At 44.6% G+C, this 144,179-nt stretch overlaps 2 protein-coding genes and 1 long non-coding RNA gene across 6 annotated transcripts; 1 reads left to right on the forward strand and 2 right to left on the reverse strand.

Moving 5' to 3' along the window:
- Positions 1–2,578: 2,578 nt before the first annotated feature.
- Positions 2,579–82,208, reverse strand: ARHGAP25 (Rho GTPase activating protein 25). Of its 4 annotated transcripts, none has more exons than XM_017654761.3 (11): positions 81,780–82,208; positions 45,337–45,536; positions 37,658–37,745; positions 33,135–33,251; positions 19,884–20,091; positions 15,107–15,239; positions 12,204–12,277; positions 10,560–10,681; positions 9,554–9,750; positions 6,926–7,458; positions 2,580–4,551 (listed from the first exon to the last, which is right to left on the reverse strand). In XM_017654761.3, exons 1-11 carry the CDS (start codon positions 81,838–81,840, stop codon positions 4,344–4,346), a joined length of 1,941 nt encoding a protein of 646 aa, XP_017510250.3. In that variant the 5' UTR covers positions 81,841–82,208; the 3' UTR covers positions 2,580–4,343. The 4 variants fall into 4 exon arrangements, with proteins under 4 accessions (XP_036878058.2, XP_017510250.3, XP_017510249.3 ...); XM_017654760.3 differs by lacking the exon at positions 81,780–82,208 and adding an exon at positions 81,492–81,729; XM_017654762.3 differs by lacking the exon at positions 81,780–82,208 and adding an exon at positions 46,522–46,674.
- LOC140843215 (uncharacterized) lies at positions 50,546–61,701 on the forward strand. The gene is made up of 3 exons (XR_012120819.1): positions 50,546–54,142; positions 54,986–55,072; positions 60,946–61,701. It is a non-coding gene; the product is annotated as an uncharacterized lncRNA (long non-coding RNA).
- Positions 82,209–121,920: 39,712 nt separating the features above from the next.
- On the reverse strand, positions 121,921–135,993 carry PROKR1 (prokineticin receptor 1). Its single transcript, XM_017654749.3, has 3 exons — positions 135,214–135,993; positions 132,618–133,258; positions 121,921–125,501 (listed from the first exon to the last, which is right to left on the reverse strand). The coding sequence occupies exons 2-3, from the start codon at positions 133,100–133,102 to the stop codon at positions 124,805–124,807; spliced, it is 1,182 nt and encodes a 393-aa protein (XP_017510238.2). The 5' UTR covers positions 133,103–133,258; positions 135,214–135,993; the 3' UTR covers positions 121,921–124,804.
- Between the last annotated feature and the right edge of the window lie 8,186 nt (positions 135,994–144,179).

A 144,179-nucleotide genomic window follows, 5' to 3' on the forward strand; every position in this document is an offset into this window, starting at 1 on the left:
CTCTTATCCTAAATGAATGAATACATGATAAGCCTGCAAGTAGGGAGGATAGAGAGTGTAGTTGTAAGTGATTGGAGCTAGGACAGTAAGTAGATGTAATACTATGATAGTAATGACATAAGAAGTTTTACAACCGTGCTTAACAATCCAGATTGCATATTAGAATTAACCAGAAAGTTTTTTTAAGGAAAAACAGTTCTTAGGCTCCAACCCCTAAGATTCTGATTTAATTGATCTGGGGTGTGATCTGAGTATTGGAATTTTTCCAAAAGCTTCTTAAGCTGGTTCTATTGTGCAGCCAAGCCTGAGAACCATTGTCTTAGAACAGTATCAGTAACACAAGGCTAGTGAAAAATGGCAACGTATCAAGTGGGTCTTAGTTGTGACAAAAAGATAAGGCCAGACCTATATTCTGGAGGCAAGAGATGTTCAGTGGGTTTCACATCATGGTCTTAGTCTGGGGGAAAGAACACTTGGACAAGAAGCCAGGAATCACAAAATTCACTGAATAGTGGATTAGAGAAGCCCTCAAAAAATCACCAACTTTAATCCTCCTCCTCATTGCTCTGTGAGCACTGGCAACTCAGCTTATGCCTCTGGACCTCAGTTTCCCTATCCATTAAGTGAGCACAGAGATTAGCTTAGATAAGCTCAAGGGTGTCTTCCAATGCTGTGAGTCTATGACTCTTAGGTGGCTGTCAGGCATCACTGGAAAGAGAGGTTGACATTGTACATCTCAGTTGGTATTTTCTGCTCCTTCTGCAGTCTCCCTGGAAAGCCTTCTGAACTGCAAGCCCGCCAGATCCAGCTTCCTGCTACTGGTCAAATGCAACTTGGGCTCCTCAAGCAGCAGCTGGATCTCAGCCCTTGGGGATCCCTCTACCAGCCTTCTCCACCAGAGTGAAGGCTTTTGTGCAGTTCTTGTAAAAGTCTGTAAGTGATCTCTCTGCTCCCCCAAATACATGGCCTGACCACTGATGATATCTGCAGAGGAAGTGGTGGAATATGGAAGTTTACAAGGTGTCAGCCCATACACGTCCTCCTGTCTTGAGCCCAGGGATCCTAGCCAATGGCTGCTGTGCCATTGTGCTCCTGTACCCCCATCTCAGGAATCCAGGGCTGCTTCAGAGTCTCCTGCCTCATGCTTTTCTAATGGGCCTCTGAGCAGGCTTAAAGGGTTAGTTGAAACAACAATAAAAATATGTATTTGCAGCATGCTCTGTTCTAGAAATGTCACACTTGGCCCCAGACTGACCAAAAGCCAGTGGAAGGGAATTGCTATGGTCTAAGTGCTTATGTCTCCCTCACCTGAACCCCACCCAAGTCATATGTATAAATCCTAACCCCCCAAAACGATGGCCTTAGGAGGTAGGACCTTTTGGGGTGTGTAAGTCATAAGGGTGGAACCCTCAATAATGGGATTAGTGACTTACAGAAGAGACCCAGCAGAGATCCCTCCCCTTTCTGCCATGTGAGGATACAATGGGGAGCCCACAACGCAGAAGAGGGTGCTCCCCAACTGGATCTCAGACTTCCAGCCTCAGAACTGTGAGAAATAAATTTCTGTTGTTTACAAGGCACCCTGTCTGTGGTATTTTGTTATAGCAGCCAGAACAGACAGAGACAGGAATCATTCCAGTTAATCCCCTAAAAAAAAGTCCTATCTGAAATGTAAGAGAAAGGGGCCTAATATGACCATGCTTGAGGCCATGAAGGAAATAAGAATTTTGGTCAGGAAGAGGGCCAGGGGCTTTACAGTGCATTCTGCAGACCCTTCTAGGCTCTCAGTATCTGCACAGGTAGAGCAGAGGTAAGGAGGAGGGGGTGGGTAACTGGGAAAGGCAGATTTAGTAGATCCTGCCCACTGGAAGTGTTCATGGTGGGAGCTCTGGGCCCCAACAGAATGCCTTCCAGAAATTGGCTTCCTGGCCCAGGTGAGGCCTGGAGCTACTCTGACATCCATCTCACATGAAGCCTATGGGTCACTGAGGACGGTGGCATCATACCCAGATCTTCCCTGGCCCTCCTGGACTCACATGGCCGTAGGTCCTAGAAAAACTCATCTTGTTTCCTGTGTTCTCCTCATATGGAAGATGGCACAGTAGCAAGATGTCCAGCTTAAGCAAGCCAGGTTCCCCACTTGATAGTGAAGAGGAACTGACACTCCACCTTCTCATGCTGGAATGGCTGCTCTGCTATCTCATAGTTCTGGTGGAAGGAACAGAACGAGAGGCATTGTTTGATCAGGAAAGGCTTGGTTTTCAAACACAGCCCTTCCCCTCAGCCAGAGCTCTCGCCCCCAGACCCTGCAAGATCCTATAACATGGACCTCTAAAAAAGCAGACTTCAGGTTCTCCTCTTCAAACAAATGCTCCCTTTAGAATTGCTCGTCTGGCTACTTCCACACTCAACTCTGTTTCAGCACCAAAGAGTCAGTGTGAAGGATCCGTGGGAGAACAGAGGCAGAATTGTAGACACCATCAAAGTAAATTGGTGTCCGATAAGTTTTTCCCTGTTTGTTATTCTGCAATGAAAAAACAAGTGAACCATAGGAAATCAAGTATTTTATTATGTCATTTAATAATGTTCCAGATAAGCCCCTAACCCATCTCCTGTAAGCAGGCATCTCAGGGAATGTTCTGGTGCTGTCCTTGCCATCCTCGGCCTGGTCCTTGGGGGCTGTAGGTGGGCGGAGCAGAGCCTGAACAGCAGGACGGAGAAACACTGACCACGTTTGTATCGTTCACTCTGTGGGTGATACATTATGACCACAGGCTGGGGAGAAATAACCAGAGTGAAGAAAAACAAAGAGAGGAAGAGAAAATAAAGAGAGAAAAAGGCCTAACAGGAAACCCATGTGCTGGGGATAGCTAAACTATCACCATGGTAACCAGATTTCCAATCACCCATTTAGCCATGTGGCTTCAAAAGTTCAAGTGAATTTATGGGAGCAGATTAACAGGACAATATGTGTAAGATTAGCACAGGTAATACCCTCTGGGAACCAGGCCAGTGGCCTCCCAAACTGAAAGCACTTTGGGGAACTTCTGTTTATATGTGTTTTTGTCTTATCATTATTCAATTTCTAGCCTGTGTGTTTTATGACATACATGATATAACGAGACAGTAGTACCTGTATGTAATTTATAAATACATAAATAAACCTATCTTGGGGGTGCACGCTCCAATATTTTGTACTGATAGGATACACAGCCGAGAGAGCTCAGAGACCACATAACCAGAACAATGACAAAACCCATTAAAGACTCCACCATCCCACCTCACCAGGAGCCTCTGCCAGGCCGACTTAATGTAGAAGGAAAAGTTGTTTGTCCACTGGGAATCCCCTCTGCTCTCCCAGCTACTCTCTAGTGCCTCGTGGTTCTTTAAAGGGTGAAATCATTCGCATTTCAGTGAAACAGAAAAAATATTGTTATGACTATTGTTATCTAAACCCCCAAGCGGCCTCTGAGGAAGTCACATCACAGAAGGAAGGCCTTTATTCCCAGGCCCGCCATACACAAATGGGAACTCTCCAAGGAAGGTAGGGACTGAAATCCAGCCCATGTCCTGCTCAGCAAGCTGTGTGCAGGAGAGGGGTGCATCTCCCTGAGGAAGGGGCGCCTTTACTAACTCACAAAGGTGTTGTATAGAGCACCAACAGCCCTGCATTTTTTTTTTGGCTTTATTTGAATATAACTTTTGCATTGATATTGTTTTCATAAATACAGTTTATTGCTTGTTTTAGTCTCAGTCAAATAATAATTTTGAGTTTCCAACCCCTGGAGAGTGTGCATCGTGGACAGGGTGGCAGAATAGGGCTCTGGCTTCAGTAGGTGCAGCCCCCTGCAACACAGCATGCCATGGGTATGCTCTTGAAAGCTGAGTACCGCTTTCTGCTCCGGTTTCTCAGACACACCCTGAGGCCATCTGACTAGGTGAGCTATTCCACAAAGAAAACAAAGAGCTAGTGCCTCAGTCCAGCCTTGGTAGGGACCAGCTTGTCACCTGGGTCCAGGAATGTGACCAGCCTCAAATGTGTCCATTGCGTATCACACAGTCATCCAGCAGGGGAAGGTTCCATTTCACTCAGCCTAAGACCACTGTGGAATAATGCAATCCTTCTGAATACAGCCACAGGGGATCACAGACATCCACACATGTCCCTGCTCACCCTCATCTTCCTGAAAATTCCATTGGTTTATTTACTGGGAAATATGATGTTTCCCCCAAATGTCCTCTCCCACCAAGGGAGTAATTTTGCTTCCCAGTCATCAGGCAGCACCAAGAAAGGGAGCAGTGTTGGGTCTCCACAGGCCGTCTCTGGGGTTCTTCTGGGACCCTCAAGCATCAGCCTTGCACTCCTTCATGGATTTGACAAATTCCTTGACCTCTTCCTCCAAGGCCCTGTTCCTCTTCTCAACATCCTCACGGGAGCGCTCCACGTTGCGGAGGGTAATTTCCAAGGCTGAAAACTTCTTCTTCTCCTTCTCCAGGTCTTCACTGAGCCTCACCACCTTAGCCCAGACATCGTAATTTTCCTTCTCAAGGCTACAAGGAAGGCAAGGACAGAGTGAGAGAACAAGGCATGCCCTCCAGACTCTCCCTCCACCCTTGCTCACGGCCCCCCATCCATTTTCCTTTCCACATCTCAAGACCTGTATCCACCCTGTACCTCACATCTGTGTCCCACCACTGACACGAGCACCTCCCAGTACACCTGAACACCCAGAGCAGGTGGGAGCCCCTCTTTTGTCATGTAGCACTGACTTGTGACATCCCTTTCGTGTTGTTTCTCCCAGGATTTTCATTGTTCCTGGCCCAAATCCTAGTTCCAGGTGCTCCCTGCTAGGCTGTGCTGCCTGAACCCTGAGGCATGAGGGTACATATGCCATTTTGTAAGCCAAGAGAGAGAACTTCAGATCTGCGACGGCAGAGGGTGAATGGACATTTGCTTCTGGATTTCATTCTGTGAGGTGCTGCCTCCCTGCAGCCCCAATCATTTCGTATGGAGACTTGAGGTCTCATTTGAGTCCATGCCCGGCTTGGACTCAAGGGCTTCGGCCCACTCTGTGGAGAGTTGACTACCCCTGCCTATCTCTTCTTAAAGGTAGACTAGTGTCATTCCTTCTAGCCTTGCCATTACAAATCTAGCTTCCTTCTCCAAGTTCACCACATCCCTCTTGCTTTGGGGGAGATCTCAAATAAGACATTATGTTAGATCTTGGCCACTGATTCCAGTGGAGTCGTAAAACCTGAATGGGCTCAGGGACCTGGATGATCCAGGTTCAACTCTCAGCCCCACCAATGATTAGTTGTGCAACCTTTAAAAGTCTCTGCATGCTTCTTGGGCACCCATTTCTCTATAAAATGAGGGGTGTTTCCTGTTTCTCAGGATTGCTGTGGGGATTGCATAGGAAGGTGTGCTTAAGCACAAAGCTTAGAACAGGCACGACAGATTGAATTCTGCCCCCTTTAAGGATGAGAGGGCAGGAAGGTTCAGAGGACTTTATTCCACTCAGGAGGAGCGGTGGCCTTCTAGGCAGCTAATTCCTTCCCTTCTCTGTCAATGACATTCATGCCAAAGTGTGATTGGAGTCTTCTCTGGGGCTGCCTCAGTCACTGCCGAGGCCTCACACAAGTCTTGTGGTTCTACAAATGACTGATTTCAGGTTCTTAGACAAAAGAACTCCATTTTGCTTTTAGGTGGAAAACAGAGGTTGGGGGCTCGCAAAAGTCTTCCTTTTAGGTACCTGAGTCTTAATGGACTGAAAAGTACCCATAATTTGACATTTCACTACCTCATGATTAGTGTTAATATGGGCTAAGCTGGATGAGGCTTCCTCTCATGAAAAAATCAGTGGTGTGAAAAAGATTTCAATAGAACAGTTTATGTGCCCAAGAGAGCAAATTGTATCCAAGCATCTAGGAATGTGCAGGAAATCGTGGTAATCGCTGCCTCTCTGGCCTCCCACTTCCACTTGCCTGCTGCGGCCTGAGCTCAGTGGGGAGCCAGTGATCCAATGAAGCTTCAGTCAGTCAAGCCATCCAGAAGCTCTGTCTCTCTCAGGCTTTCAGGGGGCTGGCAAGGCCCTGTGTGCTCTGGCCTCCTGCACGTCTCTGCCATCTGTCCTATCAGTTACTCCTCTTGTTCCAGCCTAGCACCACTCTTCCTGTGCATGAGCACACCAGACCTGCACCCTTCCCATGGCCTCTGAGTCTTTGTTGCTTGCTGCCTAGCCTGCTCTTCCTCCATATACAGACCTGACTTGTTCCCTCTTCTCCTTCAGGCCTTTGCTTTAATGCTACCTTCTCAGTGAGGCCTTCCTGACCTCCCCATGTAACATTGGAACCCCCTTCTCAATCATGCGCCCCGCCAGCTCCTGCCTGCCTTATTTCTCTCCACAGCATTTTTGACCACCTGGCAGAGCAGATGCTTTAATTACTTACTTGTCTGTCTGTCTGTCTGTCCCTACTAGTGGAAAGCTCTATAAGCACAGGAACCTTTGTCTATTTTGTTCCATACTATTCCCCACCAGCTGGGATCATGCCTGGCACACAGTAGGTGCTCAATAAATATTTTCAGAATGGATGAATGAATTCATCAATATGAAAAAATTTTAAAGTTCCTCTTAATTCATTAAAGCATGTCAATCCTTAACAACTACTCAGAAATAGTTGGTTAAACTACTAGCTATATACTTAACTTTTCAGGAATTTAATCTAAAGCTTAGAGTTTTTACTCATTTAGTCATGTCCTCACTCCCTTTACCCTTTTCCTTAGTAGGCCCAGCTGCTACAGATGACTGTATTCTCCAAGCTGAAGGTTTCTAATGTCACTTCTTTGGCAGATGAGAACAATATCTATTGTTTCTAAAATTGGAAGCCAAGTGGCTGCCCAGAGGACCCTGTGTATGTGACTTACTTTTCAATCTGTTCCTCATACATTTGCTTCTGTGTTTCTATTTCCTTCCTCAGCTCCTGGACGAGCCTCTGCAAAGATTCGAGTTCCTCTTCTCCAGAGTTCTTTTTCCCAGGCCCAGTTTCAGAGTTTGGGCCAGCAGGAGTGTCTCTCTTGTAGTCACAGGCATGGGAAGACAGTGAGCTTTCTTCGTCCCTGGGAGACCCTGTCGCAGCAGGGACGTTATCGTAGGTGGAAGACCGCTGGGAGTCAGGACTTTGGGGCAAACCCTGAGACATCGTTCTCCTGTGCCCCTCCCCTGCCTTCAGTTCTGAAGAAGATGACCAGAACTCGTTTTTAAAGATCTCCACTTTGCTGCTGTTGGCACCTTGAAAAGCTGATGTTAAGAAGCATTTCCGGTTGGGGAGCGTCTGAGTCCTTTTCCGTGATTGCAGCTTCCAATCTTCTGGCTTTTCCCTGGGGGCTTTACTGTTCTCCACTAGACACCCATCACTCGGCTGCTGTTCAGTGGGGCTGGCTGTGTCTGAGTCGCCGGTCTAGAAAAGAATGGCCACAGTGTTACATGTATTTTTCCCATGTGTGTCATGCTCCCAAGATAAGGATTAGAGATTTGAAAGAAAGTAGCTCCTTGCTTTAATGAGTAAGGAAGCAGTAAGTAACTAAGTAAACCCAGGAAAACAATCTCTTAACTTATCACACTAATTGATTATCTGCATGGCATTTTTTCAAAAAGCATGCTGCATTCATTTAAAGGACCTCATGCTCTAAAATCAATTGTTTGTGGTAAAAGAGTCCTAAACTAGGATTCTTTTATAACTTCAGAATGGGAGGCCTTTCAAACTATGACTCAAAATCCAGAAGCCATAAAATAAAAGTTTGATAAATCCAACCTATGTGAATTCCCAAGCCCCCAAATTAAAAAGAACAAAAATAAAACAAAGAAATCACCACATACTAAAACCAACATGCAGTGACAAACTAGCAAAAATATTTGCCATGCATATCATGAACAAGTTACTCCCTCCAGGTCATAAAACTTTGCAAGAAAAAGACCAAGAGCTAATATAAATGTGGGCAAAGGACAAAATCAGACAGCTCACAGAGGAAAAATGCAACTGGCCCTTACATATAAGAAAAGATGTCTAGTCAATCTCATAATAGGAGAAATTTAAATTCAAATTCAAATTACTGAAATATTGGTGCTCACATAACAGATAAACAACCTCACCCAAATTTGACACTTTGTAGGGTAACAGGCTCTTTTATGTATTGCTGCTGGAAGTACAAAATAGTACAACCTGTACCTAACAATTTTAACCAAAATTACACATTACCAATCTAGTTACCCTGTGACTTCGAATCCACTTCTAGGACCTTATCCCAGAAATACATCTGCCTGAGGTCAAGGTTATCCACTGTAGCTTTGTTTGTAGCCCAAAGGAATGAAAATGACCTGTTCATCTAAAGGGGTTAGTTAAGAGGTTTATCGTACACTGCCAGGACAGAACACTCTACACCCATCAAAAACATAAGATTGTATGAGGTTGCTGTCCATATTTTGACATGACAGTCTCCAGGACATACTTTTAGGTAGAAAAATGTAAGATACAGAGTAATGTATGTATGTATGTATGTATGTATGTGTGTGTGTGCGTGTATACAGAGATGATACATTTTGTTATATTTGCTATAGACTGTTACATTTTGTGTAAAGAGGGAGGCAAAGAGCATTCACATCTGCTTACATGTGCATACAGGAACATTGGAAGGATATGAAGCAGCTAATGAAGGCAGGATGGAGTGGATGGAGATAGTGGTGGGAGATGCACTTCTCAATGCATCTTTTTCTATCTTGTTTATTTTTTTAATCATATGCATATTTTATATATTTTTAATTAAGTTAAAAAGAAAAGAATGAGCCCTTAAATGTCCTCAGGATTAACAGTACTACAGGCATCTTACAGTTACTGGTCAACCAGAAATTTTCAATTCAATTCTTGGTCACAGATAAAGAATCAAGCTGCTCTGTAAAATTCACATTTTTTAAAATTGTCTCTATAAATATGTAAAAATACTTGAGCTTTGTAATTATTGCCCTCAAATAGTCTCACTTGCAGAGTCTGCAGAGTTTTTTGACACTGGGAACGTGAGCTCCAACCTTTTAGTACAAATGAGGGGGTTGACATCGCTGGAACAGCTTATCAGGGAATGAGAAATATTACACGAACACATCATATATTCTGAGAAAAGAATCACATTTCATGGATTAGCAGGAAAACAGTTCTCTCTGGACTTCCACACAGTTTTCAGCAACTCCCACTAAAACATTTACAGTGCAGTATATAATTTCCCCATTGAACTTTTCTGGACTGTGTTCAAGAGAGTTTCCCTTTTAGAGTGGGTTTCAGTGAGGAGTCCCACTGCTAGTCATTGAGAGATTGGCACACAGGACATGAACCCCCACCTCCAGGATGTCAACATAGACAGGATTTTGAAAGCGGTCACACTTTTGAGCTGTGTGTCCACAGCATATCCCAAACTCCCCAGATTGCCACCTAGAGCAACTCTTACATGGCATGACCTGGACCAAAGGAAGAGTTGGCTGGAAGGAGGAAGGCTCTCTGCTCTTACCGTGTTACTGAAACTGTCTGATCTAGAAATTGCGGGGTCTTCAGTGGCGTCCCAGCCCACAGAGCTCCGAGCCACTGGAGGTTTCTTAGGGTCATTACTCTGTGCAGGGGGTGATAGGGGTGCATCCTTGGACTTGGGGAAGAGTACTTCATGGTCTCTGATCATCACGGTCACCACTCTTTGGATTTGAGGAGTCCCTGCAAGAAAAGAGAAAGGGGTTTGTGGTGCTGGACCATGGTATGGGAGGCAGGCAGTCCTCAAGGGCCTCCACCCATGGGATGACTAAATTGGCTCTAAAACCACAGGACCCAAAAGGACCTCATTTTGCTCCTCACAGGACCCTTCTTAATTACATAGGATGGGGGATTATGGTGAAAGGGTTGGGATGGAGGAAGGATAAGGGGATGGTGTGAAAGAGGGTTATTCTCAGCCTGCACTCCTGTGATCAGTCTTTAAGTAGGAAATAGGCAATAGAATGGAGAGAAAGTGAAGACAGCTTTCGTTTCTGATGTGGTCCTCCACATGACATCTGATTTCTTATTGCACAGTAGTGAATGTGTACCGGGCATATTGCCTTCCCAGGTGCACGGCAGACATCAGTTCTCAAAGCCAGGACTTGTATTCATTGAACCAAGATATAGTCTCAGAAGCCTTTTCAATACAGCTTTACAAGTAGCATTTTTGTGATATGTCTTATACAATCAAATTTGTTTGCTCTCTGGCTGAGGTTTATTAATAAAAGACTCAAAAACACTAGCTAACTGTTTTCGTGCTGGCCTATATTACTGTGTGGCCACTGGGTAATTCTATAATTCCTCTGCTCTGCTATGATCTGGAAAACAGACTTAATTCCTACCTTGCTTACTTCACAGGGCTATTTCACAAGGTAAACAAGAAAATCAAGATAAGCAGACAGGATGGCAAGATAATGTTTGTCAAAGTACTCTGCCACTTGGTGGTGATGTGGTCACTTCTGTGCCTGCCTTCACCGCAGGACCAGCCGTACCTCTCATGATCACAGCAGGGTCTTCCACCTTGGACCTGATGAGATTCACACCAATCACAGTAGCCAGATTTTCCACGCTCATCTTGTTAACACTACAGTTCAGTTGGATTTCATGTAGGAACCTGTGGCATCCAGGAAATCCCATAGTAAGAATTAGGAAGTTGCCAGAAGGAAGCACTTCCAGAGTAGCCATGAGATCTCAGAGATCGATCCTAACTCTTTCCACCTGGTCTCAGGAACGGGACCAGTCTGCCCTGCCTACAAGTTTAGCTTTGCCCTGAACGATTCAAGATCAGAGAAGAGAAGCTGGGAGGGGCCGCCCAGTGGCTGGTGGTGGCACTGCAGCGAGGCCTGGGGTGGGGAGGCGGAATCCAGTTCAGCGTGCTAAAGGGAGAAGAGCAGGACCAGAATGGGTACTTGACTCTCCCTTGTCCTGGCTTTATAGGCTTGTCTCCAGGCTCTCAGAATCTATCCCACCCAAGTTCCCACAGAGGAAAGCTATATCATAAGAAGATCCCTGGGACAGGAATCCCTGGGATCTCCCTGCTCTCATTTTCGGATTCCAGCACTGAGCATTGCAAACACTCAGTAGGTACAAAATTAGCTAACAATGAATTTCTGCTATAATTCCACCCATACAGAGTATAAAGCTCTCGATTCACCATAAAAAACCTTGAAAAGGTCAGCAAAATTTCCAAATACTCTCTAAAAACCATTTTAAAATGGATAGGCTGAAGCAACATAAATTTCAAATACAGAAAAATTATCAAATAAATGGTGGTGTGTCCCAGTGGGGAAATATTATGGAATATTATATTATGGAGTCACTTATAATCCTATTTTATGGTATAAAGAAATGCTCACAATATAACATTAAAGCCCAAAAAAGCAAGATACATCTATATATAGTATCATGTAATTCTGATTCAGAATAACAAATCGATCCCCTATATTTACATGGATGTACATAAAGATCTATCATACAGAGTAAGACATCCAGAAGGAAACATACCCAAATACTAATACTGATTTTTGCTGGGTAAGGAAATTGTAATTTTTATTTCTCATTTACAATATGTTGTATTTTCCTGGTTCCCAAATCAAGCATGCATCATTTATATAACCTGGAAATAATAACAAATTATTTTTTTTAAAGATGCATTTCAGTTGTATCTGGTATGGAGATCCAGGCTCCCACCTCAGGCAGATCTGGGTCAACCCGCATGTTACACGCTGCCATAGAGATGGCACATAACAAGCCCTCAGGAAGGGAAATGATAAGGGTGGCCTCGAATTAAGGTCTCTGGCCCACTGAGTTATGGCCCAGAGTCAGGAAGATAGGAAATAATTCTAGAACCATGATGAAGATTCTGGGTTCTACTGTGTGCCCCAATGGCTCTGCGCAGCGCTGGGACAGGCCTGAAGGAGGAAGCATGCTCATTCTGTGTGCTGACCAGATTTTCAGGGGATCCTTTAATTATCTTGTGGACACAGGCAACTACCTGAGTGCTATGTGGAAAGACCTTCCAAAGGTCTGGACCAGAGTCGCTGAGTTCCCAGAGACACTTTCTCCTTCTCTAACCAGGGGCCCCTTCTGATGTGCCTGTGATGAATACTGTGGGGGTGATTCCAGGGGACTCTTACCTGCAGATGTAGCTCAGGAGGCTATAGTTGTCTCGAGGAAGGATGGAGAGCTGCTTCACCAACTCCTGCTGAGCCTGGGAAGAGATTGTTAACACCAGTAAACAAGCCTGCTCACTTGCCCACAGTGAGACCCTGGAACATAACTGATGTATCTGTGCAGAAACACTTCGGCAATCACTACTGTTCCCATAGTTTTCTGTGGTTTTTAAAAAAATGTATGTTGAAATAACTCTAAATTACAGGAAGTTGTAAAAAAATAGTATGGAGAGGTTGATCATTTTTTGTACAGTGTATTTTTTAATTTGTCTATAATTATGCCCTCCCGGCTGACTCGGAGCTACTCTAAGGCAAGGACTACTTGATAACTCATACTCACAATAATTGTTTGCTTAATGCATGCTTGAGATGTAGCACTCCCATGAGGAAGTGGACCATAACCCAATATCCCCAAGCCATTTTATAAGTATTGAGAGAAGGAGGAAGTGTCTGAGAAGAGTTTCAAACAATGTGGCCTTGCTGAGACCTGCTGGGACATAAGACAGGGTGACCAACATAGAGAGCAGGTGAGAGGTCAGAATGTTCTAGCTTCATGATAACCATGAACATCAGAGACAGCCATCCAAGGATTGCATGTGCCAGGCAGAGGAAGGACAGGGAGTTTTTCCTTTGTTCTTTGCACCTGCAGCTGTCTGTAGGGTCTACAGTCACCAACTGTAACACTGGGATTGTAAAAGTGCACCAGTTCCCATGAGTCATGTAGGCTTTCCTGAAACCTGAGCAGTTCATCCTGGAGAAATGGTTCCCTGTGGCCTGGCAGCCTGCATGCGCTGACTGGTGAGGATGCTCTGCAGCTACAATGCCCACTTCATACAAATATTCTCTCCTCTTCAGTTTAGCCAAGAGAATTCCTCCCAAAGGTTGCTAGAGACTCACCCCTTCCAGCTACTGCCTCTGCTACCTTTGCACCAGTGAGGGAGGCTGTGGCCCCTCTGACCTGTCCAGATGAGCACTGTCACAGATTAGGAACTGCCAGTTATTCTGAGACTGAGAAAAGTTCAGAGAAACAGGTCAAAAGTAAAGAAGTTCAAGCGTGGGGATATTTTGGTCAGACTGCATACATGTACCTCCTTTATTTTCTCGAGGGTTACATTGGGAGATGTCACAAGAAATATTTATCTTGTTAGCCAAATTGTTAGGCATTCCATAAAACCTTACTCCATAAAATTGTACTGCTTTCACAAAGGTGAGTTGATGAAGCTGTATAAATTAAAACTCTCCATATCCTTGGGTGAGGACTTGATAATACGGGTGAATGTTGAAACCGCTGTGTAGTTTATGTGAAACCATCGTAAGACTGTGTATCAGTGATACTTTAACAGTAACAACAAAAATTCTACACACAAAAAAAATCATGCATGATGCACAAAATATCCTATATCGTATCATGCAACCTAATTTTGGTGTTGGAAAATAGCTACAATAGGTATAGCATGTTAGCTGCATCATTATCATTCTCTTCTTTTCCTAATGTTGAAATACAGAAGTGCTTTTTTCTTGTGCCAGGATCTACTTAAGTCACAAGGCTTAGTCGCATTCTCAGTCAGGATGGACATTCCCACCATTGGGCTTTCTTCCAGGGCTAGGGCACAATCTCTCCACTGATTTAAACACACACACACACACACACACATTTTCTGGGAGCATAGTATGTAACACATGCTGAAGTAGAGAATAAACCTCCTTTTACATTAATGATTGTTAAATGCCACTCATTTTTGTCATATCCCTTGGCCTCAAAACAATCCTGAGTATAACAGATGTTATTAAGAAATTTGTCTAAGTTTATGCTGCCTAACACAGCAGCTACTTGTCCCATGTGACTATTTACATTTAAATCAAGTTAAACTAAATTAGGAATTTGGTTCCTCAGTTGCCCTAGCCACATTTCAAGCACCCAAAGGCTATGTGCGACTGGCGGTTACTGTACTGCACAGTACAGGCATGTATCAGCTCCATCATTGTAGACAGTACTATTGGTCTAAGTAAAGAAATTGAGTCTCATAGAAGATGCATAATTTACATAATGACAAAAATCAGTGTTAAATCCAATTCTTCACTGTAAGTTTTTCTATGCACCATTTGCCACAGCGAGTTTTTAATATAGTAGTGCTAAAAATGAACCATCCCAAAGTAGGGAATTGGACCCCTATTATTAGTATCATATGTATATGCATTCATGGGCCATTTGGTTTTGCAAATCTTGGTTAGAAACCATGAAGATTTTACTATTATTAGTTGGGGGTTTTTTTAGTTTCTTTTGTTGGTTCTTTTGCTTAATTAACATGACACAGGTGTGGGAACTATTAACTAGAGGGCCTTTCAGGAAACCATCTTTATAGGATCAAAATCCCTGCTGGTGAACATTTTAACAAGCATGATACTGCAGACAGTGGCTGCAGATCCTATGGGCGGCTGTGGCTGAAGGGAACACAGAGAGTCTCCTTGCTCTTCCTCTCCTGCACACGCACTCCTTGATGCCGATGCCTGACATTCCCAGGCACTGTAGGGTTGGAACATTCTGGTGCGCCACCTGCCCTCCAGACTGGTCAGCCTGTCCGTGTGTTTCAGCAGGTCTCACTAAGGCCACACTGCTTGATAGCCTTGTCTTATTACTTTTAAAGTGACTTAAGGATATTTTATTATGGTCCAGTTCTTTAATGGATCATTATATCCGATGAAAGCTGTCAACATGATTGGCTTCTTTGCTGCTGAGGAAGTTGCAGTTTGATGAAATATCTCACCAAAGACACAGAGCCCCCATGTCCACTGCTGCTTGTCCATCAGAATAGTGCTCAGTAACCATCACCTTCTTCCAAACCAAGACACTCTAGTGAGATACAAACCTTTGCCTCATCTGCATTCATGAGCTGCCCACATAGCAGGAACCCCTCATACTGGCTCCAGGGAACCACCGGCTCGGGGAGGTCTCGGAGGTAGAGTTTTAATAGGGAGGCCACCGTGTGCACATCTGTATCTCTGGAAGAAAATAAACAACGGTTTTTGAAAGCAAAACTCCAGAAATCTCCTCGCCGCCCCCTTTGTGATCCACTGCTGGGGTCCCAGGCTCCAAAGGGGAGATGTGCAGAGTAGAGAATGATAGAGATATATCCAACCAAAGCATGTTGCTAATTTCCCCTCTGGAATAATAACCCCAACACTTTTTCCTTTATCTCTGCCACCCAACTGCCTCAAAGATAAGTTCAAAATCTACTTTTTCATTAAACCTATTAAACTATTTTAGTCTTCAATGCTTTCTTTTTTCTCCCAGTTTCTCAATAGTACCTCACAGTTTCGCATTCTCTACCTAGCTTCTAATGCTTCGTGTGATAACTTTTTTATATCCACCATCCATTGATCTCCTTAATTGCTCAGAGACCTTAAAACAGTTCTGGATTCATTCATAAATTCACATTCAATCAATGAGCATTGAGAGAACCTACTAGGTGCAAGAGACTGTCAGGCACTGGGATTCCAGCAGTGAACCCAGAGGCACACAGGACCCCTGGCCTCACTGGGCCACAGAGCCACAAGGACCTAAACATGACTGAGTCATTTCAATACTGAATGATTAGTGAGATGACAAGGGAAGTCTGGGACCTGGGACTGTATGGAAATATGGAAAGGGACACTCAGTGCAGAGTTGGGAGCCAGAGGAGACTTTGCCCCTAAAGAGTGATGAGGAGGTACAGCATGGGGCAGGCAGCCTGAGAGGGCAGAGGAGACCCTGCTGCAGGACCTGAGACCACATTCCCAGTACTACTGCCCGACTCCCTGAAGGACACACAGCTCTTTGCTTCAGCTTCTCGGGTTTGCAGCAGGAGTTGGCAAACCACGACCCAGGAGCCAAATCTGACCCACCACCTATATTCCTACAGCCTGCGAGCTCAGAAGGGATCTTACATTTTTAAGTGGCTGGGAACAAAACTCAAAAGAAGAATATTTCAGAGCCTGTGAAAATAAATGAATTTTGAGTCTCAGCATCCATAAGTAAAGTGTTATAGGAACACAACCATGCTTGTTCATTTTTATATCGTCTTTGATTTCTGCTGTAAGAGCAGAATTGAACAGCTGCAGCTGAGATGAGTCTGCAAAGCTAAATATTTCACATGGGGTCTTTCAAGAAAAGTCTGCAGACCCCTGGTTTATAGAGCTTTTGCCTTTATTCTGCAGGGCTGGAAGAGAAAATGAGTCTGAATCTATCATGCCCTTGAAGCTCATTAGTGAAGAAATACTTAATTCATATCAAGAAAAACTGGTATTGTTAAGAGACAGTCCTGGTAGCATGCTGAAAAGCTGTGATGTGGCAGGAGTTCCAACAATCTCAGTGACTGCTCAGTTTCAGCGACGGGGAATACAGAGTCACCTGGATGGAGACGCCTCCTGGGGGAGGAACGGGGGTGGATTTGGGCAGGAGGAGAAGGGAGGCAAGAGGCAGTAGAAACAAGAACACCAGGACTGGCCTGTAAAGCTCTGTCTTGACATTTCGTGTACATTTTTTTGTTGTTTTTGACAGCCGGTGTTTGGAGCTATCTTATTAATAGCTTCCCCTTTGCTGCCTGTGAACTCTCCACCTCACAATGAGAACGTGAGCTGGCACAGAGCCCCTTCTATGCTCCTCTGCTGCCCTTGGGAAATCAGGGGTAGGAACCATTCACTTACCATGGGGATTCTGGAAAAACCTCCCCTGCTGAGTCACCGACTAAAAATAACCCTGCGCAAAGTCCTCTTGTCAAAAGATGTGAGAGATTCCCATGAAAATGGGAGAACGACAACCGGCTGACACTTCGCAGGAGTGGTTTTCTCCTGAAGTCCTACAGTGGACTCTCTTAATGTCCCTGCATCACTGTCTTCCTTGTGGTCTTAGTCAGAACGTAGGGCCTCTGGTTTGATCGGAGCTTCTCCCTCACTCCACATCCAATCAGTCTCCCAATCTGAATCTCACTACCCAAATGTCGGGTGAATTCCTCTAAACCCTTCCCTTCACTGTCCTATTGCCAAAGACTATCTTTTTTTTTTCCGGGGACTCTGCCCCAGCCTCCTATCTGGCCGCCTGCCTCGTCAGCTCCATCTGCTGGTGGCATTCCCTGACCCCCAGTGATGTCCGCGGCCTGGCACAGGCCTGACAACTCAAAATACACCCATGGAATGGATGCAGAAAACAAAGAATTCGAAATGAGAAAAACAGTGTAGATGATACTTCAAAAACCAGAATCTCTTGAAAAGAAAGCACGACAATAAAAAACAGAAACTACTAGATAGTTGAAGCAGCAGAAGTTTCTGACATCAGGAAAAAGAAAGGGTTATAACGTTGATGTAGTAGAGATACCTTAAGCTTACAATCACAGAACACAATTAGCTACATAAATCCCCTTAGAACCCTGAAGACCAGACAGCTTCCTGATTGATTTCCCCAGGGGGCGCAGAACGCTGCCGGCCCTGGCTAACTCCTCGGGCTTGTTTATCAGTCTCGGCTTAAATGTCATTTTCCTGGGGACCTCCTAAATTCATGAGGCCATACCAAAAGCCACCTACTCTAAGTGGTGGTCTAGTTTTCATTTGTAGCACTTAATACCATAGAAATTATACAGTTATTTCTGTAAATGTTTGATGTAACGTCGGTGTCCCACTGTACCAAGGCAGACCCGATTGTCATTGGTATAGTCTCAATTGTGTGAGTTTGCTATTTCTCCAACCCAGTGCAACACCCATAAGTGAATATTTTAAATCAAGGACTAAAAGCAAACCAGTAACCAGGCATCTTCTGAATTCAACATCTGGTGCACCAGAGATTAGGCAAGGCCCCTCGGTGGCTCTGCTGATGCTTCCCTTGTAGTGCTCATCTTACAATGTGGCACATCTGTATATCTGTAGCCCACAGAAATACAGTATCAGAAAGGCACTGGCTTTGTGGCCAGACAGTATCCAGCCCAGGAGAAACTCAGCAAAGAGATTTTTAAATTCATATGCATATGTTTAATGAAAACCATATACCCTTCCACTCGAATCTATCAAATAAGAGCTCCTGTGTACCTCTTCACTCCAGTGAGACAGTTTGGGGTATCTCATGGTGGAACCGCACGTATGACCAAAGTACAAGATCTAGATGGTACCCCCGAGGCTCATGTGGACCCATGAGCTGGCTCTGGGAGGACCCTGAAGGGCCCCAGTTGGCCCTTCCTATTTCTGGGTGTATAAACTCTACCCCTCAGTTCTCGGAGTGGAGATGCCATGACAAGATGTGGCAACTTTCCTCTTTCCAGCTCCAGATAGTCCATGAGAATCAAAAGCTCTGACTCCACCACCCAGGCTGACGTTGTAGGAGCATAAGCTCAAGCCGAGGGCAAGTACTGGGAAAACCCCAGCAGCCACCTGTATTCCTCCTGGCTGACTGTTCACATGGCTTTAGCAAAATCCACCTGTAGCTTTTGATCAACTCCAAGTTAATTAAAAACATAAGAAGAAAACTGACTATAAAGGTGGTGCACTTAATTGAACAAGTGCCTGATAATGAAGTGCAATTTTGGTGCTTCTGTAAGATCTGTAAATGTGATGTCCACAACCTGCTATAGTTTCAGCAACACCTCCGCCCAGTGCTTTCCTATTAAAATAAAGCACAGCAAGGGCAGCAAGGCGGAGATATGGTGGTCCAAAGGAAGGTGGTGGCTGTGAGAATGAAGAGGAACAGATGGAGCTCAGAGAAGCTTCAGAGCAGGAACGGGCAACATTGGTGACTGGAGGGGGAGGTCAGGGTTGGGGAGTAATGAGACTGTCCACACAGGGTGGCACTTAGCTGCTCATGAGTCTCCTAGGATCAACCCTATTCCTGGGGACCTAAATCAGCTCTGGGGCATTTCAACCTTTGGAAACTGGATAGTGTTCAGGCCTGTCTCACCACATCTTGGTTTCCGGGCTGCTGATTTGGAAAGAACAATGGCTCTTTCTTTGCCAGCAAGACAAGCATGCACAGGCAATGGGAGCAAATGTTGCACAACAGGCAGAGAGTGTACAATCTTGGATGGGGGTTGTACTAGCTGAGCACAGCAGAAAAGAACACCTTGGCTGGGTAGCTGGTGGAGATGGGACCAGAGGGGCTTGGTGGAAAGACTCCAAGATGGCACCATGTACTTCTTCTGAAAGGCCTTAGAACTAAGTACAGAATTGCATGGTACTGTGGTCTCCCAAACTAACACCAAGTCCTGGTTCTGGTTACTTCTGGAAAGCTAAGAAGACCATCAGAGCTCTGGGATATAAATATGGTGCATTCTTCGCCACCCCAAGTCAGCTTGCACGGCCAGCTCAGTTCCTCCAGTCCTCATCTGCCTTGAGCTTGGTGCCATCTTTCTGCCCTGCTCTGCACTTTCCCATCTCCTACATTCTAGGTCTCATTACTGCTCAGCAAGGCTCTAATTCAACTTCGTATCGTATCTCCCATAAATGGTCCGCATACTCTCCAAACTGTGCTCTAGGATCCCAAATTCTAAATCATGAGCAACACAGAAGGCTCCTTCTGTTGCAAGCCAGAGTTTCTTACAGCGTCTGTGTGAGTTCCACAGCTCAATGGTACAGAGAGGTCCCCCCACCAAGAAAGGCAGTGGGGAGGGTGAGGTGAGGACAGCATACTTGTCAAAGGAGGGCCTCTCCCCAGCATCAAAAGCATCTCTCAGCTGCTTCACGAGGTTGTCCTGCCCAGGTAGTCTGAAGATGCCCTCTTCGTTCAGGCCATGCTGGAGGATGAACTCTGCACACTTCTCCACCAGGATGGGCACCGGGTGGGGGCCAAATTTCTGTTCATAGGCCACGGTCTCATCCAAACGCTGGCCAAACACCACTGGGAAGAGAAAAACAGGACTGCCTATCACTCTGACTGCTGTGGGTGAATGGATAGGCCAAAGTGCTTTGCTTATTCCTTGATTTTCTATGTTGCCTATGAGCTCAAAGGTTTTAATGCAATGATACTAAATAAAACATAGGAAACAAATTGCCCATACTTCCTGGGGCTATAGATGTGGGGCAGTCTCTGTTAGTCTTTTTCTTCTGACCCACATTCTTACATATTAAAAATAACAACTTGCTTTTACTGAGTACTTGTGTGCGAAAATTGTGCTAAGCACCTCACACACCTGTTCTCATTTAATCTTGATGGCAACCCCATGAGGCGGCAGTACTGTTACACCCGCCTTACTGTTAAAACAGGGAGCCTCGAGGCACCAGTGAGCCTTGCTAAGGTCCTGTGCCAGGGCACGGCAGTCAGACTTCAAACCCAGGCAGGCCACTCGCGAGAATGTGCTCTTCACCATAGCAGCAAGTAGGTCGTTTTGAATTCTGCTTGTGTCATATAGCATTAAAGCATAATAGTCTCTCACACAGCTGTCTCATAATGTATTAAACCATTGCAGCATTTTTTAGTAATTTGGGTCATTTACTATGTTTTGCTATTATGAACACTGCCACAGTGAACATGTTTACTCACCTGGCAGACTTCCCAGAATGTATGTAGTGCGATGCATCATTCCTAACTAATTGCTTAATTAATTAATTAACATTTGGGTGGATGAACAGAGACTTTTCATTCTTTTTGAACTATTTCCTTAGGGCAATTCCCACATGTAGAATTACTACATCAAGTGGTTTGAACATTTTACGACTGATGGTATGCAAATTGCTATCCAAAAATATTTTTCCAAATTACATGGCCTCCAGCAAAGCGTGTGTGGACCAGCTCCACCCCGGCCCTGCCAGCTCTTGGTTCTACAATTTCCCCACCAAGGCAAGGTAACAAGGTTAGTTTTTAAATCTGGACGATCATTGGCTACCCATTCTCCCACCAGGCCCCCAGGCCCTTTGTGTCCCGGAGGTTCAAAAGACTGCTTGTCTCCAGCTCTGTCCAGCTGGATTTTCTGTCTGTTATAATTAGGGCTCTGCTACACTGACCACTTCAATCCCTAGGACACCAGTTCTTCAAAGTCCTTAGGTTTTCCCCAGGATTCCCTCTCTCACTGGTTGGCTCCCTCTACCAGTCTCTGATCAGTGTGGATTTCCCCTGTAAGGGCTGTGGGAAGCTACTGTGTCCTCTCCACTCCACCCACTGCCCCAGGCCAGGCTGGACTCCTCTCACCCACAGCTGCTGTGGTTTCTTTTCTTCTAATATGTTCAAAGCCCTCTTGCCACTTATCTTTCTAAACCACTGATCTACCTGAGCACACTCCCCCTGGTTTTAGTAGTCATCTGCTTCTTCCCCAATTGCCACAGCAACATTTTTCAAGGTGCCCCTCCAAGACTTCAGGGGTTCCTGTGGCCTCCCTCATCACACTGGGTGCTGGGGAGGGAGGGAGTTGGGTGTGGAAGGAGCTGAGCAGTGGGTCTTTGCACTCCCTGCTCCCAACCAGATCTTCCAGGCTGTTGTCTGTTCTACTTACTGCATTTCAGTGAGACTGTTTAGTTAAATATTTCTGTGGCTACAATTTGAAAGCTGGGCTGGCCCTCTTTAGGCTAGCATGCCCTTCATACCTTTCTAGCCAGACTCCTGGCCATGCCCCCCAAAGCCACCTTCCAGTGACGTCCCAAAGCCAACAGCACCTCCAGTCTTTGTGCCCTTGGACTGTCAGTCTCGCTGCCCAGCCTGTGCATCTCTTCCTTCCCTGTTTGCTAGAATCTGTCCTTCTTCTCCTTACTCAAATACTGTCACTTCTGCCCAGCCTTTCCGGACCCCAGCCTGAGAGATTCTAGTCCTACTCTGTGTACCCTTATGCCTTCTTGAACAGCCCAATCCCTTCCCATACTAAGATGTGATTATCTGTATGCACCCATCCTTCTGCCCAACTGTAGGCCCCTGGTGCTGGGAATACAGGGAGCCAGGGTTAGCTAGGCACAAGGTAGATAGTCAACTAGTTTTGCTGAATTACTTAATGTATTATTTCATCTTTAAGCAAATGTTTTCTATGATTAAGATAATCTTGGCATTTCTTTATTTTAAACACTAGTTGAGCTCTCCTCAGTAGATGAGCTCAGATTCATTCTAACATTTACTGCCAGAAGCCGGCCATGCATAATGGGCCAATACAGATAAGAGAATGTATAGTTCTTGCTGTCAATTAACTTACTATGAGTAGGAAAATGAACTGGCTGCATGCAAAGTAATAAGAAACAATTAGAGATTGTCAATAATGATATAGAATTAGGTTCTTATTTCTCTGTGAAAGGAGCTGGACAGATATTTTCACCAAATTGGAAGGAAGTGATTGAAATGATCTCACTCAAAACATATGACCATGTCGCATTTGTAAAATTCCCTCTGAGGGGTCCAGAGAGGGGCACTTTAAAGGGAGAGGCAGATGTGTCTCAGAGCAGTTGAAACATGGGCTCAGGGGGACCACTGAACCCTGACAGGAAAAGACACCCCAACATAGCATTAGGATGTGCACACGCATATCAGAGCTGTCAAACATGAGCTCAGTTTCTGAGGTCCCAAGGCAGACCCCCAACTTTGCAGATCCAGAATCAAGCTCTGCGTAGCCAGTCCTCTCACTTTTATTCTCATCTGGGTCACTCAGCCTTGTCCTGTGTTCATCCCGTGCTCACCCCATGCCCCACACCAGTCATTTCCATGTCACTCTCACCAGGACACTCATTTCCCAGCACTTCCTGTCCTCCATTACTCCACGCTGACAATTCTTGCCATCCTCTCCACACTTACATCAGGCCACCGGGAGCCAGGAGGGAACAGAGCGTCCCATGTCACGGAAATTTACATTTGCATCTCCGTAGGACCACTCTGCTTGGGCTCACTGCCCATTGCCCCCTTCCCCATCTCCTCAGGTGGAGGACAGTATGAGCGAAGCCCCTCACCTCCAGTCCCTGCTTCTCCTGTCCTTCTTCCTCTTTCTGTCTATATGTCTGTCTGCCTCTCCACTCTCAGAGCAAACAAGCCCTGCCCTTTCTTCTCAGGGGATACTTTCTTGAACTTTGGGTCCCTTCCCTTTCCACATCTTCCAGGACTCCACTCCTGTTTCATATCTTAAATTTTCCTCTTTCAATTGAAAGAGCCCACGTGAGATTTATTAAAGAATAACCTCCTGCCCCAGCTCTCAACCAACCAGTACTTGCCTTTCTTCTCTTCCCTGGTGCATTCATGGAACACACGTGTCTGCTGCAGAAAGGCCCTCTACCCCTTACCACCCTGCTTTGGTTATCATTCACGTCTCAGCCTCTCAACTCATCCTGATCTGGTTTCCTTAGCCTGCGTCTGTCCACCCAGTCTGCTCAGTAAAACTTCTAGTGCCCTCCTAACAGTCAAATCTGACCTATGTTCATTCCATACTTCACTGATTTTCTCTGAAGACTCTGATGGCGTTAATTCTCCTTCCTTCTCAAGACTTTCCCTCCAACATGATTACAAAACCACCGACTCCGATTTTGCTCCCACCTTCCTGCTGGCTCCTCTGCCCTCCCCTTCACTCTGCTCCTTCCTCCACCTGTTCCTTTCATGTGTCTGTCCTGGCACTCCAATTTGGGAAAGGTCATACAATTCCAGACACTGGGTATCACTTGCAGAGGAACTCATGAATCCACATATCTGGTCCAGATCTCTCTCTCTCATCAATATCTCCACCATTTCTTTCCCTTCTTCTCTCTCACCCCTCTACTCCATAGTCCAACATCTAATGGCAGTTCTCCCAGTGTCTTCTCCAGTCTCATCCTACTGCCAACATTCCCAAACCACTGCATCTGTTGCCTTCTTCCCGGGCAATAGCTTCAGGCAAGCAGTCAAACACCAGCACTTTCCTAGGCACTAAGAACACAAGGCCATTAGCACGAGGGACCGGCACTCAACTAACCCAATCAGCAAAAGTGTGAATTACCTGCAACACCCTTTTTCCCCTCTGAAGAGACCAATACATTCTGACACCTTTTAAACCATCTTTCTTCACTATTCTCTCTGCTGTTGTCAAATTATTGTAATGATTTCTTCTGTAACTCTGCCTCTTGCAAATTCTTTCTATTGGAACTCACAAAATCATTCAGCAAATACAGATTGTGGGCCAGACTCTTTAGTAGCTGGAAAGAAGAAAGAATGAAAAATGGTCTTTGCTTTTGAAAACTCTCGAGCTAACGCTATTCCCCCTGTCTCCCCAAGTGGAAACCTGATCTTCTTGCAACCTGAGCTCAAATGCCTTCTCTTCAGAGGGAATCAGTCACCCCCTCCCCCGGGCTCACAGAGTTCCCCATATATACCTCTGTCCTTTCACTTCTCATGTAGTTTCACGATGATTTATTTACACATCTCTCTGTGCCACTGGACTGTGGGCTCCTCAAAGCCAGACAGCCTGTCTGGCTCACCATCTATTTTTATTTCCTGGCATGGAGCCTGCACATGGTCTGGCCCTCACAGAGCTGCTACCTGCTGTCTCCCATCCCTGCCCCTTCTCTCCTGAATGAACTCTGATCAGCACTTCTCCAAACTTGCTCTTGTCAAGATCAGTGGCCTTTCCATTTTTAAAATCCAGGGGCTAAACTGTCAGTCTTCATCTGACTGTTCTGCACCATGTGACAGAAGAAATCATTCCCTCCTTCTGGAGACCCTTCACAGGCCCTTGGTACTCCCGCCCGGTTCTTCATTTCTCTCGCGGGCCACATCTTCTCAGCCCTCTTGGGTGACCCCTCCTTTTCTGCCTATCCTCTCAATACTGGATTGTCCCAAGCCTTCCTTTCCTCATCTGCATGTACTTCTTCATAATCTATGACTTTAAATAGCGCCAATATACTGAAGACTCTGCAACCAGTCAGAAATCAGTCTTCAGCCTAGAAATCAGTCAAAGCTAGTCTCTCCAACAGCAATGAAAAACGGCCACTGTGTGCTCTAGAGACATCAGGACCAACAGGTCCCTTCTTCCGTGAGAGGAAGAGTGCCCTGGTTTTCCTCGGTTTGTCCAGTCAGGCCTTGTCACTGTTCATCCCAGATCATGTATAAGGAGCCTGGAATCCACAGTATCCCTGGAAGCCCAGAGACCCAGGCCTGAGTCAGTCCTACCTACCTCTGACCTCTGGGTCCTGGCCACCACCCTCTGATCCTGGGTGGACATGAAGTAGCCTAGATGTGGGCAAACAGATGAACTGAGAAATCCCAAGGACACTAGGGAAGGAGGCAGACAGCAGACAGTGGTGTGGGAGGTGCTCTAAGACCACTCTCGGCCCCAAGGACCCCAAGGGGCAAAACCCAGTCTCCCCTCTGTGCCAGGCCTTGCTGGGGTGCACACACTCCTCCAGGGCACTCATGCCCTACTGCTCTTTCTCCCCCCTGCCCACCAGTCACTCACTCAGAACTGCTCATCACTTTGAACCAGTAGCCATTAACAAAGACAGTTTCATTTTAGGTACAAATGTTAATCAATCAATTAGGATATTTACTGTAATGATTACAATAATTAATACATTCAATTAATTAGGCTAATTTTATGATAGAAGTACCCTAGAAGCTTTCATGTATGCCTGCAGTTAGTCTCATAAGAACCCTCCAAAAATAGATATTATTGTTCCATTTTACAGATGAGACAACAGAGGCTCAGATTAGGAATTTGGGTCATGGTCATATTTGACCCATGATTCTAAATTCAGTATTTTAATCCTCTTGTTTAAAGCCAGTGGAATAAAATACTCTAGGTGAAGTTTCAGACATCATCAAGTCTCAGGGGGAAGAAGAAAGGGGTGGGGACTGTGTGTCTGCTCACAGGCCATCCTCCATCCTTACTTCTCAAGCCTCTCCCCAGATTTACTAGGAAACCCAGGGACACTGGGTTGGTCTGGGGAAATGAAAATGGAAGATTAGCTGTCACCTCCTCTCTAACTTCACCTCTCCTTATCATCACTAGATTCAGGATCAGAGCCCCTCCCCAGCCGCCCCCGGCCCAGCCCAGGTCACCAGGAGGGCCTGCCCTGCCCCTTTCCTCCCCGCCCACCCTGGCCCTGTTGGGCTCAGCTCCGGGGGCCCCATCCCTACAGGAGGGGAAGGGTGACTGAACAAGGTGTCTTCTAGTAGAAGATTTGGATCATAAAATAGGGAAGAAATACCTTTCTTTCGGAGCTTGGGGGTTTTCCTCCTGAAATTCCAGCAAAAGAGCAGTGCCAGGGCAGGAAAGCCACAGCCCAGTTCCCACCCTGACATCCTGGGAATATGAGGCATGGTGGGGGCCAAGGAATTGCAGCCTCTGCGCAGCCAGCCTCAGGCCTTCTCTCCTTCCCAAGCTGGAAAGGCCATCCTCTCTCCCTTCCAGATCAGCACATGCTTGTAAACACCACTCAAGTTCTGACTCCAGCACTAAAGCCGTAGGATCTGTCGGCACCTGCCTCTGGCCCTCCCTTCCTCCTTCCTCCTTCCCCCACCACTTCCCCTCCCCACTCACCTTTACACACATGACTCTGAGCTTTTAAAGAGTGAGCATAAAGCTGTCAGGGCCCTCAATAAAAATAAGTACCTCCTTTTACTTAGCAGCTTATTGTCAACTGCCATTCAAGGGATATCATGGAGATGGGTTAAAAAAAATAAAAAATAAATAAACCCCCCACACAAGCCCTTACCAACATTGCTCCATATATCAAAGCATTTGGCAGGAACACAGGATTTCACTTAGTGTTGATGAAGCCAGCCCCCACTGCCCTGAAAATGCTTTCAGAGTTGCATGTGGCTCAGTCAAGCCTTCAGAGAAAACTATCTTGGAGGTGGGTTGTTGCATAAACTGAGAGGATTTCCCCCCTCCTATTGAAATGATTTTGCAAATAGTGCAGCAACCCTACCAGACATGCCTAGGAGACTTGAAATGGACTCTTAGCATCACAGGGGGACAGGCAGAAGCAGGGAAGAGTTGTCTGGAGGGGCCCTGAGCAGTGTGATGCTGCCAGTGTCTATCCCTCCCTTCACTCACAGGCCAGAAATTGAGGACTCAGCTTTGATATCGAATTCACCCCCATGTCCCAGCAATGTTACCTCTGAGACACTGTGGAAATCTCTTAATATCTCTCCACTTCCACCTCCACCACCTGGTCCAAGACACCATTGGATGAAGAGTAATATCTTTAACAAGGCTATAGTTTTCACCTTCCTCTCACTCCAGAACCTGATCTCCTTTCTGTCCCAGGATCTTTGCACGTGTGATTCCTCTGACTGAGATGTTGTTTCTCTTCTACTTTCTCTGCCTAGTGAACCTCCCACAGCCCTTCAGATTTAAGTTTAATCACCACTAGTTCAGCCTTCCCTGATCTTCTAGGCAAAGATTTTTTTCCCCCACATGGCAGCACAGGTTTTTCCTTCTTGGTACTTTTCAGTTGTAACTTTATGGTCTTCCTCGGGGTTTTGATTCCTTTGTGTCTTCTACTAGACTGAGTTCCTTGAGAGAGGGGACTTTGTCTTTTATTCTCTTCTCTCTTTCTCTCTCACTGTTGTATCCCAGTGCTAGCATAGAGTCTGGTGTGGGATATAAGCTCAAGAAATATTGTTAGTAAATGAATAAAAATAAGTATCTGGCTGGTACCAGTCAGGATCTGGGAGGGAGGGGAAATGAGGGAATTAATGAAAGTATGTAAAAATCATTCCTCTTAATGTCCAGTTAGCTAGAGAAAGAACGAGCATGTGTAGAATAACAATGAATCACAGAGACAGCACATCCCCATAGGTTAAATGATGCTGTGGATGAAGGGTGCAGAGAACTTAAGAAATGAGGGGAGTAAAAGGAACCCAGAGCATATAACAATTTGATATTTATGTATTCTGTGCCTAGTGCTGGCAGACACACAAAGACACTTAAAACATGGGACCTGCCCCAGGGTCTTAACAATTTGGTTGTGTGGAGCCGAACTATACACAGTTCAGTGCTCTGCTTATGTACCCACTAATGGCCTGAGAGCAACCTCAGAGGCCAGCCTCCAGGAGGAGGAAAAAGCAAGTCCCAGACTGAGCAACAATTTGCAAGGTGGACTGCCTGCTCCCTGGGGACTGGACAGAGACCAAGTGTCCATGTGGGGACCCAGGGGAGGCAAAGCCCTCTTCCTGGAAGGGAGAGTAATTTAGAGACAACAGGCCGCTGCGAGCCTGGAACAAGTCCCCAGAAGTGGGGATGTGATTGCCTCTCTCCCATTTCTTCTACTTAAATTGGGAAGACCTGGAACTGCCTTCAAACTTCTGGGGAAAAACTAATTCAACCTTTCCAGCTAGGCTCTTAGAAGGTAGCAGAAAAAAGAGATAAATTGGCTGGCTAGGAAGGAAAGGGCTAGACCACCATGGTGCTGCTCTCCAAGGTGCCATGCTGTGATTTATAATAAGAAATATGTATTTGGTCTTCCACCCATTTCCTGGTACAGAGCTCCTAAAACTCTTGGCATTTCCTGTGATGACGGTGATCAAGGTGCCTTTTGTTATGTTAATGGGTGACCTGTGAAAGCCCTGATAGGGGCTGGCTGCCTGTGGAACCACCTTGTGATTAGAGGGCTGGAATTTCCAGTCCCACCTCTAGACCTCTGGGGAGGAGGAGAGGCACTGGAGAGTGATTTCAATCACCAACAGCCAAGGATTCAATCAAGGCTATGTAATGAAGCCTCCATAAACACCCAAAAGGACACGGCCAGGGAGTTTCTGGGTCGGCGCGCACTGGGAGATGTGGGGAGAGCAGCGTGCCTGGGGAGACCCGGAAGCCCGGTGCCTCTTCCCCAGACTTTGCTCTGCGCACCTCCTCCAGCTGGCTTTACCTGATTTATATCCTTTTATAATACACCAGTAATCCAGTAATTCAAACTGATATCCTCAGTTCTGGGAGCCACTTTAGCAAATTAAAAGAGGAGAGCTTTCGGACCTCCAATGTGCAGGGGTCAGTCAGAGGCATAGGTGATAATCAGGACTTGGAATTGGCATCTGAAATGTGCACATGCATGAGAGGGGGCAGTCTTGTAGCACTGAGCCCTTAACCTGTGGAATCTGATCTATCAGAGTTAAATTGCAGGGCACCCAGCTAGTGTCCAAGAATTTCTTGGACATTTGGGGAAATGCTCCTCCCACCCCAACACATACTGGAGTTGGTCCCAGAATCAGACAAGGTGAGAAGAATGTTCAGAGGCAGCTGTGAGGTGGGAGGAGCCACCGGGAGGAAGTCAGGTGTGCCCTGGGAACAAGGTGGGCCATCTCTCCCGTCAAGGGAAAAAGGGAGCCAGGAAAAGGACTGGGACAGGAAGAGGCCTTAGTTCTGCTAAACAGTCACTAGAGTAACTTCTAAAATTTACAGTTGTGTTTCATTACCAGGGGCATATAGATGGATTACAGGGGCCTGCAGTTGAATGCAACTGAACACAAAACTGTTTTGTCTGGACATTTTTCTGGCAAGAGTTTCCATAGTTCTTACCAGATTCTCTAAGGGGTCTACAGATTTTAAGAACTTCCCCAAAGCTCACCATTATCATGCTTGGAGGAAGATTATTCTAGAGGGAACAACCCATTTACTGAATTATTTCCCAGGTAAGCTGACTGTCATTTGCCAGAGGAGAGCCTAGGGGAGTTGAATACAGTAACTCAATGGGAAGAAAAGACCATTCCTTTGAACCTACTATGTCAGGCATTGTTCAGATTCTGGGATACAACACTGAACAAAACAGAGAAAGAAATTCCTGCCAAGTAGATTGAAGCTTTCCTTCTAGTAAGGGAAGACCAGCTATGAACAAATGAGTAAAATACATAGCATGTTAGAAAGGGGGTAAGTGCTAAGGAGAAAAATAAAGCAGAAGAAAGGGATAGGGAGGGCGGGAGGAGGTGTGAGTATGGGTGGCAGTTCAGTGTTAGATGGGATGATCACGAAAAGGCTTACTGAGGTGACATTTGAACAAAGATCTGCAGAAAGCAAGGGACTGAGCCACGCAGCTAACTGGGAAAGAAGATTCCAGACGAAGGAAACAAGTGCAAGGGCCCTGAGGCAGGAATGTGCGAGGCTGTTTGGGGTAGAGCAAGGAGGCTGGAGAAGCTGGAGTGACATGAGCATGGGAGGGAGTTTGGGAAAACAAGGTCAGAGAGATAATGGGGGGCTGGAGGGGCAGATTATGCAGTAGAAGCCATTATAAGCTTTTAATTTTTTCCTCTGAGAAAGAAAGGAAGCTCTTTGACCTGTCAGGCTTAACAGGCTCACCCTGGCTGCTCTGTTGAAAACAGACTATGAAAAACAAAGATGAAAATGTGCAGATAACTTTAGAGACCATCACTGTAATTCAAACAAGATAGTGTGGCTCCTCAACCAGGCTGACAGTAGCAAAGGTGGTGAGGACCAGGCAGGTTCTAGAAGGAAAAAGTCATAGAAAGTTTCACGAAGGGCTGGAAAGAGGCATCAGTTACATACCGCCGTGATTTCCAGTGTTTGAGGGGGCATGCTCTGCAGGTCTGGTAGACCCAGATTAGAGGCACTTTACAGGCAGGATCATGCTGTGGCAAAAGGGAACCGCCTACAGAGCAGAAGCCCTGGCGCTACCCCTGGACAGCTGGGCCCCTTGAGCTGATCATTTACTTCCTCAGGACTGAAGCTTGCTGACTTAGAAACAGGAAGATCAAATGTCTGATTTGTCCTGTGGCTTCAGTCTGGACTCTGCTGTCTTAAGTGCCTTGTCATCCTGAGATCTATGATTTTGGTTCAATGAGAGGCTTTAGAAACATGTGAAATACCACATCAGAGCCCAACCCTGTTCTCTGAATAAATACATAGTGCTGCACTCTTATTTCACCTCCCTTGGACTTTCCCCTGTCTACAGGATTTAAGCTTGGCTTGCTTCTCAGTTGGTGGCTTTGAGGTGGGGTGAGGGAGAAATCCCCAAGTGGATTATGACAGCATGTGGCCATGCAGCATGGTGAGGCTCAGCCAAGTGCCATACAAGGCACAGGTGCTGTTCACAGTGCACCAGCTGCATGTGAGTCAGAATGGGTGCATAATTAGGCAATGTACACTACCCTTGACAATGCAGATGGTCAAAAGCACCAGAGTTGAGGCGGAGGAGGGAGGGAAGCAGGAAATGTCAAGGAGGCTCCCAATCTCATAATCCAGTGCAACATGGAAGGTCTCAGTTAAGAGCATCCATGTTGAATGGCACATAATAGAGTTTTAATAAATAAAAACCTCACCTTAGGTTGATTAACACAGTCAAAAAATTTGTGTTTAGAAATTGGGAGATGGTTAATGAAACCCTGCTACTCTTTTTGTAACAGGATGCAGCTGCTTAGAATGACTGCGGCAGGCGCTCTGAGCCTGGCTGTCCCCTCCACATTACTTCTTTTCTTGCAAGTCCCACTGGGCAGGTTACAAGCTATACACCTCCCTCCCTGTCCAAGATCCTGTGTCTGCAGGTAGACTCCTGACCCAGCTGAGCAAGATCCTCTTCCTCAGGAGTTTGGAATGGGGCAATAGGGGCTAAGCTCAGCCCCTGCTCGTGCTCAAGCGTTAAGTACAGGAAAGCTGGGGCTGGTGCAGAAGCATACAGGGCAGGAGTAAGTATAAGAGGTCTGCTAACCAGAGAAAAACAGACAGGCATGCAGAAGGAAGCAGAGAGAGGAGCTGCACGGCCCCAGAGACACAGACAGGAGAAGCTCAGTGCTGATCCTTCAGTTCTTGGGCCCAGAACCTTGGGTCTTTTTGACTGTTGTACTCTTGGTTTTTCTGAGTGGGTACTGTATCTATCCTTTGTTGCTTAATATCATTGGAGGCAATTTCTATTCCTTATAACCAAACAACCCCTGAAACGTGCCAAGTAAGATAATACAGCAACATGGAGAAATGCTTAAGCCATAAAATGAAAGGCATTAAATTATATATAGTATGTGTTTCATTCTGAGACATTACACTCACTTTATATTAATTGTATTCTGAGAAATTATATATTTATTCTGAGAATAAAGGAATGTCTATACGAACACTGGCTGGAAAGAAAACATAAAAATACCTCTTGTGGTTTTAGGGGTGATTATGTTCTTATATTTTTTCAAATATCTACAAAATTATTATGGCGCACATAATTTTTAAAGAAAACACTGCACAAATAAATAGATATATATAACATTTGACCTATAAAGGCCCCCTTGGGTGACTTCCAAAATAACAGGTAGTACAGTTGATAAATAATACTATATTATGCAGTTATCTTGAAGTTGGGACAAATAAATGTGTTCCTAAAAAGTTGAAGGAAAATGGTCACTTTTGAGATCTTATCCATATCTGTTCTTTTGCATTTTTATGAAAGAAAAAATACATCTGGATTCACTTATTTGTTAATTTCAGATATTTCTTCCCATCAGTTTTTCATACGCAAGGCCTCCCCTGGTCTGGAATTTAACCAGTTTCCCAGAGAGCTCAGGCACTTGAGTCGTGTCACCCAGAAAAGTGCTTACCCTGAATCCACCAAATACCTGCAAAACTCCCAACACAATTCCTGAACCTCTTCCAAGTCTGACCAGCCCGGTTCTGGACAGCAGCTTTACTCTCCTGTGCTGATCAGCCTCATTTAGCTTCCAGCATAGCTCTTGCATTCAACCCTCTCAGGTCCCACAAGCCCCATAAGCCTGCTGCGGAATGTGAATGCTGCCAGGAGTGAGAGCACACCCGCCCAGAGATGAGGCAGGACTGCCTCAGGGCATCACATGCATTTGCGGATGAGTGCAAAGGGCTTGCAGTCCTTCCAGCTAAACTCGAGTTTGCGGCTATCACCCAGGGAGGGAAGTAGAGGCTTGGCAATGAGTATGACCTTGGAGTTGTCCTGTGGTGGTCTCCCCTGAACTCTGTTCAAGGAAGCATCACGTCTGCAGCTACTTCTTCCCCATGCTTGAGATGTCACAGACACCTGCCCACGAAAGTCTGCAGGGGTCCTTACCTCCAGAGGGCACGCCAGCGACTCTCCTAAGGAATTTAACCCATTCCTCCATCTCGGCCTGGGAGCTGGCCATGAGGACATAGGAGTCCTGTCCTGTGCGATTCTGGTCCCATGAGGCTGGAGGAAGAAGGAACACTGATGAAGATTTAGAGTGGTAAGGGGCTGGAGCGAGGGCAAGAGAAGGAAAGTCAAACCTGAATTGTTTCTTGGTTCGGTCAGCAACCAGTCAAACAATGCAAAAGCATTATCTGTTTACCCTCAGTGAAGCTAAATATCTATGCCCCCTATTGTTTTCGCTGAAGCTCTAATTCTATTGATAAACCATGTACACAATGGTTGGCTATTGGGATGACTTGAGCTGAGATCTGCTCCTGTGGAAGACAAAAGCCTACCAAAAAGAAAGAGAAAGTTCAAGGAGGGGAAACAGGATCAGCCCGTGCAAGTCTGAAGACTTCAGTGCACGGCAACAATCCTGGGTACTTTCCTAAGCTACCCCTGAGCTCAGTTGTGGGGGTGGGGAAAGAAATGGCAGGTGTAACTCAGGAGGGAGAGACAATAAGCACATAGGTGCCTCCCAGAGATCACTGCTCTCCTGACTGCATAAAGGCGTTGCAAGTGGTAGGTTCTCAATGCACAGTTGATGGGCAAATGAAGTTTGTTAGGACTTTCTTGACTGTTTTCACTTTAAGCCCATGATTATAGACAGACACAAGCAGTGTTTCCTGGGATGGTCTTATCAAGTGGACAAAAGGGTGGGGGGAATGACAAGGAGACCAAGAGAAAGAGAGAAAATGGTTAAAAGAGAAAAATAGGGAGCAAGAAGGAGAAGAAGAGGGAGAAGGAGCCCATCAAACACAAGTTTTAGGAAGGACAAGAAAATAACAGACATCGCTTTCAATCACAGGATACTGTTAAGTTTCAAAGTGTCTTTGTCAGCATCAACCCATTCTTCTCACAATGTCAGGCCATTTCCCTCAAAAAGAGCCTGTTCTAGTGCTCCAATTATGCCCAAACCTGTATTTTCTGGCATGGCAACAAAAGACTTCCAAATTCCCTTTGTTTATGGTCTCTTAAATCTACCTTAATTATCAGTGAGCCCAACTTCTTTTATGCTTTGGGATGACCTGATTCTGCATCTACTTTATCATCTGGTCATTAGCTCTTCTGACAGAAGGGTCAGTCCATGGAAGCCCTGGCCATTCAGGAACATCCTGATAGCTGGGTATTTCCAGAAGTAAAATGGGAAGTAAAAAGTGCACAGGGAAGGACTTAAGAATCCTGTAGGACTCACAATATCCCTTTGAAATAGAATAGGGCTCTAGTGTCATTTCCATTCTATAGATAATGGAACTGAAGCCCAGAGATGAACAGGGACCTGCCCATTGGTAGTAAGTTACTGCCAAATGCAGGGCAAGGCCACTGGTCTTTCTCCCAGTAGTTTCCAAATTGCTTCCAATTTGATCTTGGTCAAAATTTATCTGGTGTACTTCCCCACCATGCTAACACATGGTCTACTGTGTTATCAAGAACATGCCTTTTCAGTTTATCCTGATTCCTAGGAGTTCCTTTAGTTTCACCATGGCTATCCCATTGAGAAACGTTCAGCTCTCAAAATATTCCTGAATGGCCAAATGACTCAGGTCAGAACTGATGACTCCTTAGCAAGATGGATTCAGAGTCATGTCATCCCAAAGGGTAAAGAAGGTGAGACTCAATGATATTAAGATAGGCTCAAGAAACTAGAACCAAAGGGAATTGGAAAACCTATTGCTGCCCTACAAAAAAATTGTCTGGGCACATTGGGGTGATAGGATTGGCTGTCTTTCAGGATAATTGCCTGATATGCATTTAAAGCCCATGAACGGCAACTCTCTGCCCTCAGGCACATGCTTTCTGAGATTAAACAGTCTCTTCAACATGTGTCACCCAATGGCTACTTCCATTTTAGAAAGTAACCTCTCTTCTTTTCTTCCCAGTCTAAGGAACTCCTATCCATCCTTCAAAACCTACCTCAAACGTCATCTTCCCTAGGGGCCCTTTGTTAATATGTCCTTCTCTCGCTGCAAATTCAGTGGGGGAGATCCTATTCTAAATCCTTAACATCCTGTCTTTAACTTCTATCATGGCAGTAGGGAAATTATCCTGAATATTGGTTTCCTCATCATTTCAATTGAGGTAGTTATTTAATATGTCCAAAACTAAAACCCTGATCTTCTACCCAAACCTTGGTACAAGCACACATCTCAGCAAATCCATCTTTCCCATTGTTTAGGTGAAAATCTTGGAATCAATTTTGCCTTCTCTTTCCCACATCCAATCCTCCAGTAAAGGAAGACCTCTCTACATTCAAAATAAATATGTCCAGAAATCAATTATTTCTCACCCCCTTCATTGTTACTATTTCTGTCTTGGATAATTGTAATAGTCTCAGTCAGCTCTCTGCTCTGGCCTCCCCTTTTTATTCTCAACTCAAAAGAGTTTTAGAACATGTCATTTTACTGCTGTATTCCATACCTCCCAATGGATTCCCATTCTTCTAGCACAAAAACTGAACTTAGAATTGCCTACAAGTGTCTGTAAATCTGACCAAATCTCCTGTTCTTCTTCCCATCATCACTCTACTGTAACCACATTAACTCCTCCATGTTTCCTGAACATATGGAATAGGCTCAGAAACTTTCTTTTTCTGTTCCCGTGCCTGGAATGCTCTTCCTTCAGCTGTGCCCTTGGCTCACTCCTTCAGCTCCCTCAGATCTTTGCTCACAGCTCACCTTCTCAGTGATGCCTACTCTGCCCCCTCTACTTAAAATGACAAGCCAACCTCCATCATCTCCACTTTAACCAGCACTTTCTCCCTCTTTCTTTGCTTTAAATTTTTTCCCTAGCACCTGTCCCATCATAAAAACTATACACTTCATTCATTTATTCAGCTTGTTGCCAGTCTCTCCCATCAGACTGTAAGCTGCATAGAGGATGTTTCGTTCTTTGCTGGATTCCCAGTTCCCCCAGTAGTGCCCAGCTCCTAGCAGGTGCTCAGTAAATTTGTTGCAACATCTCAAAAGGTAGTATAAGAATTAAATACAACATATGCAACAGAAGGAATAACCCCCCTATTCTTAATGATTCCCTTTGTAGAGGAGAACAAAGAGTTCTGTTAGAGGTAAGTAGAGAAAGAGAAACTTGCCCTAAATTTTCACCTGCCCCAAATAAGAAAAACAGTATAACTACAATGAAAGTCTTCTCTTGGCCTTTGTGTAACTGACACTGGGGATCACAGGGACAGGGAGTTGATTAGGAAGGCCGTTTTCTATGCCAGCATTGGTCCTGGGAATAATCTTGCACAAGAGGATGACAAAAAGAAGAACTGAAAATTCTCTAAATCATAACATAAAAGGTCACCTCACTTCAGGCTGGGTGAAGCCTTGGGAGACGATGGCAACTTTAAGAAAATGGTTCTCTACCTTACTATGCTTTAGAATTGTTTATCTTTATGAGATGTGCATGTGCATATACACACATGTGAATCTGTCCAAGAATTCCTAGTGGCCCAGAATCCTCACTGTCATCACCATTGTCTCAGTCCATAGATAAAGAAACAGAGGCAGGGGGAAATTAAGTAACTTGATCACAGTTATATCAATAGCAAGTGGACAGGTTAGGATTTGGACCTGGGCAGACTGGCTCTGTACTGGGCACATTTAAGCTCTCTGCTACGCTGCCTTCTCCACCAAGCATCTTATGCACACTGCTGTCCTGTGTAAGGAGGGAGCTCAGGGAAGTGGTGCTCACGGCACTTGTGGCCTCCTGCTGTGTCAGCACTCAGCAGCTGCCTGGCTACATAGCCGACCAGCAGTCCTGGAGTTCCTGGCAGTGCTGGAGCTGATGAAGGAAAGCAGGCAGAGGCAGCTGCAGTGCGGTAGAGTCACACCAACACAAACTCCCCTGGAGACAAAGTGAGGCAAACACCCTGGCCCCAAATTTGTTCAAGGAGGGTAACTCCAATTAGGAAGAGGTACCCTCCAGCATGCTGCTGATATGTGCGATAGGCATATCACAGCCCTGGACATGGCTAAGTGCTCTGTAAATTATAGCCATCATTTCTTCTTAGACAATGTTGAACCATGTGAGACTGTTGACCATTGACCATTTTTGAGCTACCAAAGCGGCAATTTCATGTGGCTCCATTTATATTTTAACTGTTCATCTTAATGTCCTGCTCACCTTCAAAACTGAGCTCCTTTGAGGGAGCAGGGATGGTGTACATCCCAGGTCTGTGTCCCCATGCCTAGCAGAATACCTGGCTCCAAGCAGGCGCTGGTGAAATGCTCACAGAGTTGAACAGAATAAGCACCCACTTAGTTCACCTGCTGGTTAAATGAACTAGTATAGTTTCATTAACTATATACAGAACTACTGGGCATTCTTATAAGGTTGCTTGGTTGGTTAGTTGACAGACTCACTGAATATATAGTCTGCCTTCTGGGGAATGTAAATGCACCTGTGTCCCACCTTTTGTTGCCTACCTGGGATGACTTCAAAGACAAACTTCCCCCCTTCTTCTGGGTTTGTGGCGATTTCCTTGATCGTACTTCCTGGTAGATACATGCAACCCTGAAAGATTAAAAGCCAGCCCTTTAAGATAAGCACCAATTTTTATCACCTGTGAACTAAAATTAAGTTGAAGGGCAGATAGGATAATGATGGGATGGGGGAGGGGGAGGGCCATGGACACCGATTAAGTGGCAGCTATCTGACAGCAAACTAGGTGCCCAGAGAGAAAAAGATAAGGCCCTGAGAGGAGAATGAGCTAAGAGCGTGCCATCACTAGTACCTGCCTCTTCCCTCTTTCCAAGCACCGACTTCCTGGCCAAACCGGACACCTGATCTTTGTGAAGGCAAAGCTGAGCCTGGGGGAACCATACTACCCGCCAGGCTGCCAGAGGGGCATTGAGGACTGAACCATAGGTAGACATTCAAGGGGATGGGGTTCTCAGTAGCTGCAAGAGCCACTGAGCAGCACACTCCAGGGGTCTGCCCCTTTGCTAAACACTGTGAATACATTATTCATTTAGTCCTTCCGGCAATCCACCAAGAGAGGTATCATTATGCACATTTGCCAGTGAGGTAACTGGGGATCAGAAAAGCTGTGTAATTTGCCCAGTGTCACAGAGCTAGTAAGTGGCAGGACGGCACTTCATCTCAGAAGTAAGCTCAGAACCTGTGCTCTTCACTCTCACAGCTGAAGGGGGGTGGGCACCTGTCAGCTGAATGTCCTCCGGAAGCGGGGAGGAGGATCTCGGATCCATGGCGGGGAGTGAGGATACAGTAGGATATGTGACCTCCTGTGCATGAATACGTCATCTGAAAAATAAGGGACTTCCACCGTGCGTGTGCTGACACCTTACCATCTACAGAGAACTGTCACTAGGTCTCATTAGCTCTCCACAATGGCTCCATATCAAGAGCATGGCAAGATTTACCTCTTCCACTTCACAGATGAGGAAACCAACACCTGAAAGTCTAGGTGACTGCACAAAGGGACACAGTTCATTTCTACTAGAATTAGTTACTCATAATTTACATCTCCCTGGCTGTCGGAAGTAGCATGTCTGATTCTGAGCTAGTAAACATTTGTGTCCGATTATTTCTAGAACAAAGTGTGGATGAAGAGGATTGGCAACAGAGAAGCTGTAAAGGCAAAAGGCTTAGGAGCATGAAATGTCTAAGACTGAGTGTGAAAAAGAGGAAGAAGAGAAAGAGGAGGAGAAAGGGGAGGAGAAAAAAACATCTGTCTACCAAAGAGAATTCTGCTTTTTTTCCCTACATTTTTCTAACTTTACTACTTAAAAATAATGTCCATCTACATGGTCCTCACCATCTTTAAATAAAATCAATGGCTTCAGAAAAAACGCCCCTGAAATTATGCCACTGGGCTGCTTTGCATGAGCTGTGGCACCAGAGTGAAAGGCCATGGTATTTTTCGGCAGGGGGAGCACTGCTTGGTAGGAAGGGGAAGAAGTGTAATTTCAGAGGTAGCTACCTCTCCTAAGTACCTCTCTAAACTATTATGTGATATCCCAAATCATTTCATCTGAAAATAATAAAAATAAAGTGCAAACCATGTAAATATCATTTGCTGAGCAGTTATAGGTTCCCTGCTTTCCAAAAATTCACATTACATCACTTTGCTTTTACAAAAGACCCACATTAGTACTTTTTTCCCTAATCAAAAGCCGAAGAGAATGCTCACTCTTACGGAAAATGGCAAAAAGCAAAAATAGCATTTTCAGCATTTGTGTTGCAGCGAGCCATTGGAGAGTCAGTGCACGTCCCAGCCGTGAGAGTGGCACCTCCAAGCTCCTTCCCTGAGAACCACACTCAGCAGCTGGGCGTTAGTTAGGCTGCCAAAGCTTTGATCTGTGTCTGGGGCTATCTGTGCTTTATCTCCATTTACCTTGTGTATCCGTTAGTAAGATGTGTCCTAAGGTATCAGAAAAGCCTAAGAAAGGTTACTTTTGGGGTCTGGGAATGCTGAAAATGTTTTCCGCATGAATTAATGGTAACTACTTCTTTGCTTTATGCCATTTTGGCTAATGAAGTTTCATAGGAACGCTGTACTTTTGGACAGTGGGAGAAACGTGTACAGGTGCCAGGTGCTCAATGCCCTGAATACACTATTACATCTAATCTTCGTAAGAACTCTAGGAGGGATGGACTGTTACTCTCCCCACTGGAGAAATGAGGAAGAAAGGCATAGAGAAGTTAATTAGCAGATCCAGGACCACAAGGCTAGTTACTACAAAAGCTATGATTCAAACCTCCAGCGCTGAGATTCCAGAATTACAGATTTTACTTAGAAGTCTCACAGGGTTCGACTTACTCACACCAAGACATAAATGGCAAATTGCAAGTCTTCCCTCATTTTGTGCATGAGAGCCTTGAGCATCATAAGTGAAGAGAGGAGTGTGGGGAGGGGAGGGGAGAGTGGTAAAAGAGACACTGGTGGGAGAGGGGGTGGGAGTAGGGGTGGGCACACTGATGGGGAAGGAGGGATTGTCCCCATAGGAAAGGGCCCAAGGCCACTTCTGCCTGCTTCACAAGTTGTTTAGGGTGGACTCTGTACAAAGGCAGAGACGGGGGAGGTTCATGCTGGAAGCTCAGTCTCTGGCACGGGGGCAGGGCAGACAGCTGGGGTGACGGTGTACTGGGACTCACTTACACCAGCTCGTGAGAAGGAACTGTTATATTTTTAGGAACTCTGTGAACCAGCTGTTAAACACAGTCATTCTTAAAAGTTAAATTATATAAACTGACAGTGAAATATTTTATATTAAAAATTAAGGTAATTATATTCAGAATTCATCACTTCCTAAGTATTTACTATGTAAATAATTTACAATTATTTCTCTTTTGTGGTCATTAACATCTATATGCGTGGCAGAAATAATATACGACATTGTGCTTACTGCTCATCTCAGGTCTGCGCTCAGTGATGTCGCCTTGGTGGCTTGAATCAGCCATGCTGGTGGTATTCACACCACAGAACTTGGCAAATGCTGCATCCAAATCCGCCCCCACCACAGACAGCCATCTGTTAGACCTTTACAGACACACCACTGAGAGACAACCACCGTGATAACTTCCAGAAGGCGCGGAGATGAGACATGGGACAGTTAAGCTAAGATTGTCTAAAGCCATCACTGTAGCAGGGACTTGAAGGCAATTTGCTGAGGTTCTGTTTTAAACAACTTCTCTGACCAGGAACCTTTTGGAATGGGTTACATGAAGGTAGGTCATGGACTTACAGAGCATTATGCTGTTAGAGCTGGACAGACCTTTCTGAGAACCTAGAGAAAAAACTGCCTGGGCTGCCTTCTCTCAAGCCCCAGAGTTCCCGGAAAGTATACACAGAAGTGCATCCTGAAGGATTTCATAATTTATTTAATCCTTCTCCTCTGTTGGATGCTAGGTTCAATGTTTCTCATTGTCTTATTTCTGCATATGTCTTGTTTTTGGATAGCTTCTTAAAACCAGAATGACAGGGTGCAAGGTATGATCATTTTTGGCCCTTGGAAATCTGGTCAGTGCCTTTCCAGAAAGTTTGCACCAACTTACACACACATCACCAGTGTACAGTGTTTAAATCTGATTGTTCTAAGATTATTGGAATGTTTCAGATCTTTGGGTTTTTTAAGGATAAGATGTATGTGTGTTCTTTTTAAATTTATAATTTATACTTCAGTTGTAGAAAAATTAGAAAGTAAAACAAAAAAGAGGAGAATTTTTAATTTGTGCATGACTGCAATACTCGGAGGTAACAACTCTTAACACATCTGTGTATTTATTTCCCAGCCTTTTTCCATAAATAGATATTCATCATTTTTTCCTTCATCTCCTGCTGTGAATAGCATTTTTTTGGTTTTGTTTTTCAAAACAGTAATATTAAGGATCTCTTTACACATCAAAAAGTACTAATTTAGGGCATCAACAGGTGAATTATTTTCTATTGCATAGATCTATAAAAGTTCCCTGTGATAACTTAGCCCCTACCATCGGGCACTGTTTTCAACATCACTATTATAAACACCACCATGGTGAAAAGCTGTACAGATAAATTCAATTATCTACATCCATCCTGAGCCTCCACTTAGGTTGAATTCCTAGAATTAGAAATGTAGCGCCAAAGAGTTCGCATTTTTTTTAAAGGAACATGTTACCCTCCAGAATGGCTGTAAGGATTTTCATTTCCACCATTGGTGTCCTATTCCCTAGTCTTTACCAACACTGAAAGTTTCTAGAAAGTCTTTGCTAATTTGATAAGGGGACAGTAGTGTCTCATTAGCTTACAATTATTATTTAATTATTACCAAGATTGAACTTTTTTACATGTGCTGACTGGTCATTTTTTTCTTTGGTAAATTGTCTGTTTGTGTCATTTGTTCATATTCTATTGAGGGAATTAAAATTTTCTTATAGATTAGATAGAATACTTCATTAGAATATTTGCTTACCATATGCATATACACAATTTTTCTTGTTTATTATTTGCCTTTTTACTTTATTATGTTGGTTTCTTAAGGTACATTTGTGTTTATGCAATTAAATTAGTCTTTCCCTTGTGCTGTCTTTGTGGCTCTGCTTAAGAAACATACCTGCCTTCCAATGATTATGCAGATAACTACATTTTCTTCCAAGATTTTTATGAACTCACTTTTACACCTAAGTTTTTAATCCATCCAGAGTCATAAATGGTATGAAACAGTGTGGAAATACATCTTTGCATTTCCCCAAGAATTCAGCTCATGTCTTGAATTTTCATTTCACTTCTAGATATTTGCATTGCCTATGACTCCCACAAGAGTAAATGATAGCTATTAATAAAATTATTTTATTTTGAATAGATTTTTTTCTTTATCTTACTGAAATAATTTGGACATATGGAAAGTCTACAAGGATGTCCATTTAATTGTTGTTAAAATAACAGAGACATCAGCTCAAATTCTCAACTAATTTACAGTAGGAAATTAATTAATTAAATTGTGAATTGCCCATACAATAGATTATTTTGCCACCATTAAGAATTAAAATGTAGAAGAATATTTAATAATAAGGAACAATGTGCGTGACATACTGTTAATTTTTAAATTAAAGAACATTATATGAATTTTTCATTTAGAACAGATGAATTTTTTAGTGTGTATATACAGACAAAACTGGGAGAAGTGAGGGCTTTGGTGGCTATTTCTGGCTGTTGGATTATTTTCTACTCCGTGCTCTTCTCCATCTTCCAAATTTTCTACCTTGCACACATACAACTTTTGTAATCAAAATACACATATCCATATAAAGTAAAATGTTCTAAGAAATTATCACTTTATTACTAAAAAAATTTTTAAAAATCTTCTTTATACCTGAAATGAGTATTGGATTTTATCAAATGCTTTTTGCAGCTATTTAGGGGTTTGTGATTTTTCTCATTTGACTTACTGATCTCAGTCTATTGATCTGGTGTATTGTATTAATAGATTACCTAAAAAATAACCCATACTTGTCATCCTAGAAGAAGCTTTATCTAATTGTCCCAGGTTCATATAATCCTGAGAAAACTTTGAGTTTCTTCCTCCAGAAGTAAGGGAGGGAAACTAGGACCTTCAGTGACTTCTCTTAACCCTTAGACATAAGTTTATGCTTTTACAAAATGGTTTTTTATAGATGCTTCACGTCGTTTGAGCCTGTGACAAACGCAGGCCGGGTGTGATGGTCTCATTTTAGCAAAGAAAGAGAGGCCCAGGAAAAGGGAATAACAACGAGGTCAGACAGCAGTAGAGTAGGAAAAGAAGACAAGCTTGGACACACCTCTCCCCCTCTTCCCCCTTGGAAGTAAACCTCACCAGGCTGTCCTGCTGGTGTGAGGAGGCTGTGGCATTAGTGCCGCCCCCTCACTCTCTGCTGATGGGAAGACTTCCTGCATCAGCCAGTAATGCCTCAGTCACCACCGTCCCAGCCTGTCCTTGCTTGGCTCTCACAGGATCTGGGCTGTTCACAAAGTGAAGGAAGTCTGGTTACCACCCACAGAACACTGGGCAAGAGCCCAGTCTGCGGTGGGCTCTCTGGCCCTTCTCCAGCCTCTGCTGGGACAGACGCTCACAGTCCTCAAGTGGAAGCCAAGTGTAACCAAGGCCTGCTGATGCACCACAGACCCTCATGTCTGCCCTCAAAGAGAACTGCCCTCGTTTGAAATGATTGTCTCATTTCTTTATATATCCTGCCATCCACCCCCAATATCCTCACCCTTCCTGGGGCTTTTCCTGGTTCAGAAGGTTCTGTAGTCTGTCTGCCTTAATAAGTTCCCTCTGGCCAAGCCTGTCTTTCCACCTGTACAGACGTGAGCTCTGAGTAGGGTGACAAGTCGTCCCGGCTGCCCTGAGACACAGAGGTCATACTTGGGTCCCGAGGTGATTGCTAATAGCACCAAGCACTCTCATGCCCCATCATGGCCAAGAGGAGTCAATGAGGCAGGAAGAAGAGACCCAGGCCCCAGATGTAGGATCCAAGCCCTCTCTGGCCCCATCCACTCCATCAGGAAATCCTGTTTGCTGTCATTTCAAAGCATCTCAGGAATCTGATCATTTTCCTCCAGCCCACAACTCCCACTGAGATTATAAACAAGACAACCTCTCACCTACATTACCCTGGTGCCTCCTCCCTCTGGCCTTGAATCTATTTTTTAACACAGTAGCCAGAGCCTTCATTTTACAACATAAGCCAAGGAATGTCCCTTCTCTGCTGGGAAATTTGCAATGCCTTATGAGGGCCTATAATGAACTTTGCTATCTGTGTCCCAACCCTTGGTCCCCGCCCTGCCCTTTCTGACCTCATCTCCACTGTATCTCTCATTCCCTGGCTCTGCTGCCCCCACACTGACCTCCTTTCTATTCTACACATCAGATATGCCCCACTTCAGTGCCTTTGCACTGGCTGTTCCCTCTGCCTGAAGAGCTCTTTACTCAGAGATCTGCCTAGCTAATGGCCTCTCCTCTGGAGTCTTCATTCAAATGTTTCCCTTTTCATGTGGTCATCCTGACCACTCTTTTAAAAATTGTAACACCTCCCCCAAACGTCTGATTCCCCCTTAACCCAGTGAATTTTTTCCTCATAGAACTAGTCATTTCCTGACAAACTGCATACTTTCCTTACATATGATGTTTATTTTCTATGTTTCCCCCCATCTTCTGAGCTCCACCTGGCAGGGATTGTTATCTGTTTTACTCCCTGGACTATTTCAAGTACCCAGAACAGTGTCTGGCACATAATAGATGCTCAGTGAATATGGATTGAGCAAATAAATGAAAACCCCAGATCGATTTCCCTGAACCCAAATCCACTCTCTTTGAGCCCTCATCCTCAGCATCACTATCAGGACCATGTTGCCAGCCTTGATGTACTTAGAGAGCCGTGTTTAGGGAGCTCCACCGTGCTCATCCTGGGCCTTCCTGGGGGAGGACCACCATGCCGTATTTGCAACTAAGTTTATGTGTCTAGAAAATGGTGAAGAGGAGAGAGGGAACTCTCCTCCGGCGATGTGTGTCCAGTCCTGGTAAGAAGGCCCCTGTGAGTTCACGTGTGATCTAGGTGTGCCCCTGCCTCCTGCATGCCTGGGGTGGAGAGCCCTGGCCAAGGGGACAGACCGCCCAGCTGGTACCTGTGGCTTCAGGTCCTCTTCGTCCTTGTAGTAGTAGAGCTGCCGCGCCCTCAGCACAAAGTATTTCTGCTGCCAGTTCTTCACGATGGACCTCTGCTTCTTCAGCCAGCCCATCTTGATGGGTCTCTCCAGCGGGTTGGGGGTGGACAATGGGTGAGAGGCCGCCATCTGCTCGCCAGTCATCATGCTCCGTGAGCGAGCTATGGAGAGGAACAGACCGGCAGACTGACTGAGGGACATGAAGCGGTGGGTAAACAGTGTGCGCCCCGGCGAGAGAGCAGCCCCAACGGGGCCGAGGAGCGGGGGCCGCCCGGGCAGGTCCGGCTCAGGAGGCCAGAGGCCTGTTAGAGAAAATCCCCCGTGACCCAGAGGGGCAGCCGAGGGCCCCGCTCCCGGCGTGGGCCAGACGCAGACTGGAAACCCGGGCACACGCAGGCTGGCCTGCCGTCAGCCCCCTCATTCTGCAAAGCGAAACACTGGCTGGAGCCTTCTGAAGAGGAAGTGGCCGCTGCATCTGACAAAAGGTGCTTCCTTTTTCCTGCGTGGGAGTCAGTATCCGACAAGAGAGAGGCGAAAATAATGCCCTGCTCTGAGGGTTCAGGGTGAGTCCCACGAGCTGCCGAGGCAGCCGGAAGCTGCCGGGCCCTCTTCCAGAGGAGCCCCTCTGCCCTCCCTGCCAAGACGGCCCTCCCCCAACGGACCCCGGGGGTCCACGCGGCCAGCGTGCAGGAAGCTGGCACTGGCCGGCCTTCCCTGCCCCGTGTCCCTGAATGCCCCGTTCCCTGCCCTCCGAGGGTGTTCACAGCCCGTTATGGAGACCAAGAATCTCACTGTAGCTGCCTCGCTACTACCCTTTCAGTAGGGTTGTCACTCCCATAGCGCTGGCAGCACACAAGCATTTGAAAGGAAAATGAATCCACCAACAGAACCAGAAACAGAATTTGAATCCAGACCCCAGCCCATGGCATCCTAATGCTGACTTTCGTTTCCTCACAAGAGCTCTGCCAGTCCCTGGATCAGGTCCAAGAGTCCCCGTCCTGCCTTCCACCAATTCAGCCCCCTCCTTTCCTTCCCTCCACAGCCCTGGGCGGTCTGGACTGTGATCCGTGCTGCACATCCTCAGAGCCTCACTTTTCCTTCCCAACCGGTTTGGCAGAGCCCTAAAAACACGTTGGTGCTCCTTGCCTTCTCCACTGTGCACTGTGCTCCACGCCTGCCAGTCCCGAGTCTACGCAGAAGTCTCCATCCTATGATCCGTATTCAGCTTTCGTCAGCCCCCAGACCACTCACAACACAGCAAACCGGAGCCAAGTCCTCTCTTGCTGTTCCATCTGAACTGGCAGAAGACCAGTTCTTCCTTCCCTGTACCCTCTTTGACCTTGGGTAAATTACACAACTTCCCCGAGCCTCAGTTTCCTTGCTTAAACTAGGATAATAGCCCCTACTCTGTGGAATTGTTCTGAAGGCTAAACAAGCTAACATATATAAACCACTTAGCACAGTCCCTGGTTCAAGGGAAGCAAATGTTATTCATTATCTTTATCAACAGAGGACTTTACTTCCTACTGCAAGGATGGAGGTCATCTTTGAGAGCTTCCTAAACTCCCCTCTTAATTTTAAAATGTCACTTCATCATCAAGTTTTCTCTTTTCCTTCATTCCTGTATTCACTCATTGAATTCACAACTTTTTCCATTGCTTTCTTTCTATCTTCTTCAATGCCTATGGTTTTCAACTTTTATTTACATTTTTTAGATACTTTCAAATACCAGAATTTTATATGGTGTTCCAGACACTTTCTTCTACCAAGTACTTATATCCAGAGTTATCACCCTATTTATATGTTTCATCTTTCAGTCCTGTGTTGCTGTCTGGAGAGGACTCTGCCCTAACTGGGTCCCCTGGCCCTCACAGGGCTCTGTGCTCCTGTCACATACTGTTATTCCCAGGTGCCAGCTGGCAGCCACCCTTCACCTCCCACCAGGGACTGACATGGTCATACTATGTCGTACACCAGGGGGCAAGACCTTCTCGATCGACCTTCTGTTGGACAGACATCATCATAAAAGTGCGTATGCTCAGTTGAAGTAAAAAGTAATCTGACATTCTGATGCCAAGTTAATGGCATGCTTGCAAAGAGTTTGCTTTATATCAGTGTGTCCTGGCACCCCAGTTAAGAATTTTATCTTGGATCTTGCTCCTCAGTTAACTGTAATCTTCAAGATCTTCTATCTGTAACTCAAAGAATAACCATTCTATGGCTGATCACTTACACTAAGGCTGTGTAAACGATCTGAAGGAACTAGAGGGTTTGGGCAGAAATACAATGGGGAGGAGGGAATTTGAAGAACTGTATACAGCTCTGTGTCAGGTTAGGTCAGAAACTATAACTTGCAAAGATTCATATCTGTCCTAGAAAGAGGGCAGGTGGTAGGCAGAGAAGAAAAGAATTGTTTCCACGCACAATGTTTGCAGAAAATGTTAGAGTGAGGTATTCTGGCAAATGCAGGGCATTCTCCTCCACCTCAGTTAGCCCAGGCATAGACCAGCCCAGTGTGACTTTTGTGACCTTCCACTCGAAGCGGCATCAGATTTGGAAGGAAGGGTCCCCTCCTAGCAGGGGCATAGTAAGGAGCCTTCACTTGGCTTCTGGGTGATGTCCCCAAATGGAGCCAGGGCAGGAGCGGAGGGAAGCAAGCAGCGGCCACGGGGTAGTCATGAGGACTCAGGCCTCTCTAGAGACCCACAGAAATTATTAGAACCACTGTGGGAGAAGCGGAAGGTCTCCAATGGCATTAAGGGAGTGGGGGAGGGGAGCAGGAGCCAAACAGACACTGTAGATTGAAGAAAATTAACTTGGCGCCCAAGAACTAAGTTGCTGGAATATTGTGGTTAGTTCTGGGAAATTTGTTAAGCTCTGTTGTGGCAAAAAAAAAAGACAAAAACAAACACACAAAGCCAAAGACCTGCCCCTAGAAGCCTCTGTTCATTGCAGAATAGCCTGGCAAAGGCAACAGTAGGTACGGGGATCTTATGTCATCAGATCTGGCCAAGAGGGGCTTTGGTGCCCTTGGGACAAGCAGGCCACCGCCCTGTCTGCCTACATATGATCAAGGCATAAATAAGGAACTCAACCATTTTCTATATTCCAGAAATGATACTATTCACCCACACATCCACCCAGGGTTCTTGAGTATCTGTTCTCATCCCCAGCGTAGGTGGTATGACGATGGACTCTGGGCTGTGCATTACAAGTGAGCGCATAGCTCAGTATGAACTTCTGCACAACTGGAATGAAGCCCAAACACTGGGGAGATGACAGCTAGGGCTCCAATGAGTCAGTGACTAAGCACGTGAACTTTCTGTCCTGTCAGAGCCATCTCCCACCTCGGCCCTCCACATGGCTCATCAGCCACTCTATAATCAGATGATTCAGATATCAGGGAAGAAAGGTGGGGGCCTTGAAGTTGACTTGGTTTTGACTAACTTTCCTTCTTAGTTCCTTTGAACAATCTCTCTTCTTTAGGGGTGTGACTTGTTTTCCAAGACAGTACAGAAAGAAGTATGTTACTATTAATGGAGCTGTTTTCATAATGAAAATAATAACAGTAAAACCTCCTTCAAGAGCCAGTCATTGTACACTGAGTACGCGCTCCCAGCCCTTGGGGAAGGAGGTCTGAGCCAGGCTAGCCAGGCTGTGGGCTGAGAGGGGGCCGCAGGCAGACCAGGGAGGCCGGCTGGAAAGTCAGAAGGCAGCTGCTCAGCATTTATAGAACATTCTGGGGAAGTGGGAAATGAGGGCTTCAGTGAAGTCAGAAACCTACCCTGACCTTAGGAGAGAGAGAAAAATAAGCCCCTAGCACTATGTTGCCACTTGGCCGTGAGTGGCTATGAACACGAAAACAAGTTAAATTAAATCTAGTTCCTCAGTCACACCAGCCACATTTCAAGTTCTCAGTCGCCCCGTGTGGCTCATGGCTACAGTATTGGACAACACAGGTAGAGAACATTTCCATCATCACAGAAAGTTCTATTGGTCAGCACTTCCTGCAATCTGAGTGTTATCATTACTAAACATGAGACAAAATGGGCTGCAAGGGTGGGGCAGTATTTAATCAAGTAAAGAAATCAAGCTACAGGGCCCAGAGAAGTGGCTTCAGGTGGCAGAGTGAGAATGTCAACCTTGGTCTGAGAGATCATAGGGCACCACTTCATGGACCTGAACAAAGTCGGCCCATGAAAACTTAGACCAGTGATGTGATTGCACTGCATAAGCTGTCCTGCTTTTGGCCCCAAGCTGGAGCAAGAAAAAATTAAAGAAGGAAGTTTAAACAGAGAAGTGAGCTTGGGAAGCATTATCACTTTATTTCCTCATCTCCTCACCTCTAACCCCCCAAGTAATCAATTGCAGAATCATTTAGGGCACACTTGTGAGACATTTCTTCTATCTTCTCTTAACTCTGTTTCAGTTTAGATTCTATTTTAGATGGCTCTGCATGTGGGGGTGAGCTGGGTCTAGCTCATTCAAAGCTGGGGAGGTACTGAGATGAGCAGTGCAGTAGTCTGGGAACCATGCTTAAATGTCTTTGAAAAGGGAATCAGATTTACATGGCTTCCCTCCAGAAGCCCTCTCCTGGGCTACAGACACATCCATCCAGCTGTCTGCACACACACCTGCAGTGGAGGTCTCAGGGTCACCATGTTGCTAGTCGATCTTACTACCTTCCGCTGCCGCCCACTCACAGACACACCTGAGCCTGCTTTACCTCCACTGTCTCCACAGTGTGCTGCGCGACCTCTTCCCAGACAACCAAACCAGAAAGCTTCCCCATTCTTATAGTCATCACAACCCACAACTCTCTTCCTCTCTAATCTAACCTTCCTCTCTACTCCTACTCAGTTTTTTAAGCCCTTCCGCCCTCTCCCTGGACTTCTACTATAGCTCCCTGACCTGTCTCCCTCCTACTAGCCTAGTCCAGTGACACTTTCTATGACTTGATCCTTCGAAAACACAAGTCTATCATGTTCCTTACCTAAAAGCCTCCAACGAACCTCCAACACCTTTGTCCTAAAAGATGAAGGCTACACTCCCTACATGGGGGTCAGCATCCTTTGAGGTTTTCCTACTGCCTTTCTTGCTCTTCCTCCATACAAATCCTGCACTTCATCCATAAGAATATGCTATTCCATCTGCTGGAATATTCTCCCACCAATCCCCACACAACCCCATTCAACCTCTTGAAAAGCTCTGTGAATCCTTCTGGACTTACTTAAGGCCACATCTCCCATGAGACTCCTTCTCAGACCAGCCAAGATCTGTCACTCCCTGGGCTTATTCTATGTCCCTTTACTGAGGGCACATGTCCATCAAAGCATTTCTCACCCTGCCTGGTCCTTTTCCTTCCTCTGTCTTCCCTCCCCACCTGCCAAGGAGACAGGGGCTCTGCCTTGATGTCTTGGCCTTGCCCATCCTCATTTCCCAGCACCCAACTGCTGTCCCCAGTGTCCGGCAATGGGAAGACCAGGTGAGGCAGCAGAGATCACAGGCTTCCCCAGCCTCAGCCCTGAGTGTGCCATGGGCTGCCTCTGAGTATCAGCTTCCTCTTCTGTGACGCTGTGACAATAACATGTACCCTGTGGGGGTGGCTAGTCTGTAATGACAAGTGGACAGGCCCTAGCCAAAGTCTGCTTCTTAAAACCTGGGCATTAAATGGAGGCTATCATTAACATTATTATTATAGCATGGACTCGATTTGATGAGAGAAAAGAAAGGAGAGTTGAAAGAGGGAAGGGATGAAAGGAGGGAGAGATGAGGAGAAAGGGAACAGAAAGACTATATGGACATGGTACAATAGTCCAGGTGCAAGTCCAGAGGCCCAGATTAGGTGGGTGGCAGCAGAAAGGGAAGGACTCAGAGAGGCAGCTGTGAGGCAGCCCACCAGGCCTCAGCAGCTGGTCAAACAGGAAGGAGACTTTCGTGAGATTTGGGGGCAGAGTGCCTCAGGTAAGGTAGCCTTCTCCATCCCTTCATTTGTTGCACATTGGCTGGGCACTTGGCATGCACCAGGAGCTGTGCTGGGTTTGGGATATAAGATCAACCAGATACAATCCTGCTTCAAATAGCACATAGGTCTGGGATACCTGCTCGTGAAGCAGGGGAGGAAGTCAGAGAACAGGGTGGATTTGAACAGGCAGAAGAGTCCATCTCTGGGCATGATGAGACGTGGGGGTGGACTGGGAGCTTTAGACTTCCCCAGAGTTCTGGTTTTGACAGGTAAGGCCCATGGATGAAGAAAGAAGTTAGAGGGGAAATGAAGAGGTGGAAGTGAAAGCCAGGAGATTTGAATGACATGAAAATCTCAGGTCTGAGATACACAGTAGATATTCAGAAACCAAAGAAAAGACCAAGCACAGAGGACACAGGCATGGAGGGGAGCATTTCTAACTTGAAGCTGTGGAGATGAACTTAGATACAAGACAGAAAGTGTTACTGTTTTCCTTGGACTTTCAAGAAAGCCTACATTAGTTCTAAGTATGGAAAAACAAAGTGCAGCAAGAAAATCCATTATCCCCATTAGGGGGCAGGAGGCTATCAGGAAGGGGAATGAGAGGAGACAAGCTGTCATCCTAGGGCCAGTGAAGATCCATGGCCAGCCAGTTCTTGACCATTTCACCCCCAGGACAGGAGCTCCCTTAGGAACAGATGGTGCCTTCGGGTGGAGACACAGGCTTCTCTGTCTCCTGGTGATGGGTGCAGCCACCCACCACAGGAACAGCTTGGTGAGACGAGCACCAGTGGGTTTCAGCCCTGCTTCCAATTCCTGCCAAGACCCTTGCACAGTGCACACTTACACAACTTTACATGTTCTGAAAGAGGTCATTTCAAGAAATAAAGCACCACTCAAAGGCAACAGGACCTTTTTAAAGTAGTGTTCAAGGTTCTGATCTCAGCTTTCTCTCTCAGAAAGGTATATTTGACTACAAAGGTGAACTGAAGGTCCCATGGCCTCAGGAATAAATAGTTTTATGCTTTCATTGCCTGTTTGCAGGCTTTAAGGTGCTGGAGCTACAAAGAGGTTCTTGAGGGCAAGGACCATGTCTTCTTCATTTTAATGTCCTGAGGACACTGACAGTACCTAGCTCAGAAAAGTTAATTGGAAGGAATGAAGAGAGGAAAGAGGTGTATGTGTGAGAAGAGTATGCATGTGTGTTTGTGTGTATTATATACAGAGAAAATAATGTTGAATAATGTTCAAATTAAAGATTCCTAGGCTGGGTTCTCTTTAACAAAGAAACTCATCTTTCTTAATTAACTACAATGAACTAATCAGAAAAGTTTATTGGGCATTTCTTATATGTAGGGCATGGTGCTAGGTAATGCGCAGGGTTTTAAAAACAGAGGAAACCCACTAAATTTGTGAACTTGAGACTTGCAGGGTTTCAGATAGTTACTATGCACTCTGGTACACAAAAATGAATTACACCACCCACTGCTGCCAGTGGCTCCCTCAGTCTCAGCCTTATTTTTTGATGGGTCTGAAGCCTGTCACATTCTCCTTGTATTAAAAAGGGGGATTAATAATCAATCATCAATCACAAAGCGTTCAGGAGAGATTAGCATCTGCTTGAAGCTTTCTTGCTGGTAAAATCAAAATGAGAAAAGAGAACCACTGGTGAAGAATACAGAATGGAAGCTCTACTACCATCAGAAAGTAGGTTTCCAAGGTCAGGGACTTTTAAAACTTCTTTTTCACCTTCTTTCACACCTCCTAGAAGAGCAGCTGGCCAATTGAAGTTTCCCAATAAATATGTTAAGTGAACAAAATTAATGGTTTAGAATGAAATGTGAGCCACTATCAGGCATTTGTACTTGCCAAAAATATTGGCCAATTTACCTATTTGTGTTCATTTGTGCTCACTTAAGCAGAGAGGCCAGTAGAAGATACACTCCCCAATGCAATAATAATCCGTATCAACAGGGCTGCATTGTTTATTTACCATGTGCCAGCCACAATGCAAGCACTTTTTAAGCCTAGTTCCATCGAAGGCTCCTGCTAACTGTATGGTTAGCAACACATTGTCATTGCCACGTTTCAGCTGATGGCATGAAGCTCAGAGAGGTGAGATGATTTGCCCCAGATACACAGCTAGAAATCTGATCTCAAAGCCCAATATGCATACCTACACCACACAACCCACAGAGAGAAGCATCTATCCAGTGGTAAAGAGAGGCATCGAAATTAAGAATTGATGTGCAGTAATTCTCATGTACACCTTTTCTCGGGCCAGGGAACAAAGCCACTATTCCTAACCCATCACGTGGACATCTGCCTCCAGCCCCACCCATTTTGCCTCAATAATATGTGTAAACAACTCTGTGTTGCTTTTTCCTCCCCACATATGCTCTGCAAGCCTCAGCAGGCCCTGAAAAACCAGTGGCGAAGAAGTGGTCTTGAACCCTCAAGCCCATCATAAGGGCTGTGCTGACACCACAACAGGGAAATGGACATTTGAGGTCCTGCTGTGTCTTACCAGCTCTCTGCCCTGGTTCATGTGATGACACCTAAGGATTCTGACCAAAGCCCCCAATGTGGCAGAGGTGTGAGAGTGAGGGGCACGGAGTTCAGCCCACAAAGCTCGCCTCGGGTGGCCAGCTGGGCTGAGGGAGGGGCTGCGCAGGGTGTGAAACCGGAGGCCTGCACACCCCTGCCGACACCCTGCACACACCCGCACACCCACACACGTGCAGACCCTCGGCCTATCCAGCTCCAGACTGTGGGAAGATGGCTCTCCTGGAAGAAAACCAGGTCTGTGAACTGCAGAACCTCCAGGCCCACTTCTTTCTCTCTTTTCTCTTTTCCTTCTCCAAGGCAAACTGCCCTCCATTTCAAAGCACCCAGCACCTAGGGAGGTGGGGAACTGGTAAAAACTTTTCACTTAAAAATCCTGACATTTAGATTTTAGGATGCATTTATCCTGTGATTATTCTCCTGAATTTTATTTTTAACTCTAAGTTTCATTTTTAACTTTAGCTTGAAAGATTTGTGCCCACACAAAAGACAACAGGATGTAACACTGAGGACAGCAAAGGGGCGTGCTCTGCCCCCCTGAGATTAAATCAGGAGCACCTTTCCAGGACACCCCTCTGTGAGATACATTTACATAACCTAATTCAAAGAAGTATCTAAAAGGTATTCCCTGAATGCTTGCTTTCAGACCCAGGAATTGAGCAGGTTTAATCTTCCCACGTTCTGTAGCTTGTAGAAATGTCCTTCTTTGACAAGTGAGCATTTCAACATACAAGCAACTTCTGCCTGGGAAAGGTACTTAGCACTATGTCTCTTGCAGGAAGAGGTTAAAATGTGGTCTCAGTGGCAATAAGAAAGAGAGAGACAGAGAGAAGGGGGTGGAGACCAGAGGTAGGGAGGGAGAGAGAGAATTGGCTATTTCTTCATAAGCTTGCAAGTCTCTTATACTCTGGCAAATTCTCTCAATGTACGGTGGCTCTCCAAGCTCTTCCCCATCTGGTGTCCACGGTTTGGAGCTTGTGTGTTTCTTAGGAATTCAAGAGTGCAGCTGCCTGTTGTGGGTATGTGTCCCCATCAGTTGCAACACTTCATTGGCTGTCTCTGCCTATCTTTGCATAACAGGAAGCCAAGAGCCATAACAAGAAGCTTGCAGAATTGTGAGCACTTCCTACTGAACACCGCCCGGGGCTGCCTCTTCCTCAGCACAAGGTGAAGTGGAGATCTGGCAATGGGGTGACAAATGTACCCTGGGTGGACAATGTGGCTGTTTAACTGTGTATGGATGCTGATTGCCTTCCCAGACATCAATGTAAGGAAGGACTCTGCATCACGTAGGACCACGGGACAGTGAGTGCAGGCAGGCCTGCTCAGCGCTCCATGATATGCTTCGACAAGAGGGGCATCGGCAGAAGTGCTGACCTTCTATTATCAAAGCTAGTCTTTTGTTCTAGGAAGAGGTTTTGCCTAGTCACTAGCATTCATAAATAACTAGTACATTAGAATGCCTGAAGCATTTGTATGTTGCAAGCCCATATGAACTCTGGGGCAATGCTCACTGTGCTGATGATCAAGCACTGAGGCTACAAGCCATTTCCCATCCTACAGCTGTCACTCCCGTCTCTTCCTAGAGCCCTCACTACTCTTTGAGAGTAGTAAATTTTAACCTTATAATTCTACTAATAGTATGATCAATGAACAATTTTTTCAGTGGGGATGGGCCTGGCATACAAGGCATAATATATTTCCCTTATTCTACAACCTGATAAAAAGATTCCATTAAAAAACTGAGGCAATTAGATTATGGACCAGGGACAGGGATAGATTACTAATTAATAAATTATTAATTATTTTGTTAGGTGTGTGGTTAGGAGATAAAGTGGCCTTATTTTTAAAGATACATACTGAAGCATGAGGAATGAAATTACATAGTTAGTGTCTGGGATTTGCTTTAATCCCAGTTAGTATCTTAGCAAAGAAAAGAGAAAAGGATAGATGAAGCAAAAAAGAAGCCAAAGAGTCTTGATAACTGTTGAATAAACATGGGGGCTTATTATACTTATTCTCCAAGTTGGTGTTTGAAATGTGTATATAATAGAAAACATATTTAAGACTCTGTTAGGCTTAATTTTTTTCCATACTTCAGCTATCACCCTGAACTTCAACTTGCTCATTTTCCCAGGCCTGCATTTCCAGACCTGTTAGTTATTCCTCTGAGCACACAGAATGATACTACACAGATGTTACACCACACACATACACATCCCTCCCGCACAGATCTGCCCCTCCATTTCCCCTGCACTCTCACTTTATCAGTTAATGAAGGGGAATAACTGAGGGACTCCTGATGGTTCCAGTTATGGACAATATTTCCAGTGAAGTCAGCTGTACTCAGACTGCTAATGGTGGTGATTGTGTGTGTGTGTGCGTGTCGCGCACACGCGCGCATGCCTGTGTGTTAGTGGTGGTGGTGGTGGTGTGTGTACATGTATATTTGTGTGTACACCATCACCACCACCACTAACACACAGGCGTGCACACACAGACACAGAAATTTCTCAATGTAGGAGAAGGAGGAAGGGACAGCCCACCTTGATAATAGCTGTTTCAAGGAAGGCAAAGAGGCTCCATCTAGTTTGACAATTCCTTCTGGCTAGGAGCCATGTCTGAGACATCTGAGGCTTAGTAGAGGCTCAGTGGGAAGAATGGGATGACTGACTATCAGTATTTGCAATGACAAAAGTTGGAGAAAGTGACTGTCCACAGGCTACTATGGCAGCGTGGTGGATCACCAACCCTTGGTGATGGCTGTCTTAGCCCTCTGGTAAAGAGGCAAGCACCTTAGTGTAGTGGAAAGTGTATCTGACTGAGCATCAAGAGACCCTGAGCATCAAGAGACCCAGGTTCAAGTTCTAACTCAGACCCAAACCAAGTGAGAATTCTCTTGCCCTTTCTGGGCCTTCATTTCCTCATTTGTAAAACAAAAGGACGGAAATAAACCAGCTTGAATGCTTTTCCAACTCTAAGTCTTTCCGATTGACATGTAAAACATCTTTCAGCCATCTACTTTGTTCTAATCCTATTTTAAGTGCAACGTGTCTAACTTAATTTGCTGATTCGGGCAGGATTCAGTTTTACACCAAGAAAACGGACCTCTAGCAATGAATTTATTTAATCAGTTATGAGAAATGGACTTGGCAAAAGACATAATCTGGATGATTTTAACCCAACACAGATGGTTTGGCATGCCCATGGTTGGAGTGTTTAGGAATTTCATATTAGGCTGAAAAAAATTCGCTGAGAAGTCCAGTAGTCATACAGGGCAGGAGGTACAAAGACAAAAGCCACTGTAACTATGACTCAAGGCCTGACAGCTCAACAGGATGTGAGATTGAACTGTTCCGGGGTAATAACTTAGCTCCCACGTATTATGGACCCATCATCTCCTGAATATATCTTTCCAGCTGTAAACCAGACTGTATCTGTCAAGAACTGCAAACATAGCCATTGCCTTTCAACCAAAGAAGACTTCTAGTAGTTTAGTTAAGGAGACAATAATGCATGCATATTAAAAATTTATTTAGAAGGATATTCACTGCAGTTCTATTGTTTAAAAAATGTGAACAAGTAAATGTCCAAGGACATGGAACAGTTGAATTAAATATGGTGTGCCCACAAAGGAAACTATGCAGCCTTAGAGATGATGCTTTATTGTATTATAGTGACATGGAAGTATTAAATTTATGCAGTTCATTTAAAAACAGCTAATTCCAAAACAGTATATTCAGGGTGACTCCATTCTGTTAAAAAGAATATGTGCACACATGTATATGCATATTTTGCAGCATAAGAAAATCATAAAAATATATATGATATAACACATAAAACATAATGGCAAGATTCAGACCAGACTAGTGTAGGGTTAGAGGTTTTTTTTCTGGAGAGGTGGGATTATGGATAATACTAATGTCTTCTATTTGCTGTCATTTTTTATAAAAAAACAGAAGTTATTGGTAAAAGCACTATGTCAGCTTTCTCTTCAAGGACCTGCCAGTTGAATCTCCCAATCTAAAAATTTTAAATACTTAACATAAGTAAGTCAAGAAAGAGAAATCACTGAAGAGAATCTGTCCCAATGTTAGGAAGAATTTACATTACCTAAACCAAAGTAAATTCCAAAATTTTGAAATAGAGTATTGCAAGAACTAGCCATGTCATTGTGGGCAAATCACTCTCCCTTGCCTGATGGGATTATCTGCCAGCAGGATACAAAACACAACCGTCCTTGATGAAACAAAAAATAGGTACAGAGTTGTTTTTTATTAGTATTGTCACTAACAAGAATAACTTCTACAAGAATAATTTCTACATATATAAAAGGAGCTGGTTGTACAAATCGCCCACTAGGATCCTTCCCAGTGCCAAAATTCTTCTAGTATCTGTACGCTAGCATTTTCTACTAATCCCATAATGTTTGCAGAGAATACAATTCAAGGAAGGGGCAGCAGAAATGAGGCAATCCATTCCTAGGAAAGGAAAGAAAAGAGAAAGCACTCAGGGACAGAGGGGGATCAGTACAGCTTGCAGCTGTCAGCCAAGGCATCGCAGAAACCATAGAACCTGAGCAAGTTCTTTGGGGCTCAGGAGAGAAGAAAGGAGGCAGGGATGCGGAGGAAGAAGCACAAAGAGGGCACCCTGAGGCAGCCTGGGAAGGAAGGAGGACCGTGTGGGATTCCAGGCAGTCTGACCACATGGAGTAGCAGCTTCATTTCCAAATTTCCATTGAAATGACCAAAGACGTACTTTAGTAATAAAGAGGGGAAATAGGAAATGAAAGTAAAAATGAAGAAGGCTGTTACCTGCATGCAATTTGCAGGGAGAATTTCTGTAAGATGTAGATAGGCAGGGCCGACTTGAGAGAAGAGCTGACCAGCCCACAACTCAGTGTGTGTGGAGGAACTTCTGCCCAGGGGTGGGAGAGGTCCCACAGAGTGCGCACGGGCCGGCCCTGCAGCGGAGCAGCAGCGCTGGAGCGGGGACAGATGGAGCCCCTGAGAGCCACTTCTGGGACACAGGCCAGGCTGGGGCACGTTATCCCAGCTTCCCTCAGGTACTAAAAATCTAGCCAGACCAAAAGTGATGGCCCTGTCTTGCTGGCTCCTAAATGGGGTCACTGTACCAGTGAGAGGAGGGGACACTTTTCCAACTAACCTGGGACTACCAACAAGGAGGAAAAGAAGAAGAGAAAGACAGAAACAAACTCCATGAATAGAAGGGGAGCTACCTGGCCTAAACTGATGCTTCTTAAAAAGTTACATGTAAGCTCACCTTACACCCAGCAATTCCACCTCTAGGAATCTACTCATGAGAAGTGAGAACATGTGTCCACAAAATTTCTTGTATGCAGAATGTTCCCAGCAGCATTATTCATGATGGTCAAGCTGGAAGTGATCCAGAGTCCATCAGCTGGTAGATGAGCAAATACAACACGGTACAGCCATACAAAGCAGCACGACTCAAAAACAGAAAGGAATGAAGTGTTGATCCATAATGGACCTCAGAAACATTAGGCTGAGTGAAGGAAGCTGAATGCAAAACACGGCATAGTATGATTCCATATATAAGAAATGCCCAGAGATGGTAATGCTCTAGAGACAGAAATCAGATCAATGCTTGCCTGGGGCTGAGGGGGAAAGCAACAATTGACTGCAAATGGGTAGGAGGTGGGAGAGGAAAGTGTTCTAAAACTGGATTGTGATGATCGCTGTACAACACTAGAAGGTTACTGAAAATCACTAAACTGCATACTCACAGTGGAAGAATGTTATGGCTTATAAATTATAACTCAATAAGGCTATAAAAAGAAAGATCAGGAGCTATATATATTTGGTTGCCACACGCACACAAAAGAAACCCCCAATGGAAACACTGAAGAGCAAAACAGTCTTTGCATATAGAAATCAAGAAAATTCCTGATTCATTTTATAGACTGTTTAAAAAAGGCCATAAGCTCCACAAAGTTATGATTTGCCCATTTTATCACTCATGTATTCCTAATGTCTAGAATACACCAGGAATGCAAGGATGCTTCAGTATTATGAAATCCATTAAATGGTTTATTATGTCAGTAAGTAAAAATACTAAAGAGCCATGTTTTCAAAAGATGGTGAGCTTACATTTGATGATATTCATATTGATTTATGTTAGAAAGACAGTCATCAAGAATAGAAGAATACGTTCTTAGGTGGTAAAGAATGTCTGTCTCAAACCAATAGGAGGGAACAGAGGGAATACGGTGTGTTTCTGAAAATACAACTGGTGAAAATGGGAAGAATCATAAGCTCTTAGGAACCAGGCCAAATGCCTGGTGTTTTAGCTGTGTAAGGAAAAATGAGAAAGTACAGACAAGATGTTTTAAAGAAACAAAGTGGCACAGAAAATTTCTGACACTTCTACTGTATCATATCACTGAGAGCAGTGGAATGTGTGAAAATTTTGATTGCTGGTATTTGCAATGCTACTAAGAATTTCTTAGGGTTTGATGGAAGAAATCCTTCTAAAATTCATGAAACATAATCAAAAAGAGACAAACATCAATGTCAATATCTTACTTAGAGCTCCTGACTTGTGGGAATCTACTGAGATTGCACTTTTTCATAACATTATGTCATATGCTAGCATTTCTAACCATTTCAGGCTCTGCTTCATGATATTTGAGCGGGGCTTTGCAGAATGCAGAATTTCCCCTGTGATTCTGCCCCTGACAGCCTGCAGTTCTGTTTCCTCTTCAAGGCTGTCAAACCTTATCAGCTGTCTGAAAAAAAAAATGCTTTAGGGGGTTTCCCTTTCATGGCCCAAGGTCCTCACAAAAATGTTAGGATTTATTCTGCATGCAACCATGGTGCTTTTGTCCGAATTGGGCTCCGCTGGTGGTCAGACCCAGGCCTTTGCCCTACTATGGCTCGCTGCAGTTGGCCACTCCTTCACGGTTCTTACAGCTCTATGCCAAGTCTTTTGTTGTCCATAAAAGACCTTGAAGAACATCATTCTTCCTTCTTTCTTCTTTATCCATTGTTTTCTTTTAGCCAATGGTCTTGGGAGGACAAACTCAGCAATGAAGTTCTGGGTGCAGAAGTTGAAGAAGCACAGATGTACAAACAGGAAGTGGAAGAAGGGGACCCACAGACGGGCAGCCTGGTAACTGACGCCATGACAGGGAGGATTAGCTCCCAACTCTGAGTCCTTCTGGCACATCTTATAGCACAAGAGACTTTTCAAGGTGAAACGTGACTTGTCACATTTGGGTTGGGTTTGTTTTCAGGGAGTAATTTCTCTAAACTTAATATGTGCCCTAAAAGGCGATTTATCAAAAATAAAATAACCAACGTATCTTATAATAGACTGGCATGGAACACTTTAAAAATGAAATAGTAAATGTTTTAATATGGAATAAAAAAAACTGGAAGAAGAGATTTACTTCGTGTGCTCAAGAATGAATCGTATTTTTTTCTCCTTCAACTCTTTACCTCCACCCTTCCCCTCTCTCCCTTTTTCCTGACATTCTCGTTTGTATCAGCTGTGAAGTGGCTGACTTCAAATCGGGTACAAGTGGGAGGGAGCTGTATCCAGATATAAGAAAAACCCCTGAAAACATACATTCCAAAATACAAATAGATAAACATAGCTCATTAATTGACCTGAAAATTAAATTCCACTGATACATAGCATGGATTTTGTTATATCGGGGGTGGATGGTTATATCAGGATATACTTGGGGGAATGTGTTTCCAGAACGCCATTTCTACTGACACAATTTTGATAAAGAGGATCCAGATAAACATCCTGGAGTGGTCAGCCATAAAACAGCACTGACCATTCCAATCTTCCAGCACTTTCCCCTGCCTGATAAAAAATACTTTGGAAAATGTGACTTTTGTGATCTTTGGGAGGAGGCCTGGAAAGGGAGGGCTGAGGGTTCAGAGTGACACAGGAAATCTGTGTTTGTAATGCTCAAGTGTGTGGGTGTGTTCATGTGGGCAGTGCTGGAGAGGAAAAATGAAAGAAAATGTTTGCAAACAGTTGCAGGCAGGAGCTGGATGAGAGAGGCACAGAGTCTTTATGAAACATTGATATCCACAGAATATCCTGTATTGGGATTATTAAAACAACTGTTGACAGCAGAAGCACAATATATAAAAGAAAAATTTGACATTGGACTTCGTCAGAATTAAAACCTTTGTTCTATGAATGGCACTAAGAGAATGAAAGAAGCCACTAACTGGTAGAAAATATTTGCAAATTACATATCTGACAAAGGAATTGTATCCAGAATATATAAAGAATTCTCAAAACTCAACAATAAGAAAACAAACAAACTAATTTTTTAAAAACAGCTCAACATTTAAACAGACACTTCACCAAGTGAAAAGACTTTAAGCATCGTTAGTCATTAGGAAGCCATAAAGTAAAACCATGTGAGATACCACTGCAAACATATTAGAACAGCCAAAATAAAATTCAAAAAACAAACTAGCAGTTTCAAGGACTACTAAGGATGAGAAGCAACTGGAATTTTCATATATGGCTGATGGGAGCACAAAATGGTGCAGCTACTTTGGAGAACAATTTGGCAGGTTCTTACTACTAAGTTAGACATGTGTACCCTGTGATACAGCAGTCCCACTGCATGACATGTACCCAAAAGAAACAAACCATTATGTTCACACCAAAACCTGTAAGCACATATTGATAGGAGCTTATTCAGAATCTCCAAAAATTAGAGGCAAGCCTAACGTCTTTCAACCAACAAATGGGCACATGCACACACCGCAATATTACTTAGGAATAAAAAGGCAAAACTATTGTTTTGTTTATAAGCAGCAACATGGATGAATCTCAGGTGCATTCTGCCAAGTGAAAAAAATCAAACTCCAAAGGTTACATATTGCATGATTCCATTTACATGACATTTTTGGAAAAGCCAAACTATCATGATGGGGAGTTGATGAACAGTTGCCCAGGGTTATAGGTGATGAAGAGGGGTGAACTAAAAAGAGACAGTAGCAGGAAATTCTTTACAATGATAGAACTATTCTATATCTTGATTGTAGTGGTTTTCACATGACTCTAGGCATTTGCAAAAACTCATGTAACTGCAGACCAAAATTAATAAATTCTACCAGACGCCAATTTCAAAATGATATTTTTTTACCTACTCACATTTGTTGCACATTTGTTACACAGAATTCTCTGATGTTTTCACCTCCTCCTGACCTTCAGAAGTTTCCATAGCTACTGTAAGTTCTAAATGGAAAAAAAAAGTGACATCTACCATCCCACGGTAACCTTGGGCGAGGTGAGTGGCCTCAAAAAACATGGGAATGTGGGGCAGACTGATCTATCAAGCTAAATATCCCCAGGTTGTAAGGGAGCAGGATCTCAGAGTCAGCAGAGGTACTCCTTCATTTAGCTTTTCACTTTCACAGGGGCTAGGGAAGGCCCTGGCATGACATCCCCAGCAGCAAGCCCACTCCCCTTAACAAAGTCCAACCGTGATCCTCTCCAGGATTATTCATTTTGGTGCCCAAACAAATAAGGGAATAAGCCAGGGTATTTCCTTCCATAAACACAACCTCCTAATTCCAGTGGTGCTGGGCTTTAGCATAAGGGATGGCACAAGGGCAGGTATTGTAGGGATAGACAGCCCGCAAAGGAGTATTCCTGTGGAAAGTAGTAGAAAGCCCACTGGGCAGTGTTCAGGAGACCTCATACCCAGTCTTGGCTCTGCCGCTAACTCCCTGGAATCATATGGGCAGTTCACGTAATCATTCCATGTTTTCCCATAGTCTTGGTCAACAAATGTTTTGGTTACAAGAAACAAATTCTGAATCAAAGTTTAAGAAAGGTAGATAAATAGATAGGCAGACAGATGATAGATCAGTGATTCTCAACTGGGGATGATGTTACCCCCAGGGGATACTCGGCAAAGTCGAGATAGTTTTGGTTGTCACAGCTGGGAGGGCTGTACTCCATCCAGTGGATGGAGTGCAGATGGAGAGGCTGCTAAGTACTGGACAGTGGATGGGCCAGCACCCCCACCACAGAATTGCTCCGAGGGCAACAGTGCTGAGTTAAGGAACTTGGATAAACACACACACACACACACACACACACACACACACACACACACACACACAAAAATATAATGTGTGTGTCATTTTCTAAAGATACCATATTATTTCAAAAAATCTAAGGAAATTTTGAGAAAAAAAAGTCACAGCTCAAGATGAGTGAAATCAAGGTGGATTTTGTAAGTTTGAGCTCTTAACCGAGTTCCAGGGCTTTCCTCTTAGTGCCATGTGATTTGCAGGGCTCAGTTCCAAATGCCCATTCTCTGTGAACATCAGACAGAGAAGACAAGATCGCTGCCGCTTGAGCCTGCCGGTCACCCTGCTCCCTGTTCTCCCTGCTCACCCAGCTCTGCCTCCAGAAGCAGGTTACAAGGGCCAAGCCTGTGGTCACTCACGGTGAATGGGTTGGAAGCCCTCTGAGAGGGGACCTGGGAAAACAGCCTCAAAAAGGCCCATGACTCTCATCTGTAAAGCGACAATAAGGCCACCTATCCTCTAGAAGCTTACCCTGAAATAGTGCCTCTGGGCCTCGGGTCGCTTGAAAAAGAAATGGCAGTTCTCCCCTTGAAGTGCAATGCATAAACTTTGTCCCCCTTTTTTCTGTCCTATCTGGAAGAACAGCTTGCAATCTTTACACTGCTACAGAACAGATGGAACCATGACTTATGCCCCACAGTTTTCATAGCTGATTTCATGAACTTTCCCAAGTTTTACTTATCTGTGGCGGTCCCAAGTTTTCCCTCCTTACAAGCCAAGTCAGGCTGTGGAGGGTAATATTGCTCCCTACCCTTTAGGATGTAAGAACGAGGTGGAAGGCAGAAAGTACAGTAGATCCCAGCCCCAACACAGTAAGTGCGGTCCAAAATTCAACCATCTGCCCCACACGGTTACGGTATTTTGAAGCTAATGAAATGGCCGCCACGAACGCGCTCAGCTCGCCGGCTGCAGCTCCCCGGTCCGGCGGCGCCGGTATCCGCCGCAGCCCGGCCTGGGTGTGCTGCCATCTGGTGGTCACGGTCGGCTCCAGTTTACACTCCGCCTGGGACGCAGACGTGCTGCCAAACTTGCCGCTCCGCACCGAGGGGCAATGCGGGGTGTTCCCAGGACGGCCAGGCTCCTGTGGGCCCCCGCCAGGAAGAGGCTGTGGACCAGGAACCCACGTGACATTCCCCAGTCGGGCTTACCGGTTCCTCCACCTCTCTGCACACAACACCCAGAAGACACCTTTGGCAGGAGGGGTGGGGCAGGGGATGGGAGTCATATGCCCATCACGTCATATCTAAATATCACAAGGTTCCTGGTGGAGAGGTTTTTCTACGTTTAGAGACACAAAGCAGTGGGTTTAACCCTTGTAAGATTACAGAGTCCTTTGAGAACCTGCATGTACGTGTGTATTTTTCACACAATTTTGGGAGAGTTGTGAGCTTATTGAAGCCATTCCAGAACCCAAAGGCAAGGACACTGGCTATAGGCCTGATAACGATACAGGTATATATGTGTAACCATACACCACTCTGAAGCTGTTTGGGCCAGAAAGGAAAAATGTCATGGGTAGGCATGAGAGAAGGAAGAGGAAATCCATGCTGACTGGAGAATAAGAAGCCCCGTACTGTCCTCTAGAAGGTGCCAAATGCCCGGGTGGCTCTTTAGCCATATTTACTCATGCTGTGTATCTCCCATGTTCTCTCTTCCCTCTTAGCACTGGGTCCCTGTTTTACACAGCTTATTTTTTTTCCTGGCCCTTCCCATTCTCCTCTGGTTTCTGCCCAGAGTCACTGAAGCAATGAGACGTGAGTTGGAGTAAGAAGACTGGTTGGGACTAGGCAGCCCACCCAACTCACCAGGAGAGTGTGAGCAAGTCTTGCACCCCCTCTGGACTCTGAATGATGACAAGCATTCCTTAATACCTTTGGGGTGGATGAGATACTGTGTACAGGTGCAAGTCACAGAAAGAGAAGTGGTCTACAATTTTTGGAGTCGGCAGTATTATTCCAAATATAAGCCCTTCTAGGATACTCCACAGGCAATTCATGGTTTGAGCAGGTGAACTAAGTGTCAACTGACCCTGTGTCCTGTCAGCAGACCCAGCGACAGACCCCAAACTTTGCTGCATATCTAGTCACATGGGAGCTTACAAAAACCCAAATACCCAGATCATACCACTGCCACTTAAATTGGTATCTCTGGAGAAGAATCTTGGCAGAATTAAAAAAAAAACTCCCTAGCCAATTCCAGTGAGTGGCCAAGTTTGACAACCAGTGATTCAGAGGAGGAATATGGAAGGTTCTGCTCAAGAGCCTGATGCCAACGCTGCATGATTCCCTCCTGAGCCTGGGGTGACTGCTCCAATCAATGAAACTGTCAACACATGCAGGCACTGGGGAGCTGGCAGAGAATAAGTTAAAGACTGTGAGAACTGGAGGCTGGGCAATGGTTAGGAGGCTTGCAGGGGAATCTGGGCCTGAAACGGAGAGAAGAGAGAAGATTTGTGATACAGGGAGCAGACAGAATGAATGGGACTGATGGTGCACTATCTGGGGAAAAAGAGGTCCTGAGGTCAAATATGGGCTCAGAGATGACCCACTCCCTGGAATATAAGGTGGAAGAATGTCAGAGTCAACTATATAATGTGAAGGGCGCAGAGCAAAATGAAAATGTGCAGCCCCTTGTTTAAAAATGATTGACTTTCAAGGTTGCAACAGCAGAACATTAAATGAAACTGACCGTTCCCATTCCTTCACTTTCCAAGGGGATCTTGGCCATTTGATAGAGGAGAGAGGAGTGGACAACAGAGGGCGTGCATGGTGAGAAACAACTAGAATGGAAGGCCACTGGCCTGACGGCTGTCTCTGAAGGACCCCAGAAGTGCTAGCTGGGGTCACTGTGGGTGATTTTCCTGTGGGTTGGTGAGCTTCCTGGAGAATGTCTGAGTGACGGGAGTGTGTCCTTGAGGGACTAACTGGCTGCTGGGCACCAGAGACTCAGGAGACATATTTGGTGGAATAATGTATGGAATGGGCCGTTGAGGTCGAGAAGGTGACAGAGTGGTGTGCAGACTTTGCAATGGTGACATAAGTCAGTTTATCCATCAGAGCTCAGTGCAGGAAGTAGGAACTGCCTTATAAGGATTTAGGTGCTTACAAATGTTTGGAGTGGTTGAAGGAGCAGGCGCTAAGCCCCTAGCCAAACAGACCTGATTCCCTCAGGGAGTCACCGCCTCTGGGGAAGTTCACAAGTAGGGTCCCTCCACTGCACCCCCTGCCCGAGACACTGGAGAGGGGACCCTGCGGCTCTGCAGCTGGCAGCCTCATGAGCCCCAGTCTTGCTTGTCAGCAGCAACAGCCAGCAAGGAGCCACAGGAAGATCTCCACATTTTACTGCCACCTTCAGATCCCATCCAAGCATATCTCATTGGCAAAATGTGACCTATTTCTAGAACCCCAGCAGCAAGGGTGTCCCAGAAATCTTGGTTTTGGCTTTCTAATCTCTCCAAAGGGAGAATGAAGTTTCAGTGAAATAGTCCAGAGTAGCGATCACAGGCTGCTCAGTCACCAGGAATTGACTAAGAGCAGAATTATCTTTTGAATATGTGGTTGACAAGCTCAGTTTGGCTGCTGGGTGGTGGCTGGTCAAAATCAACTTACGCAGCTTTGAAGAGAATCCTCCCAAACTGCAAAAAAATATATAGCGGCTCCTCTCTTCTGCCCATTTCACATTCCCCACTTTGCCTCCCCGTCCACCCTGCCTTCCCCGGGTGCCTCTCTCCTATCTCCATCTTCCTCTCCTCCTCTTGCTTGCTTGTCCTCAGCCCTCATCTAACCCACTAACTGACCATTAGCAACACCCACGTATAACGTTAATATTTGTTTTCCTGAGTAAAGCTGCTCTGCTCCTGAGCTAGGAGCTCCCTAGATGATAGAGAGGAGAACCGATGTCCAGTTAAAGAGGAGGTGGAGGGGAGTAGGGCTGGTGGACATGGGTCTCCCAGTCCCCTGAGTCAAGAGGACTTCGATTACAGGAACAAGAAGAATCCCTTTGACCTGTTCAGCAGTCTGAGCCCTGTGACTTAGGTCCTGATCTCTCGAGAACAGTGAAACAGTCAGTCACCCACATGCTCTTCCAAATTAGCTTCAGAAACCAAAAGCCCCACTTCCTTCTCTATAAGGAAGTCTGGATTCTCTCTCTGGACCAAACCACTGCTCACCACTAATAAGGGTAGCAAGAAACATGCGTTGGTCGTTTTTTGACTTCCTTCCTCTCACTGGGGTGGGGGAGAGTTAGCTCCTGCTATTCCACAGGAATCTCCTTGGTCACTTACCGAATGCCAGGTGCTGTTCTTGGCAGTGAGGATCTAAAAGTGAAGGAAATAGACACAGTCCTGTCTTCAAGGAGCTTCCAGTCTAATGGGGGTTGGAGACCACACACACGCAAACAAATGGGTATCATTCCAGGCACAAAAAGGATGAATAAAATAAGATAATGGGATAAAGAAAGCCTGGAGTAGAGGGGGCTGTATTAGCTACTATGGAAGAGATAATATTATCTGAACCAAAACTGAATGGAAAGGAGGAAAGGCCACGGTAAGATCTGGGAAGGGCCTTTCAGAGAGAGAGGGCCTTGAGGTAGCCTTGGGCTGCCAGAAGTGAGCAGCCAGAAGATGGGTGTGGCTGGGGCAGTGCGAGAGGAGCAGAAGTGGTTGGGAGAGCAGGACAGGGGTCAGATTCCATAGGCAGGGATCATTGTCTGAATTTCATTCTATGTGTAATGCAGGCTCTGAAAAAGATAAAACATAACTTGATTTCTTCTTGAAAAAGACATTGAGTCTGGCATTGGCACAGAGAATATGTGGTATAGGGCAAGCATGGAGGCAGGAAGACCTGTTAGCGAATGATTGCAGTACACAGCAAGAAGTGATGTTTACAGTATCAGAGATAATGGAAATCATCATACCGGAGACATTAATCGGTAATGAATCCAAAAGTTACTCTGGTGGATTAGATGCAGGGTGGGAGAGGAAAAAGGTGAATGGAAGATGACTGGGTTTTCACCCTGAGCAACATAAGTGATGGAGCCTTTTGTTAAGGTCAGGTAAGCAAGGTGGGAAGGGGTGGGAAGAGAGAGAATTCCAAAGTTTATGTTGGACGTGCTGGGAGAGAGAAGCCATGAGACGACCAGGTGGAGACAGCATCTTAGAACCGGTGAGAGCTTGTGGCTAATGAACAAAGGTGCAGATGGAATTTAAAGCCATGGGAAGGGATGAGACGCCAGTGAGTGGGGATAGATGAAGAGAAGAGGACAAGGGAAGTGGGTCAGGAACCAGAGCTTGGTTTAATGCTCTGCTGTCATCATCTTGACATTCTTAATCATTTGGAACAAGGGGCTCCATATTTTCACTTTGCTTCAGGCCCCACAAATGATGCAGCTGGTTCTTCTTGGGACACTGTAAAGTTTAGAGGTCTGGTGGGGAAGGAGACTCCAGCAAAGAGTCAGAAACAGTGGCTAATGAGGCAAAGAGAAGCCAGGGAGAGTTGCATCAGGGAAACCTTGCAATTATCTCAAGGACAGAATGGTTGACCGTCAAATGCCACAAAGCAGTGCAGTGAGAAGAGAAGACGATTCACCCTTGGCTTGCCAGGGTAGAGATCATTAGTGCCTTTGGTGAGAACCTTCTTGGTGGAGCGGCATGCACCAGTGCTTAACCAGGCTGACGGCAGGTGACTGGTGAGAAGCGGCCAGGCCCACCGCTGATATTTAATACCATGTGGCAAGAATACGAGTGAAGGCCCCCATCCTGCAGTCACACCCCTTCCCTTCCCACCACAGCTCTCTTTCAAACAATGGGGGACGTCACACACAGGCAGGGGGACATGTCAGCCCAGACATTCAGTCTCTGTTTGGGGCCTCTCTGCCATCTATTCTCAGAACCACCACCTCGGGGACCCAGGAAAACAGGCCCTGGAGACAGCTCTGGCCCTCTGTGTAGGTAATTTCACAGTCCTGTGTGGTCTAGAAGGCAAACAGGGCACAGGCTGCAGGTGGGCCAGATCCCTCACCCTACGAGGAGGAAGATAGCTGGAGCCAAGACAGGAGCAGGAGCCTTCAAGATCTAGGCATCCAAACCGAGGCCCCTTTCCCAGGCCTGAGGGCAGTACTGGAGGTGAACATTTAGCATTTGGCGGTAGGAAAATTAGATGTTTCTCATTCAACTGCACATATTTTTCTTTGTGAAATATAGAAGTGAGGTTGTTGGTGGGAGGAGGTTTAACGGCCTTGAGGAGAGAAAAAAAAGGTTTTGGGAAAAGAAAAGTGAATTTACAAGGTGGGCATAGGAAGTTAATCCAGGCAGCCAACTGGCCTGATTTTCTCCAGGCACATGCAGCTGCCCAGGTACAGGCACCGAGAAGGTGGATTATTGGACTTAAACAGGACTACGGATTTATCCAGGGGTGATGACACTGGCAGAGAGAGGCAGAGGATTTAAGAGTGTCTGTTCAGCAGTTCTATAACACCAGAATCAGCGATCTATGATGAGGCAGTGGTAATGGATGACTGAGAGTGAAACAGCGGCACGACCAATGGAATGGCAGCCCCTGAGGTCAGAGACTTGCTGGAGGGGGTGAGCTGGGCACGTAGGATGTGGTGGTGGTCACAGCACAGGAAGCCTGATACGTGAGATTTTCAGAGATGGTACAATTATAGGGATGACATGGTTTGCTTATGGGTATGAGCAGCTGAGCCGGTTGGAGGAAGTATTATTGGAGGTGATGCCATCAAACGATAGATACTACCAATAATAAGCACAGTTTATTTCCAGGCACTATACTAAGTACACACATTATGTGATTCTAACAACTCTAGAAGTATGCAGAGCTACTGCTCCTGTTTTTCAAATGAGAAAACTGAGGCACAGAGAAATTAAAGCTACCTCCCCAAAGTCAAAGTAGTGATAAAAGGCTGAGCTGGAAATCAAACCCAGGCTTATCTCACTTCAAGGGCTGTGTTCTTAAAGACACACACACACTCAGGTCTGGCTTCTTAGTTGAGTTGGTTTGTATTTCTTTTTTTCTTTCAAGAACATTTGTTATCTGGAACATCACCTTTTATTTATAAAGAGATAAAAGTGACTAAATCGCTTTCATTATCATGCTGTGCATTTCAGGCCACAGAAGGAGAAGATATGGGGCTATCTTAGTGCTGACCAGAGACTGGTTAAATTCAGGGCCTTCTGGACAGCAACCATGCAAACAGACCGTTTTTCAGCAGAAATACAACTCTGTGGTCTGTGGGGGCCCTCTACTGGCTATTTTTCAGAAAAGCAACCTGGAGGTGGAAACTGTGCTTTTTTTGGAAGGAGAGTATAGACTTGAATTAACAAGTAAAAACTTGCCTCTTGTAGATATTTAGGGTCTGTGGCTCAAGTGGAGCAGAGATACTTTATTACAGAACAAACCCTGTGTCAGCTTTTTAAATGTCACCACTGCAGTTACTTCACTTACGAACTTTTGATTCTTTTAGGGGAAGAACCCTGTTTCCCTTTGTCTCTACAATGAGACTATGAGTACTTGAGATCAAAATCTTAATCTTTTTTATCTTCTTACATCCTGAGCCTAGTGCAAGGCCCTGCACATAGCAGATGTCTGATAAATATGTGTTACTAGAATAGAAGGAAAATGAGCAAAGTAGTGCAATTTCACAGAAGGAGGGATTAATCCCCCTTGAACAATTCAGGAAGGCTTCCAGGAGGAGATGGATAGTGGCCACGGTGATGGGGATGGAGGGATAGAGTGACAAAAAATCCAGAAAATAGAATGGCAAATCTAGGGACCAGATATAGATTCCACAAGGGCAGAGATTTTCATGTGATTCTGGAAAGACACACCCTACCGTACGACTGACAGGTGTGGCTCTCAATCCTTCCAGAGGAAGTATCAGCAAGAAGAGAATACTTTATAAAAACAGATGGAAGAAGCTAGCATGACCGATTTGGATAGACTGGAGAAAGAATGTGGAAGAATTTCTGACAGTGGGTACTAAAAAAAAAAGAACAATAATTCAAGGTTTTAAGAAGTTTTCCTATAATTTCATTTTTGCCCTAGACTGTGTGACCTCACCCCAAGTTCAAGTCAATAGATATCCAGAGTACCTACCACAATGATGGTATTATATTCTCAAAATACTTTGTTTTTAGACATACAGTGCTGGGACCAGGTGACTGCTGGTTTTCCCACTGAGAGTCTCGTAACTCAGGAATCCCCTGAGCCATAGGCAAATAGAAATGGCTGGTTGCCCTAGCTGAGCAGGAGAACTCAGAATGTCTTCGAGGGGAATCAGTGGCAAATGAAGAGATGGCAGGCGGTCTCAGGACAGAGCACAAAGGACCTTGGCTGAGAATGGACTGGCACTGACAGCTAGACTCGGTACCTGCTGTCTTCAGAACTCTGACTCCTGTGCGTGGTGAGGTGCCTCACCCACCAGGAAAATGGGTTGCTGGGTTCTCACTGAAGGAACACACAGAATAAAATGCAGAAGGATAGTTAGAGGACAAGAATATGCTCACAAAAACCCTTAGGTAGAATTGAGACCAAGGAAGATTGGAGTCTCTTTTCGAAGGTCCTGTGGCTTCCTCACAATTATATCTAAAAGTAATGATCTGAAAATTAACAGCAGGCCACATGCAGGTTCTTACAGTAACTGAAAACACTAGCCTGCTGCTGTAACCCACATGTAAGTGATCACAAACATAAAACACTGACCCCAGTGAGGCCAAACAGCTTCACTTGCACCTCAGTGGCCAGAGGTGCATGTCAGCAGCTCCAAGGAGGTGGCTCCTCAGTGGTGAGGGATGGCCTTCGAGGCGGGCACAACCCAGAGGCACTCTGTGCCTAAGCCTGGTGAGGGAGGCTTGAGGAACTCCCCCCACCCCCACAGCAGGGACACAGTGATCTTCCTACGGCAGACACCTACCTGAACCTTACCAGGAGCACCTCGTTCTCCTCACCAGAGTCACAGTGTAAGCTCTGCACTGGTTCAGGGAGGAGACAAATGAACAAAGAAAGAGAAGCAAGAAGGACGAGGACAAGGGAAGAAAACTGAGCCAGCTAAGTAAATACCATTGATAAAATTCGTAAGCATCAAGGAGGGACTGCACATTCAAAGCCTGGACTAAAAGGAGCAGGAACAGCACAAGTCCCATCAGCTGCAAACGAGCATGGCCAGGTAGGAAAGGGGACCAGCAGACATTGTAAAGACCGCTCGTCTACAGAGAAGAAAGAACTAAACTGGACTGAGACAAACTCCTAACACCTGGCTGGGGTGTCACCAACAACTAGGTTAGAAGGTGCTGGAGTGGTGCCAACACTCTAGGGATGCATATGGCAGAGATGGCGGGGACAGTTGACGTTTAGGAAGCTCATGCCAATGTTGCTATTACGCTAAGGGGCTTGCAAGGCTTGCCTTCTTTAACCCTCACCACAACCATGTGGATTAGCACCCTGATTGTGCCCATTCTACAGGTGAAGATCAAAGTCATACGGCTAGCAATCAGTGATGGTGGAATTCAAATGTACGCAGCCTGACTCCAAAGCTAGCCTTCTAACAACCATATCACAGAGAGCTGCCTCATTTTACTGTAGCTGGCTCTGACATTGTCAGAAAATTCTATTTGTAAACTTTATGAAATAATTTTAAAATAGGAAGTAATACTGTACATCAGCCTCAAAATCTTTACATTGCAGCACTTCCTCTTTCACTTTGAAACTCTCAAGCCAACAAGGAAGCATACAAATTGTTCAGAAGCTGCAGGCCAGGGTCCAGCAGTGCAGTGTCTCGCCAGCCCCCTCTGGAATTCAGACCAGTGGGGGTAGATCTGGGCAGTGGGTGAGTAGAACAGGGAGCAGGCCGGGAGGTGAAGCAGCTGCCCCGGAGTCAGTCACAGACCTGCTGACAGACACCTCACAGCTTACAGAGAATATATTGTGGCAGTGAGGTTGAAAAACACTTTTTTAAGAGAGCTGGGCATTATCAGCAGCATAAGGAGCCAAATCTTGACAATTTCCTGTTGAAAAGAACCTGTCATGTACATGTGAGCAGATAGGTATTTTATTTATAAAGGAATGAATGAATGAATGTAATGCAATGAAATGACTGAGCTCAATGTACTCAAAGAGTCCATCATTTTATGCAACTCCAGATAAAGACTGTGAGTGGTCGTGGAATTGTGTTTTCACTTATCTAAAAGAACTGATTCTCATCATTGGCATTATCTGAACACCATTCTTAGAGAAACTGTAATGCTTCGTTGCTACTAATTGGTGTGAAATCTACCCAGAGAATACCTGCAGAGCTGTGTACTGACATATTGTACATACTTACACTCTATTCCTAGAATAACAGACTTTATGGGGTTTTCATAGTCAGATAGAAAACTCACTTGCAATGAACACATAAATTTATACCAAGGACAAAAGAAAATGTAAGTGTGCTAATCAAGTGAGTGAAAATATTATTGAGCTTCAATTTAGCTCCAAGCTTCCTGACAGCCAAGACAAAAAGAAAAAGACAGTAAGTTGCACAATGGTCTTACCAGAAAATAGGAAGTAAGTAGACAAAGCATTTCTGAGCACTGAACTTTCAATGGATTTTCTTACAGAGTCACCTAGGCATTACTGCCATTGTCTAGTCCTTGTTCTCATGTTTACAACACAATCAGGAGCAAATTTCATGAAATCATTATTTGCAATAATGATAAAAACTGAGGGTGTAACATTCAAGCAGAACTCAGTGAGCCCACTCTGCAAGGGCGCCAGCATAATGGAGTCCAAAGACAGCCTCTAGTTTGATTTGAAGTTGGAAATGAGATTATCTGAAAGGAAAGGAAACATGTTCGCTGAACACCTGACATGCATTATGTGCATGAAGTACTTCCTTCCTGTCAACATATATATTATCAATCCTACAGGCAACTTGCTTTGGGATTCACTACAAATTAACAGAAAGCCCAGAACCATGCCTTCTCTTTGGTACCACACCCGCTGCTGCCCTCCTACACTCCTATCAGGACTCAGTGGACAATTTGTCCCTTAGCCAGTTTTTACAGGCAATTTGAGTTTATTCTTTTCATGGAGGACCTGGAACACTGGTATTGTATATTACTGATTAAGGACAAATTTCTTTGTTCAAAAACCAAGTGATTGGTTGGTAGGGTTGATTCATATCATGCAAGCTCACCTTAAAGGAAGCCCACAGTCTCTGGAGTGATCAGCCTCTCTGTTTAAGTGCTGTGAGAAATTATTATTATTGTGATTTCAGCCTTAGGTGCTCCCAGAGGACAAGATGTCTACCTATGACTAAAGCATGGGTAGGAATCGGTGGTAGAAAGGGAGCTCTGAGTTAAGGAGGGCTCCAGGCAGATGAGAGAGAGCAGGAAACTGAAAAGGTCAGACGTGGCTGAGATCTGGAGTGTGGGTGTGTGTGTGTTTGGGGAAGCAGAGGTGACAGGAAACATTAGGCAGGTGAGGAGGGCCAGCTGATGTGGACTTGCAGCTTAATCCCTTTCCCTTCATAAAGAGGAGCTACACAAAATTGCAGATTTCTTCTCCAAAGAAACAGAAACTATGCACAAGAAAACCAGTACCAGAAAGATGTCAAGTCTGAGACTCAACTGAAGAACATGTTTGCCTGTGCCTTAAAGAAAACGGTTGGCAGTGATGGGGAGAGGGGGTGAGGCCAGAATTCTTACTTGTAGGCCCCCTTCTCTGGCTGCACGGCTGTTCTTATCATAGGACTTGTCTTTTTTTTTTTTAATGTCTTGCCCCACTAGCCTGTAAGCCCCGCAGGAGCAAGCCTGTTTTATATTTGGCTCCAGACCTATGGGACCTATTGTAAAGTGATTTTTGGTTTTTTAGAAAGCGTTCAAAGAGGAGAAATGGTAATGACTAAAGCATAAAACAAGAAATGTAAATTATTTTCTCTCTCTGTCACTTCCCTAACTCAGTTCCCACCGGGAGCTCCACAGAATTTCCATAGCATCCCCTGGATGAAACGCCTCCGGTGGGCCTGTGGCTCACCATGCTTGGCCCCGGGGGGACTCTGACTCTCCACAACTGCTGTCTGGTCTCTGCAGCCCACTGGGGCTGCATTGCAGCTATTCACACACTCCCTTCTCTTGCATCCAGTTAGCCAACCGTGGTGCTGCCTCATAAGGGCTTATGTTTCTTTTCTATCAAGTGGTCTGGTGTGTGAAGGGACCATCATTACCAACTTATTCTTCCCAATCAGTCCAGGATCTTTCCGGCACCCCCATGATGGGCATTCCTGACTCAAAGAACCAGGCTCCAGGTCTGAAGGGGTGGGGCAGTCTCCATAGGGCGCTCCTGTCCCACTGCCGCTGCTTTGTAAACTGTGAGCCAGAGAGGCAGCAACTCCTTGGCTAGAAGGTACTCATGGCTGTGCATACATGCCAGGAGCCTGGGGCACCTTCCTCTGCAGGCATCTTCAGAGATACGTACACTGAGCTCCAAGTGCACTGTGGCTCCCAGTTGGACACAACGTACACAATCTAAGTGAGGCCTGCCTAGTGACTGCAGGGAGGACTGCCCCTGAGTGAGCGGAAAACCCTCAAGTCACCACTCATTTGTCTTCACTCTGCTGCTGTTTTAGGGTGTGGAAAGAATTTAACTTATGTCTAAAGGTAAGTCAGGAACACATATGGACATTTTTCACTTGAACAAAGACTAAAGACAGGTCTGGAGCCTGAGAGGAGCTCCCATCTTGCGTCAGTGCTGTCTGAGGAGGGCCCTGTCTCATCCGGACTCTGCCTGCGCGTGTGGAGCCCTTTATCCACCCGGGGCCGGAGCCCCCAGGGAGTGAGGGCAAAGGCTTCAGCCACAACAGATAGGCTACATTTGCTCCAGAACTCAGGGTGGTCTGGATTAGCACAAGTTGGACAATGAAGTGTAAAGAATGTGTTCATGAAAGCTGAATGCCAAACAAACACAGAGCAGCTCAGCCGGCCTGCACAGTCTTGGGGTTTCCAACTTGGGGACCAGCACTTCTGTGTTCAGAAAAAATGAGGAAAATGCTCATGCAGGCTGCCCTGGTGACTATGAGGCCACCTAGGTCTTCCAAGAAAAACACGTATTCTGGCTCTAGAGGTCCAGAAGTCCGCAGATGACCAACCTCTGCAGTCAGACGAGGGCTTTGCAGCTGGCTGCTGATTGACAGCAAGCAGGTATTGCCTTTATAACCTTACCCCCACATGCCTGACCAAGCACTTTGAAATTTGTTTTAGTTTCAGTATTTTTTAATAGTATATTTAATATGCATTCACTATAGAAAGCCTGGAAAATACTTATAAAAGAATAATACATATGTATGTGGGTTTATCTCACACATAAATCCTTCACCTATAGTTACTACTATTAACAAATTGTGTGTACATCCTTCCAGATTTTTGAGAGTTTATTTATATGCTCGTTTCTTTCTTCATTTACATACAATAATAAAGTAAACTCTCATGAACCTACCACTTAGATTAGGTTTCCCCAAGGCATTTCTCTTCCTTTCCCCTTTGGAAATAACCACCACCCTGAATTTTATATTAGTCAACTCCTTGCTTTTCTTTATAGTTTTGCCATATACATATAGTTTTTAACTTTAATATAAATGAATACAGTTCTACTCTCTCTGACTTTCCTTTTCTGCAGAATATTAAGTTTTTGCTAATCAGTCCCACTTAACCATACATTTTGCTCTTGTGCAGCATTCCATTTTACAAAGATACTATGGTTTATTTTCCCATCTATTATTGATGGGCAACTGGGTTGTTTCCTGTCTCTGGTTATTACAAGCAATACTATGAAACTTCTGTACATATGTCCCCATTCTCAGGCACCATCACTTCTCCAGTGGACAGTCTCGTGAGTGAAATGGCTGTTTCATAGAGTTTGTGCACTATCGGTTTCAGTAAGCACTCCCAAATTGTTTTCCAAAATGGTTGTATCCTCAGCGTTTGTGAGTTCCTATTGCTCCATATCCTTGACAACACTTGATATTGTCAGACTTTTTCATTTTAGGCAATTTGGTCAGTGAAAACAAGTAAACCTTTGTGTTTTTACTTTACATTTCCTGGTTATCATGATTAAGCACATTTGCACAGGTTTATTGGCAGTATTATTCCTGATCTATAAAATGCCTACTCATGTTCATTTTTTAGTAACTTTTTATTTATTCATAGGACTTTTGTGTATTCAGTTCTATCTCTGTGTATTTATGTATCAATCTATGCATCTATCTAAAACTAGGCTTTCAAATCTGATTTAACAAGAATAAAGCCTATATTGTCTAAAGTTTTATGGTGTTATAAATTGGTCTAGTTACAAAGGTCTTGAGTAACAATTGTTCGCATTCCTTTTACTCTGATTTTCTAAAGTACAAAACTAGACCCCATACCAGACAAATAATGATTTATCAAATGGAAAAATAGTGGGGAAAAAATGCTCCAGTATTGTCATTATTCACTGTATTATTTGGGAATCTAGAATAATAAATTTTTGTTTCTTAATAATTTTTCTTCAACATTAAATTTCAAAGGGAATAAAAAGGGAAAAGAAAGCAACCACCCCTCCATAGCTGCTTTCATTATGTATCTCAGAGTCACATGCTCTCTAGGGCCTGTTCTCCCCTATTTTGGCTTGGGAGAACTGAGAAACAGTAAGATGTGCTTACTAGTGGATACAGTGCAGGTGGTCCTGAAATTCACTGAGCAGTTTCCTAACTAAGAACTCCCAAACCACAGGGCAAAAGGGGGCTTCCCTGGGTGGGCAATGCCTTCTCAGTGCAGCACCATGCGGAAGGCACTGGATGTGCCAGGCTCCCTGACAGTGTGCAGGAAAGGGTGCCGTAGTCTAGCACACTCAACTCCAGGGCTTGTGATTCAGGTAGACAAATATGTGAGAGGGTAAAAGATTTGAGTAGCAGTGAATGAACACAGTGGGAGGCTGTCAAGATTTTAACTGATGGACCTAAATTTAAGATGTTAAAGGACCTTGACTTTACCTTAAGTCAAGTCTGTTTGCTCTGCATTGCCCTTTCCTCCAATCCTGGTCCCTACCATGGTCACTAGATCAGATGCAGGGTGGCCCGGCCACATTCTTAGGGGAACATGGAAGCACAGCTAGCCAAAAAAAAAAAAGCTGAGGCCCCTTCCTGGACCACATAATAGGTCAGCATCTTGCTATTTCCCTAAACATGTGCTGAACCTGGTATCCGCTCATGCTCCTACCCATTCCCCTGAAATTTTGTCGAACTAAAGCCTTCTGAAAAGTGACATAGAAAGTGAATCATAGGGTAATACTTGGGTTCTAGCCCCAATTGACCTTATAAACACACGAATTTGGTGATCATTCACTCCAGTGCTTCTTTACTATGGAAGATGTCTCTCCCCAAATATCAAGCAAATCTGGAGGTATTTTTGATTGTCACAGCTGGTATGGGGGGTGTTACCATCATCCAGTGGGTAGAGGACAAGGATGCTACTAGCATCCTATAATACACAGGACAGCCCCCATCACTAAGAATTACCCCCTCCAAAATATCCATAGTGTCCAGTCCAGGTTGAGACACCCTGATCTACTCCTCAACAGCTCAGGCTGGTAAAGCCCAGGTCACTGGCTTCCCTGACATGACTCCCAGTTCCATGCATCTTCCTAACAGAGGTGAGCTTCCTTGACATATTGTTAAGCCATTTCCTATGGGTGTATCTGAACACAAGATGCTGGAGAGAGGTCCAGAGGTCCTATGGCTGAGTCAGTGACTCTCTCCCCTCAGACGACTCAGCCTATGACCTGAATTATCATCAGTGAGAATGTTCTGGCTGCAGTCCAGTCTCTCAGGGTGACAAACTTGTCAATGGCATGGATATTGATGCAGGCTCTTCTATATTTCATTATGCAATTATTTTTTTTCATTGAACAATACTAAATAATATAATTTGCTTGTAGTCAATCAGTCATTTGGTCAACAAGTATTTATTATATGCCCCCTAGGATCAGGCACCATGCTCTGATCTGGAAGAATGGTAACTCTCTAATCTAGTGACTTAGACCACAGACCCTACAACAGGGCTTCTTCACTAGGTGGAGGGGTGGGTACTTGTTAAAGTGCAGATGCTCAGGTCTCTTTCCAGAAATTCAGATCCCATGAGTCCAGAGAGGGCCCAGGAATCTTCATTTATAGCAAGCACTAGCAGTGACTCTGACACAGGTTATCCATGCGACCATGATTTAAGAAACATTGGTAGAAATCATGAAATCTACCCAACCTAATCCCAGGTCTGAGAATATGCAGACTTGAGCTCTACTGTGGTAATTTTTTATATCCCAAAAAAAAAGCATTTAACCTTTTCATCAATTAATTATCTCACATTTCTTCTTTTTAAACAAGAGAGTGAGACTGCTCAAACACAGATGGTGAGAGGGTAGGACAACCCTATGTAAACGGAAGCAGGACACTTTCAAAGGAACTAAGCCATGGAAGTTCTACTTCTAAAATCAGATTTTTATGACATAGAATTACTTGGCTAAATACATTGGTAATAGCCAGTTAGGAAAACCAGTAGCTAAGAGCAAACTCTCTTGCAGCTGTAAAAGGTATGTACACTACCTATTTTCTGAACCAACCTCAGCATGCAAAGATTCTTAGCTTGCTAGTCCTCCTTGCTTACCAAGATAAACGACTTCTTACTGTTCTCATTCTTCTTTCACATCGCTTCTCAGACCTACATCATTAACACTCCGTTATGTGAATTTGTAGTGGACCACATATTTTAGTAGCATATTAACCACACTAATTTTAGAAGCCCAAGTCTAAACCTTGTTCTAAGCAAAACTTCTCCAAGCCACTAGAAACACTTTAATACTTACCTGTGTCTAATATCAAGGAAGTTATCTCACTATACAGGTATACAAATAAAACATATGGAACCACTTCAGCCAAATTGTTCTATCCTAAATTACTGTGATCAACTTCATGGAAGAAAGCCATATAAAGAAACTCATGATAACAATTACAAATGGATTAAAATCAATGTATCACCATCATCATTAATGAGAAGAGGATGGATTAAAGGCCAGAATAGCTCAGAAAGCATGCCAGCATCCCTTAAAATAATTAATCAAAAACGTGTCTCTCTTTTTCAACTCCCTTAGATAATAATTCCCTTCCATTCTGTCCCTTTAACTAAAAGTGTCTTTATTATACCTTCAAATGCCTCTGTGCTCCTGCCTCATCCTCATAGTTTACTTTTTGCCCCAGTTAACCAACCCCACCTCAGATCCCTAAGTCCACAGAGTGCCCAGAGGCCCAAGGGGCTCACAAAACTCACAGATCAAGCACTTCAAAAGACTCTACTCTCTGTGCCCCTGTCAAAAAACATTCAAAATACAGATGAGTATCCAACAAACATGAGGGAAATTATCCTTCCAGGATAAATGAGAAAAACTCACAATTTTGTGTGTGATCTGTAGCATTAGCCCGTCCAAAGTACCCCAGACCCCACACACCAGGAGAGCTCCATTCCACTGTCATCTCCACACACAAGAGAACTGCTTCCCAGTGTTTGAAAACTTGGAGCAATATATCAACTTGAATGCAAAATTTCCCCCAAGCCCAGATTTGCTAAGAGCTCCATTTTTAAGTAGACTCTGCTCCCTGCAGACCAACATGCAAATGGTGGGTGCTCAAGTGTAAGAACCACAAAGGCAGCAAAAAAAAAAAAAAACCACGGACTGTACCTATTTTCCCAGCCTCCCCTCTCAGGCTGAAGTCCCAGTTTCTTGGCAACTTCAGGGACATCCTGCCTCTGGTTCAGGTGAGTAGCTGCTGAAGCGGGCAGTCAGTCCCAGTCCGCTCCGTTCTTGCCTTTTCAATCTTCCGCTCTAGTTGGTGTGCGCGTGTTTTCCCCTCTATGATTTCTTCACAAGCAATCTGGGGTTTGAGGTTGGTCTGCCGGCATGTCTCCTTTCTCTCAGAAGAAAGGGCCATCCATCTGTCACTCGGGGCGCGCACCCCACCCTGCCGAACCCCCGGCCACAGTTCCACCGGGGCTGAGACCTTGTGAAGTGTCGCCCCGCTTTTCTTGCTTTCAGTTTTACCAGAAATATCCCAGTTAACACTTCGCGTGTCATGAGAAGCAAAGCTCCTGCTCAAGAGAATCTCAGGCCTCACTGAGGCGAGGTTGTGATAAACAACGGCTGCCTCTGGGCTTTTTTTTTTTTTTCAAACTGCCAGCTTCCTTGCATTTGAGGAAGTGGGTGGCTGTTGAGGGTAGATGATGCATTATGAGCACTCTTTCTCGAGAAAATGGTTTTTGGAAATGCTTATATAAGTGGAACGAGTACTCTCGTGTTGTAGAGTGATACCTTTGATTAAAAGAAAAAGAAAATTCCGAGACGCCCCCCATATACCTGGAAGCCCTCCTCCCCACTGAGCAGGATGGAGCATCCAAAAATAGGAAGACAAACAGCACTCCTCCCCCCGCCCCAAGTTACCTTCTTTTAAATTCTTTCTGCTCTGAGAACCACATTGTACATTGTCCACCTGCTCAAGATAAAGGTTCCAAATGATCTCAGCATGTTTTGGGGAGGGTCTGATGTGTCTAGCTACTCAGCTTAACTGGGTAGTCCCACCTGCGCATTGTTATCGTGGTTCTTTGGCACGGTGCACAGGGTGTGCACAGTGGTTGCACCACAAACATTAGTTCAACTGGTATTCCATTTAGTTCAGTTTTGTGACAGACTTGAATGAGTTTAACTGGGTCAGGCTAGTGATTAAGTTTTTAGGCTCAGAGCCAGACTGCCTGCGTTCAAATTCTGACTCTTCCACTTTCTTGCTATGGAACTTCGGGCAAGTTTCTTGACTACTCTGTGCTTCAAGTTCTTCATCTGTAAATGAGGCAAAAATAGGGCCTAGTGCATAGGTCTGTCTGGAAACTTTATTAGACAGGAGGTAAACATGCTCACAAGAGTCACTGCCGGTCAGCACGTGAGCAACACAGCATTGGTCCATTCATTCTTCAACTCTCCAGGGTGACTGTCTTCTTTGTTTCCTGCATGCTAACTCTCTGCTGACGACCTGGCACCCTATTTCACTGAGAAAGCTGATGCAACTGGAAGAGAACGCTGGAAAGCTCCCACCACCATTCCTGCCCCCTCCATATTGGAAGTGCACACACTCCACCTTTCTCCCCTTACAAGGGATGAGCCAGGCCACCACTCCTCCATCTTCACTGCATCATCACTCTCTCCTCTCCTGGGTCAGCTCCATCAGCCTTCAAACTTATTATTCTATTACCCTGTTGCTTAAAAAAATCTCTCCTGATGCTACTTTCTCTTCCAGCTACAGCTGCATTGCTCTCCCTTCATTTCTGAGCAAAGCTTTGGTAACAATTGTCAATGTTTATAAATACCTGTCCTGTTATTCTCTCCTAAAGTCCTTCTGCTGATGTTTTTGACCCCATGATTCTGTGGAATATGTTTTTATTAAGGACAGTGGTGACATCCCTGTCGCAAAACCCATCGGCCAGTCCTGCATGTTATCTCCCTGACTTCTTAGGAGTTTGGAGGAACATTTGGTCACTTTCTCCAACTCTGGGCCCCCTCTCCACTTGGTTCCCAGAACCCCTCACTGGCCTGGTTGCCTGCCTCCCTGGCTTCTCCCTCTGTTTCCTTGCTGACTCTTTTTTATCTCCCTGAACCTCTAAATTTTTGAGGAAACCAAGGCTCACTCCATGGACTTCTGTCCCATCCATAGCCTGGGGAAGTTCATCTGTCTCAAGGCTTTAAGTGTCATGTATCTGCTGACCACCCCACTGCAGATTTTCCCCCAGACCACCTCCTGAACCCCAGATCATATACACCTCTGCTTAGATATGTAATAGCCATCTCAAACAAAACATGTCCAAAACTTATATTTAGGGGATCAGGCAGAAGGAGCAGGGGTGACCCAAGGCAGATTCTTCTCATAGTGAAGGACAAGAATCCAAGATAGAAGAAACATATATGTACATTCAAAGCCTCTGCTCACATTCCAGTGGCCAACACAACGTGGCCAAGACCCAGGTCAGTGGGGCAGGATGTACACACAGGCATGGCAGCCAGGGCAAGGGAGAAAACAATGAATATTTGCTGATCAAGACTCCGATCCATCACACCATCCCAGTTTATCCAATTGTCCCACAAGCTCCCCAGAGACGCTGGATTCCTCTGAACCTGACCCAGCCAGGTGGAAACCTTAGAGTTCCCACTTCGGCTTCCTGCCTGTCATAAGACCCAAACACCACTGGTCTTTTTCTCTCCTGAATCGGGGCGGGAACAACACCCCTATAGCTATCCTGAGCCTGACCCAACCCGGCAACATCACCACAGTGAACCTGACACTGTCCAGAATTTCAGTCCTGAGACCTTTAACTCAGAAACTGAAAATATTTTGAAGATGGCATTTACACAAAGAACTTCCTTTACTCTTTAGAGTAGGTTCCTGTAAGTCTTGGAAAAGCTCGTGACTGATGGGGAAGTTGGTTATTAATACTTGGAAAGACAATCCGATGAAAGGCACCCCTGGGGACACCCAGCTCAGCAGCCTTCCCTCCAAAGGGCCAGCTCTGGGGCAGCCCACTGCCTGCATGAGGCCAGGAGGCAGCGGTTTGCAGCAGAGCTGCGGTCCCTCCTGGCCTTCAGGACATGAAAGACTAGCGGTCTTGTCCAGTACCAAAGTCTGAGTCAGCACCCAGAACAGCAAAAGTAAAAGCAAAAATTCATTCATCTATTTGCTTAGTGAATGAATGCCAACCACTTAGTGAGGATGAACTTAATTTTTGCTGGATGCTGGAGGAATGTTCATGCACAGTGGGCCTTGTTTCTGCTCCCTTTAAACTTCCTGTCTGTTGAGAGGGAGCAGTGAGGTAGACGAGCACAGCATGAGAAGGGTTGGGTTGAGAAAAGTCTCAGGAGCCCTGAGAGTTTCTATCGGAGGGGCCTAGTTAGGATTTGGGGAGGGAAGGAAGGTTTCCTGAAGGAAGTGTCTTCCAAATTAAGGCTTGACCAATGAGTTAGGGAGGCAAGAGTGTTGAAAAGGCTTCCAGAGAAAACAAACAGCATGCAAGAGGCACAAAGGTAAGGGAAGAACTCATCAGGTTGCTCCTGAAAGGGATGAAAAGCATGGGGTGGAGGAGAGATGAAGCTGGAGAGATAGATAGGGCTGGCCTGGGGCTGGTCAGCACTGGGAAAAAGTCTTGGAGAAGCAGCCATTGAGCTTTTCCTGGGGCCAGGAGGAGGGTGCTGTGGCAGATACCCAGATGAGAGGGAGGGGGCAAGAGGTCAGCAGCAGTGTGCAGGGAAAGAAGGGAAATTGAGGCAAGAGCCATTGGTAGGACTGCAAGCCCTGGAGGACTTCTATGGGAGAAAAAAGAGACACCCAAATCCTGGCTCCAGGCCCCAGAGGGACAGAGGCTCCATCGCGGAGATGGGACGTGCAGAAGAGAAGCTTGGGTTCCAAATGAGGGGCGGGCAGTCAAGGTTCCCCAGGGAGAAGAGGGTGAGATCATTTTGGAGAATGTTACATTTAGAAATCTGTGGAGCCCTCGAGCACAGATGTTCAACAGGTATGTGAGCTTAGAGCTTGGCGGACAGATGCATTTATTCACCCACCCATTCATTCCATAAACATTTATCCAGGACTGTGCTGGATGCTGAGTACACAAGGATGATTAAGATCTTGGCCTAATCCTCAAATGACTCAATGAAAGAGAGAAGTATGAACATAATGATCATGCTGCTGGAAGTATAAAAATAGTGCACGCACAGGGTAGGGTGAGAGCTGGAAATGGTGAGCTTGGCTTGGGTGGCGAGGAAGGGCTTTCCAGGAAAGGTGACCCAGTCGGGCAGAAAGCAAGGTGGGAAAGAACGAGGGGAGTGTCCAGGCAGATGAAACAGCAGCAAGCCCAAAAACAGGAACCAGGGAAGTGTCAGGAATAGCTCCAAGGAGACGCTGGGGAGGGCTGCAGGCACTGGCTGGGCCCAGGTCAATTCACTGACTGACAGATTGACTCCACCCTCAGGTGACAGTCAAGGAGAACTTCCTAAACTTTCCTTTTTTTGTTATTTTTACCATTACAGATGCCTGTGCATGATATTAATGGAAGTTTCACATAAGCATAAAGAAAATAAAAATCACTGTTGCCATTTAATGTGTAACGAGAATTTTTCCCATTTCCAGTCTCCATCTCTCACTCTACTTATATGTATATACAGTGTATGTATATTAACATTTTAAATTTAAAAATTAGTGTGTATGCTGTTTTAAAAACTATCTTCCCTTGACCAAAAAGAATTCTCTATTATTAAGCATTATTCCAAAACGTCATTAGTAATGGCCTCATGGTTAATAATCCTGTGGTGGAGCAAAATGTATTCAGCAAACACCTGTGTCGTTAAATTCCTGTCGCTAAATATCTGGGTTAAACTATTCTCCCCACTTCTCATCAGGTGAATTTTTAGAGGTGCTAATGCTAAGAAAGTGGACAAGGAAATGGTCGGACTTTATATGTATTTCTAAACTGTCCTCTGGTAGGTTCTACTACTTGGGTATGTTCCCATCAGTGATATATGAGGGGCCTCACTAACAGCTGACATTGTCATTTAAAAAAAATCATTGGCAGTTATTCAAGCAAACAACTTTATTAAATAGTGAAACCCAGACTATTTTTTAATGTGCTTTTTGGCCATTTGTAGCAGTCAGATATGTCTAGGTGTCTATGTGTCTGAGTGATTTTACAAGGAATCAGCAAATGGGGATTTTCTTAGATATTTGTGACCTTCATTCCATTTGCTCTGGGGCTCTCTCCAGAGACTCCTAGTTACCTACATACACGTGAGCCCTTCACTCTGATGCCTCCTTGTCTTTCTTTAGGCACTTTGCTCCTGTCCTCTGCATTTGGAGACAACTTCTCATGTTTGTCCTTCATCTCACTGGTTTTGTTTTTTTAATAGCTCTATTGAAACATAATTTACATATCATACAGTTCATCCATCTAAAGTTCATCTACAATTCAACCAACCAAAATTCAATGATTTTCAGCCTATTCACAGAGTTGTGCCACCATCACCACAATCAATTTTCGAACATTTTCATCATCCCCAAAAGAAACCCCATCCCCATTAGCAACCCCTTCCAATACCCCCAGCCCCAGGCAACCATCAATCTACTTTCTGTCTCTCTATAGTTGCCTATTTTGGACATTTCACAGAAATGGAATCATGTAATATGTGTTCTTTTGTGACTACCTTTCACTTAGCATAATGTCTTTACGGTTCACCTTTGCTAGAGCATGTATCAGAATCTTCTTTGTATGGCCAGAGGATATCCCATTGTGTGGACATAGCACATTCTGTGTATCTATTTTGATCTATTCATTAGTTAATGTACATTTGGATTGTTTCTGCTGTTGGCTATTATGAATAATGCTGTTACACACAATCCTGTACAAGTTTTTGTGTAAACATATGCTTTTGTTTCTCTTGGATACATACCTAGAAGTGGATTTTCTAGGTCATATGCTGACTCACGTTTAAATATTTGAGGAACTGCCAGAAGGTTTTCCAAAGTGGCTGCACTGTTTTACATTCCCACCAGCCATGTGTAAAGGTTCCATTTTTTTCTACATTCTCCCCAGAACTTGTTATCGCCTGTCTTTTTAAATTCAGCCTTGCCTGTGGGTATGAAATGGCATCTTATTGTGGTTTTGATTTGCATTTCCTTACTCGCTAATAATGCTAAGCATCATCCTGTGTGCTTATGGCTGGTTTGGTTTTCCAAAGCATACTTTCTGCTTCTTGCATCCAAAGACGCAGCACAGAGAGCTTGCATTTCTAAAGGCTGTGTTCAGCTGAAACTTCAGCCTCCAGTTTCGACTTAAATCCTACTATTTTGTTTCAGTTCCTTGAAATCCTTCCTGAGGGGAAACTGATGCTCAGGGTGCTGAATGTAATTCCAAATTTCTGGCAGGCTTTACTCCTTGTACTTCTGCTCCACTGAAATGCCATCTTCCCCAACCCCCTGCCTGATTCTCTAGAATTTTTAAGCAGTGTTACGCATGGAAAAGCAGTCACACCTTACAGTAGTGATTAAATCTGCTGGACAGAATCACTTGCCCTAAGAAGTCTCCCTCTCTTGTCCTATTACACGCTCCCGGTGCGGCTATCACCCTCACCCTCACCCTCACTACTATTGTAGCTGTTGTTTTCTGCAGGGATTTATAGCAATACCTGGGGAGGGGGTGGAAGGATAATAGACCAGCTGCCTCACTGATTGTGGATGAGCATCAGAGAAATGGATGGGGGAGAAAAGGAGTTCAATTTTCTGGATTCTCCACAGTTTGGGTTTCTGGGTGAGGAACAGACTCCAGGAGAGTCACAGCATGACCGCCTTCCTTTGTCAGGGGGCCTCTGCTCACAAGACAAAGCCACAGAGGTTTTCTGAACCTGGGTCTTCATGCAGAAGGACGGAGCCCTGCAGATAAGTACATTTCTCTTATGAGGAACAAATTGCTCCAGAGGAACACTAACTGCCCCCTGCCACCTTCTGCACCTTCCTAGGAACATCTTGTGTTTAGGGTAGCATGTTTGGTACAATTGATGAGCCAATATTGACACATTATTATTAACTGAAGTCCTGGTTTACATCGTGTTGTACATTATACCAGTTGGACAAATATGTAAGGGCACTCATCCGTCATGGTTTTTTGCAGAATGGTTGTACTGCCCTAAGGTCCCCTGTGTAGAGCACCCACTTTTTGGACCCCCTCGTATTTGTTCACACAGTGTCTTTTTCTCTACTAGAATGAAGTGCAGTGATTTTAAGAAGACTCACAAAGGAAACTGGGTTTCTGGCTTCTTGAAATAGCCAGTGACACAGCCACATGTACCTGCATGTCCCTAGGGCCAGAGTCATCAGGAGCTCAGCAGAGGCAGACCATCCTCAGACAGATCAAGTGAGCCCCAACCCAGAGAGGCAGTCCAAGTGCCATTGGTAGTCACATTTGTTCTGTTGTTTTCTTATAGTGGACTTAAGAAGAAAAATGCAATAGTTTATACATATGTCTTCTTCAAAAGTGGGGAGGAAAAAAGGTAGTCTGAGAAGGTCAAGAAAGTTGGGAGAGAACATATTTCTTTGTGGATGTGAGCCAGACAGTTAGTTCACTTGCCTATATTCCCACCTGGTGCTGAAATATGGGCCCCACGCTGGGGATGCACACGACTAGCGACTGCATACCTAGCTACTACCCCTGAAGTGCACGGGGCTGATGGCTGTGTTGTGTAGAAATGACTTCTTCCCCAACATGTCAATCCTGGAGGGAGGCGTTTGCAGACACCAAAAGAAATGGATTTTAATAATCTGTATCTTTAAGAAAGCTGAAGTCAGAAGATACAAGTTCAGGGTATTATTCTCTTTCCTTTGGCTTTATGGGGAAAACAGGAAGAAGAGAAAAAGAAAAAGAAAACCTGGTAGAGGAAGAGACTTCTATCTTCTGAACAATGTATTTGCACTCGAGGGACCAAGTATGGGCATCTTGGCTCGGAGCCTTGCCCCTCAGGGGCCTGAGCAGTGACGTGGACATGCCCACCTCACTACTGATCTTATCTCTGCCAAGATCCGGTGTTGGTTCTGAGGTCTGGTCATGGTTTGACAGTCTATTAAACTTCACTTTTTCCCATAGCATCCCCACCTCCACTCACTCCCGTCCCCCACCAAAAAAAGAGTCTATGAGTCCTGAAGGCCAGGACAGGCATTGTTGCTGCCTGGAGGAAGGCTGTGCTGTAGATCATGGCGGTAGGGAGAGATACACCTATTTAAATTGGAAGTTTGTTACCAAGGGATTATAAACAGAGCCTGAATTTTTAAATGGTAGTACACAGAACAGATCAGAATGAAATGTCCCCCACATAACACTTCCTTTGGGCCGCTTTATGGGTTACATTATATTAGGTTGAATCATAAGAAGTTGCTGATATTTAATCACTTGTGACCTGCAAAAAAACCAGTTTCATACGGTTCAGTATAAGAGACCCTTGCCACTCCTGTCACTCATTCACTCAACAAATATCAAATGAATTGTTCACTTATTATGTACCAGGCACTGTCCTAGGTTCTGGGAATACAGCCAAAAGCAAGACAGACAAAGAGTCCTGCTTTTGTGAGAAGGGACAGACATAAACTCAATAAATAAGTGAAGTATTGTAAGTTAGATGGTGGTGGGCACCATGGAGGAAAGTAAAGTGCAGTGGGAAATAGGAGGCAGCCTGGTGCCAGAAGGGCACTGCAGCTTTCCACAGTCCGAGGGGGAGGCCTCACTAAGCAGGTGACATGTGAGCAAAGACCTAAAGGAAGCGAGAAATGAGCCAGGTAAATATCTGTGGATGAACCTTCCAGAAGGAAAAGTGAGGGCAAGAGCCCACCAGATGCGGAAGGAAGCCTAGCACAACCAAGAGGTGCAGGGAGGAGGCTGTTTGCCTGGAGTAGAAGGAAGAAGGTGGGGATGTGGAGGACAGGTCAATGGGGTGTCTGCAAGGGGCTTTCTAGGACCTGGCCAGGACTTTGGCTCTTACTTCAAGTGAGGTTTTAAGCCAAGGACTGCCTTGACTTGATTTGTACTTTTAAAAGATCACTGAGGCACCCAGGTGGAGAAGATGAGACGAGAGGCAGCTCAAGCTGGCAGGCAGGAAGCAAAAAGGGGCAAACAGGTGGAAGGGCAGGAGGGCAAGGGCAGAAGCAGGGACTTCGGTGGCAGACTGCTCCAGGGCAGGTGAGAAAGGATGGTGGGTGTAGACCAGACAGCACACTGCACAAGGCTGTATGTCCATACACCACACAGGCACCGGCCTTGAAGGAAGGGGGACTGGGGTAGCTGGCATCCAGCCAGGGACCTGTCTGCCCATTAAGTATGGGGGATGGGTGGGTGATCTTCTATATTTTCCAAAAGCAATGCCATATGGATGAGCACAGGCTCTGACGGTAGCCAGAGAGATGGTGAGAAGGGCTGAAATTCTAATACATCCGGGATCAGTCCCGTCAGCTCTACTAACAGATAAGGGGTTTGGGAGAAAGAAGAATCAAAGGGAACTACAAGGATGGTGGTCTGAGGAAATGCAACATGGAGTTCCCATCTGGTGATATGGGAAAGATGGGAAGGAGCTGGCTGAGGAGAAGAGGTGGACATCAGCTCACGAGCTGAAGATGCCCAGGGAACACCCAGGTGGAGGTGGTCCAGTGGTCAGGTGGAGAAGAGTCTGGGGTTTAGGGCTGAGGTCCATTGGGTAGGTATTTTAGATAATGTAAAAAGATATTTCCTTGATCTTATACTTTTTCTGGCCGCCAAAAGTGGCTCAGAAAGAACATCAGTAAGTTCAATCAGTAACAGCCTGAGGGCCCCATTCTCTCAGCATCCTGCAGAGATTGCACCATGTGGGGCTTACCCCAGCTGGGCGGCACCTGCTGTGCATTTTTATGAGGCCAGAATGACAGAACTTTTGCCCAGGAGAAAGAAACATGATAGGTTCAGGTGTTAAGTGGTCTCAGTCATAGGCCTGGTCTTGGGGATTTGGCAGAAATGTCAGTGATCTAACACTGGCAAATTGGGGGGCCCAGTGCCGGGGGAAGTTGAGTCTGGGAGGGACTTAGCCTTCCCCACTGGAAGAAGGGAAGATGTCCTTCCTGGCTCTGCAGAGAGCTCCTCAGTCCCACTCAGCTCACAGTTCTGCTGTCTGACCCCATTGCTCAACAGGGGCACAACTCTTTGTATCTGCATTAAGAAGAGGGGTATTATTTACCCCACCCCACCCACTTTCCAGTGTTTAGACAAGTCCATGCTCAACCAACGGGGGTCCTTTGTTCCTACCAGAGTGGGCCAGATTAGTCATTGCTTTGAAGCAATAAGTTCTGTGGGGATCAGAGAGCCTCCATTATGCCACTACAGGTGACCCCCAGAGACTAGGACGTGTGTTAGTAACATCATGCAAAGCATGTCTGTATGTTCAATTTGTGTGCATCCCAGACTGACTGGTCCTGCTCAGTGGCGGTGCCTGTCACCTCCCTCCCCCTAACACTCCACACCAGACCCCAAAGCTGGATTGAAATGGCCGAGATGCCAAGATTCAGTGCCCTTTTCTGAACCCAGTAGGGAGAGGGGGCTTGCTCGCTGATCCCTAGAGGAAGTCCAAGGCAAGAAGGGAGTCCTGCTGCCCTTTCTCCTTGACCATGTTCCGGATGTCACCTCCTTCTAATAACCACCCTAGGTTTGTATCTGCCCCTTCTTACTCTTTCCACTAAACTACCACAAGGAGGTTCCCAATGAATGAAGCTCATTCCTACAATTTTCCAAAGCCCTCCCCACCCACCCCAGGATTTGGGATAGCCCATTGTCTTTCTCTTTTACAGCTGATCCCGGAGTAGGGACAGGCTTGAGCAGGCTGCCCAAGAGGCCCGGTGTGGGTAAGTCCACCAGAAAGCCCCTCTCTCTGCATGACCTTTCCTCACCTTAGATCCACTGAGCCTTTTCGGCTTTAACAGGCAGCCACAGAGCAGGTACCTAGGTGGCTACCTGGAGACTTCCAGCCCAGATTTGTCTTTCTGGCCTTGAGCCCAAGTGCACTGCCCTTGCCCAAGCCAAATGCTGGGATAGACAGCATTCAAGTGCTTTTGGCCAGCTCTCCCAAGACCCTGCTGAGCCTGGCTCTCCCTGTCAGGTTTCAGTATTTTCCCCATGACTTTAGTTGGAAACTCCTCCATTTCTCCTCTAACAAAATGCTGTTAGCCATTGTGCTTTCGGTCAGGGGTCTCATGGCAGATTTGGCCCACCCATTTTCCCTTCTGGCCTTACTCTCCCCTTTCTCTCTTAACTCGTTCCTGGGTGGAGCCCTGGGATTTGCAGCCACCCTGCCTGAGACTTGACGGTACATGCTGGCAGGGCGGGCTGAGCCTGGGGGCCTGTGGTCTTAGCAGGGGTGTTCAGCTTCACATCTGCAACCTCTGGGGGGTACCGTACCCCTCACTCGTACATAAGCCTCACTCTGAGTCCAGTTCAAGACTATAACTGTGACTGCCCTCTTCAGACCAGACAGCCTAAGCAGCACGTTCTGTGATGAAAGGTCCTACATCAACCCACTGCCTGTCATTGGACCTTATTCAAGTGCACAGAGGTTTCATCTAGAGATTCTTGTGAGGTGGGCCTTAGGGAGCCCAGTTCTCTTTCCCCAGAAGGTCCCAGAGTGTTAAGTATAGAATAGCTGCTCCATCCGGGAAGTGACTTCGGCTCCATTCTTCCCCTCGTTCTTCATGCTCCTGAGGAGGAGCCAAAGGATGGATGCAGCAGCCCATGGCTCCTTTGCCCTGTACAGGTAGCCCCCCATTCAGGGCTCCTGAGGGACCCTCCTTCTTGGGCTTTCTTGGCCCATAGCCAGCAAAATGCCACCAGGCCAGCAACCCTCCTTAGGACCTGCCCCCTCAGGGGCTGTGCTGGCCCAGACATTGTGAGACATCCTGGTAACTGCTTTCCCCTGGCCAGCTTGGGGTGGGGAGGATATATTCCACCCTGGGCCACCCCGTTGACCCTTCTGCATGCCTACTTGGGCAACAGTCATACCATACAGGCACATTCTGCCAGGGAAAGTGCTGGCACCATCACTTGTGGGACCATGGGTGGGGGGTCAACAGGCACTTGGGTTCTCCCTCCTTCTGTCTATGAGTGTGGGTTGTCCTCCACAGGAGATGCTTCTGGAAAAAGTATTTGGAATGACAAACCCCGAGCAGCTTTGGGGTGCAGAGCTATTAGAGTATTTATACCCATGGCAGACCACAAAGGCCCTGCCAGGCCCCAGCACAGTGACAAAACAGCTACCAGAGACCCGGAAGGCCAGCAAGGATTCTATTGGATGCAGAGATGTGCTGCTTGTCAGCTAAGTGAGCAGGGCTCAATCCTCTGAGGGTCTAGCCTGGCCCACAGCTAGCAACTAACTTTATAGGCTTCCTGCTTCCGACTAAGGGGCTTAACTTTCTTGAACACATTCTCAGGGCACAAAGTTGTCTGCCTCTCCAGAGTGGATGGCCACAGACTGTTAGATCATTAATGAACTCCTCTGTCATGTATGGGCATCTCTGACTGAAGGAACTCTATTTATGATTACTGCCTCCCAGCATAAGCCCAGCAGTGTGGAATTTGCCAGCTATTCTACACTCCTTACCAAGCATAGCCGATATATCTAAATGAGCACTGGAATGGCAGCTCAAGAACAAAACACAGCCACTGTGGCACTTGCCCCATGTAAGAAGAGAGACTAAGGAGGTGGTGGTGCCCCTCTGCTGGAACAGAGGCCCATGTACATCCAGTTGAACTCAGGCCAAGCTCCTCTCTCCCCACTTTGGAGAGTGGGAAGCACTGCGCCGGCTGACCACCTGCCAGAGGGTGTCTGCATGAAGTGGCATTTGCTGCATTTGCCGAGTCCTGCACACAGTGCTTTCAGAGCTGTGCTTGAACGCTCACATGCCCCTAAGGGATGTGGAAGCTTCAGGGGCTCCAGGAGCCTGAGCTGAGGAAAGAGCATTAGAAGGAGCAGGGATCAAAGCCAGACTTCCTGGGTTTGAACCCTACTTCCTTAGCTGTCTGCCTGAGTGACTGTGGACATGCTGATTAACCTCTGTAAGCTGCACTTTTCTCATATGCAAAACAAAAGCTATTATATCTATTTCATAAAGCTGATGAGAACATCAGATAGCACATTAAAGACACTCAAGACAGTGCCACACTTGTAGCAAATTCTTAATAAACATTAGAGAAGGAAATAATTTCCACTGGTGAAATTATGTACCTTCAAGAGCCCTTAAAGCAGTTTCAAATTACTTAATAAGAAAGTAAGCTGATAGCTAGAGCAAGTTCAAATATGCTTTATCTGCACCAACTTGGGGAACAGAAGGGACCTGCCTTTCCTTGTTTAAAGGGCCTATCAGGTTGCAAAGCCAAAGGCAGCCTGCTGGGGGGTTGGGGCGGGTGCAGAAAGGAGGGGGGAAGGGGCCATCTGTCCACAAAGCAGTGCAGTGCTGAGATGTGAGGAAGGTGACTGATGCAGGACCACAAACCAGTATGGTTTAAGGAGCCACTCTTGCCTGCCCAGCAGCCCAGCACATGTGCAAACAATGACACACCCAGTTTTATCAGTGTGGACATACTGGGGGAAAGGAAGTGGTGCTGTGGGTAGAGGGAGGTAGGAAACGAGAGTTCTAGTCCTGACTCCCAGAGAAGGGCGTGGGATCCAGGTGGCAAGGAAGGCGAACTTGTCATCTTCTGTCTACATGGAGATTTGCTGGGAGGAAATCTTATCCGGCAGTCCAAGAACTAGAGGTTTAAGCCAAACTTGGACTGCTCCCTGCCAACACAGGAAGTGACGAAACCATCAGATTTCACCTGTGATGTGAAAGCGGAGTTCATGTTGAGTAATTACCCATAGAACAGCCAGACCCTGCTGGGGAGGGGGAAGCCTTAGTGCAAGGGGTAACTTCACTTTAAACTCAGTCCACACAGTGGCAAAGAGAACACTTTGGCTTCCATACCCATCACAAATCTGTTTTCCCCTTAGGTTTGTCATCACAACCTTGTATGTAAGTAGGACATATATTCACCCTGTTTACAGATAAGAAAACTGAGTCAATGGCTGGAGAGGTAATTTGCTTAAGAGTCAGGCCAGAAGTCTATATTGTGTCCATGAGTTGTTACAAACCTTAATGGTCAGAAAATATACACTATAATCCCTTAAAATGTATAACTCAAAATAAAGCAGGGAATTAATTTCTGAATGCTAGTTCGGATTATAGAAAGAAGAAATGAGTTTTGGCCAATTTCATAAAAGGAGTTGCCATGCTTTATCTGTTATTCAAAAAAAAGCTTTGTTTATGAAATTGTAAGTAGCCAGTACAATTTAAACTTGTACCTGCTTTCGTTTGAAACATAACTATTTGCAACACTGATGTTGAGTGGGTTTTGAAGTTAAAGTTGTCACCAAGAGATTTCATGTGCAGTCCCAGACACATACACAGGGCAGGAAAAAAGAATGAAGATGTTAATCCACAATAAGCCTTTGGAGCTGAGTGGTTTCTTATGTGTTTCTGCATTTAATCAAATCTGTAAGCACGGCTGGATTTCTATTAAAAATTTATTTCAGTTTTGAAAGGTAATTTGGTCAAAAAAGGGGATCTATTAAGGATCACCTCCAAATATTCCAAAACACCTGGCAGGAGCCAGGGAGGTATATCAGAAAACAGTCTACACATTTTAAAGTCAAGTAGCTTTTGCCCACCTCGCTAAAGGACATGTGAATCTGGGAGGTGGGGAAATGCTAACGGCAGAGTGCAGGCCTTATGCTCTAAGAACTTGCCCTTTTGAACAATTCCAGTAACAAAGTGATTATGGCCACATAATTGAAGGGAATTTGATCTCTGCCCATACCAAAACTTCCAGAGCAAGTATGGAAGTTATGTTCACTTAAAAACAGAAATAAAACCTCTTTGAAATATTTCCATGTCTGCCATCTCTGTTCTGATCCAGCTTCGTTCCTCTGCCCCACGAAAAGGTTGAGCCAGTTTATCAAAAACGTTCATCACAGTGGCATCTCTCAAGCCACCTCCTGCCGACGGAGAGCATATCTGACTCCTGTGATGTGAAATAGAAGGCCCTTCTCTGTCTAGGTGTGTGATTTCTAGAAATGGGCTCTGGTAGGCAGCTGAAAGTGCACAGGAAGTTATAAGGCTTTTCACCAAAACCAAACCATCACTTTGGTCTCTACATAACTCTGAATGCTTCCTTCTCTGAATACGCATGAGCTTTAGATGAGTTGACATAACAGCTAAATGGACAACCCTGGGCTGTCCAGTGTCACTTGGACTGAGTTTGGGAATAAGTCAGGTGATTATGTTGGTGACCTGAGCCAGGTTCCAAGAGGTGCTCAGTAGGCCGGGACTCATGAGGGTCTGGGTGCCAGTCCCTCCCTGTTTCACTGTGATTTTTGAACCCCAGGCTTCTCATTTACAAGGACAGGGTGATCATCTCACTGTGAACTATTCTTGTGAGGAGTATGCTTCATATATTTAAAGTACCTGGGACATAGGCATTGTTAAATAGTCATGATAATAATGCTAAATTTCCTTAAAGCAGTTTCTGACAACACGGTTGAAGAAGGCTGAATAACTGCCCCCCAGAGATGTTCACATCCTAATCCCCAGGACAAGGGACTTTGCAGATGGGATTAAGCCAAGGATCTTGAGATGGGGACACCATCCTGCATTATCCAGGTGGACCCAGTGTAATCACAAGGGGCCCTTTAAGGAGAAAGGGATACTGCTGTATGGAAGCAGAGTTCAGAATGATAAGAGAGGGACCTGCCCTTAACCAACTTCCCACCTTGATTCAGTCCTTTGTAAAATTCCTTGACAGGTGCCTAGGGCCTGCTAAGTGCTCAGAACTGGTAGTATTATTCACTTCCACTCCCACCAAGTGAATTGCATCTATTAAGTCAGTTGGATCTGTTCCCAAGTAAATGCATTCTGAAATAAGACAAGCTGTACTTACTATTCTAATTTATGATGAAGTTGATTACTTAAACCAATGAAATACAAGTACAAAGAGAAAAACACAACTCTCTCTGTGAAAATTAAGTGAATGGTTTTGGAAAAGTAGAATAAATATATATCATTATAAATTACATCAGATCACATGTAGGTAAGTGGAGGAGCAAAATCATAAAACTCTATACTTTAGAACACCCTTAATTTTTTGCAGTTGTTACCTCCCACCCTGTCAAGCCTCAGCACCACAAACCTTTCAGAGGCTGTGATTAATCTTTTGCAGAGGAAGAATCTGAAGCTCAAAAAGAAAGGAACACATTGACTCAGTTCTAGAGCCAGTAAAAGCATCAACATCCTGACCCAGGGCCAAATCACGATGCCTCTGCCATGCCTGCTTAGATACAGCATAGAACTGAGCAACATTAAGGAATACACATGCAACAAATACTTCTAAACAAATAGAATGTCACATTCTGACATTTAAAGAGAGAGAGAATTGCACATATTGTTCCACTCGGACCAAGGACCAAAGTAAAAATCAGGTGTGACAAAACCACATCAGATTGAAGGAAGTTTAGGTCAGAAAACTCTGTAAGAGTATAGATGCCTATCTAAGAAGGTCCCAGAGACCCTGTGGTGGTTTCTTAGTAATGTAAGTGCTACCTCAAGATTACATTATGTGTTTGAGGGTTTGAATAGAACTGTACATACATTCTCAATCCATTTGTGCTGGACAATTGAAACCTAATTTTCATAAAATTAGGAAGGTGAAAGGATGCATATTTCCCATCTTCCGAGTTACTTTCTGGGAGGAAGGACGTCAGTCCAAGCTCCTGGGAAGGGTAGAAGCAATCTAAAGCTGGCCTTCCCCACTGCCACACTGACTCACAGCAGTAACCCTGTCTTTTTTTATCTACATTTTGGGAGAAGCCACAGCAGGTAAAAGTTAAGAATAATTTCCATAGCATCAAGTATATCCCAGAAGGGGCAGATGGATGTTCCAGGGGAGACCTCACAGAACAGCTCTGCCCCTTCTCTATGTATTTCATCTTTCTGTCTTCTTCTGAAATGGGTCACAGGGGATAATGAGTGCCTTGTCTCAAGAGCAAAGAAACAAATTGGGCCCTCTGATTTCAGTTGGCAAACTAAGCATATTACTTTTTCTCTCTGCCCTCCTCAAATCTCATCTAAATGACAGTAAAGAAGAACAAGGAAGAGTGGAGTGCATAGGAGGGCATCATCAGGCCAAGGATTTTCATGCATCTCTGGAAGCCAGAAAATGGGTAGAATTAGACTGAGGGATGAACACTGGCAGAAGGAACATCAGCTCAGAAGATGCCCAAGAGAAGACTCCAACACAACAGAGGCCCTGGACTCAAGGAATGCAGGTGTGAAGATGACTGAACAAATGCCCATGGAACAAACAGGCAGTGGGGTGGGTGGTTCATTCTGTCACTCTGGGATACCATTAGGTGTGCGGACTGTCTCCACCTGTCAGCTCTCCCCATGACCACAGATGCCAGCAGCAGTTCCATCCTCTCACAGAGACGTGACCACGTCTGGCGGAAGCTCTGAGGATGGCTCCTGTGGTCCCATCATCTTGTTTAAGAGCAAGAACTCTTCTCCCAGAAACCCACCAAACAAGCCTCCCATCACATCTCAGTAGCCAGAAACAGGGTCAAAGCCAATCACAGGCAAGAGGGAGAAGTGGGATTTCTGTGGATGACTCTGAACAGTGCTTCTCAAACTTGAGTGTGCATCAGGCCTGCCTGAAGAGCTTGTTAGAGTACTGTCTGCTGGGCGCCGCCCCAAAGGCTCTGATTCAGTAGGTCTTGGGGTGGGGCTGCAGAATCTGCACTTCTACCCAGTTCCCAGGGGGTACTGATGATGCTGGTTTAAAGAATCACTGGATTTGAGGAGGCAGCCAATAAGTGAACGAGCCCAGTCTCTGTTAGCATTTTAGGTGCTTCTAACCGGACTCCTGTCCATGTTTCAAGTTAAAGCTTCTAGTGTACATGGCCTGCCCTCATGCTCAGAGCTTAGTCATTCCTTTCGTTAGAGGAAGTTATGATTGTAACCACCAGAACCTAAAGTAGAAGTGGTCAAAAGTGGCTACCTCTGGGGAACAAGTGGGAGAGGAAGGGGAGGAAAAGGGGAGGAAGTAATGAGACGTCTATAATGATTATGTGCCCACCTGAACTGATTGGAGTTTCCATCTATTTTAATGCTTTAATAAGACTGCTTTTATAGAGCACATTTTTTTCTACTAAAGAACATTCTCAGTTTTTTTTTCCTTTTTCCACCAGCCATTTCTGTGTACATTTCAAGATCAAGGTTGTGAATGGAGCTTAATGTAACTGGAAGTAACTCTTCATTTACAAATATCAGTATTTGATTAAAATCATCATAATGGAGCTGAAAAAATATTAACCTACAGCTTGCCCCAAAGATTGTCTTAGGGAGAGCACTCTTTCCCTTTGGAAAAATAATTTGAAAAGAACCTAGGGAAAAAGCTCAGGCCACCACCACCTGCATGGACCTCCATGAAGGCTGATACCAGGGCTCAAGAGAAAAGGGCTGATATGCTCTGCAAATAAAGGGCCATTGGACCTATGTGGGAAATTCACCACAGATCAGAGAGGAGAAGGGGGCAGAAATGGATGCCACTGAGAGGGAGGGGTGCATTTTGAGCTGTATGCTCTCATCCGACATCCTTCACAACTTCCCCAGGACCCTCTGCAGTTAAGAGTCTTCAACATGCTTGTGTGAGTGATTTTTTTGTGGTGAAAGCTAAAGCAGCTATATTTCACATTTGACACAGGATGGCTGAACAAGACCGGAGGAAGCGGATGGCCAAGGAAGCAGAACAAACTCGGAGAACTTCATAAGGTTGGTCTGGCCTCAGGAGACGTAGCAGAAACCTTGGTTTTTGCTTTCCACAGTCCCAGTGATTAGAGAGTTGAAGGTAATTCCACCCACATCTCAAGAGGCGGGTCACCCCCAGCTGACACTCAGTCATTGAAGAACTAGAAAAAACCACCAGATTAATGTCAGGGAGCAAATGTTTCAAGTCTGCGAAGCTGCCAGATGACTGAGGCCTCGGACCTCCTGAGAAGGAGCTGTCACTCACCTGCTACAGAGACATCCTCCTGGGAGGATGGTCGACCAGTGTTCAAAGCCACCTGGGCTCCAAGCTAGAGAGCAAAAGCTGAGAGTGTCCTTCAGATGGGACAACTTGGAGAGCTTCTAGGCTGGCGTTCATCTATGCAGAAACCAGAAAAACCAAGTCCGACCCGTCACAGGGGCATCTCTAAGTAAATGGGTAAGTAAGTGAATAAATAAAAGCCTTATAGCCATTTTTAGCCTGATTCACTCTATAATCATTATTGCAGTCACCATCTGAAAAATAGGGAGTCTCATTCAAATAATACTTATGTTCCATTTGGTTCCGGCCATCATTCCCCACTAATACACAGGAAATCGTTCTGCCATTAGTACAAAATTGTTGGTATTATCCCATTTGCTCAAGAACTTAATGGATTCTATTCATTAATGCATGCTTCTGACAATTGAAGTTTGTATCCTTTTTTTCTTAAGCATTTCCATTTCTCTTCACAACCACAAGGCTCAGTTGAATTATTTTTTCTCCCTTTCTAATTCTGCTTTTCATTTATAAATTATCTGCTTGACTCATTTGCAAATTTAGCATAAAACCAATCTCGTGCTATCTGGCCTGAGTAATTAGCTGTTTCCTTTACAAATCAAATGGGCTTGTCATCCACCTCTTCAATAAGGCATCTCTCAAAATAAAACAACCTTGTTACCCAAAGGAAGGTCGTTCTTTAATTTATTAGGAAAAAAAATTCAAAGAGAAATGTTTTGGACATTTTGTCTTGTAATCCAAAGTCCAGTTTGATTCTGCTCTCTTTGCCTCCACCCTAAGAGGATCCCGAGGCAGCCCAGAGGTCCACAGTGGCACACAGTGTGTTAACATTTGTCCTATGGCTGAGGGACAAGGACCACATGGCCAGTTCAGGGAGGCAAAGTGAGACTGAGATACAAGGCACACTCACTAGACAAGTGCCAGGGTATTAGCACCTTGCTTTAATCTGCTCCAAATTATAACCTAGAATAGAAGAGTTGTCTGTTTTTCTACATCTGTAGCCATGGGAATATTTGGCAAAAGGTAAAGTCCTGTTTGTCGGCTCCCTCTGCTGGCCCTTCAGAAAACCGTCTGTCCCCTTACTACCAGATCCTGTGCTTTCTATGCACAAAGGACCATCTTCCGCCACAGTGAGCTGATGGGGAAGTCAGGTCCGTGTCTGCTGGGAAAATCTTCTCAAAGGACTGAGTGCTCCAAAAGATGAAAATGGAAGAGGGGCCTTCCCAATGGCGAGTCCAAACTAAAACGTAGATTCTCCAGCCCAGCCCTCAAAGAAGTAAGCCTAAAATGGGCCCAGAATCATTTATTCTGAAAAAGAATCCCAGGTGATTCTAGTTAAGAATTCAATTCCTAGTTAGGAACCCTGAGCCTAAAAGTTCTGTCTTATGTTTAATTCTGGTTCCTATAGTTAAAATTTATATCTGTTTTGCAAGTTCCAGGCCTCTGGCTAATGGTAACTATAGCAACAAGAAACTCCAAACCAAGTTAAAGTATTGGCTGATTGTCTTGCCTGAGGGTTTCAGCCCTGGGCAAGTTCACTCTGGATTCAGTGAGACTGAGGAATGACAATGAAATATTCTGGGGGTAAAAAGGTTTATACCTGCCTTTACTCTCATGGCAATAGGTCAAGCACTAGAATCAAGTCTGCATCCAGCACTCTGCAGGTCTGTAGTCCCCCATCTCTGCCTCTGCCCAGAGCACTGGGCGGAGCTCTTTATATAGTGACTCAGTCAGTAACAGCTCATTGACTGCGGGTGTGGAAGGAGTAGCCCAGTAGTAGGTGAATCACATCAAGTACTTTAGAGTCAGGTGAAGATCCTGGCCAGGGGTGTTGGCAAGTGGCAGGATGAGGGGGAATAACTAATTATTAACCTGACCAAATATGTGTGGTTATTTAAATGACCCCTATAGCCTTGCTTCCTCAGGCTAAAAGCCCCAATTCCATTATCTTTACTTCACAGTTCATATGCTTCTGAAAATTTCTCAGGAACCAAAGATAACAATTCAGAGAGACATTCCGCACCGTGTACACCCAAGTTTCTGAACACTCAAGGCATAGAAACCAGATTAGTTGCACTTGGTGTGACAGATCCCTTAGATACAGAATCTGAAAGAGGAATAGTAACAAAATTAAATAGCTATCAAAGTCTACTTTTGATGGATACATGTAAATAAGAGTCCAGATGAAAATGTCAGGGGGATTTTTGTACCTATTCACAGCAACAAGATATTGTTGCATTGATTTTCATCAATTTTCTCCATTGCATTTTTGCTATTTTCTTAACTTCTCTTATTTTTATTATTTCCTGTTATTGCTGCATTTACTCTTTTTTTTTTTTAGTTTCTTAAAATGGAGACAAATTATCTATTTAAGACCTTTCGTCCTTTGTTTGTCTAGAAGCTTTTAATGCTGTAAGTTCCCTTCAAAGCACTGTTTTTACTGTTGTATTTTTATTTTCATTCACTTCAAAATGTGTTCTAATTTCCGTGGTGATTTCTTCTTTTATCCATGGGTTATTTAAGGTGTACTGTTTAATTGCCAATAATTTGAGGATGTTTCAGACATGTTTTTATCTTTTATTTCTAGTTTAAGTCCAATTTGTTCAGAGAGTATACTTTACAGAATTTGAATTCCTTTAAATTTATGGTGACTATTCCCTATCTTCTTTTTCTCAGGCTGTGTGTGTGTGTGTGTGTGTGTGTGTGTGTGTGTGTGTGTGTGTGTGTGTGTGTGTAATGGGATGAATTGATCTTGTCAATAGTTTAGCTTGGTTTGGATTTTCTTGTTGCTATGTGCTATGCTACCTTTAGTGAGAAGCCTGGAGTTTCATGTGTTTTTCCTCAATGTTCCTGTTCTGCCATTTTCAGCCAGCCCTGCCCCAAAGGGGTCTCTCTCCCTACTTTTGTTCACTGATAGAATGAGCTTGTCTGCCACTCAGTTCAAGGCACATGGTGGAAGTGAGGAAGTTTCTCTGTTCTCCTGTTTCAGCCTTAGTTTCATGTAGTCTTTGTCTCCTGAACCTCTGCGTATGGCTTCCTCCAAGTTTCTGCCCTCCCCTACCGTCAGATGACCTTGTGTTTTACTCAGAGCAGGGTCTTGTGCGCAGGTGAGTTTCCTGTCATTCCACCTGAATCACGTAACTTGTCCTTGTGTTAGTAGGAGGGTCTTGAGCAAGTCAGTTTCTCACCCTCCCCCTTTGTATCAGAGCATAATGCTAGCCTAGTTCTGAGCAGGTTTTCTATCCCACCCCCAGGAGCAGACTTTTAATTAGTGTTCTGTAAGGTGGGGGACAGGTTGTTTTTACCCCTCCCCAGAAGGAGCAGCAAACTTTGGCCTGGGATGGATGACAGGGAAAGGGGAGAGACAAAGGTGTGAGCGTGACAGAGAAGAGGGGCTGCCCTCCCGGCAGTGGCTGGCTTGTCCCTCATGTCGAAGGGGGTCCCCAAAACATGGATAAGCTGCTCCACGTACTCCTGCTTCACCCTCAAACCTTGACGGGCCCTGCATGCCTCTACACCAAAAGGAGCTTTCTCGCCAGGGTTGAATAAAGCAGTATTCTGCCTTCTTTCCTCAGCTCTCATATTGTCAATAAATGTCCTTTCCATGCTCTATTTAGTCTCACATTTTCCACCTTTCTGTGCTTTTTATCAGTGATTTCACTGTTTACAATGCCTCCCAAATGTAGTACTGAAGTTCTGTCTGGTGTGCCCTCTGGAGAAAATATGTTAAGCTTTGTTTAGGCATGAGTTAAAGTGTTCTTGGCTGTTAGTTCAATGTTAACAAAATCAACAATATATATTCAATCAGGTATTGTAAAACAGAAACACACATAAAACAAGGTTATGTATTGATTGGGTGACAAAACTGTTGTGGCCAGAGGCTCATAGAAACCTAACCCTAAATTTCCCTTGGGAGCAATGGTTCAGTATTTGCTAACTCAGTGTTTGCAATGATTTTATGGAACATAACTATTATGAATAATAAGTACAAACTGTATATGGGCATGTCTGTGTATATACGGATGTTTTATGTATATCTTATATACACACACACACACACACCAGTGCATCTGTTGGTGTATTCCTGAACTATCTCTGCGAGCATCCCCAAGAAACTACTAAAACATTGGTGATCTCTGGGAGGGGACCTGGGTGGCTGGGTAAAGCACTGGGAGGGAGATTTTCACTGTATCTCCTTTCATATCTTTTATATTTTGAACCAAGTCAATGTGCTGCTTATCCAAAGATAATACAAAATTAAAACAAATGATATACCTAGAGTAGTAGTCAAGTCCATTGGGACAGACTGTGCAGTGGTGGTTGCCAAGGGTTGTGGTGAGGAGGGAACAGGGAATTATGTATAATGGGCATCGAATTTCAGTTTGGGTTAATGAAAAAGTTCTGGAGATGGATGGCAGTGATGGTTTCCTGACAATGTAGGTGAAGGTTAATGCTACTGATTTATAAACTCAGAGATGGTTAAAATGGGAAACTTGATGTTATGCATATTTTTCCACAATAAAAAAGGGGGTCTTTCTCAGGTCTCCTGCCTGGTCCACTCTTTCTCCTGAGTCCCCAGCGGAGGCTCATGGAAAAGGCTAGTGAGTGACTGCCTGCTCTCCTGGAGCCTGTTACTCCCTGGATCTAAACTGTGATGCTATCCCATCCAGCCTTTAAGAATCCCTTAAAATTTCAGTTGTTTTCTTCTTATCTGTCTTCGTGACTTCTACCTCTTCTGTCCATGCTCTCTGAAAGCTAAAACAACATGTGTATCTTAAAGCTTCTTGTGTTATTATCCTTTGGAATTCATATCACTTATTTTTCTTGCAATGTCAACTCTCTGATGGGCTCAAAAATCCTATAAATTATCTGGCTTTTTCTCATTGTTAGTGTGAGAGTGGCATTCTCTTCTAACTTTCTACATCCTAAGAGAATCAGAACTCCTACCTTGATGTTTTACTGTTATTAGATCCCAAATTCCTTGAACAAATTTGATCAAGGTGACCTGCTACCTCAAAAGGAAATTTAGTAACCCACATTCCAAAATTTTTCAGTTCTAGTCATATCTCTAATATCTATATTTCACACTTTAGCTTCAAGGAATTATGATATTAATTTCAGTTAAGTTATATATAGAAACCAAACACCCTGGGTCAAACCTGCCCACACAGTTTACTCCAGCTCTAATATGCCTGGTCACCCCCACAGGGCATGTACGTAGGGAAATCTCACTACCACGGTGTTTGCGGGGCTCAGTAGGCCTGCACCGTGCTCTGCCCATCATGGCCTCTCTTCAGATCTCCTCTGGGCACAGCACTTTCCCAGCCTGTGGCCACCGTTACTTCACCAAGCAGATCCTGCCCCTGCTGAAAAGCAGCTCTGCCCGAGATGACCACCACTGCCATTCCTCTTAGCTACCCGAGGGCGAACAGTGAGCTGGGGAGCAGCCCAAGCTGTGCAGTGCTTCAGAGGCGGTGGGACAGAATGGCTCCCTCCCTTTTGTGTTGGGTACTATATGATGATCCCAGAGCAGTATTGCTTGAGCCTGATGTATTATAGAATTTCTGGTACTTCCTTCAGTCTTTTCTTCCCCTACACCAAGGCTACATGTGGGCATCTATGCTAAGGGCAGATTTAAGTAACCATTATATCCTCCAGATGCCATCACCTCCAAGAAGTACATCTTTCCACTGGTGCTAACTCTTCATGTTTGGCTCCTTCTTCCTTCAGGATACCACCTCCAGCAGCAGGCTTCTTTTAGACCACCCCACCGGTTCACCAGAAATCCCCACTTAGGTCTGAACCCAGCACTATGGGCAGCTTAAATTGCACAGACACACACCAATCAGGAGATTCCTTAGCCCCCAAAGCAAGTGGCCATCTGTCAAATCTGCTCACCAATTAACCAAATATGTCTGAATTCTTCATAGCAAGCTGTGCCTCCAGTTGCAATTTCCATATTGAATATACGTTTTTCATTAGTTAAGGTGCTTTTCCCCAAAGGAATCTAGAAAAATGCAAAGGAGCCTCAAATTATCATAATACAATTGGAATTGTTGCATTTTAATCCTACTAATGGACATTTATAGGTTTTTATTCTAGGGAGCGGTGAGATGGTGAAGGAACATATGTCCAATGTCAAGAACAGAAAAGGTCAAATAATCAAAGAAATCATTTCTTGGAAGTGATTTAGTGAAACTAAAGAGAACATAAAGACATTTTTACAAGAAAAATGTTTCATTTTTATGTATCTAAGGTTAAAAATGGAGAATAAAGGCACAACAAAGACATATACACAGTATTAACTTCAGAATGTATATATTGTAATAGAGGAAAAAATTTCAAATTCCCACACTTTTTTTTTTAGATCATCAAAAATTGGAAAATATATATTATTTTATGTCAGTGAGATTTAGGGACAGAGATTTTGAGACCCTTTAAAATTTTTTTCATTATATTCACAATTTGTATAGCAATACAGAAAAGTTAATATTTGTCATGTAATATGTACCCCTTCCTCCCATATTTGTTGCAAATTTTAATTGGCCCAGGTGCAGATATATGCTCCCTGTCTCTACCTCTTTCCCTCTGAAACCTATCCTACGGGGCTTTTCTAGCCCTAACCACATTCTTAGATTTATTGCTTTTTCTTTCATTTCCAGTATAAATTCTCTAGCTACCTCCTATTCACAAATAAACTAGATCTTCATACAACAATAACCAAGGTAGTGGGGGGAGGTGGGTAAATGGAGGAGAAGGAGGGTAGGAGGAGCATGGTCAAAGGAAAAGTACCAGGTTAATAATGTTAGAATTTCCAGAATTTTCCTTTTGGGTAAGGGAAGTGTTAGTGAGAGGGTCAGAGGCTATGAATGTTTATGCATTATTTGATGTTGTCTGTATTGTACAAGAAAAATAGGATCTCTTGGAAAGGATCAAGATTGACTTTTTTTTTTTGTAGGGAGGAAACACCTCTCCACTACATTTATATTTGGGTAAGAGATTTTATTGGCAAAATAATAAATAAAAAACAGAAGTTCGGAGTGGGGTTTTCTGAGGCTGGCACTAACAGATATTCTTCCTGGAGCTATTCCAGCTATTCCTTTGTGCCAGAAGGGGCCCCAGTGATGAAAGCCTTAACCTAGAGCATGCGAATCTTGGAACTATGAGGACTCATGTGAAGTCCCAGAGACCTTGACTGGCCTGAGTCTTCATACCAATAATTCAGGAAAGATCTTGCCTCTTCTGTCATTTGCACTTTGCCAGTCAAATTTGGTAGTATGTTTATGCACCTGTCCAGAACTGTCATCTCCACCTGGCCAAAAAGTTTCCAGCTGCCTGTGAGAAATAAGGGTGAGACCCTCCTGCGCTGGCTATGGGCAGAGAGGCAGGCTCATTAATCTCTCCAGTTGATTAAAGCTCACTGCGGGCTCACTGGCCAGGTGCAGAGAGAACATCCCCTTCAGCAGTGTACTTTCTGGAAAGCTTTGTTCTCAGCTGAGCACAGGACTTCCCCAGACTCAGGGACAGTGCAGAACTGGCTTCTCTCCTTAGATGCTCTGCCCTTGGGGGTCTCGGTAGAGTGAACAAATGTTTTTCCTGCATAGCGAACCCAGGCCAGATCAGGTATGTTGGGAACAACGTAGGCCCCTGCTGACCATCTAATGAGTTCCATCTGAGGGCGAGGAGCGTGTCTTACTGACCTGTGGCTTGTCACCACCATGTATTAAAATGCACAACCAAAAAGGCATTTTCATTCTAGACACACTAATGTCAATTCCAGACAGGCTCTACTCCTATAATCCTATAACACTCCAACAGATGGACAAATACCTGTTTGGAATTAACATGCAATATTCAGATATTAAAACAAAAATACTGTATGAACTAAAACATTAACTCATTAGATCACTTAACAGTCTAGCACCAAAAGACATGCTGTATTGTGCATCATAATAATGTTACAGCAATACTAGGAGCTAACAAGCACTGAGTATATACTTACTGCTTGTCAGGCACATGTTATGTTACTCCATTTAATCCATGACCTGCTCCTGCCAGACACCCCTTCCTCTGCCCCCGCCCTTTGAGGATGGGTTCTGGCCCCCAGGGAATGGGCACAGTAGCCCACTGGCTTTGTTCCAGTCCGGTTAGAAATACACTTCTCCATTATGACAGTTAATGTAAATGAGCACAATTTAAATGAAGCCCTGCTAATTTGGGCAGGCAAGGCAAGAAGATTTCAAAAGGAGGCTTGCTAAGAGAGACAGGAGAGCCACGAGTGATAATGGCCATCTCATTTCCTGCCAGAATCTTCTCATTACAGCACACCACTTCTCTGTTTTACTGCTTTGTCAATCAGTAAAATGAGAGCCTCATGACAATAAGGCCCATAGCTCAGAGATGATGATTAAATGCAATATTCAAAATCAGCTCAAACAGAACTAAGCTCTCACTAAGAGGAGGGTTAAGAGAGCTGCCTAACCTCTCTGGTTTCTGTTCCTCTTCTGTGAAATGAGTTGCTGAACTTCATTTTCTCTAGATGCCCTAGTATCCAGCCCCTGTTCCCACCCTTCTGACCCAAACTGTGCAAAAGACTGTGATTAGTGGCAGGTGGAAGGAAGATGCACAGTTTGGCTTCTGAGAAACAGGGCTTCCAGAAAGTGTCATGATAAGCCTGCTCTCCTCAATCTGTTTCTGCCCCAAGATTTTGAACATATTCTATGTTTTCTTCTGGAAGACCTATGGTTCTTGCTTATATTTTTATGTCTTTGATCCACCTGAATGTTGGCATATTGAGAGAGGTAAGAGTTGGGGTTTATTTTTTGCACTTAGGTATTCAATTGTTCCACACCTTTTGCTGGGGGGCAAAAAAGTCCTTTCCCACAATGAATAGTCTTGAACCCAAACCTGACAAAGATATTATAAGAAAAGGAAATTACAGACCCAAGATTTTTGACTAAGGCCAAAATCTATTGACATATTATGTGTGAATCTGTTTCCTTACCTACTGTTCTGTTCCCTTGATCAGTCTGTCTATTTTTATGTCAACATCTTGATTACTATGGCTTCATAGTAGATTTTGAAATCACGTAGTATATTCCTCCACCTTTGTTCTTCTTTTTCAACATTTCTAGATCCGTTGCATTTCATATAAATTTTGGAATTAGCTGTCAATCTCCATATAAAAGATCCTGCCAGAATTTTAATTGGGATTTCATCAAATCTAGAGAGAAGTTTGGGAAGAATATATATCTTACTAGAACTGAGTCTTCCAATCCAGTATCATTGGAAGGATGATGGAGTAGTCTTTAATTTCTTTCAAAAGAGTTTGTAGTTTCAAGTATAACTTCACTGTTATATGTATTATATATATTAATATGTATAAATTGAAATTCTTATATTTTCTTATATTCAACTTTCTTACAGTTTATTAAGGAATTTTCATCTAAATTAATGGGCATATAAGTGAAATAAGACAGAGAAGAAAAATGCCATATGAAAACAGACAAAAATTTGAGAAAATTTGACAAGTTTAAAGTTTTTCCTTGGAAAGATTAATAAAATTGATATGCCCTTGGCAAGACCAATCAAGAAAAAAAGGGGAAAAACACAAATTACCAGTGTCAGAATTGAAATTGGTAGAGCCTGAAATAGGTCAGGATTGAAATAAGAAATATTGAAAGAGAAAATAAGCGAGGACAAGATAAAAATTTGGGGTCTGTAATTTCCTTTTCTTATAATATCTTTGTCAGGTTTGGGTTCAATTTTAGGCCAGCCTTATAAAACTGCATGGGACGTGTTGCTCCTCTGTTTCCTAAGCTTGTGTAGGTTGGTACTATTTCTACCTTCAGTGTCTGATAGAATTCACCACTGCAGCCATCTAGGCCCAGAGATTTGTAACAGCTGCTGCCACTGTTCCTATTATTTGGGAGATGGGGAGGAGTTTTGACTGCAAATCCGATTTTTTAAGTAGACACGAAGTTAAGATTTTCTATTTCCTTTGCGTGAGCTTTGCTGAATTGTCTTTCTGGATATTTACCCACTTTATCTGAATTTCAAATTTTAGTACCGTAACAGTTCTTATGGTATGTATATACCACCTCTTCTTCAGCCATTCATCTATACATGGACACTTAGGTTGCTTCCATATCTTGGCTATTGTAAACAATGCTGTAATAAACATATGGGTACATATGTCTTTTCAAATTAGTACCTTTGTTCTCTTTGGGTAAATACCCAGAAACAAAATCACTAGGTCATATGGTATTTCTATTTTTAATATTTTGGGGAACCTCCATACTATTTTCCATAGTGGTTATACCACCTTACTTTCCCACGAATGGTACACACAAGTTCCTTTTCTCCACATCCTCACCAACATTTGTTATTTCTTGTATTTTTGATAGTAACCATTCTAATAGGTGTGAAGTATGATAACTTGTGGTTTTGATTTTCATTTCCTTGATGATCCATGATGTGGAGCATCTTTTCAAGTGTCTGTTGGCCATCTGTATGTGTTCTTTAGAAAAATGTCCATTCAGGTCCTCTACCCATTTTTTAATTGAATTATTTGGTTTTTGAGGTGTTGAGTTGTAGGAGTTCTTTATATATTTTGTATATTAACCCCTTATCAGATATATCATTTGCAAATATATTCTCCCATTCAGTAGGTAGCCTTTTTCATTTTGCTGATGGTGTCCTTTGTTATGCAGAAGTTTTTCAGTTTGATGTAGTCTCACTTGTTTATTTTTGTTTTTGTTTCCCTTGCCTGGGGGAGAACTTAAGAAAGTAACAATGTCCTCAGGACTATGAAAATAAATGTCATCTAAGAAACAGAAAAGAATGCTATAAAAATGTCCCATTATAGTGTCGGATGATTTCAGCTTCCGGCAAGTTTTCTTTGGATTCTGTGACACTGAAAAACAACAACAGAACATTGGGAAAAGGGTTCATACTGGCTTTATTCTTGCAATGGCTTGTCAAGCACTAAGGTTACATTCACTGCATCCATGTGCAGCATGTCTTCAATCCACAACCCACCATCTGTGCAGAGCACTGGGCAGAGCTCTTTATATAGCAATGCAGACAATAATGGGTCACTGCCAACATGTGTGTGAGCATGGGCCTGTGCAGTAGGCCAAGTACCTAGATAGCATTGCATATGTGCAGTGGGCAAGTAGATCTGGGTCAGGTAAGCATTCTGGCCATGGGAACTTCCATTCTCCCTACACTCCACTGCTCCAGGATTCTCACCTCCCAATCTACATGCCCTCAGTTTTCTGCAATGGCCCCTGTGGGAGAAATCTGGAACATTGTAACCAGATTCCACAGTAGCGATAGAGGAACAACAACATACTAGGATACAGATAACAACAAAAAGTGTCATGATGATTGCCAAGGGGATGGCATGATGGAATGACCAAGGGGTCATTCCAGCTGTATTCAAACCAGTTCCACTCAGTTGAGGTTATGACTCATGGGAGGCCAGTAGCAGAACTGGAAGGGAGCTCCATGTACATCCAGCAAGCAGACATGGTGGCAGTTCTGCAGGGGTGTGAGCCCAATCCACAAAGACATTAGAGGTGATTAACCTTAAGGACAATAAGACACATGTTTTAATGACACCAACATGAGCAAATCTTGTCCATCATTAAGAGAACCAAAAAAGTCTTCTAGGCAATTTAAAATAATGAAACTTAAGTGAAAACTCAGTAGAATGGAACTCTCCCAGAAAGTAGAACAAGCATAGCTTTGTAGTTGACCTTCTGGGTTCCAAACTTGGCCCATGCCCCAGACTACACTCAATACAATGGGCAGAGTGTTTAATTTTAAACCCAAATTTAGAGCCACTTAATTCCTTGTTTAAAATTCTCCAATAAGCTCTCCTCACATTTAGGATAAAGTTCACACACTCACTATGACCTGTGAGATCCTGCAAGATCTGGTATATGGCATTCTCACCAATGTCAACACCTTCCACATTCCTGCCATGCAGCCTCTTGCCATTCCTCATCTCACCAAGTTTACTACATTAGGGCCTTTCCAATGACTGTTTCCTCTGCTTGTAAAACTCTGTTCTCCCAAATCTTTGAAAAACTAGTTTCTTCGTTCAAGTACCCAAGAAGCTAAGCTGTCCCTGACCCCCCAAACTAAACCACCTCCAATTCCTTTCTACTTCATTCATGAATTGTCACTTGCTGGTCTTTTTTTCCAGCTCTATTTTTTTCATAACTATCAGAAATTATATCATATGTTTATGTACTTTCTCTTATTTGTTTGATTGATCTAGATTATAAGCTCCATGAAGGCTGGAATTTTGTCTTGTTCATTGCTGAATCCCCAGCACCTACATGGAACTGGCACATAATAAGCATTAAGTAGATATTTGTTAAATCAATAATGAATAAATAATGTTAACTGGTAAAAACAATGGTATCAACTACAATGGCTATTTTTAAACAATCTCTGGATTTTGAGGCTGCAAAATAATAAAGTAAAAATCTGTACAAAGCAAATGAAATTGGTTTCATTTTTGCTACGCCCATAAACAGTGGCAGGGGGTAGGTGCAAACATTTTCTCTGGGCTGAACAGTGTGCTCTGACGTTTATTCTCTGAGCCCCAGAGATCTCTTTCCTTTTGGAGGAGCCTCAGGCACAGAAGGGGAGCAACATAGCACTTCTATTAGCTAAGTATGTAAACAAGCCAGAGGCTGCCTCTGCTTATTATCTGCCTGACTAAAATGATTCCACAGGGACACACCAAGGGAGAAGCATTCTTCCTTCCAAATGAGCCAAGGAACGTGATTCCTGAAGGACAGCTCAGAGAGAATTCCTTTGGAGGAGGAAGAGACCAGCAGTGCTGCTGTGCCTTTTCACAGCTGGGCAGGTGTCTCTCAGCTCTGAGCCAGGAGGATGAGGAGGAAAATGGATTTTCTCAAACCATGAAAGAAGCTTTTTTGAGAAAAGCATTTACACTATCTCCATTGTAATAAGGTGTATAGAGAGGACAATGAAAAGAAATCCAGTGGTAATCCAAACATCTCATCCTGCCACAAATAGTAATCTCACTCCTTAAAACTGTCATGATCCCAGGGAGGGACTTGGCAGGTGTCTTTGGCATAACAATGCAGGGTTGGCAGCCAGAGCCTGCAGTCTAATCACAGACAGAATCTGGAGTTGGGGGCCCAGAATTGAGAAGGCAGTAAGACCTGAGCTGGAGTTTGCACAGCTGATTCTAGAAGCAGGTCTGAGTTAGGGTAGGGGTGGAAATGTGGAACATAGAAGCAACAAGTCTTAAGGGTGGACCCAAGAGCAATCCTAAGGAGAGTTTGGTGTCATCTCATAGTTCTAGAGATCAAATGTCCAAACATCATTTTCCCTGGGCTAGAGTCAAGGTGTTGGCCAGGCTGGTTCCTTCTAAAGGCTTGAGGGCAGAACCCATTTCCCTGACTGTTTCAGCTTCTAAGGCCTTGGCCTGTGACCCCCTCTCCATCTCCAAAGCACATCACTCCAATTTTGACTCCCATGATCATATCACCTTCTTTTCCTCTGTTCATAGGGATATTGTCCCACTTATAAGGACACTGTAATTACATTTAGGTCCTAGCTGGGAAATCTAGGATCATCTCCCCATCTCAGATCTTTGACTGAACCACATCTGAAAAGCCCCTTTTTCTGTATAAGGCAGCATTCATAGGTTCCTGGAATTAAGACCTGGTTATCTTTGAGACCATTATTCAGCCTATCATAGTATAGAAAGTAAAGTATATAAAATATATGTTCTATAATTAAAAGTATATGAAGAGACCTGAATGTAAGCCATGAAACCATAAAACTCTTAGAAAAAAACATAGGCAAAAATCTCTTGGACATAAACATGAGCGACTTCTTCATGAACATATCTTCCCGGGCAATGGAAACAAAAGCAAAAACGAACAAATGGGACTATATCATGCTGAAAAGCTTCTTTCCAGCAAAGGACACCACCAATAGTACAAAGAGGCATCCTACAGTATGGGAGAATATATTCATAAATGACAGATCCAATAAAGGGTTGACATCCACAATATATAAAGAGCTCATGCACCTCAACAAACAAAAAGCAAATAATCCAATCAAAGAAATGGTCAGAGGAACTGAACAGACAGTTCTCCAAAGAAGAAATTCAGATGGCCAACAGACACATGAAAAAATGCTCCACATCAATAGTCATCAGAGAAATACAAATTAAAACCACAATGAGATATCACCTCACAGCAGTAAGGATCACCACCATCCAAAAGACAAACAACAACAAATGTTGGCAAGGATGTGGAGAAAGGGGAACCCTCCTACACTGCTGGTGGGAATGTAAATTAGTTCAACCATTGTGGGAAGCAGTATGGAGGTTCCTCAAAAAGCTCAAAATAGACATACCATTTGACCCAGGAATTCCACTCCAAGGAATTTACCCTACGAATGTAGCAGCCCAGTTTGAGAAAGACATGTGCACCCCTATGTTTATCGCAACACTATTTACAATAGCCAAGAAATGGAAGCAACCTAAGTGTCCATCAGTAGATAGATGGATAAAGAAGATGTGGTACATATACACAATGGAATATTATTCAGCCATAAGAAGAAAACAAATCCTACCATTTGCAACAACATGGATGGAGCTAGAGGGTATTATGCTCAGTGATATTAAGAGGGTATTAAGCCAGGTGGAGAAAGACAAATATCAAATGATTTCACTCATATGTGGAATATAAGAAAAAAGAAAAAACTAAAGGAGCAAAAACAGCAGCAGACTCACAGAACCCAAGAATGGACTAACAGTTACCAAGGAGAAAGGGACCGGGGAGGATGGGTGGGAAGGGAGGGATAAGGGGGCAAGGGGGAAGAGGGGGCATTATGATTAGCATGTATAATGTGTGGGGGGAGGCACTGGGAAGATTGTACAGCATGGAGAGGACAGGTAGTGATTCTACAGAATCTTACTACGCTGATGAACAGTGACTGCAATGGGGTATGTGGGGGGAACTTGGTGATGGGGGGAGTCTAGTAAACAATGTTCCTCATAAATTGTACATTAATGATTAAAAAAAAAGCATATGAAGTATGCATAATATCCACCATTGTTCATTGTTCATGGAGAAGTCACCATTCCCTGGCTGCCTTTGCTTCATTCTGAGATTACTTTGGTTTTCATAATAGAATTTGATGTATCTCTGTGTCCTTGCAGTTAGTGTCCTCTTCCTGCACAACAGGCACATCCCAAATGTGGATTACAAACAAACCCACAATAAACAGATGTTTATTTTTAGTAAATGTGTGTGTATATTTCTGCCCAAGTATTTACTCACTGAAGATCACATTAGCACAAGCACGCATTAGGGTCAACTGCTCTTTACCTCCTGCTGAATCAAAGGAGTTATGTTTCCTGGACACGAGGTGAGCTACTGGTGCCTCACCCATTAAAGACTGAAAACACTCAGACTTTCAGAGACATTAGTAAACACCCATGAGTGACTGAGAGCTGAGGGGACTCTACCAAGGGTCCTAGACTGAAGGAGGCAGTGATTTTCCTCTGTCTCCTATGTTGAGGCAGACAAGTCCTACACCAAGCCCACCATCTGGAGCCCCTGTGGAGAAGCACAGCCCACAAACTCTAGCAACAGATCATGCAGGCTGTGGGAGTGAGATGCCCAGCTAGAGTGATGAGCAAAAGCCAAGAAGAAATTTGACACCTGGACCTTCTTGTGGGCTCCTCAGTAATACTTAGAAAGAGGATCACGCGTCAGGACTTCTTCCTAAGTCATGAACAGATAGCAGTAATGCCATCACACTGAGCAAAAGTCATGTCACTGTATTCTGACTGTTGAGGGATGGGTGTTCTTACCTGGTTTGGTAATACGTTGCCATGGTGACACTGATTATTCCTAAGGACATTTTATCTGAAGTCTTGACCTCCCCTTAAGAGTCAAAAGTTCTTTAAAATGTCTGGAGGTCCACCTAGAATGAGATGGCTTTCCTCCCTCCTACTGGTCTGTCTCCTTCCAGTCCTTCTGGCCACTAATCCAATATGTTAATCTTCTCATAGCATGCTTTTGCACAAACCTGATGGACTTCTGGAGAAATATGGCAAAGGAGACATGGGATCATAAAAATCTAATGAAATAAGCAACAGTGAGATATATAGAGAGAGATCATGTAGATCTTGGGCAGAACCAGCTCTAATACTGACAGCATCATCCACAGTGAGTAAAATGAAAAGAAGCAATGGGAAAACTATGCACAATTATGCAAAGATGAAAAGGGGGGAGGAAGAAAGGAAGGGTGGAAAGAAAGAAGGAAGGAAAGAAGTGAAAGGAGGGGAGGAAAAGGAAGAAGAATAGAGTCTGCAGAAGAAAATGAATATTTTATTCTGGAAGAAATAAATACCAATGGAAACAAAAGGAAATAAATACAACAAATGCCAGAAATCTTAAATATATAAAGAAAATATGGAAACTGAACCAAGAAACACATTTACACCAAACATAATGAAATAAAAAATATATTTCACAGCCAAACATATTCTACACAACCAACCAAGAGTAAAGCTCTGCTTGCAGGAAATTCACTCCCTTAATCACTTATGAGGCACAAGAAAGACTACAAATAAAAGCAGTGTATATTCAACTCAAGAAGATATGAGAAAGCCAACAAAATTAAAACAAGGAGAGCAGAAACAAAATAACATACGCGCAGAAAGCAAGAAGCCAAACGAGAGCAGGGAGATCACCTGGAGAAGTTAAACTGCAATGCTGCTCCAAGAGGATGTTTCCTCGTGCTTCCCAGCTACCAGAATACTGTTCCCTTAACACCAGTCATTAAGGAACAAGAGCTGGAATGCTGTCATTCACTTTCCTAATCTCACAACCCAACACAATAAATGTTTGTCAGATAATTGTGTGAAAGAATTCTGCATTTCCACGTTATAAAGAGAGAGCTTCTCAGCTTCTCAGATGAATCTTTTCCATACAAATGAAGATTGGGGTCATTGAGAAGGCACGGGGCAGAGAGTTGGTGAACCACAAGGTCCACTCGGGTGTATTTATGAGAGGAGTGCCCGAGGAAGATCTATTGATTTAATTCCACTTAAGTATATGTGCCTCCTCCTGCCATCTCCATGTCCTCTGGTGCCCATTTCGGACCAGTACAGAGGCCATGAATGTGGATGGGAAAAATTCATTGTTATTCTCACTAACCTGTAACTAAACTTCAGCATTTCCTGCCATTATGACTTAGGCAAAGAAAAACACTCTGATATCAGCAGTCCCTGACACCATCCTTAAGAGAAATCACACATATTTTTATATCATTTTGCAGTTTGGAAAGAGATCTCAAAACTTCATGCACATTCATCACTATTTCAAAATGATGGTCGTTACTAGCCCTGATGCTAAATCTTGTTATTTGATGCTAAGGCATTAAATCAAGATTTAATATAAATAAATTTATATAAATGTAAGGATTTATATAATTATACCATACATTTTAAAAATATTTTGATAACTGCATTTCAATATATAATTAATTTCTTTGACATTCCTATATACTTTAATAAATTTGAAAACATTATTTTGAGAAGGGGATACAAACTTAACTAGATGCCACAGCACCTATGACACTCAAAGGCTAGGGACCTCTGCATTAGGGTCAGCTGTTGAGTGTGAATAAAACTTCTCAGAGAAAGAAAAATAAAGGTAGGCATTGTGCTAGTCTCAGTTTCTTGAGAAAAATCTAGTTAAATTAGGAAATGATCTCTTAATGACTGGACTTAAGGACAGAGGCATTTATTTGATTTACTAATAAAAGCACAAGGAAGACTTAGGAAAAGCATTTAAGGGTTGCAACACAGTGTCATCAAAAGCATGACTCTGCAGATGAACTTCTTGGGTTCACATCTCAGAGCACCACTGGCTCCTCATGTGACCTTGAGCAGCCTCTCCGAGTCAGACTCAATTTCCTCATCTATGACTCATCAATGATGTGAGAGAGTGATACTGGGCCCTGCCTTGGAGGGCTGACGTGAGGTCCGAGCAGACAGTTCCTCTAGTGTGCTCAGTCAGCCCCTGACACCTGGCACATGCTCCTGCTGTGTTACCCTCAGCCAAATGTGTTCTCCACAGCTTCCTGCTCTGCATCTTTTATCTTTTTCCTAATTAGTAGATGCCCCCCATTCCCTACCCCACCTCCCCTCCTCCTGTCCTTCAGACCTGCTTCATAAGCCTAGTTTCTGTCTCTGCTCTAACCGTCTCCTCTTATCAAAACCCATCCTCAGGTAAGGTTTTTACCTATGCCTCTGTGTGCTTTTCATTTTTTTTTTGTTTGTTTAGATTTTATTCTCTTCAGTTTTTTTATTATCTTTTCCAGGGAGGACAATCCTTCGCTGTGTAAGAAGTCTTTTCCCCAGGACAAATCAATTTCAGTTTCCAGGAGCAGATAAATGCTTCTCTTCCCATATGGAGTGCTCAGCCTCTTCTCTACACCCACTTGTCCGGTTCAAGTCCCCCTCATCCAAGAACCTCTCCCACTGCTCTTGCCCTCACTGGTAGTCCTCTGATGCCACTGAACACTGAGCACTGAGCCTGCCCCCAGTCCAGACACAGCCAAGCAAGGCTTCCTTATCTCTTCTCATCGGCTTTCCCAGGGCAGGACCGCTGTTCTCATGAACAGGAGCCTTGTATCCTTCTTTTTAGATTCTTAGGGACCCCCAGCTAGGCAAGTTAAAGAAAGAGTAAATGTGTTTTAGCAGTTCTTCCCTAAAACTTCCTGGTCTCCATTTTTGTGCTATGAGTTTCTGGGGATACAGTGAGCTAAACTGACTGGCAAAAGAATCAGGAATGTGTCTGCTGAACAGCTTAAGGCTTACGGGTCTCCAGAGAAGGCCAGATGGGTTGAATAGTCACCTCCCCTTCCAAAGGTCCCTGCCTTTCTGAGATCGTTGGTCCCGCCCCAATGAACGCTGTGGTGGCAGAGCCCTGGCCTGAGCTTTGGGAGCCTGGGGCTCTAACATGGGGCTCTAACACTGGGCTCTCACAGTGACCAGCTGTGTGACCTTGAATATCTCTTCCCCACTCTGGGTTTCAGGTTCATCAACCACAAAATAAATTATTTGAATTTGATATTCTCACTTATACTCTAGAAAGGAGAACTGGACTCATTCTTTGGGGGGACATTCCAAAATGTACCAGAGTTTTCAAGAAACAAGACACATATTTACAGTCTTCTGACCATCTCACAAATTCTTCAGCAGTCTTTTCCACAATGGGCATGGAACTTGTTTCATGCTTCAGAGTTTGCTGTGATGACTGCCACATTGCCATGCTCTAGTGTCTTTAAGAAACTATTTGTAAATGCATACTCATTAGGCGAAATCTCCAGAAGCTTTCTTGTAAATCTGCCCTTCTCCTGTACTTTAATTTAAGGAAGTGGTTTGATTTTGCAAAATCACATCTTTATCCTTCTGCATAAGACAATGTGCATCTCTCTTTGAATCTTGGAAGTACGTAGAAAACAGAAAAGCCACATAAGCACAAGTGTCACCCTGTTGGACTCGCTGCCAGTGTTTGGAGAAGCCATTGGCTAGGCAGGTACTGCTCAGTTCAGTGAAACAGCTACTAATCTGAACATGGTGTGGAATCATAGCGCTTGTCCTGTTCACTTTGCATGTGCAGACAGTAAGCCTATTCAATGAGTTAGCCTTAGCTTAAATAACAGGCATAAACAGGTCCTCAGATTTCAAGTCTGGCACTCAGATGCTAAAATGTATTAATGATTTTGTTAGGGGGCGTTGTTTATTTTCCTTGGTTCTTGCCCCCACTGCAACAAAGAACTGAAGGGCAGAAACACAGTGAAACAGAGTAAAAGTTTTATTTAAAGTTATGCACTTAAAGAGAGTAAAAGTGCAGGCAATCTCAGGAAGGAGAGGTGCCCTGAAAGGTTCAAGTTTTATTTAACGACAGAATGTGCAGGCAACCTCAGAGAGAGGCACGCCCTGAAAGGTTGAAAGTTTTATTTAAGGCAAAAAGGTGCACACTTATAGAAAGGGAGTGTGGGGTCCCTTGGAGAAGAGGTGCACTGAAAAACTGGGAGTTCCCCCTTTTAAGGATTTTTCAGGAATGTGACAATGGACTAGGTGGTATATACTTATTAAATGGTCCCAAGATGTTTTTCTTTGATGAGAGACATTAGGTCGCTTCTGTTATCAGTCCTCCAGGTAATTCTGCAAAATTAACTTAACACAAGGAATTTACTGATCTGGTTCTTCCCCAGAATAGCAGCTTCCCTCTGGGAACATATCAGTCAAGACCACCTGCCCTGCCCCCAAAGTGGGCTGAGTTATTGTCTGTTTGCTAAAGAATATGTTAAGAATCTTATTCCTAACTTCCTGTGTTTTAAAATACACTCTTAGCTTTAAGATGGAATCTTTCCTGTTTTAACTGTGTTGTTGATAGCTGGGCTTGTTTGCTAAATAAATCATGATGATGTTTGTCTCCTGCCTGGGTTGCACATTACTTGATTAGGGGCTGGAGGAGGAAAAAACAGCATATAGGTTAATTTAAAGAATAAGCTGGGCCTTTTAGCAGGCTAAAGTAAACCTTACAATGGCATGATCTAATTGACACAAAGAAAGCATGGGCTGTGCTCAGATACTTTCCTTTATCTGGGTAATATTTGGACATTCCAAGCCAACTTGCTCCTGGCCTTTTGAGCTTTAACTGATTAACTCATTAACTCTATGAATCTTTTCTGGCTCTCTAGTTTTAACTGGTTAACTCTTTGAGTCCCTTTTAGTGGGCTTTACTGGCCTTATTCTCTGTCCATCCCACTCATTTCTATTCTTTTGCCTATCAGTTTTACCAGAGCAGACTTATAGGAAGAAGATATAAATCAGTTAAATCTCTTCAGGATGGGGAAGAGAAGTTAGGCAACAAGAGCCTGTGTTAGCCCTGCTCTCACAACTCATATGAGAATGAAATCAACATCAGGGCTCAAAGGATCACCACATCATAACTTAGAAAGAATTGGGGGGGTGGGGGTGGAGGAAATAACAGGAACACTGTGGTTGATGATTATTTATGCCCATTTTTTAATTTTACTTCATAACAACACTTTTATTCACTGTAAAATCACAAGCAGACATAATACCTAGAAATATTACACACAGTTAAATGAGTGAAAAATTGATACATTGTTAAGCTAACAAGCAGAAAGAGGTTTGTTACATATAAAAAGTTCCTATTTAATAGAGTCAATGCTTGTTTAGCATTCCTAATGGAAAAGATGAACATAAAGACAAGTTATACAATTTCATTATTTTTTAGTCCAAAGCTGACTTTCCTGATTTTAGAATGTAATATGTGTTTTTATATAAAATAAGAATTGCTTCAATATTTATATTTGACCTGATTGTTTATAGTTCATAATGAGTGATCAAAACCGAAAGTTTTTGTGATGACTGCCCTTGTACTGTTCACCATGTAAGAACTTATTCACTATGTAAGAATTTATTCACCATGTAAGAACTTGTTCATTATGCTTCAGAAGATTGGAGACTGACGAGAATTAGACTGGGGGTGGATTAATGCTTGTGCATTGAGCATTGACTCCCCTATACAGAATTTTATTGTTGTTAACAACCATTTGATCAATAAATATGAGAGATGCCTTCTCAAAAAAAAATAAAAAATAATAATAATAAAAAAAAAGAATTGCTTCCAAGGCATGTTAGCTCAGGCTGATATTTTAATTAGTTTTATTCTCTGAAAGTATTTTGGTTAAACTGTAGTGTAAGTCTGCTGGATGATGAATGGGAAGAAATAAATCACTTTTTGAAATGTATCTTCCAGGGAAATAAAGTAACTATAAAAAACAAACAAACAAACAAAAACCTTTGCTGCCCAAATAAAGTGTTGACTATATCTGGAGGGGCAAACACAATACTGGTGTCACTTAAATAGCCTTATTAACATGCTGCTTTAGAATTATTTAAGAAGAATAAATTCACTCTACAGCTAATACATACTCATGAGACTAAAAGAAGATTAAGGAATAAATATCACATTGCCCAGATTAATGCTGGCTGGGAACAGACATAAAATGATTAATACTTCTGTGATCACAAAGACACTCTGATTCTGAAGTTTATAAAACCCTGAGCTCATCTTCTGACTAGAGACTGAGCAACCATTTCCTTTTACACTGCTGCCACCAAATTTCACTGCCTTGTTGCACCAACATGGTATTAGGAACATAATGCATAAAGCACTGCTAAGAGGGGCAAAGGAATAATTCATACAGAGAATAACAAAAGAGAGAGAGATGGTGAGGTTTCTAGATACATAAGCCAAGTTAACAAGTTGTTCCTTGTCCAGGCACACTGCATACTGCTCTTAGTCCCTTCTTTTGATCATTTGTAGGGTTGAATTTTCCTACATATGACCTCACTGGCTCTTTGCAACCACCTCATTGATAGCTTTCACAGGCATTATCTTTACCCAGGGTCACACGGGACAGAGCCAAGGCTGGATCAGGTCAGAAGTCTCCAAAATTCTAACTTCTAAAATTCAAAACATCAAAGGAGGTGGATTAGAAAGTAGGAAGCGTAGAGTTACTGAATCTCATTGTTGGGTCCCCCACCTCCCATTTGTATGTCTCTTTCTTTTCTGGGAGCCCAGGACTCTACCACCAACGTTCATTGCCACCACTGTTCATGCCACCACTGGATCGCATGACTTCGTTCACACTGAGGAGTAGAAGTGTGGTGCATCCATTTTAGAAGAGGCAAATCTTAATCCAAAGGAATAATGAGCATGATGGGATTCAGGGGCCCGTGACAAAGACATCTCACCCTCAAATCATACCAGTGAGGGTAAGAGCTGGTCGGAATGGAAAAATGGCTGATGGTCACATCCATAAGGTATTGTGTCTACTTTCAAAAGTTCTATGCATCACAAGCCCAGAGACCTGAAAAGGAAGAGGACTTATGGGGAAGCCTAACTGGTCCAAGGCAAATAAAGAGGTAGAAGCAGCATCACCCTTAGACCTGGAGAACCTGAACTCTGCTCTGAACCCCATGTGCTTCTGGGTGCCTTCCAACTGCTCCCTCCCTATGGGGTGAGAAGTCCATGGAGCCAAGGGACCCATCCTGAGCCCAGGCTTTCCCCCTTTTGACTTGCTCCAGGTACCCAGAACCCTGTATTTCCCTGTCCAGTGGCTTCCAGAGTCTCTAGAGGTGGCTTGTGGCTTCTTCCCTAGGTTCATCCTCTTGATGACAAGACTCACCATGTGTGGTCCCAGTCCTACACCTGAGGGGAGGCTATGAGGCAATGTGGGGGAAGATGGTTTGGACAGAATGGGCCATGCATACTGGGATGTTCATGTGCATGCATATAAGGTTCCTTGCAGTGAGAGTCAGGTCCAAGGATGAGAAGGGTTGAAGAAAGAACTGGGAGCCTGTTTTCTATTCTTGCTCCAACCCCACAAATGTTAGGCATGAACTAAAGCCCAGTAATAATCCTAGCAATGGGCTATGTCAGTGCCTGATGAGTAGCTGAGATGGTCCACAGAGACCCTCACCCTACAAACATACATACCATAGTCTCAGATGCCTACTTGGGTTCCCTTCTGGAAACCCCCTTATTCCAGGCTGTTCATGCCCCAACTTGTTTCTCAATTTAATCCCTATTTCTTTTTGCCAATTAAGTATTGTTAATATATGTAAGTTTCACCAGTGTCTACTCTTTGCACAAATTAAGATGTTCAATGAATGTCAGCCACTGGTGATGATGTCTGGTCACATCAGTTTTAAAACTTCCGGGCTCCTTCAGCACAGTGTTCACATGGTTGTCCATTTACTCTGCCTTCTGCAGCAAACCAAGAGTTCTTGATTGATAGTTTGATCCAAGTATGCTGCCCAGTGTCCAAAGGTCCTGTCTGTGTTTAAACTTTGAAAGGTCCATTGGGTTATTTTAGTCTTACGCAGTCCACCTCTTCAGTGGCCGGGGCCTCTGTGGTTTTGAGATCTAGGTCTGCTCGGGACTTCCTCGCTTTGTAAGAAGACTTCCAGTGTAGCAGCACGATCTTCTTGAAATATTTCATGGTGTTGTTCTTGACGGTCACGAAGCACATGGTGTTGATCATGCTGTTGCTCATGGCGATGCACTCGACTATGTAGAAGGCTGTGAGGTAGTGCTTCTCCTTCACAAACACAGTGGGAAAGAAGTCGCGCACGATGGTGAAGCCATAGAAGGGCGCCCAGCACAGTACGTAGGCTGTGAGGATGCACATGAGCACCAGGACCGTCTTCCGTCGGCAGCGCAGCCGCTTCCTGATCTGTTCTGTCTGGAAACCAGGGACGGCCTTGAACCAGAGTTCCCGGGAGATCCTCGCATAGCACAGGGTCATGATGACCACGGGGCCCAGGAACTCGATGCCGAAGATGAACAGGAAGTAGGACCTGTAGTAGATCTGCTGGTCCACAGGCCAGATTTGGCCACAGAAGATCTTCTCCTGACTCTTGACAATGACGAGAACGGTTTCCTTTGTGAAGTAGGCTGATGGGATGGCGATGAGGATGGACACAACCCATACCAAGGCAATCAAGCCGGTGGCTGTTTGACACTTCATCCGGGGTCTCAGTGGGTGGATAATGGCCAGATATCTGGGACAAGAACACAAAGGGGGTTACCACTATGATGACGAAGTGCTGGATGAACACACTATTTTTGCAACATTATGAGATGAAACCGAATGGTATGTGTGAGGAAAAATGCAGTGGTATATGGGCTTTCCAGAAAAGCAGACTTGCATGCAAACCCCAGTTCTACCCTGTACTAGCTGTTGCAGCCTCAGGTAAATTTTGTTTAATCTCTTTAAATCTCAATTTTTTTATCTGCAGAAGCTGTTTTTTTCTTTTTAAGGATTAAATGTGTAATCTATACACAACTCCTGGCACAGTAGATAATCAATGGTGGCTTTATTATTAAATGTAGTAATAATGCCCACCATCAGTTTCTAGCCTGGAAATATCCCCAGGTCCTTCCCGTTTTCAGGGACTTTCATCCTAATTAGCCAACAGTTTAGAGTTTAAAGAGCCTGATGATTCCAAAGAATTGTTGGGAGAACTTGTCCTTTCCAATGGATGCAAGGGGAAAAGTTTTGTCTTCATTCCACGTTTTCAAAAACATTGCTGTGTATGCAAAGGTGGAGGAAAAGCACGTGACCATTTATCTTATTTTCGAGGTGGAAAAAATGGAGTTGGGGAGAGATGAGTGACTTTGTCAAGGTCATACACCACAGGACTATTAATAGAAAACATTTAAACCTATCTCACATAGTTGATGTGAAAATCAATTGAGAATATCCATGAATGTATTTTTTTAACCACGGAGGACCAGACAGTAAAAGATACTGCTTTTGTTCTTTCCCAAAAAACCACACTGCTGTTACCACAGTGGGCCAGGAATGGAGAGAGAGCACTTTCTTGGGGATGTGAGTCATTTGTGCGGTATGAAAGCCTCTTTCCCAGAGAGAGTGCACATACTTAGGCCGAGAGCTCTGGTTTCCTGGAAGACTTTCTGTGTCTGGCAGGCGGTAGAAGTTGGAGAAGGAGAAAGATAGGAAGTGAGGTGGGAGGGAATGACTAATCAACACTGGAAATAAACACATTCTTGAGTGTCCAGGGCTTCTCCCAGGTGGAGGCAAGGGCAGACGTGACAGGGACCTGAAGGAAAGCCAAACCAGTTCTGTTTCCTTTGAAACCAATCCCTTTGAGGTCATCTTCCTGGGATTTTGGAAGCGGGGGTTCATTGATTTTTTTTTTCAGATTATATTCCTGCTGTTTCTGTCCACCCCCCACCCCCCAACAGCCAGCCAGCTCCGCTGAGTATCATTTGGAGAGCTCACTGGACTGAGACTCCCGTTCTCTTCCAGCTCCCAGATGTTCAGTGAAGTTAGATAGGTTGAGTCCACCCTCTGGACGCCCAGCCGGCTGCTTGACATGCCCCACCTCCAGCCACAGTCTCCATTCCCGCGCTCTCACCCATCTCCTTGGTACTGAAGGGGGAATGGGAGGGTCTGCTGGGTGCCCACAGTGCTTTTATCAATGCACATGTGTGGGCCCTTCCTAAAGACCACAGTGTCCCTGCTGTAATGAGCGCACCCAACTTGCTCTGACTCATAACAAACACTAAGAGTTTAGTGCTTTTGCCTTCCATCCACCTCCCTGTGTTCTGTTGATTACTCTGGCAAAGAATATTTCTATATTCATACTTGTTTACTCTATGAATTTTTGCTACATAATTCTAGTCTTTCTTTTCCCAGTAGCTGTTAAGTCTTCCTAAGTCCTTCTGATGTGTCAAAGTCAGTGTTTTTTAGTCAGAAGGCTAAGAATCTAATCCCAGCTTTGCCACAGACTTGCTATGTAAATTTGAGTCATTTTTTCTTAGCTCACTTTCCTCATCTGTTAACATGAGAATATTTCCTGCCTTGCCAACCTCGTACTGTGAGGTTCCAGTGAAACACTGCATGTAAACAACAACAGGCTATTCACATACAAGAAAATGGTAGTATCCTAAAATGTATTTTCAGAGCTATTCTGTATGTGAATACTGCATTTGCCAGTTCTCTACTACTTTCTATTATTGGACCTATTTATCTTCACATCAAAACTAATTTTCTGGGCAATCTGTGACTACCCATCAGATGGTTACTTCATCCTGGCTTTTTCTGACTTCACCCCAACTCCATTCCCAGGGTCAGCACCAAGAGTCATGCAAGAGGACTTTTAAATGTATTTATCAAGACAAATTGCAGAAAACCATTTCAAGGATTGCCACCAGCCTTGGCTATATTAAGATCAAATTCTAGAACTCTAGTGTTACTAACTCTTGCTTATGTTTGTGAAGCAGCTTCAATTTACAGAGCATTTTCAAGACACTATCTCATTAGATAACTCCAACTCTATTGAATAAATGAAGTAGCAAAGATGCCCATTTTACAGGTGAGCAAACTGAGGTGTGGAGCCATTAAATAACTTGCCAACTGCTACACAGCTGGAAATTGACAGAACTGTGATGCGGCCCCAACCACATCTTATTTGAAAGCCAATATGCCATTTGTCCCCTCCTTTTTCCTACTAGAGCAAATGATACCCTTTTCCTCTTTCCCTCCTGGCATCCTAGGAGTCCTCCTATTTCCTTTCCATCATAGTTGGTTTCTACCTATTCTTATTCCAAGAAGGAGTCACACAATTGACAGCTACTTTTCTTTGCAAATAAGCATGGCCTTGGCTTGCCCTGTGTGTCTGTCACTGCAGTAGCTCAGGTCCAGATCCACTTAGAGCCAACATTTCTCAGAAAACAAAGCATGAAGGCTACTGGACAAAGAAATATCCAGATAGGGGGCTGGGGGATTGTAAACAAAGAGCATCTGGGCTCCCTCTCTGTCCCCAGGACCCAGCCCCAGCTCAAACCATGGAAAGAGCAGTCACCAAAGATAACGGGCCGGCCATGGGATGGGCAGGGAGTGCATCCCTTGGGCCCGTCAGCCCTGGCCAGTGAGCTCACCAGGGAGCATCTGTGCTGCCTAAGGCTGAGTGCAGTTACCCTCAGCTGGCCTCGTCCAGAGAGAAGAGGGGAGCTCTCAAAGGCAGGCTGACAGGCCAGTTCCCTGGATTCTGGGTAGAGGAAGGCACAGTCCCCCAGTGCTCGTATGCTCTGGGATCAGGGGTAGATACCTCAAGGGTGTGCAGATACCTCCACATCAAAGAGGAAACCCAGATGTGGGGACACAGAGACCTCTGATGATCTTTTTCAGTTCCCTGCTGCCAACAGGTCTGACTAGAATTTAAATGTTCTAGAACATGACCCTATCCTTTCTGAACTCTACTCTCCTTATGTCCCTTGCCCCTGTCCCATATACCTCCCCAAGGGACCTCATATCTCAAGCATTCCCATCTCTTGGCTTTTGCAAACACTTCTGTCCTCTTGGAAAACCTTGCCTTTCCTCTGATGATTCTTATTTGTTGAAAGACAGTAAAGAGTTCATCTCCTCCAGGAAGCCTCTTTTGACTACTCCAATACACAATGATCTCATGCTTCTCTAAATTTCATTCAAGATGTATCCTCTGCTTTATCCTCTGTTTCATAAGTATTAGTTCTCCCCCCCACCCCCAGCTCTGGATGGTGAGCTCCCCAAGAGCAGAGATCGAGTCTTACTTTTAAAACCCTTTTCCTGGGCACCTAAGAGTTTAGTAATACTTCACTTTCAGCCAGTGCTTGGCACTGAACAAATAGAAATGTAATGAGCCACGGTTGACAGTTCTCAAAAAAATGACAACCTGATACGGTGAAACTGGACATAAATGTGTTTACCAGCATGAGACTAGGAGGAAGTATGGAACTCGATAATAAAGGATCTTCAGAGCAAAGGGGTTTGCAGCATGTTTTGTAGACAAGTAGAGTTATTAGGGGTCTTTTGAAGAAGAGAGGGGAGACAGGCACAGGACAGAGATTAATTTGGCTTCAGTCTTGCTGTCTTCCCTCAGGCCCCAGGGGCCTTCTCTGTGCTGCTCGAACCTGTCAGGTTTGCTCCTCTCTTGGGGCCTTTGCACTTACAATTCCTCTTGTTTGGAATGCTTTTACCCAGTCTTCACAAGCCTGGCTTTTTTTCTCCCCTGTCAATCAGAGGTTGATTCAGATGTCTTCTTCTCAGAGACATTTTTCCTGAGCACACCTAGAGTAACTCCCAGTCTCAGTCACTCCCAGGGATTTTGTGGTTGTTTGGTTGGTCTTGTTGAGAGCATTTCTCACGCTCTGAGATTACCTCCTTTGTTCGTCAGCCTGACTGCTTTCTCTCTCCATCCTGTGGGTATAAGCTGCATGAAGGCAATGAGCTGTTTTTATTACTATTCACCATCATATTCCCAGTGCTTAGAATAGTATCTGTCACATCCTAGTGGCTCTATAAAAATGCACTGTTTGAATGAATGTTGAGGGTGATTGTGAGGGGAGCACAGCAGATAGGGAGACAGAGCCAAGAGATACTGAAGGCAGGAAGGCCAGCGAGCAGGTGGGATATAGGGGTGAGGACTGGCAGGGCCTGGAAGGTGAATAAATACTGGAGAAAAAGAGAGAGTGGCCAGGACATAGGAGACTGGCTGGTTTAGATGCCTGGGAGAACCGTGGAACAAAAACAGAAAAGGTAGAAGATAAATAGTTCTGTTCTGCTGTATCTTGATAGCTGTGTTTCCTAGAAACATTTTATCATGTTTTTAAAATCACATCATAAAAACAATCACTTCGGTGAAAACAAGTGAGTTAGCCAATTGGAAATATTCATTAGTTTATCTCAGTTTTTTGTTATTTATGTTATTACTTTAAGAGTCAATTTAAGAATTATAATATCCACTGTTTGTTTAATGCTTACTCTGTTTTAAGCATTGTTCTAAACAATTACATGTTATCATTTAATTTAACCCTCAAAGCAAGCCTACACATGAGGTTTTCTTATTATTTCCATTGTATGCATGTCAAAACTGAGGCAGAGAGGAGTCAAATAACAAACATAAGGCCCTATAGCTAACAGGAGGCTCAGCAGGAGTTTAAACTCAGGTAGAGTAATTGCCAACACTATCCCTACAGAACTTTAACTAAACAAAAATAAAGGCATTTGTATAAGTGGTTATATTTGTTATTCAAGGTCAAAATTAGTTGCCCAAAACTAACCAAACAGAACCTGAAAAATCACTGATGAAATCCTAACAATGCATGAGGCCAGACAAGAAGCAATGACATCCTAGACCACAAAACTGAAATTAGATGTTAAAAGTACATACACAATTTGAAGCAAACATCAGAAAAGGAACTTCATACCCTGGAGCAGCCAGTGAGTTCACCAAGGCCACCGGGTGGCCCTGTGTGGACAACTGTGTTTTCATCCAACGTCTGGGTGCAAGTTTCCAATCACAACCCCACTGTAGACAACAGAAATCCCCTTGATGATAAACATGTTCCCCAATTAATCTTTCATATTATATCTAAATTGAATAAACTCCCACTGCAAGAGAAATGCCTGTAGTATTTCAGACAAGCTGACTTTGGTATGAAAGTAGGGGATATGAGCTTGACAATGTTCAGTAGATCAAGGTTTGTTTGATTGACATAGATATTACCTTTCACATGTTCAAAATAACCCCGTATCCTTTAATTCATCCTGGCTTCCATCTGTGTGAAGCCACTCCCTCCTACACTGTTACCCCTTTCGACAAGTGGGCCTCTACACTGTAAAATCTCACCCACAGAGCAGGGTCCCACCCCACCCCCAAAGTGGGTACCTACCCACCCCATTTTGGGAGTTGAGAGCACCCCGTGTGCAAAGATGTCTTGCTGGATTGAAACTTCTAGAAATGATCTTATATGCTTTGTCCTGTTCGTGTACTAAGAGAGATCATGGCAGCTTCTACTTCCAGAAAAGGTCAGAGTCAGGGTTCCTGGAGCTCTTCCTTGACAGCTCCAAAGGGGGCCTAGGGAGCAGATACTCGGCTTGACTGTCCACCTCCTGCTCCTTGTTGATTCATTCAGGGTCTGTTCCTGGATGGACAAAATGCAGTGGGGCTCCATGACTCCTGAGGAGGACCTTGGCCCAGGAGACACAGCCCCGTCAGGATGGCAACCCAGGGCACCTTTAGGGATAACAGAGCAGGGGCAGTGTGGTTTATGAGGCTGACTCACAGACATCCTCCCTGGAGAAAGGGACCACCCCTCAGGGGTCTTAAAGCGAGGCTCCTCAACCTGCTTTCCTTGAGAGTGGCCTCCAGTTTATCCTACCCCTGGTACATCTGCCTGTGGCTTCAGAAAAGAGGCTCTCTCAGCCATGCTCCTCCTGGAACACTGTCCCCGCATGCCCTGTGAGGGGCAGGCTGACCTCCGCCAGAGCCCCGAGGCCACGGAACAGGGAGAGCATCAGTGCTTCAAGCTCTCCAGGTGAAGGTAGAGACGTGCTGTTCAGATCCAAGTACAGGGAGGAGCAATTTGACCCTCAAGGTAACGGGTTCTAGGCTGTAACAAGGTACTTTGTAATAAGAATCCAACTTGGGCAGAGGAAGTTGCAAATTGTGCTAAGGGGAAAAAAAACATCCTGGCCATTAGCACAAGTGATTGTCCTAAATGAAAAGATTAACCATAATGTAAGAAAGATTCACATAGACTTCTCAACTGTTTTTACTTATCCTCACTAGAACCAGGTCTTCTATATGGTTGCATAGAAATGTATGAAAGGAGCAAACTGAAAATGCAACACAAAAAAGTATAAGTAAATGTATGTTCCTTTTTCTCTTCCTTTTAATTTTTTCTTTTCAAAACAAAGCCCTCAATCTTATTTTAAAATTAACCAGTACTAGGAAGGATATGTTTTAGTAGAGGAAGTCTCAGTGAGATAGAAACCTCCCCCATGATTTCCAAGTTGATTAAGAGGTACTTGCCTGGAACTTAAAACTTGTCCCTCCATACCCCTTCTTACCTGTCTACCTCTAGACCTTGAACAGACATATTACACATAGGAGCACGTCCACGGCAGAGGGATCAAAGCCTTCCCACTACCCAACTTGGGGGGGCTCTGCTACCTCTGCCTGCCCACAGCTGGATGGCTAGGACTCTCCTTCCTCTTCAGCTAACAGGCCACTTTTGGAACACCCCCTGCATCCACATGTATGGGGAATACAGATATCACTCTTCAGTCCACACGTGCGGTAAAGGAAGGGTCCCTTCACCCCACTCACCTGTCAATGGCAATGGCCAGCAGGGCATTGGTGGAGACATAGAGAGAGACAGTGCGCAGGTAGTTGACAGAGGCGCACAGGACGTGGCCGTGCTCCCAGGAAAGCTGGCGTACTACATAGTAGTCCATCTCGAAGGGGCAACAGACAATGGCCACCAGGAAGTCAGAGATGGCCAGGTTGGCGATGAGCAGGTTGGTGAGGTTACGCAGCTTCCTGTAGCGGGCAAGGGCAGCAATAAAGATGAAGTTGCCGATGCCACACACCAGCATGATGCCCACTAGGGCCATGCCAATAACAATTTTGGCAGCAAAGAAAGTCTGGGAATTGGTTACATCCTCATCTTCATCCAAGGGCATATCATAGTCACCATAGCTGAAGTTGAATGGGAAAGAAGCAGCTTGGCCTCTGTGGGGGCTGAACACAGAAAAGAAGCTGGAAGATGTATTGGTGGCATTCTTATCCATGGTCCCCGTGGGGATCTCCATGTGGCCAGGTGGTCCTATAAGCGGCACTGTTGGGATTTCCTCTGCAGCAATGTCGGCAAGGCTGATGTCTCGTCTCCGTGCTCACACTCAGCTCTCCCTTAGCAGAGTGTCCCTGCAGGCATCCTTGGGGTACCGTATCCAAGCTCCATCCAAAGCCTTTGAAAGACATACAGAGGGTTGGCTGTGTATGCGAGTGAACCTGGCCAAATTTAAAACCATCCTACAACCTAACACTCACTAGCCACCTGCTCCGAGAGAACATTGGGTAATGGAGTGGAAATAAAGGAACCAGTGAGAGAAAAAAATGAATAAAACCACGTATGCACTCCCTCAGGGAAAGTTTGATTGCTATAGAGACCACCAGGCACTGGCTCAGTTTATTTTGTGAAGACTCTGAAATACACTTTTCCCAAGGGTCCAAAATTGGGAGTTGGGGAGGCTAAAGAGAATGAAAGTAACCTGCTCCAAACTTCATTCCCTGACGCAACCTCTTGAACTTTGTCCTTGCAGAATTGTCCCATTCTGAACACTGCCGAAGAGAGAGGGCTTTGAGACAACCCTGTCTGCTCTCGTGGAGCTGGCCTCCTTCCCTCTGGTAAAACACTGCTCTAAAAGCACAGCACCTATCTAGCAGCTGCCTTCCCTTCTCCCCCCTCACTTGGCTCCCTGATCCTACGTAAGTGTGCTGTGACTATAGAAGTCAGGTACAGCATTCCGGGACCTATCCCTACACGGAGGCCGTGGGGTTGAAGTCACAGCCTAACCGCTGAATGGCTTAGAAAGGTGGGTTAGGAAGAAAGTAAAATCCTTCCTTGGCCAGTTGTGTGTCCTGAGGTCAATAGCTTAAACACCCAAGAGTTTCAACATCCTCCAGGCAAGAGATCAATAGTGTCTGTAAAGCAGGAAGCTCCCTGGAGAGGGAGGGTGTTACACCCTAGAACTGCAAGGAATTACTGTTGAATGCTCAGGCCTCCTCAATCAGCTGCAAGGAAGAGGAGGGAAATCCTGACCCAGATGGCTCTGCCACACAACAAAACGGGGCTGGGGGTGAGGGGTGGGGGCCCGGAAGGGGAGCATCTAGTCAGCTGCACTGCTTTGGACTAAAAACCAGGAGGAGGCCAGAGTCCTCCAGACACTGCTCTCTCCCTGCTGTCCCAATCCCTCCCAGAACCTGAAGACATCAGACCAGGTTGCTGGCACATAAGAGGAGCGCTGGGGTCTGGAGAGCATAGGGAATGTCAGCAAAACCACAGAGCGAAGGGAAGGATGGAAAACCTTAGGTTCCTGGGAAAGGGCGACACAGGGAAGAAACCTAGGAACCTCCATCCCAGGAAAGCCCGTAGCACACATTCCTCAAAGGTGAGACATTCAGATCTTATCTTTGGGGGACCAGGGTTAAAGTCCCTCTACACCCCAGTGAGGCTCAGCCCTGTTCCTGCCTCTCTACCCCACTCCTCACCTCCCCCACTTTATTCTCACACTATATCCCTCAGGCCCAGCCCTTTGCCCCCTCAGGTGTGAGAAGCAGAACCCGGAGCTGAAAGGCCAGAGGGGGCCAGGCTGGAGCCCAGGCGGGTACAGCCGCAGTCCCAGCGGGGCAGTCCTCACTCTCTGCAGGCCCTGTGTGTCTCAGAGGCGTCTGGACACCACTCTACAAGCACACTACCTGGAAGGCTCAAAGTCAGGTTTAAAAACAAAGAGTAATAAAAACTTGGATGGTGCGGGTGTTAAGAGATTTCAGATTCAGGGAGAAATTGTCCAGGGATCTTTTCTCCTTTATTCTCACCTCTCAAAGAGGGGCCCCGTTCCCATCCAGGGTCAGCTGGGGCCCCAGCCGTTTAGGCTAGCCGCCTGGAACAGACCCTTCCAATAGCTGGAAGCCTTCCGTTGCAGCCCCAGCTGATAAGCCCTCTCCACTCCCAAGTCTCTCCTCCCGGGCTCTGGAGGCTATGCCAGAGGAAAGAAGGTGGGGTAGCCTAGGTGCCCTGAAGAAATGTGCACAAGTGTTAGTCTCTTGAAAAGCCGCCTCCCTGCTCAAAGGCCCCTGCACCCCGGTGCCCGCGTCGCCGCGTAGTCCTTGGAGCATCTCCCCAGGAGGGCGCACTCAGTACCTGCGGCATCCCTGTGCCCAGAGGTCGCGATCCCAGAGACTTTATTCCGGGCCGGGGACACGAGCCGCTTCTCTCAGAGGCCCGCAGGAAGAGGACAGGTCCCCTCTTTCTTTCTCCTCTTCTGGGGGGCTCTCTCCCGGCTGCGGCTGGAGTTGCCCTCGCGCTGCCGCAGCCGATGTGAGCACCTAGTTTCCGCGGCCAGCCGGAGTCCCGCGGCCCGGGCCCGCCCTGCACTTGCTGTCCCCGCCCCTGGTGGCCGCAAGGCGCCCAACGCACGAGCGGCTGGCTGGAAGCCGGGTCCGCGAGGCTCCCGGAGGCACCGGGTCCCGGCTGGAAGCGGGGTTACGTCGGGGTCGCCCGAGCACGCGCGCGTCTGGGGACCGGGAGTCGCCCGGGGGCCGGGTGTCTGCACGCAGGGGCGGCAGCCGGCGGCGAGGACAGGCGGGAAGGAACCGGGCCAGGCTGGCGGCGCGCTCCCCGGGCTCAGGCTCCGGAACGGCCGCCTGGAGCGCTTGCGCCGGGAGCCCGGCTCGGTGCGGACGGGCGCTTCAGCAGCCCTCCGGCGCTGTGCGCGCCGCAGGGCGCGGGACTTCGCGGCCGGCTCACCTGGTCGGCCCCGGGCGACCGCCAGAGAGAGCGGCTGCGGCCCGCGCAGCTGCTGAGGTTTCAAAAAAACCGCGGGGACCCTCCCCTGCTGCCCACCACGCCGCCCTCGCAGGACACGCTGGGACTGACCGGAGCCCGGTTTCCTCGGGCAAGCCCAGCTGGACACCGGGATCGGCTTCATTTAAGCCGCTTTACCTCGGGGTGAAAGACGCTAAGAGAACTGCTTCCCGGAAAGCAATGAAGGTCGGGAGGGGGGCGGGGGGGGAGGGCAACTTGTGGAGGCCGGAGAGAGGGAAGGGTCCCCGCCCCCACCCAGGGATGTCTGGTCTGAGGAAGGCTAGGAGGACCGGAGCGAACATACTGAGCACAGATCTCCTTCAAAAGTCTGCATTTCTCAAGGAGTTAAATACAGAATTGCCATACGATCCAACAACTCCACTTACAGGAAGATTGAAAGCGGGGTCTCAGAGATGTGTACACCAATGTTCATAGCAACACTATTCATAACACCCAAAAAAGGTGGAACAGCCCAAATGTCCATCAATGGATGTATGGATTTTTTAATATGTGGTATATACATACATTAGAATATTTCTCATCCTTATAAGAAGGAATGAAGTGCAACAAGTGTTGGTGAGGATGTGGAGAAATTGGAACCCTTGTGTACTGTTGGTGGAATGTAGATGGTGTAGTGACTCTGGAAAACAGTATGGTGGTGGATCCTCAAAACACTAAAAAGTAGAATGACCATATGATCTGGCAATTTCACTTCTGGGTATGTACCCAAATGATTGAAGGCCAGGTCTCAAAGATACATTTGTACACCCATGTTCATCGCAGCATTATTATTCACAATAGCCAAAAGGTAAAAGCAACCCAAATGTCCAATGACAGATAAATGGATAAACAAATGTGTTATATACATACAATGGAATATTATTCAGCCTTAAAAAGGAAGGAAATTCTGACATAAGAGACAATATGGAAACACCTTGAGGACATTACGCTAAGTGAAATAAGCCAGTCACAAAATGACAAATACTGTATAATTCCACTTATATGAGGTACTGAGAGTAGTCAAAATTATAGACAGAAAGTAGAATGGTGGTTTCCAGGGGCTGGAGGGGTGAGGGAAGAGGATGTAAGTGTTTAATAGGTACAGAGTTTCAGTTTTGCAAGATGAGAAGAGTTCTAGAGATGGCTGATGGTGATGGTTGCACATTATGAATGTACTTAACACCACTGAACTGTACATTTAAAGATGGTTAAGATTTTAAAGATTGTGTGTATTTTACCACAATAAAAAAAATGGAAAAAAGGAATGCAGTATTGATACATGCTACATCATGGGTGACAGCCTTATGGGTGAATATATCATATTAAGGGAAATAAACCAGACACAAAAGGACAAATATTACATGAATCCACAGATATGAGATACCTAGAATTCATAGAGTCAGAAAGTGGAAAGGTGTGTTCCAGGGGAGGAGGAATTAAAAGCTATTATTTAAGGGGTACAGAGTTTCTGTTTTGGATGACAAAAAAGTTCTGGAATTGGATAGTGGTGATGGTTGCACAACATAATGAATGCACTTAATGTCATTGAGTTGTACAGCTAAAATGGTTAAAATGATCAGTAGAATATCTCCGACTCCTTAGCAAGGCATCCAAGGCCTCCAGTTGTCCAGACGGAAAGAGGGCTGCCTGGGATCTGAGCCTTTAGCTGGCTTTGCCATTATCAAACTGTGTAACTTCAGGCAAGTCATTTAACCTTTTTAGAGCTCCTATTCCTCATTTACAAAATGAATGAGTTGAGCCTGCCCTAGGAAGTTACTGCCAGGATCCAGCACTTGATGCAGTATTTTCCCCTGGGCCATATCCCTCTCTCGACATCTTCTCCTGTCATTTGCACAAAACTGTAATTTGCAAAAATTTCACCATCCTTTTACATGTCTGAGTATCATGTCTCTTGGGATGTGGAATACAACAGTGGCTAAGAGCATGGCATTTGGATAGGAGCTGTGTGACCTTGAGCAGAATGGGAACCAAAATCTAGCTTTCTCATTTGTAAATTACAGGTGATAATAGCTCCTACTGCATAAGGCTGTTATGAGGATTAAATAATGTAAGACAGGTAAAGTGCTTGGCACAATGCCTAGTACTTAGCAGGCACCTGATGAATGCCAATGATTCCCATCACTGTGTGATTCTTTCCAAATCTTGCTCCATGAGATCTCAACCAATCTTTCAGACCTGGTTCATGTGTCTTTTCTTCTAGGAAGCATTCCTTGATGGCCCCAATGCTTGTCTTTCATTACCATTGGTGCCTCTCTTTAAACGCACCTTTGTGTACCAATTTGGTTTCCATCTTGCATTTGCCTGAAGAAGGACTATGTCTCATTCATTTTTTAATCCTTTTCTGCACTACTTCTCAGACTTGCCTGTTGATAACAACTATCTGGAGTGCTAGTTAAACATACTGATTCCTTGGTCCCACCCCAAATGCAGGGAAGGAATTGTTTACAAATTATTTGATAACTTCTGTTATCAAATAATTTGGAGATCTAGGAACTAGACCAGAGCCTGGCACAAGACACACAAATGTTGATTTGTCATTCCTCATAGTATAAGTGGTCACTCTACATAGCGAACGTCTCCCTGGCTTTATTTATCTCTACAAAGCACAGAATTACCTATTGCTGCATAACTAATTATCCCAAAACTTAACACCTTAAAACAATAAACATGTATTATCTCACAGAGTTTCTAAGCATTAAGAATCTGGGAATGGCTCACCTAGGTGGTCCTAGGTTCAGGGTCTGTCATGAGATTGACACCAAGCTGTCAGCCAGGACTGCAATGTCCTCTGAAGGCTCAGCTAGGGAGGGGGAATGATTCACCTCCAAGCTCGCTCACAAGGTTGTTGTCATGCCCAGTTGTTCACTGGCTGTTGCTGGAGACTTTGTTTCCTCACAGTGTGAGCCTAGCTACAGGCCGTCTGAGTGACCTCACAACGTGACAGCTGACTTCTGCCACTGCTTCTGTTACATGTTATTCATCACAAACCACCACTGCCTTGGTACACTCCGGGAAGAAACCACACCAGTGTGTGAATACCAGGAGTTAGGGATCACTGGGGACTGGTGTGGAGCCACCCTAGAGACCAGCTGCCCTGAAGAACTTAAAATGTTCCTTTATCCTCTTCAAAGACCTGGCAACCAATAGTACTTGAAGCTAACAATGAGGTTAGCCCCAGTGAAGACGTTTTTGATCTTCAGAGTAGATAGGTCCTTTGACTTGTGGTTTTGGAGTTGGGAAGGCGTAATTGAGATGATTTACTAGCCAAGGACGCCCATGAGGGAAACAGAGTAATGGAAGTAGATACAGTCTGGCAGGGCCTATCGGGGACCCCTTTGAGGGACTTGGTCCCTACATGTCAGTTTCTGCCGAAGCCTCAAGAGAATCCCGCCTCCATCTGAGAAGCAAACATCCATCAGGGACCCCGTTTTAACAGTTTGTGACAGAGTTAAACAAGGGCCACTTTGGCTCAGAGCAAAATCTGGAACCAAAACAGTTTTAAAAAAAAGGAAAAGGAATTAAAAATAAAACCGGGAACTCCAATGAGGTAATTTTTTTTCAAACTTGTAGCCCCAAAACACAACAGCTTGACATTTTTCCTGTGATTAGAGTCCGTGGCCACAAGGGGCAGAAGTGCCTGCCTCATCTTACCCACAGAGGAGCCACAAAATCTGAGAGAATCTGCCTCCCCAGGAAGCCTTCGCCAAACAAGAGCACTGAGCTTGAAAGCACTTTCTTGGGAGACGGCCCTTACCCTATATTATGTCCTTGGGCTACTTTGGTTATTTTCTCCCCTGGCACTGGCAGGAATCATCCCAAAGGCCATTTGAATTCTCATTTCTTCATCGTTTTATTCTATCCTTCTGTCCTTTGGTTTAGACATGAACATTTTTGAACATCTTGGGGATTTTTCATCCATGCAATGCCTGTGATGCGCTGGTAAATACCATATAAAAACTCAGCTCATGAAGGCCTCTATGTTTGTTCAGTGAGTGCTCTTATGTTGAGAAAGGAGTGAACAGATGCTCAAGAGCTAAGGCCACTAGCCCAGGGGAACAGAGCAGGTTGATTTCAGAGCCCAGGCTGGGCTCAGAAGCCCATGGTCCTCACTTTTAGCCCAGTCGTCCGTATCTGGCCAGCCACACTCACATCACATATTGCTACCTATTCTCAGTTTGACCCTTTCCATGATCCTGGGCTCCAGGACCCAGCCACAGTTCCTCCTGTCTGGCAAATTTACTAAATCAGCTTATTTTCTGCTTTCATCAGATTTGTTTTCTTGGCACACACTCTCAGCCAGTGCCGTGAAAAAAAAAACGAGAATTCTTGGAAGATACCCAGACCTGGCTCCTTTTCCAATTACCTCTCTAGCATTTGAGCCAGCAGGTTTGACTGGCTTCCCAAAGCCCACTCAGCAGGTCTTTTGGACTGCTCTCTGCCATTCCTTTCCACTTCCTAAGTCTCTCTCTGGAGGAGATATGAAGAGACTCAAACAGACACAGAGATAAGCCCTCATTCTGATAGAAACCCAAACACTTCAAAGCTGTCAATTCTTCTGTTAATTTCCTTCATTTAATTCCACCCCGAACAAATTCTTAATGGTTGACAAAATGATTCCTATGTTTATCTGGAAGAATAAACAGGTAATAGCACAGAAGAATATTTTTAAATAAAGAAAACTAATAAGAGGAAATTTTGACCTACTAATTTAAAAATAGTATGAAGGTTCAAGAAGACAGCAGGTAAGGAGTTTGCGTATAAAGTGTGCCCACTGTTGAGATCTGGATATGTCCTGGCATGAAGTCTGATAACTCGGTGGACTTAGCAGTCTGGAGTGTTTTACATGGGGATGGGGGAGGGGCAAAGTGAGGACAGGGATGGAGCTGGTGTGTGATACCTGCCTCAGATGCTGCTCTTCCCAACTAAGCTCCATGGTGACAGGGCAGAAGGACTCTGGGAGCCAGGGGGCATAGGTAGTGCTGTTTGGGGCCCCCTGGTATGGAGTGGGAACAAAGGCCTTCTCCTCCTTGATTGAGATGCTTGGCCTGGTCCCACTGCAGTGAGGGCCACATGGAATGCCACAAGGCCTCGGTACCTGGCAGGCTCTGCTTCTGAAGCTGTGAGAGGAGTCTTTCCACCATGCAGTGTGCTGGCAGGGGGAGCAGAACAGCCAGGCCCCCAAAAGTCTTTATGGGAGGATGTGCTGAGGGGTTGGGCAGGAGGGAAGAATGTGAGAAGATTATTCAAGAACCCAAATGAAACCCCCCCAGAGACTCCCAGAAATAGGGACTGGAGTTTTCTGCTTGTGCAGATGGTGGCAGTAATCAGTTATGTGCTTATTTGGGCCCATTGTATCCATAGGCTAGGGAATCCTGGGGAAACTGGAGTTACACAAGGACACGTTACGAGGGCAGCAGCCCATGTCACCTCTATTGCCAAGTACAACACGGAGAGAGAGGGGTTATGTGATGATAGCCACTGTCACCAATATTTCCTGTTAATATTCTTTGACACAGATAATTCAATTTTACAGTTTCTTTTAGGGGAAAAAAATTAAAGGACTATTAAATTGTATCATTCAACACATAACAAGCATATTATGATATATTTATATGTGATAGAATAGTATGCAGCTATCAAAAAGGAGTTGTGAAATGAATTTATGCTGTTAGAAGTCAGCATAGAAGGACAAGGTGACCTTGGGGAGGGGAGATCACTAGAAAGAGACACCTGGAAGGCTATTGGGATGCTAGCAATATTCTTTTTCTTGATCTGGTAGCTGATTATATGGGCGTATTCAGCTGGTAAAAATTCATCCAGCTATACAGTTAGGAAATAGGCACTTTTCTGAGTTTATAATATATTTCAGTGGAAGTTAATTAGGACATAGTGCTGTAAAAGTATATTAATTGACATAGAAAGATGGTCATGGTGTATTACTGAATGGGAAAACATCAGGTTACAAAACCATATTGCAGTATGATTCCATTTGAAAGGGAAATATGTGCATACATCTATAGAAGAAAGTGTCTGGAGAGACAAACCAAATTACTAACACTCAGAGTGAAGAAAAAAATACAAGTATTTTTCCCTTCTTTCAATCGTTTGTATTTTCTGATTTTTTTTAATGAAACTGTATTACTTGTATAATGCTGCATAACTGAGAAAACAGTGAATTAATCAATGACAATGAATAGGAGATTCAACTCTTAGGGAAAATGATTAATTCGAATCTTTATCTCATTATATTCTATAATGCAAATGGATGAATTAAAGAGTTAAATTTAAAAAACTGAAAAATAACATTGATAAAAATTTACCTGACTTCAGAGTGGTGAAGGCCTTGCCAAAAAACAAAAAAGCAGTAAGTGATATCTTAAAGAAGAAGATGGATGTTTTCTACATTAAAATTTAAAACATTTGAAGCTCAGAAAATTCATAAACAAAACTAAAAGATAAATGTTATACCAGGAAAAATATTTATGACAAATGTTGCAAACTAATGTTCAAGATCCTTAATGTATGAAGTATTGTTACATTGTAATAAGGAGAAAATCAGTACCTCAAAAGAATAAAGGACAAAATATAGGAACAGACAATTCACAAAAAGAAATGTCAGCTAAAAACAATGAGAGACCATTTTGTGTATCAAATTAACCAAGATCACAAATTGTAAAAATTTAAATTGGATCAGTAGCTTAGTTTGAGAATTCAAATAAACACTCAAAGTTTTGAAGAATCATGAGCTTTCTCAGATTCTTCAGCCTAAAGCATTCTGGTCAGAGTTGCTTTGTAATAAATATGGGTTGATTTAGATGACTCTACACAACCATTTCCCCCTCTTCTGATTTTAGGTCTGCCTAACGTTCACTTGAGCTGCAGCCAGAACACAGACACAGGCACGGGGCCAGGAAGATGATGCCTTCCGAAGGAAAGTCAACTGTCAGAGCTCCGTGCTGCCTGTACTTGTAGAGAAATGCATAGAAGATTGAACTAAAATCATACTTACAATGTGTAATTAATCTTTTGCACAGTTTATTGAATAAGTTACAAAACTGTCTCATATTCAGACCATTTACAAGAGGTGTGTGTGTGTGTGTGTGTCTGTGTGTGTATGTGTGTGCTGGGGGTGGGAGACAAGTGATATACATGGCAAAGCCCCAGAAACACTTTTATCACTGGACAGAAGCCAGACTTCTTGTGATACAGCTGACCTAATGAAACGGCTTTCAATGTTTATTAACATAAAGAGCATGGGGTGGTGTGGAGATGAGAGGAGTGAGAACACTGAGACAAAGGCCTAGGACTTTCTGTAAAGTAGGTAAAATACAACAGAAGCCATCACTTATGAAGAAGGGTTTGGGGGGAGCCTAAGTTGCTCAGACATCAAAGCCGCTTTGTATGGCAGAGCCTTTGCTTGGATTCCTTGGCCTCATCGGCATTTTCCCTGTTGATCGTCACCTCATCCATGCTCAGGTGGGTGTCCAGAGCTCATGCTCATTTGCACCTGCTCGCTTGCTCTCTCTCCCTCCCCACATCAAATACTATTCTTAAGAACAAGATTATATATATATATATATGTGTGTGTGTATATATATAATATATGTGTGTGTGTGTGTGTGTGTGTATATATATATGTATGTATGTATGTATGATATAAATATAGCATATATATATAAGCTGGTAGAAGCATCAGTCATAGATGAAGACCTGGGATAGCTTAACTATTTACTATCTGCCATCTTCTGGCCAGATTTCCTACTGATTTGGTGACTTTCCTCGGGGCCTCTGGCTTGCCGCACCTGCTATGAAAGTACGTCTCTCTCTTTGTCTTGGGTGGCAGGTGAATCTGCTGCAGGACTCAGTTCAGAGCTGTGTGGTGGGTGGAAACACCATTAGTCTCAGCACGTCATTGTTGCTTTACAGATCTATTTCAGGCTCTGAGGCTGCATGGATTTCCTGCACATGAGGCTGAGACACTGATGACCTCCTGTAAGAGACGCTTCAAGCTTTGGTCAGTCACATAAATGTTCTTCAAAGCCTCGTGGGTCATTTTAACAATATGAGTTCTGATTCTGTCTGCTTTCTGGCCTCTGCATCTGCAAAATAGAAAATGTGCCCCACTTGGATTCAAAGACACAAATAGCATTATCTACTCCATTTTGGAGTTCATGGTCTACCTATGAAAACAGATTAATCATAATTATGATATGACAGGAACTGGGGAGACACAGAGTAACTGCCTGCAGGTTACCTTAATTTCTTCATCTTTAAAAGGTATA

The sequence above is a fragment of the Manis javanica genome, chromosome 1 (assembly GCF_040802235.1).
Source record: "Manis javanica isolate MJ-LG chromosome 1, MJ_LKY, whole genome shotgun sequence".
In the NCBI taxonomy this organism is placed as follows: domain Eukaryota; kingdom Metazoa; phylum Chordata; class Mammalia; order Pholidota; family Manidae; genus Manis; species Manis javanica.

Bases quoted from the DNA above. Each gene is read 5' to 3' on its own strand.
- PROKR1 (XM_017654749.3), bottom strand. From the start codon at position 133,102: ATGGAGATCCCCACGGGGACCATGGATAAGAATGCCACCAATACATCT. The intron at 125,502-132,617 runs GTGAGTGGGGTG...TTCTTGTCCCAG, and splicing joins CTGGCCATTGCCATTGACAG to ATATCTGGCCATTATCCACC.
- ARHGAP25 (XM_017654760.3), bottom strand. From the start codon at position 81,573: ATGACAGTGGAATGGAGCTCTCCTGGTGTGTGGGGTCTGGGGTACTTT. The intron at 15,240-19,883 runs GTATGCTGTCCT...ATTTTCTTCCAG, and splicing joins GAGAGGCCCTCCTTTGACAA to AGATACAGATGTGCACACGG. The intron at 12,278-15,106 runs GTTTGTATCTCA...ATCTCTTCCCAG, and splicing joins TGAATGCAGATGAGGCAAAG to GCTCAGCAGGAGTTGGTGAA.